Source organism: Tasmannia lanceolata, unplaced genomic scaffold (assembly GCF_043159265.1).
Source record: "Tasmannia lanceolata isolate RefF3 unplaced genomic scaffold, GAP_Taslan_0.1 ptg000002l, whole genome shotgun sequence".
Classification (NCBI taxonomy): Eukaryota; Viridiplantae; Streptophyta; class Magnoliopsida; order Canellales; family Winteraceae; genus Tasmannia; species Tasmannia lanceolata.
In genome coordinates, this window is record NW_027518679.1 from 32476392 (window position 1) to 32604490 (window position 128099).

The 128099-nt window shown below is 37.5% G+C and overlaps 6 protein-coding genes, 1 long non-coding RNA gene and 1 pseudogene across 14 annotated transcripts; 3 read left to right on the forward strand and 5 right to left on the reverse strand.

Annotated features, from left to right (window-relative positions):
* Nucleotides 1-1225: 1225 nt before the first annotated feature.
* On the reverse strand, nt 1226-10681 carry LOC143870055 (putative plant SNARE 11). 2 transcript variants are annotated; one of them, XM_077376566.1, is made up of 14 exons: nt 10536-10681; nt 9953-10044; nt 9712-9859; nt 8998-9135; nt 7807-7899; nt 6239-6332; nt 6073-6110; nt 5000-5094; nt 4094-4173; nt 3473-3529; nt 3254-3346; nt 3052-3126; nt 1684-1775; nt 1226-1427 (listed from the first exon to the last, which is right to left on the reverse strand). In XM_077376566.1, exons 4-14 carry the CDS (start codon nt 9069-9071, stop codon nt 1376-1378), a joined length of 843 nt encoding a protein of 280 aa, XP_077232681.1. In that variant the 5' UTR covers nt 9072-9135; nt 9712-9859; nt 9953-10044; nt 10536-10681; the 3' UTR covers nt 1226-1375. The 2 variants fall into 2 exon arrangements, with proteins under 2 accessions (XP_077232681.1, XP_077232685.1); XM_077376570.1 differs by having other exon boundaries at nt 9953-10027; nt 10536-10653.
* A 3847-nt stretch (nt 10682-14528) lies between these two features.
* On the reverse strand, nt 14529-27542 carry LOC143890664 (ABC transporter B family member 4-like). The gene is made up of 12 exons (XM_077395351.1): nt 27216-27542; nt 26628-26682; nt 26359-26534; nt 24892-25113; nt 23829-24067; nt 22344-22869; nt 21010-21283; nt 19602-20476; nt 18234-18500; nt 17171-17434; nt 15805-16098; nt 14529-14885 (listed from the first exon to the last, which is right to left on the reverse strand). Exons 1-12 carry the CDS (start codon nt 27534-27536, stop codon nt 14529-14531), a joined length of 3870 nt encoding a protein of 1289 aa, XP_077251466.1. The 5' UTR covers nt 27537-27542.
* Nucleotides 27543-35127: 7585 nt separating this feature from the next.
* LOC143870068 (uncharacterized) lies at nt 35128-61485 on the forward strand. 3 transcript variants are annotated; one of them, XM_077376576.1, is made up of 17 exons: nt 35128-35528; nt 37585-37682; nt 40504-40623; nt 45533-45622; nt 46677-46792; nt 46918-47017; nt 49790-49861; nt 49948-49995; nt 50067-50144; nt 50236-50355; nt 50736-50841; nt 52698-52861; nt 54207-54341; nt 58407-58537; nt 59311-59373; nt 59616-59694; nt 61147-61485. In XM_077376576.1, the coding sequence occupies exons 1-17, from the start codon at nt 35243-35245 to the stop codon at nt 61216-61218; spliced, it is 1878 nt and encodes a 625-aa protein (XP_077232691.1). In that variant the 5' UTR covers nt 35128-35242; the 3' UTR covers nt 61219-61485. The 3 variants fall into 3 exon arrangements, 2 of the variants coding, with proteins under 2 accessions (XP_077232691.1, XP_077232694.1); XM_077376579.1 differs by lacking the exon at nt 45533-45622; XR_013244924.1 differs by lacking the exons at nt 59616-59694; nt 61147-61485 and having other exon boundaries at nt 58382-58537.
* A 2263-nt stretch (nt 61486-63748) lies between these two features.
* On the reverse strand, nt 63749-71468 carry LOC143870091 (Alg9-like mannosyltransferase family). Of its 2 annotated transcripts, none has more exons than XM_077376581.1 (9): nt 70863-71468; nt 70113-70230; nt 68639-68743; nt 68282-68554; nt 65378-65709; nt 65046-65247; nt 64701-64864; nt 64333-64495; nt 63749-64191 (listed from the first exon to the last, which is right to left on the reverse strand). In XM_077376581.1, exons 1-9 carry the CDS (start codon nt 71093-71095, stop codon nt 64108-64110), a joined length of 1674 nt encoding a protein of 557 aa, XP_077232696.1. In that variant the 5' UTR covers nt 71096-71468; the 3' UTR covers nt 63749-64107. The 2 variants fall into 2 exon arrangements, with proteins under 2 accessions (XP_077232696.1, XP_077232697.1); XM_077376582.1 differs by having other exon boundaries at nt 64701-64852; nt 65378-65659; nt 68268-68554; nt 70863-71464.
* A 903-nt stretch (nt 71469-72371) lies between these two features.
* LOC143890674 (disease resistance protein RPM1 pseudogene) lies at nt 72372-75462 on the forward strand (annotated as a pseudogene).
* Nucleotides 75463-76871: 1409 nt separating this feature from the next.
* Nucleotides 76872-89283, forward strand: LOC143870117 (uncharacterized). Of its 4 annotated transcripts, XR_013244931.1 has the most exons (10): nt 76872-77066; nt 83802-83894; nt 84337-85701; nt 85832-86518; nt 86608-86691; nt 86785-86860; nt 86984-87300; nt 87576-87931; nt 88711-88737; nt 89011-89283. XR_013244931.1 is itself a non-coding variant. In XM_077376583.1 (8 exons), exons 3-8 carry the CDS (start codon nt 84388-84390, stop codon nt 87780-87782), a joined length of 2685 nt encoding a protein of 894 aa, XP_077232698.1. In that variant the 5' UTR covers nt 76872-77066; nt 83802-83894; nt 84337-84387; the 3' UTR covers nt 87783-87948. The 4 variants fall into 4 exon arrangements, 1 of the variants encoding a protein (XP_077232698.1); XR_013244928.1 differs by lacking the exon at nt 88711-88737; XR_013244937.1 differs by lacking the exons at nt 83802-83894; nt 88711-88737.
* Nucleotides 89284-94839: 5556 nt separating this feature from the next.
* LOC143870148 (uncharacterized) lies at nt 94840-101623 on the reverse strand. Its single transcript, XM_077376584.1, has 3 exons — nt 101107-101623; nt 96984-98586; nt 94840-96433 (listed from the first exon to the last, which is right to left on the reverse strand). Exons 1-3 carry the CDS (start codon nt 101378-101380, stop codon nt 96280-96282), a joined length of 2031 nt encoding a protein of 676 aa, XP_077232699.1. The 5' UTR covers nt 101381-101623; the 3' UTR covers nt 94840-96279.
* Nucleotides 100793-101097, reverse strand: LOC143870164 (uncharacterized). The gene is made up of 2 exons (XR_013244962.1): nt 100931-101097; nt 100793-100896 (listed from the first exon to the last, which is right to left on the reverse strand). It is a non-coding gene; the product is annotated as an uncharacterized LOC143870164 (long non-coding RNA).
* Nucleotides 101624-128099: the final 26476 nt, after the last annotated feature.

Sequence of the window (128099 nt, forward strand, 5' to 3'; positions counted from 1 at the left end):
TGGGGCCCAATCCAGATTGGTTTGGACTTGAGACACATCTAGGGTTCTTTTGCTCTGCATAAATCAGGAATCAGAATAGACATCCTATTCTGCCATATGTTTCCTGTCTGAGAGGTTGTATACTCATTCGTTTCTCCATTCCCCTCTTCGTTGTATCTGACTTGCCATCTCGGTCCTTCCTTCTATTTTAATAGTATTGGCTACCATTTTCAAAAAACAAAGAAAAAAGAGCGTAGTATACTCATCCTCGCTTAATCGGAATGGGAATATGCATAATAGAAAATCCCAGTCGACTTGGTGCAGCATCGCTGAGCACTTGGCTGACACGCTCATCAAACAAGTTTTAATTGACTTGGTGGGGGCAAAATGCAGACTTTGCCAAGAACTCGACCAAAGTATAAGATGGTCTACTTATCCAAGTCCACAGTTAAATTTCGGCCGAAATTTAACGACTTTGGCCAAGGCCAAAACTAAATACACCATGAATTGTAATTTTATAGGGTTTTGCTGAAATTTTACTGAAATTTCACTAAATTTTCATTCACTCTTATTTACAAAATTTCTACTGAAATGTTAAAGATTTTCGCTGAAATTTTAAAAATTTCCACCGAAATTGCAAAAAACTTCAGCAAAATTTTAGACATTTCCACAGAGATTTTAAAAATATCAAAATTTTAATCTAATTTTACATGATTTCTGCCGAAACCCCGCCGAAACCGAAGGTGGTGGGCAAAACCGACACCGATACTGAAATTTAAAACCTTGTGGGTTAATGGTGGATACGAGTAATAACAAAAAAAATTCTCTTGATCTATTTTTGAGTTCCTCCTAAGATCTTTGCGTGTGACCATTGGGCGTCTAAAACCACGATGACCCCATGCTGTTCACAGTGTGCATCGGATTTTGGCGAGCCATATCTGGATGACGGTGATGATCACCCAAGCTTGATGGCCAAAGGATTTGACAATGGGTCACGAGTAGCTACGACTTTTAAGACCACAAGGACTCGGGAGGACTTCATAGTGATATTGGAAAAAGCACCAATGCCTAATGAAAAATGAGAAAGTAACCACCTGTTTTAGGCGAACTATGACGTCTCCCTATGCAACCATTTCTCAGTTATAATAATACATGAATTTTCTGTCACTTCACTTTCCTCCCCCACTTGTTGATTACTTTCCAGTAGTTGAAATTCCAAAACCCTAAGGAATGACTCAAAAAACACTTCTCAAAGATCACAAGGGTATTTCTCATTTTCCTTTCTAGAGTCCTTTTGAATTAGAGAAGCATGAAATGAAGAAGTTGCATGTAAAGCTGCTTTCTAAGAAGGAATGCACATATACCTTATAAGAAAGGAATTACTGATCCTTCCTCACTAGAATGATCCATAAAAATACACTTTCTTATTCCCAAACTTCAGAATATTACTGAACAACAACAACAACAAGTAAAGCAACAACTGTATATAAGAAAATTATGATAAAATCGATCTGCCTAAGATGGCAGGCTATTGAATTGAAAAATGGAACGAATAAGGAACGAGAAAAGAAGGATTAATCACTCAAATATCCGTGTTGATCAACAGGGATTGCCTCATTGGCCATAAGATACGACTTAGAATGTCACACAAAACTAATAGTTTGGCAACGTCCCACTGTGAAAGAATCAGTTCCTCTTTCTCACCTCGAATCACGATCCCAAAGAAGCTTCCGAGTAAGCGCCGGTGGGGCAAGTCCAGGAATATCTCGAATGTCCTTGTTATTAGGGTTCACAAGCTGAATATTGAAATTCAATACAAGTAAGTATTTACACAAGCTTAAAATATAAACATGAAAGTCCGAATTGAATTGAAGGTAAAATAAATAGCAAGTTATCAAAGTGGGCAATCACAATTGTCAAGAAACTATGGCTTACAGTAGAAAATTTTCAAATTACAGATGCAGGGTTGGTGTGTGTTAAATAGAGGAAAGACACTCAGCAGAAGATTTAGAGGACATAGAGCAGTGGTTGCACAAAGATGGAATAGAAGAAAATGGATGTTGAACAGTAATCAATGGAAGAAAAGAATAAAAAAAACAATCTTCATTTTCATGAGGGCCGTCATAGAGTGGTGCAAACAAGCCACATTAATGGTCGCAGAATGTTGGTTGTTGCAAAAGGTAATATGATTTATTGAGTGGATATAAGTAAAGGATGAAATTGACAATGAAAAGGCAAACTCTCATGATGAGTATATGGGGTTGTCAAAGGGAAGATAATGTGTTATTTCAACTAAGTAGGAGGCTAAATTTGAGAAAAGGAAAATCAGAGTGGTTATTGATTAAACATTAGAGAATCCATAAGTCCGTTGTGATAAAGGAAAATGTTTTTAATGGATGATGTCAGCCATTCACTTTAAAGGCATCTGTTATTTAAACATAATAATATAACAGATATTTTGGATCCTTTAACTAAAATCAGCTATAATCTGGAAATTTTCTAAAATGCAGATTTGTAACTTATTCTATTGAATTCAACAGATCCAAGGCAATTTCCTAATTTCTTCCAGAAGAAACCACAATAAAATGGTCAACTAATAAATAAGGGCATTCTGGTGGACACAAAATAAATTTATTGGTCACATTGCAACAGATGAATCAGGACAATGCATGGTTAATTTTGGAAAAAGTTGAGGATAATTTAGAAAGAGTCCTTATTTTTCAATTAAAAAAAAGGGGGGGGGGGGGGGGGGGGGGGATTTGCTAGTCAATTTCGCAGAAAGCCATTTCGCGACTGTCTTTTGCACGAGAGAACAGCCACATAGGTTCACTTTTTGGCAGATTTTGTCTTACTCATTTAATTCTCCTGAGGAGGCTGTTCTTTCGTGCAAAAGTCAGCTGCGAAATTGCCTAGCAAATCCCAAAAAAAATAAAAAAGAAGCCACAGGAGTATTGTTCTAGTTGAGTCCATGCAACAGCAGTAGCAGATGCAGGTAAAACATGGTATTATCATATACCAACTACAATGGAAAGAAACGGAAATAAAATAAAAACAACGGCAAGTATATTCCACCTTCACAATGATGATTGCGATCACTCCCATGACAATTAGGAAGAGCAAGGCCATAATACACCGATCAGTTGCAACCTAAAAGAACGTAAATATTTAAATAACACAATGAGAGAGAGAGAGAGAGAGAGAGAGAGAGAGAGAGAGAGAGAGAATTCAAGATGAAGAAAAAAAAAATAAGAGCGGGATATTTGAGAAAGCTGACCTGTCTTCCAATTTCTTTAACCAGTTGGGAAGCCTTCTTGATTGAGAAGTGTATTGAATCCAACTCATTAACAATCCTACTCATTTGTTCTGTCTGAAATAAGTGAACTGCATTAATTTGAATATCATATATAAAAGGAAAAAAATAGAAAGGTAAGGCATGTCTGAAATAGAGATGAGCCAAAAAAGTAGAACTCCCTAATCTTATCAGATCACATACCTGCGCCTTGAGAGCAGCTGCCGTTTCTGCTCCAACATTGACAGTGTCCTCAACAACCTATAAATCATGGTAATTAATAGAAATGACAACCTATAAACCATGGTAATAAATAGAAATGATGGGCCAATAAACCATGGTAATAAATAGAAATGACAACCTATGAACCACAGAAATAAATAGAAATACGTTGCCAATGAAAACCAAAAAACTAAGATGAGATTTAGCAGTTAAACAATAAAACACTGGAATAGATGGGAACCTTTATTATATGTTGGCTCATAGAAGAAAAAGAAGAAGACAAAAGTGAGCTGAACCAAACAGCACAAAAGCTTTTCAAGAAAGGGTGGAAACGAAATCAAAAGTTCTGGAGAAAATTTTCCAAAAATTTTCTTGGCAGCCAAACACACTTAACAGTAATTTCCAAAAGAAGAAACAAAGTACTGAAAGAAACTCCATAGTTTACAGTTGATAGATCCTTCAACCAAGATTTTTTTGGTAAGTAATCCTTCAACCAGGATTAATGAATGTGATTTTTAGTAAAGATAAAAAAAGAATTGAGTTTGAACAATCATCAGGCCTCAAACAGTGACAATTGTAGTAATCTTTGGGAGTGGAGTGAACCTTTTTTGACCGCTCAATAGCTTGATCAGTTTCATCCATCATCCGGTTTCCACCATCAACTAACTGTTGATTGTTCATAGCTGCACAACTTATAGATTTGCTTAAGCAATTATGGATAGGAAGCATGGCATTAAGATCTCACAAGTTAAATGTAATCGCAGTTAATGAGCCAGACCTTGTCCAAGTCAAGATGAAATATTATCTAATAACTCAAAATTGAGAAAAGATAATTTATTTGCAATTCAGAACAGCAATCTCATGAAGACCCAAACTTTTATGAAATCTATCAGATAAAAAGAAATAAGAAATCTGCATGGACACAAGAGCACCAAAACTATATGGCATTTCTTTTACATAATTTGGATATGTATATAGAATTATCGGCATACTTCTATAGTTCTATACATTCATTATATTGCAGATATTGTTAGCCATTCTATTGCAGATATTCATTCTATTGTACATATATCTCTCCACTGGATCAATCTTAGCCATTGAAGAACTTATATGCTATTCTGCACTGGCCCTGACATTAGGCTTCCCCCCTTGGATTTGCAACTAGCTTCCAATGTAATTCGATCAATCTTTTCCAACTCAACAAATTTAATTATAGTAAGTGATGTAAACTTTCACAATGGTTAGAATGCCATGTAACATTTAGGATTTTTTGTATAATCGCAATGAAATGCCATGGGCTTTAGCATCTCAAGGTTGATAACCATTAAGATTTGAAGCATATAAGGGATCTATCATAGAGGGGTAGATTGAAGTTCTGGATCACACACAAAATTTTCAGTGATCTCAACAATATGAAACCCCAACTGATGGAAATAGCATTAAAAATAAATTCATAGAGAGGGGAAAAGTGCCACTGCAGATCCTAACAAAAGAATGCTATATGCTTACTTGAAGCTAGCAGAACATTCTCCTCACCAAACCCCTCTCCACCACCAGGCCCATCAAAGAGATCAACCCGCTTGGTTTCAAGACTACTTGCATATCTGAAATGCCATCCACAAGAACAAAATGAAGCAAAATTCTCGTGAAAGCTAAAGCATTAAATAATGATTGAAGAAAAAAAATGATTAGGAAATGACCGCCATGGCTTAAACAAATAAAAATGGCAAAATGGATACTAGCAACTACAGTAAACATATTGCTGATAAGGACAGGTGATAGAAATTATTTCCAAAATAAGAACGAAGAAGATTTCAAAGGATTTCTCACTTCCAATTGCCCCTTGTATTTCTAGTAAAGTTTCACTATTCTCGAGAGAGAGAGAGAGAGAGAGAGAGAGAGAGAGAGAGAGAGAGAGAGAGAGAGAGAGGAGGGTCTCATTATAAATGTTTAATATTCTAAATTAAACAAATGGATGCTTACATGAATGTCAGAATATGCATAAGCCCCCATCATGTGTTATAGAGATAGAAATGTGTTGCATGGATTCTTTGCCCCCCTATGCCGAATCCGTGTCGACAATTCGCCACACGCAAATCGGACATGGATTCACGTGGGACACACCTGGATTCTTGGCGTAGCCGTGTCCCTCACGAATCTTGTTTTTTTGGGCGAATCCGATTCATCATTGTCTCTTTTAAAATGTGAATCCTCTATAGTTTCCCTTTGAATATGTTTCCTTCTTAACCTTTTTTTTATATGAAAGCACAACCCGAACTCTTTTAATAAAAACCCTACCGCATCGACCTTTGAAAATCGACTCCCCTTCCTTCTTGTTTGACTCTCTTAATAAAAACTCAAACGCCTCAACCCTTCATCCTCAAATTTTTCATAAATATATATATACATGTATATATAATTTTAATTTTTAAAAATTTCTTTTATTTAAAAATTACCGAATCCGAATCCTACTTTTGTGGTGGGTTTGCCGAATCCGATACCTCGAATCCGTGTCGGATTCCGACACGCTAATCCGAATCCATGCAACATAGGGTAGTTGTAATAAATAGTCATTAACTCACTGTTTTTTGAGAGCAACATAGGAATTCAGTTCTTTAATCTGCAAAACCATGACACCATAATTCAGTTGGAGTGGTTAAGTAGGCAATAATGAATACAAACTAAGCTTAATAATAAAAGAATGCCACGGCTGATAAACACTAAAAAAAATAAAGGAGTAGAAAGAACCATGGACTGTTTTTTCTCATTGAGCATCCTGTTGGTGTCTGGGGCATTTCTACCCTCCTCTTCCTTAACTTCTCTATCAAACTCTTTGATAAGTCTGTAAAGAAAAGAAAACAAATAGCAGAGTTTTCCTTAGATGTTGTCCTTTGTTTATAGTACAGCATGCTCTATGTGTCGCTTGCTCAAGAAATTATACTGTCATGAAATCAAGGACGAAAAATCAGGAAAGCATCATATATTCACCGTATAACGATACATGAAAAATAGCATGGATGCCCTCAGCTTATTGTTTACATTAAAAAATTTGTCCCAATTACTGTCATGAAATCAAGGATGAAAATTACCATCAGGAAAGCATCATAGATTCACCATATAATAATACACGAAAAATATCGTCAGATGCCCTCAACTTATTGTTGACATTAAAAATTTTATCCCACAACAGTGATACCATGCTTGGCTTAATAACCAGAGGCGACTATCACTGTTAGTGCACACTTTGACTTGCCATTTGCTGACCAAGGGTAGTAGTCATTGGGCAGACTATTCAACCTGGAACATGAAAATTCAAAGAAAAGTTGAATTCTTCAAGAAACAATCACCCAGGGGATGATGCCGACTCAATAAGGTCTACATAGCGTCAGAGCCTGACTACGCTTGGAATTGAAAATAGAGGTGTACAATAATTATGCAACTCAAACCATACAGCTTATTGCAACACCCGGACTCTTGCCATAACGTTGACAGCAATCAGTTATTGATGTCTTGTGAGAGCAGGCTGCCTAAGGCAATACCCGGACACTGCTAAGCGATTCCTTAGGATTTTAAGTCAAGGAGAACAGGCTCCCTAAGGCAATTACCTTCTAGACATGGCTTAAAGCCGTTATGCAAGACTCCCTGTAATATAACATATTGAGAGCAGTGACAGTTTATGACACCTTACTGATGCACGGCCTTTCTAATGTCCTGTGGATTTGTTCATTGGATGATCGTCCCACCAGTACATTTTGGATCATCATAGACATGTTGTAAGGTGTAACACTATCCAGGTGTAGCCACATACAGATAAACAGAGATGAGTAATGACTGCAACTTCTTCCCTTTGAGCCATCAGCCCGCAGTGCCATAGAATCACCAGATGTATGACACGTGTTGTTTATGGAAAACGTACTACCAAGTGCACCCCCATAGCACAAGTGTTTCTAACTACAACCTTTGAACATGGGAATGTGTTTCACTTAGCATACAAACATCAAATTAGTAGTAACATTCAGGTAGCTAATTTAAATCCCTAGAATCTGGAAGCCTGACATTTGCAACTAGATTAGTAGTAAAGATTTATAGAGAGGAAAATATAACTAGCAGGAGATTAATCTGGAATCCTACCATCCTGCCATTCTCAAACTAAATTAGTTGTAAGAGATTAGCAAAGAAAATTTTGTTTAACAAATTGTAGTTTCACGAACATGTGCAAAACCACCTGCGCGCGCACGAGAGAGAGAGAGAGAGAGAGAGAGAGAGAGAGAGAGAGAGAGAGAGAGAGAGAGAGAGAGAGAGAGAGATTCTTATACCTCTTACATTCCCGCATCTTTCCAGTAAGTTCCTCCAGTTGTCTGCTCTGCCTATTTGAGTCTTTAATCTTCTCCAGTTTCTGGAATCCATTTCTGTAACCAAACACATCACATAACTGTTCATAAATCCTTATATAATGTCAGAGCCCCATTAAGTGCTAATGAAGCAACCCAAAACTCGAGAAGCAAAAGGAACCAAAATGACCAAAATTTAAATAACTGGTGGTTTTCTAGTAACCTCTGATATCAAAAGGCACATCTACATCAAAAAATAAATTATACAGCTCAAAGGATAGAACTTCTAGGCTGCCGCCAGGACCAGTGACATGAATATAATATAAACAAATGACTTGGTATACTACATGCAGTGTCGTCTTTCGTGACTTCTGCACCAAATGTTACGCAACAAACTGTGGATGCAAATAGATCTAAAGGTCTTGTATTTCCACAAAGAATTGGTTATGATTTCCATATCAAATATTTCCATTCAAAAGAATCAAAATATCATGCCTCGATGGGTCGCGCCTGCTGCTGGAATCTTAACTTCGACGGAAGCTCGATGGGAAATCCAGGTCCGGCTGGGATCGGCGGAGTGTTACGAGATTCAAGCGGGAATACGATCATGACATTCTCCGGCAACGGCGGGGGTGTGCGACTCAAATGAAGCGGAGGCTAGGGCATTACTGCTTGGCCTTCGGTGCTTTATGGGACATAATCTTGGGCCTCTTATTGTGGAGGGTGACTCATCAAATGTTATTTCTTGGGCTTCCAATCGCTGTGTGGGACCATGGAGATTAGCAAACTTAATCGATGAGATACGGGATTTAATTTACGCTATTGGGCCTATTTTAAGGCACTGGCATCGGTCTGCGAACTCAGTGGCGGACTTATTGGCCAACGAGGGTGTGGGACTATTGGATACGATTGTGCATTTCTGTGATCGTAGGGGGGATGGTGGGGTATCTATGGAATGATGTATTAGACAAATGGATGTATGTATATCACCGGGACATCTTGTCCCTAGTGTTCTGTTCACCCTTTTATTGAATTAGAATTGTTATCTTTCAAAAAATAAAAAGAATCAAAATATCATATCCATACCAAACATATCTTCAATCTTAAGGAAAGATGATTATATAAACTTTTGGACGAGATATATATACTTTTACACGAGATATTCAAAATCCTTACGATAAAGCTCGAAAGATGTCACTGATTTGTCCATCAATGTTGGCAAGCTCGTCACTGACTGCAGACAAATCCATCTTACAAATTGGAGCACCCTAAGCAACGTATTTAGGCACAGGAATAGGAACTCAGTTCTTTAATCTGCAAAACCAAGACACCATAATTCAGCTTGAAACTAAATACATAATAATGAATATGAAATAAGCTTATTACAATGTTTTCAACCATTAAGAAAAAAGAATGCCACAGCTCAGAAATAGTCAAAAACTTGAGTATAATGGAACCATTGAATGTTTTTCCTCATTGAGCTATCTTTTGGTCTCTGGAGCACTACTCCTCTTTCTTTTTCTTAAATCTAGGGAACTCTAAGAAATTCGTAAAGAAAAGCAGAGATCCTTTATTTAGAGTTTGGAATACTGCCTGCAAATAAAAGAAAATAAATACCGGAGTTTTTCTTATATGGTCTCCTTTATTTAGAGTATAGAATACTGTATGTAGCTTGTTTAAGAAATTACTATCATGCAATGAATGGATGAAAATGACCCTCAGGAAATCATCATAGACTGAACATATAACGATAAACGAAAATTAAGCAAATGGCAATTATAAAAACTCAAAGTAAGATGCCCTCAATATATTGTTGACACCAAAAGTTTGATGCCACACAATGATGCCATGTCTGCTTCAGAACAAGGAACAGCTATCGATAATTGTCACCTGTCATTTGACAATGAAGGGTGGTCATTTGGGCAGAGTATGCAACTTCGGTTGTGAACATACAACAATCTATACAACACCGTACTAGTTGTGAAGGATGAACACCAGGACTCCTTCCAGAGTGTCGAGATTGATCAGTAAATGTTGTCTGGTGAGAGTACAATGTAAAAGTGAAAGATCCACACACAAATAGCAAAATGTAAAAGTGAAAAGTGATCTAATCAATCTCAGACGCTCAAACCTCTGCTGTGAACGGATCTATTTCAACCCCAGACGAATTGAAAGCAGCTTAAATTAATGCACAAAAAGCTATTTCCTGGTCAAATCATTCCCCTGTTAGATGAGATCAAACTATGTAAAAAAAAACACATAAAATCGATCCGAATAGATGCTTTGATACATGAAAGGACAGAAAACAAAAGATCCACACACAAATAGCAAAATGTAGAAGTGGAAATGAGTAAATTCTAGTAATCTCTCTCGATCTTAGACACTTAAACCTCTAACTTACACGGATCTATTTAATCCCTAACCGAATTGAAAGCAGCTTAAATTAATGCTAAAAAAATGTCGGAAAAAAGAAAAAAAATACATCAAAAGGTCCGAACAGAGGCTTTTGATACATCGATCGAAAGATCAATAAAGAGACGGACATTAATCTATGCACATTGTCGTCTTTTGTTTTGATCGGAAAAGAAACAGAAAATATGCCCTAGGAAACCTCATTCAAGCAGAAAAGGAGATTGAGGGAGAGGAAAAATTACAGATTCTTGAGGTAAATTGAAGATCATAAAGATCAAGAGAAAAATTAACAGAAAATGTACCGATTTTTCCTTCAGAAGTTTCTGGAAGCACGGGATCGATACGAGAGAGAGAGAGAGAGAGGACGAAGGATCTTCAAATGAAAGGGACAGAGCCTAAAAAACCTTAAAATTGGAGAAGGGAGATGAGTTTGTCACCCCCACTTTAGGATTATGCGCCATCCCTTGTAACGTGTAATGTAGGCAGACTTTAACACTTTTTGGGGAGGCGTATAAGCCTAAAGTAGGGGTGAAAAAGATCGTGAAATGAAAGAGGGATCCAGCCTAAAAAAACCCTTAAAATTGGAGAAACCAAAGCTTCTAAGGAAGGCTTTAAGTGCCAACCTGTCTCCGCCACGTGTACAATGGTACCTTAATAACTTTTTTTGTAAACTAGAATACCCCTGATTTATGATGAAATTTCAAATGTGTAATCCTAAACTTAGAACCGGTGATTTACTAGGCAATTTCGCGGAAAGCCATTTCGCGGCTGAATTTTCCATGAGTCTGTTAAAAGTGAGCCGTACGGCTGTTCTCTTATTACCTTTGTAGCCTTCCTTGAAAAGGTGTTTTTTATTCCTCCACTTTTCTCCTTGGATTGATTTTATTTTCCGTTTTCTTTCAGCTTTTTGACTCCACACTGTTTGGTAAAAGTTGAGAACAATGCGTATGAAAATTTTTTGTTGGGAAATTCTTTCCATGGAAAATGAAATTTTCAGCCTTGTGTAAATTAGGCCGTTTGGATGAATGGAAAATATTTGTTAGAAAATTATTTCCCAAGAAAAAGAAATTTTCAGCAATGGGTGAACTCATTATTTATATAATATTTTTTTCCGAAAAATACATGATTTCTATAATCCCGGATTGTAAAACCCTGGATTTTATAAGCTAAATAAAATCCAAGTTTTAATAGGGCTGCAACTCGAGCCGGGTTTTACCCGACCCGCATCAACCCGACCCGAAAATAGCCTGGGTTGGGTTCAAGTTTCATGGGTTTCGGGTCGAGCCGGGTTGAGCATTCAAAAGCCCGCATGAATCTCGGGTCGAGCCGGGTTTGAAGGGGCCCGATCCGACCCGACCCGAGTTACATAAGTTTTAGTATGTACATTTTTTTCTATTGTTAGTTAAAAGTTAAAAGTGAAAACCCACACACCCACTGTTATTGTATGTGAGTGTAATTTCTGCTTCTATGAGTTGAGTTGATTCAAGTGTTTGATTCAGCATTGTTTGATTGTAATTACAACATTGTTTAATTACAGCATTGTTTGATGCAAGTGTAATGTGAGTGTAATTACATCATTGTTTGATTCAAGTGTAATGTGAGTGTAATTTCTGCTTCTATGAGTTGAGTTGCCTTGCCAAACAAGAATTTTCCTTAAAAAATTGCATCAACGTGAGAAAACCCGACCCGACCCGACCCGAGATTTATCATGGGTATGGCCGGGTTTGGGAATCGTGGGTTTTTCGAAAAAAAACCCGACCCGAGATATTTCTCGGGTAGGGTTGGGTTCTCCAAAATCCGACCCGAGTTGCAGCCCTAAGTTTTAGCTTGAACTATCCAGGATTTTACAATCCTAGATTATAAAATCCATGTATCCAAACGGTGTAAAATGTTTTCCCTATCTTCAAGGAAAATGAAAAGCAACAAGACCCTAAAAACATTTTTCATGAAGATTCAAACACCCCCTTAAGACTTATCTAGAGTAGAGATGATAGCCTAGCTGAGTAGCTGGGATATCAATTTCACGGGAATGGTTTAGTACTGCATAGTATGGTTTAGTACTGCATGGTGTGTACCACTTTTAATTCATCTGAACCCTCCATTTGATTTGTACGATTGGATATGCAAAACCACATGCGTATAAGTTGACGGTTCAGATCAACTAAAAGTGGGGAGCCAATATGTGTGCCTCATTGTGTTACGATGAAGTAAGGGTGCAACTTGGGTCGAGTTCAACCCAAACCCGACGGGTCCAACCTTATTTTCACTTGCGTTGGGTTGGGTTGGGTTGAGGCCTTGGCAACCCGACCTCCTTCGTCTAATTGTATCTTAATTTTCTTTGGATTATTGTATTTTTCTGTGTTTGCCCAAGGTGAATCCGAACAAACCTGACAACCCAACCCGATTTTGGGTACATGGGTTGGGTTAGGGTTGAGAGATTTAAAGGCGGGTTGGGTTAGGGTTGAGGGAATGCTATCTCGGGTTGGGTTAGGGTTGGCCTCAACCCGATCCAACCCGACCCGAGTTGCACCCCTACGATAACTCTCTCCCGATCCAACCCGACGCGAGTTGCACCCGTACGATGACTCTCTCCCTCTCTCTCTGGTAGTCTGGTTTAGTGGTTTTCCAAATTTCCAACAAGGGAAAAGATTTTGCATTGCGTAAGAAAGGAATTTGAATTGGGTTTTTGACAGAAATTGTGCTAATTTTTATTTCCTATTGTTATCTTCTTAATCGAAAGCCTGTAGAGAGAATATCTTAATAAGCATGAGCTTCACATGTTTGTGGTGTAGTATTTAAAGGGCTTTAAGAGCTTTTTTGAAAACCGTACTAATCCTCCGACACCACTTTAAATACTACACGACAAAAATGGGTACGCATGTTTATCAAAAACATTGGAGCGCGGAAATCATTTCCCTTTCTTACTTCACATTGCATCACGCCAAAGCTCGAGAGTTGATGGAACGCGTTAGGCCAGCCAGTATGAGAAAGTGGGACCTAGCCTGGAATGGGATAGTTAAGCCTAACACAGGACTTTTGAAATGGGAATCATTGATTGCAGAAGATTGGGATTGATTGTGTTCTGTCTTTCTGGTATCATTTCCATGGACACCCATTTTCTACCTTTAAATGTTTTTCTTTGGTATACCGCTAGCTATTTATGATCTCCAATATCATGAACTGAGCTTCTCTTTTCTTTCTCATGTATAGATATAGGATGTCCTTGATTTGGTTAGGAGGGGAGGACCAGTGTTTTTTACCATGTACAACACAAACCTTGGTCCTTTTCATCCTAGATTCAGATGGGAGATTGATAAGCATACTGTTTCTCTTGGATCATGTACTAGGAGGTTTTTTTTATGCATGTCTGAAATCTTCTATGGGGATTGAGTAAAGTTACCAGTGCTAAATAACGAGGAGCAGGGTATAAAGGAGAGTTGCCTTTAGGTGAGAACTTGGGGCCATTACTGTCCATTTATCAAGTCAAAGTTGGGTTTGTGTTGGTAGCAGGTACAATGTAAGAGAGTTTATATGGATTAGATCTCGGGAAAAACGTGGGGTAGCGGTCTGTTCCTTTATGCCACAATAATCCGAGCCTCTATAGGTTGGTTCATGATAGACTGATCCTTATTAAAGATTGTATTAAAAGATGTGGTGGAGGTAGTGTGGGGATGGGTGATTATGAGAAATCTTCAAGTGGTGAGTTTGAGTTTTATTTAGTAATTGTCCATGTTAGAATCTTGTAGAGTTCTTGTCCGCGGCCAGTATCTGAAGGATTTCTATCAGTGTTTGAAAACTAGGACTAGACGAGAACTGTACCAAGGTAAAAAAAGAGTAAACTCGAGCAAGTCAATGGTTGACGCGATCAACTTTTAATTAAATTGAGAAGGTCAAAGGAGTTACTGATTTACTTGGATGGGAAAAACTCAGACTTGGACAAGAACTCGGCCCATGTAATGGGGAGTTGGCTACAACTAGTCGGTGATTGACTTAGGAAGTTTTTAAACAGAGATTCCTACCCTTCTTAAGTTCAAACCTGAGTTATGTTGAAGAACCCACGTTTAAGGGAAAACCACAGCTGAAAGCACACACAATTGGGTTGCACCCATGGCAGTATATAATTAACATATTCCATATATGCTCTTTCTTACTTCCTCTATAGATATTATAGTACATTTACATCCAAACATAAGAAGGAAAAATGGAAGAAAATAAATGAGAAAACAGGTTTCTGAAAGAAACCAAGAAACCCATGATATCAAACAGCAAGAAAATGATAGAAAATAAGATGAAAATTACTTAGATGCAGCACTCATGTGTAGTGCCACTAAGGAGGCATAAGCCCCATCCTTGATTTTGATTAAAGCATCATGCTTTCCTTTCTCTATGATAACCCCATTTTTAACCACTGCAATTAGATCAGCCCCTTTAATCGTGGATAACCGGTGGGCCACCACCACCGTTGTTCGATCCACCATTACTCGATCCAATGCATCCTGCACCACTCGCTCGGACTCGGCATCGAGTGCGCTTGTTGCCTCATCTAGTAGCAAGATCTTTGGTTCCTTCACTATAGCACGAGCTATCGCCACCCGTTGTTTCTGCCCACCCGACAATTGGATCCCCCGCTCTCCTACTATCGTGTCGTAGCCCTGCAATTTCCATAATTAGGTAAAAAAATGAATAATAAATTACTGGATGCTAAGCTAGGTTTATTTTGTCATTAGACTTGTTATTCTCAGTTCACCTCAACCTTTGTTATTAACAGGTTGGAGAACAACTGACGAGATAATTTTAAGATAATCAAATATTGTTTTTCAAAAATCATTTTAAAGTTTCCCCAAGGAAAATCTCCAATACCCTCTAGCTCACCAAAATACCCATCCATAGCATCCAATGCAAGATGTAGTGGTGACCCAAAGTGGCCCCACCTTGGATCTCCAATGGCTCAAAAATTATGCTGATCAAGCAATCCTAAGTCTCTAACTATCCAATCAAGATCTTGAAGCAACAGTCCACAATTAATATTAATGAAGAAAAATTAAAATCATCAGATCTGATGCTTAAGATTGTCCGATCAGCATGATTTTTGGCCCAAGAGTGGCCCCTGATAGGACTCACCTTGCAAGACATACCTGTTTTATATAATAATGGGACACGTGTACATATCATTTTAACGGTCAAGTTTTTAAACACGTCGTTCTTGGAAAAAGATCCGAAATGTCCCTGCTTCTCAACATGTCAAATGCTCAGTCATTTGAAAACTAATAAACATATTAACCTTCTCAATCACATGTTTTTCTTTTGATTTCATTGCATAATTACTTATGTGCTATCTAATGTGACAACCAGTTAATTTTATACCCACTACCTGAGCCATCGGATCTAATGTTCACATGATCTGACACATGCATCGTAATAAATCTGACGGCACATGTTGCAGGGTGCATGATTATGTGTGACCCGCTATCAACGCGTTAGAACTTAGAACTTTAGAAGTATCCATCAAATTAACTTCATTTATGTGTACTACGAGGGAAAAAATGATTAATTGGGTCACAGTGTTCCAACCTGCTGCAAGCCACTTATGAACTTGTGAGCATTTGCAGACTCTGATGCGGCTAAAATCTCTGCCTCGGTTGCATCTCCTTGGTTCCCATAGGCAATGTTGGCTCGGATTGTGTCGTTGAATAACACTGGTTCTTGACTCACCAGACCCATTTGCAGCCTCAACCACCTCAACTGGAACTTTTGGATTTCAATTCCATCTAGCGTAATTCGACCTGAATCGGGGTCGTAAAACCTCTGCAACAATGCGATTGCAGTCGATTTTCCGCTCCCACTTTCTCCGACCAAAGCAACTGTCTGAAAAATATAACAGAACGAGATTGTTAGACTTTGAATGTAGTTTCTGGGATATGAGTATAAGATGCTCATTTCATCTGTTATGAAGTACTTTGTTTTATGTGCATGGTGTAAGAATGTGTATATTAGATAAAGAAATTAAGTTAGGAAACACCAAAAGCTCAATATTTAATTAGAATGCCTACACAGAGCCACTGCTCTCATTGAGGATAGAGGAGTCCACAGACTTCTGTTATATCCTCTTATATAGGAGCCCATAGACTTGTGTTTTATCCTCCTACTGTCACGTATAACAATCACTGCACCATTATCTATCTGTACTACTGACTTTAGTGTCTTGATTTTATCTATAGTTTTAATGAAAGAAGGTTGTCTGACTGTATATTCTCTATTAATACTCCATTGTAGTGAGGAAGCAAACAAAATGAGGAAACATTGTGAGTTGGTTAAATTTTTTTTTTTTCCATTTGCTTTTTCCAGTTATAAGTGTTCAGCTACTGTAATTGACATGACAGGAGAAATTTTTTGATAAGAGTTCAGGTAGATTTTGATCCTAGGTTACCGTATCTGGATGAGTTGTCGTCTGCTGAGCCTACTTTTTGTCCCAAATATCATAAACTCAGGGTGATCATTATTGTGTTAGTACATGTTATATAATTTATATCCTCAAAGTAGTTTAACTACGGAATGGATTCTGATCAGATAAATGGGAGTTTCAATACATCTGTGTTAGGTTTCTAATTTCAATTTTCAAGGAGAGAATTGAATGTTTCTCATGTGTTACAGAGTAGTCTCGCTCATTTCTCCTTCTGATACCATGTAAAATCTAATGAACTGCATTGCATCTTCTGTCAAGGTAGATCTTAGATGTTCCGAGAATTTATCATCAGCTACTCAGCAGATATTAGCATAATACCTAAGACTATACTAGTGAGGAAAGTATTTCAGATCATACAAAGTGAGAAAGAAATTTAAGTCCAATTTGTCACATACTTTTTTGAAATGGAAATTACGATTGAATAAACATTCGACAAGGGAGTGCAGATCTTTAGATTGATTTGTTGAAACTTACCTTGCCAGATTGGACAGTCAGGCAGAGGTCTCGGAAAATCTGAACATCTGGCCTCGTAGGATACTTGAAGCTGACGTGCTGAAACACAATGTCCCCTTTCACATTTTCTAATGTCATCCCAGAATCATCGCTTGGATCTATATTTGACTTTCGATCGAGAATTGAAAATATAGAAGCTGTAGAACTCTTGGCTTTGCTGAGATCGGGTGCTAGGGAGCTTGACTGAGAAATTGCAACAGCTGCCATAGTGAGAGCAAAGTAAACCTGCAAAATCAGACAAGAAGCCATGAATTCAAAATGACGAAAGTGGAAATAATTTAATGATCGAAAAGACTAAATGTTTGTGTTAAAATATATGCTACTGTGTCCGATATACTCGTAATTTAAATTGTGGAAATTCTTTCTTGGTTTCCATTTTAGAGTTTAATTCCCAATGAAGGAAACTAGTTTCCTAACTGCTCATAAACATCTTCAAAATATTTCACAGTTTTGTGAGTTATTTAAAATAGGAAAATATAACTGAATCGAACTGACAACTTTATCAAATGTGACCACAAAAGATGTTTTTCCCTTCTTATTTTCCTTCTCTATTTCGTTATAAAGTTCAAATATTCAACAAGTTGATACATATCCATGTTACATGGATTCTTCGAAATGGGCGAAGAATCCGTGTCGGACACGTCTCTGATTCCAATAGTTGAGGATTCTCAGAGACACTTCTAGATCTCCTTTATCTGTTTTTTTTTTTTTTTTGCATACCACTACAGTAACTTTACAATTACCTAATGTCTTGAGTTTTACGGTATTACCCACCCTACTAGTAAGTTTCAAAAATAGAAATAAAATATTATATCTGCTTAGCCGATGAAAACTTTCAATATATTTTTGTTATAACCATATTATTATGTAAGAAAAAAATTATGCAAGAAAACAAAAGGAAAATTGATTAAAATATTTTGGTGAATCCACAGATTGTTCTTTTTAAGGTTTGCCATGCCCCGTGCTGTATTCCGACACGTATCCATACTGATGCAACATTGATAAATATGTAAGGATTACGTACACGAAAAACTTTCCCAAATGTTGTCTTCCCATCCTCTACTAGGCGGGCTCCGGAATAGAAACAGGCAGCATAGACACAGAACAGAAGGAAATAGGAGATTCCAAAACCAATCCCACTGATAAACCCTTCCCTTATCCCTGTTTTCATCGGAACTTCACATTTCTTTGTATACAATTCCATCACTTTCTCTTCTGCACAAAAAGAGGCGACCGTTCTTATACTCCCAACTGCATCATTTGCAACTTGACTTGCATCCTCGTACATCATCTGAAACAATATTCAATTTTCCATTTTATCACAAATTGACAAACATGAATTCGAATAATAGACCATAGATGATGTGAAACCACCAAACTTGCAGGTCTAAGCAGTCTTCTATTGAGTTTTAAACACATCAAAATATACTCCAAATATTTATGAGATATAACTGCCATAAGCAAACAAAAAGCAACAGAATTTTTAAAAATACTGCAGATGGGTTTTCATGGTCCAAGGAAAACCTGCAATTTGTCACTGATTCCAAAGAGTGGAGTACAATTGGGGCTTTCATAATTAATGCTCCATAAATTTATAATCTCTTATATCCTGTTGGTAGACCAGGAATCGACATTATTCCTACGCTACTAATTTATAATCTCTTATTTTTAATACTAAATAAAGAAAAAATAGAAAAATATATTGATATAAGATATAAGAGCGTACCTTCTTAGAAAATGATGTTCAAAGTACATGTACTGTACAATACTGTATGTAGGTATCACATAGGAGAAGGAAGAGAAAATAGAAAATAGAAAAGTAAAATGTGTCAAAATTCACAGATCCTAATCTCATTTCATACCACTAGCATTCTGACGGGATTGGAAGGTGTGTGTATATAAAGTATATTTCTAACCAAAAGAGTGTATTCTCTCTCCCTACTCTCTCTTACTATTAGATGCTAATGGGAAATTAAATTTAAGGGGTGGTGAGATTTCAAGAAAAATCGGGTGATAGTTATTTTCTTACTTAATATGCTCTAATATTTTATAAAAGGATGCCACTGGGAATATAAAATATAAGAGTCCCAACTGTAGTTCTTACTTCCCACTAAATGAGCTACATATATCTTTTTTCAGGAGCAATCAGGACATCTTAGAAGCAAATATTGGGTACTTCACAAAATTGTCAGGCTTGGATCTATAATATGTTCTATTCATCTTTGCTTTGTGCAAAAGAAAAGATTACTTTTCATCATCCACCCTTTAGATAATGATTTTCCATAAGTTTGTTTGTTTGTTTTTTTGTTTTTTTTTTCATTTTTTTAAATGGCTTAAAACACAGTTAGCCTCCAATGAGCATATTTGTTTTTCCATGAGTTAGAAAGCAAACCTTTGCATCTGCACTGAATCCTTTCATAAATCTCATTTGGACCCATCCACTAATGCCTAGCAGAGGTCCCATGGCTAAGACTATAAAAGCCAATTGCCAGCTTGCTGAAAAAGCAATTACCAATCCAGCAACAAGTGATGCAGTATTCTGAACAATAAGTGCGAGAGTATCTCCAACCAGACTACGAACTGTCGCTGCATCTGCTGATAACCTTGCACCAATCGCACCACTCGAGTTTTCACTATCATCAAACCATCCAACCTCCATATTCACCACCTTCTCAAATGACTTCGATCGGATCCTTTTTATCAAACGGCCACCGGCCACAGAGAAGAAGTATGATCGTGCGGGGGCTGTCAAAAATGATCCCAGGCCAAGTACAACGAACATCGATGCCCAAAACTTGGAATCTTTCCGGAGCTTCGAAGGTGGCTCATAGAATGTTCTAATTATGCTAGAAATTAGTACCCCAAAGATGGGTAGGATGAGTCCATTGATAGTTGCAGCTATAGAGCCAAGTAGTAGGACAGGGATCTCTGGCTTGTTGAGATAGGCAAGGCGGCGAAGTGGCACATTTTTTGGTTGCTGGGATAATGGCGGTGAGATATCAGGTTCCTCTGCGCCATTTGCTTGGATTTCGAGTCCAGTAGGTAGACCAAATGAGAGAGAGAATGAGTGACGGCTACTTCCGATGCGACCAGATGACCCCCGGCTTATAGATCGTCGGAAGGACATGCGTCGGCTCGACTGTTTGGCATAATCCGACATAATGTCCTGGTCAGTTATAGTTTTTTCTGAGTTAGGATTAATTTCTTGCAAGTGTATAAGTTGAGAGTATGCTCCACTTGGATCCTTGAGTAGCTCTGAATGGGAACCTGATCAATTGACACAGTTGGCAAGTCAGTTAGGTAGTTATGAGTTATAGCATATGACTTGTGATTATGTGCTCAACCATGCCAGAACCATAGTTTTAAATATCGGCCCAAATCTGAAATTTCGGTTTTGGTTTGGACCGAAACCGAACTTACATTGAATCGCATTTTTACATGATTTCACAGAAATTTCGGTGAAATTGCGGTAAAAACCGTTTTTCACCCTCACTTACAAAATTTCTACTGAAATGTTAAAGATTTCCACAGAAATTTCCACAGAAATTTTATACATTTCGGTGAATTTTTTTTTAAAAAAATGATGATTTCGGCCGAAATTTCCACCGAAACGAAATATGATTTCGGTTTTTTTACTCGTAGTAGGTTTCAAATTTTCACATGATTTTGGTTTTGGTGGTGGCCGAAACCAACATTTAAAACCTTGACCAGAACCTTAGATAAGAGCTGCAGTTGTGACAGTAAGCCCACCGGCGGGAAATTTTGAAAACCTACTATCAGTAAATCTGCAAGATATATACCTTTTTCAACAATTGATCCTCGATGGATGACAGCAATCATATCTGCATTCCTCACTGTGCTCAAGCGATGAGCAACAATAACAGTGGTCCGGTTGATCATGATCCTGTCCAGTGCCTCCTGCACAACACGTTCGGACTCTGCATCAAGCGCGCTTGTGGCTTCATCGAGAAGTAGAATTCGTGGGTCTTTTAGAATTGCTCTTGCTATGGCAACTCTTTGTTTCTGGCCTCCTGAAAGTTGAGTTCCATGCTCTCCAACCATGGTGTCAAGTCCCTGATTATATAATATATCAATGGAGAAGGTAACATTCAATTCACTTCTCTTAAATTAGTAACAATCACAAATGAGTAGCCATTCAAAAAAAAATCACTGATGAGTACCCATTCACACAAAAAAAATACTAATGAGTTTACACCATGGTGTCAAGTCCAAGCGGCTTTCAATGGCATAAAAAAGGTGAGTAGGGACGGTCTGAAGAGTGTAATTGTTGAAGGGGATTCATTTAATGTTATCCGGTGGCTGAGAGGTGGGGTGGCTCCACCTTGGAGGTTTTTGGATCTTTTTGACAAAATGGAAGATATATTGGTGGAATTAGATATTGAGTTGATTCATGTTAGAAGGTCTGCAAACGAGAAGGTGGATGCGTTGGCTAGAAGAGGGGTGGTATGCAACTCGATGAATTGGTCTGGCCAATTTCCTATTTGATGTCCTATTCATTGTGTAATTAGTTTTTTATTTTTTGTTCTGTATCTTTGGGTATTCCCTTTCGGGTGTCCCATTTTCTTTTATAAAATTTGCCATTTCAAAAAAAAAAAAAAAAGGAAAGGTGTTGACTATTCATCTGCTTGATACTTTTATCAGACTGCATCTTAACACATGAGCCAAGTATATTTAATATACAGGTGACTTGACAACCTTTTATATTTTTATGGGTGAATTGACTAAGTTTTAACACTAGTTTCATCATTACACAAGTAAAATGGAAGTGATAGTCGTAAAAAAGCAATGAAAATGTTCAAAATGTCAAAAAAGAGTAAAACATGAGGCATCTTGGCTATGAATTTGGCAGCATTTGCATAAATTAGTAACAATCACTAATGAGTTTACATCATTTATGATAAGAAAGAAAAAAAGGTATTTGACTATTCATCTTAATTCTTAACACATGAGCCAACCAAGTACATTTAGTATACCGGTAACTTGACGGCCTTTCATATTTTAATGGGTGAATTGACTAAGTTTTAACACAAGTTTCATCATTACACAATAAAATTGGAAGTGATTGTTGTAAAAAAGCAATGAAACTCTTAAAAATGTCGAAAAAGAGTAAAACCTCGGGCATCTTGTCTAAGAATTTGGAAGCATTTGCAAGATCAGCTGCAGCTGTGATTTCTTCAAGAGTTGCACCATCCTTGCCATAGGCTATGTTTTCTTTAATACTACAAGAAAAAAGAACTGGTTCTTGGCTAACAAGCCCGATTTTCTCTCTGATCCATCTTAATTGAAACTCCTTGAGATTTATACCATCAATAAGAACTTCACCGGCCAGTGGGTCGTAAAACCTCTCTATGAGACTGATAACTGTTGATTTCCCACTCCCACTCTGTCCAACCAATGCCGCGGTTGTGCCACTAGATATTGAGAGTGAGAATCCTGTGAATATTTGCTCATCTGGTCTCGCTGGATAAGTGAAATAAACATCCCTTAATTCGATATCTCCTCGTATATCACCCAACTTTCGTCCACTAGTGGCATATGCATCTATTTCGGGTTTCCTCTCGATTGTCTCAAACATCTTGAATGCTGCGGCTTGTCCTGCTGCAAATGCGCTTATGCATGGAGATGTTGAGCCTAAATTCCTGAGTCATCCCAGTGTATACAGATAGATTAATACTTAGCATAAAGACAGAAAGATTAATTAGTACATATTGTTGAACTTCTCAACAATCAGAGGGTATAACTTGAGGGATAAGAACCATTCAAAAAAAAAAAACTTGAGGGATAAGGACCTTATCTTTTTAAATTTTGACAGGCCCGATCATGTTTCAATAGGAACACTGACTATATAAATCCCAATTTCAAGTATGCTAATAAATGAAAATTACTTCAAAATTACATGCTGTAGTGGATTCCATAGCAGGTAACTTATAGTCTTACACTGCATCTCTGATTGTATAATTATGTGCATACTGTTGGGCATACATCCATACATTTCCCTTAAGGGTTTATTTTCTCTCTTTTTCTGGGTATCCTCACCTAGTTGGGTATTTGTGAGAGAAACCCCAAATTTGTAGTTATACAAGCTTTTCACCTTTTCCTCCTGTATTTGTTGGTAACTGTATATGTGAGAGAAACCCCTCATTTGTGGTTATATAATCTTAACTATTCATCTTCTAATCTCAAGTTAACATTTAGTCTGCACTAGGCATATTGTATTTGTTTCTGTTTCTATATATGTAAATATACAATATACAAGTGGTATCTTTGGCATTTCTCAACATAATTCCATGGAGGTTGTGGCTCTTATGATATTTTATAAAATTCAGTAATTAGGAAGCTTATAATCTTTTTATAGACTACAAAATTCTACAATGAGGTACCAAGTGATCTAGATTATTTAGAGCATAATAGATAGGTGGTGGACATAAGCAATCCATATAAAATGTATGCATCTGTTTGTATATACATGTCCACATATACTATGTATGGAAGGTGTCTGTATGAATAATTCCAACACTCTATAATGAATAATAGGTTGAGATTAATTATTTGATGCAACAAGTTCTTTGAAGCTAAATAACTGAAAGTTACAACTTACAGAGAGCTGGTCAAGACTGCAAAAATAACATTCAGCACAATGCCACCTGAATAACCTCTCTCCAGCACCATCTTTGCACCAAACCACATTGCCAAAGAATAGCTGCAGAAGACGAAAAACATAACTGAACCCATACCTATTCCTGCAGCCAACCCCTCATGAACACTTGATTTGTAAGCAGTCTGCAGAGATTTATTGTATTTATCTATAGCCTCCTTCTCCCCAGTATATGATGCAACCTGTTTAGGAAACATGTCAGCAAGGTTTTAAATTTTGCTTTCAGTTGGCACAGAAACGAAAACATTTCGGTTTCCGTAGAAGTTTCGGTGGAAATATTCTAAAACTGCTGAAACGTATGGAAACATATGCAAATGATGAAATTTTTTAATCTTTAAAAAATGTGCAAACGATGAAATTTTAAGATGAAACTCGATGAAATTCTAGAATAAGCGAAAATACATACTTAGAAACCATCAAATAAACAACAAAATCATCCATAATGGCTTAATCACATCGAACACCTAGTGACATGTGTTGTCTCGAGTGTCTAGAACAGTAAAGTCAATAAAGAAGTACAATGTAAAGACGTATAAGAAAGTACAATGACCAGGTCTCCCCTCTAAGGACCCCAACTCTATGTCAATACCACATAGAGTTATGATGTATTATTGATCCCATGCCGATTTGACATCCCATTCATAACATATGGTTACTTTGGTGTGTAGTTCAATGATGTTGCCGCCAAATATCATTCTCTATGTTAATAAAATGAAATGAAAATAATAGTATTTTTTTCTTTTTCTTTTTTGTCGTTCAGACCATTTCCGTCGAATTTCTGTCAAAATTTTGGAGAAATAATGACAGGAAAGGAACTAAAGTAGATTTGATCTCGGTGGGCATGGAAATGGAAACAATTCGTTCATTTCGGGGAAATTTCAGTGAACTTTAAAACCATGCATGTCGGCAGTTTTTTTTGCAAAAATAAGACAAATAAAATGCTAATGATAAGTGTAATATAGTCCAGTTGCGCATGCAAATGAAAACCATGCTGAATTTTACCTACCGTTCTAATTGACCCTATTGTCTGTTCCACCACAACCCCTGCTTTTGCATAAGATGCTTGTCCACGGGTTGCCATCTTTGTTATAATGATGGACATGGTCCCACCAGAGATCACAAGAAGAGGAATAGCAGATAGCATAACAAGTGTAAGAAGCCATCCTTTAATAAATGATATCACAAAGCCTGCTACGAATGTCGACATTAGCTGAATGAACTTTCCAACCTGTAAAATTGAACTAGGAAACTTCAAAATATATTCAAGAAGAATTGCAACAATTCTTCTTTTTCTTTTGTAGGGGAGCTAAATAAAGAACTTAGTAATATTTATCAGCAATCAGTCAACACAATACAACACTTGCTTTATTTTGCATGGGAGCTAAATACAGACTTAGTGATATGGTTATAACAGGTAAACACAATTCTGTTGAATTATAAAAAGTCATCCAGCACTGAACTTCTGGATCCAACCAGTACGAGTGTGATAATAACATGGGTGTGGTGATATATAACCAATGACTATGTTGCATCAGTATGGATACAAGTATCGAAATCGTCAGATTCAGCAAACCTCAAAATGAAAGATTCATGGATTTGCTTATTTTAATCAAATCTTAATTTTTTTAACATAATGATATGGTTATAACATGTAATATATTGTACCTTTCAAAAAAAATAACAGGTAATATATTGAACATTTTAATAAGTTAATAACAATAATGTTTATTTCCATATAAAAAACTTACTATTTTTTTTTAAATGGTTATAAAAAACTTATTATTAAGATGGATAAAGGCAAACCCTGTGGTATTGTAAAATTGTTATGGTAGTATTGAAAAATAAAAGATAAAAGAGATGAATTGTCTTGGTGAATTCCGAAATTTTGTAATCTGAGACGTGTCCAACATGGGCACTTCATCTATTTAGAAGAATCCGTGTAACATGGACCCAAGAGTTCATGGCGGGAAATATTCAATTTATCTTTAAGTCTGAGGTTTACAATTTCAACTTATTGTCATATCTTTTCAAGTCTAAGAAAACATGCTCTGTTCGTTTAAGATTTGAGTCCAATAATAGGTTTAGGGCTGACAATCGGTTGTCATAATCGGAAACGGACAGGGCCAAATGTAATCATAAGATTGTATGACAGCAGCTAGTATATTCTAAATCAGTATCAAGAACATATAATTTGCCTCCCCACAAAACAAAAATTAGCATACAGATTTTAAAGAAACGGGCCAACTTCTACAAGGCTAGTGAAAACTTTTTTTTTTTGTTTCACCAAAATCAAATTTGCGTCTCAGTTCTCCATTGATCCAAAATAACAAAGATCAAACTATGATCTTCTCAATGGTATTTCCATCATTTAAAGGAAACCGGATGAAATTAGCAGTAGGTCTTAACGAGAATCGATGTATAATACCGGCTGTGGCAATGACAAAATTACATGAGCGCAGAGTACTATTGATACCTTCTCACCCATGGCATCTTGTATAAGGACAGTATCACCTGACATCCTCCCAACAACTTCTCCTGTGCTTGTTTCACTGTCAAAGAAGGCTATGTCTTGTCTCAATATGTTTTTCAAGTATAGATTCCTTATTCTAGCAGCCTGTCTTTCCCCTGTGACCACCCAACAAGCCACCTCTGACAAAGAAAAAATTATGGTTTTATGAGTCTCAAATAGTTCAACCATTTTCCTTGTCTATATGAAAAGAGAGGCACAATCAGTTTACTTACGGAGGAATGATGCTACACCTGCCACCATAGCTAAATAAACAAACCTCACACATACCTGTAGATAACTAATTTATTGTCAGAGAACTGTTATATGTAACAGAACAATTTTCCATCATAATCCATAGTCCACAAGAGTATGGCTGGGAAGGTATGATAAGTTCTATTTTTATTTTTATTTTTGAAATGGCATGATAAATTCTAATTACAAAGAAGAAACTAATGTGCTAAAGGGAAAACGAGGAGAGTCTTTGTCACATTTCAACTACTTTTTAGCCTATAAACTAGCAAACAGAATGCAATGGTAAAAATGAGATTTGGAATGAAAAATAGTTTAGAACCCATCTTTCCAATAGATCACAGTATGCGTATAACTGACTAACTAGATAACTAAGCTTGAAAAAGCACTCCTGAAAGTAATAATCTGATACTATATAGTAATTGTTATGAATTTTTCAAATAATCACTACTTTCATGACTCAAATTCAAATGCAAATTAAACCCGAGCTAATTTAGTAGATGCAGTCACATAAAAACAACGCGGGAACACAGTAAAAGAACAATGATCAAGCATATTGAGCAGTTATATACCTTGGAAACTACTTTAACAATAGTTTTGATGTCCACAGTTTCTCCAAAAGAGTCGATCATCTCTCCAAAGAGAATAGTCATAAAAGGAATAGCAATCCCATTTGCAATAGATGCAATTGAGCCAACGATCATCAACGCAACATCTGTGGAGTCAGCAAATGAGAACAACTTGTAAAATGGAACACTCTCATTGCTCGCCTCTTCTCCTTTGTTCTTGTGTTCCCTTTCCGAATTTTTATCAGTATCTTGTACAGTTGAGTTGCTTGTGGATGCTGCGTGATGTTTGTCCATATCAGTACCTAATTCATTTTTCTCAGCCATTCTATCAACTTGAGGACTTGGTGATCCTCTTTTCTCGTTCAATACCAATTTCAATTTTAAAGTTCAAAATAAGTTTTTTTTTTTCCTGCACTTCAATACCTCCTTTGATAAGCATCGATGCTTCTCTGCATAAAAGGTCAAAATCTGTGTGAACTAAAGCATGCTTACGAAAAGAATGGAAAGCTTATGGAAATCAGTGATGCAGATTAGCAAAGCTAAAATCCATGGATAAATGAGCAGCTGTCACTTAATCACAAGATAATTAGATATTTCTCGCTATTCTTCAAATGTGTGTTTGATGGTTTTGGGGTTTAGTTTCTGTACAACTCAAAAAAAGTTCACTTTGAAAGGAAGAAAGAAGAAAGAGAAGAATATTAGTTCAGTTACTCTAAAAACCTACCTGTACCAAACTTGAACAGCTATTCAGCATTGCCCAAAACAAGCAAACTGTGATCAATGATTTATTTCTAATGAAGAGCATAATTTCCACATGCCAAACTTTGTTGTTTCACTGCACACAACATTTAACTATACATATAAACAAAACCCATAAAGCCAATGAATATGAATTCCCAATAGGCTATAAGGGGAGGAAAAAACACATACATTTTTTGTTTCAACTGAAAACATGAATTCCAAAAACAGAACTCTGCAACTTCTCTTGAAAAGGTGGTATGAATTCTCACTATAAACGAAGGTTAGAATTCATTCCTACTGTACAAAAAACAAAAAAAACTCGGCCGGTGACAGTTTCCTACTAAGAAGACGAAACCACTGACTGTACTATGATTTCTGTAAACAATAGGAATAGAACCCAAAAGCCAAAAACATTATAAAGTCATATCAATCATAAAAAAACAAATACATAACAGTCCATCACCTTTTTAATTGATAATCTAAATTCTACACATAAAACTGTTCAACTTCTAACAAATGTGAGAAGATTCAAAACCATTTCTTCAACTTCTAACAAATGTGAGAAGATTCAAAACCATTTCATCTCCTTCAAAAACAAACACCATATGAAGCACAAATGATCAAGAGAGACAGAGAAAGAGAGAGTAAATCAAACTCATCGATCAAAAGTGGGATTGAATTTAAGTCCCGAGTAACTGATAATCTAAATTCTACAAACAAAACTGTGCAACTTCTAACAAATGTGGGAAGATTCAAAACCATTACACGTCATTAAAAAAAAACAAACACCATAAGAATCACAAGTGATCAAAACAGAGAGAAACAGAGTAATTCAATAGAAACTATGAACAATATATCATCAAAAGATCAAAACAGTGCTTGAATTTATGCCTGTGGGTTAATGGGTTCTGATTTGTACAGACTTTATCGTTGCGTCTATCAGCCTAAGAACATTCTTTCACTCAACCTGAATATATATATGATCCAACATCTAACCTATACTTAGTCAAACCTCTATCTATCTGGCCTCATGGAAAACTCACAAAGCATCACTGTTTCTCTTCTCATGCAAAACAAAACTTAGTTTGAAAAATTCAACTGAAAGCTTAATTCACCTGTTTAAAGCCCTTTAACTGCCCATTAAATCCTTTTATGATACTTAATTAAAAGTTCTGAACTCTCATCTGTGAAATTACTAAAATGCACATCTGTTAAGGACTACTAATCTTCTGTTGTAAGATAATTGATGAGGAATGTGGATGCTGTGATCTGGACCTTTCATTTTGCATATACAATGCTGATCAAGGAACTGATCCTGCCAGGAAGATCAATTATTATGTTGTGATCTTAGAAATAAATGTAGTTAAGTATTTTGGTTTTCTCTAACGTTTTTAAGTAAGTTTTTCACATGGCTTTGAACAAGTAACGGCAAAAGTAACAAAGAGAAATGATATTAACACCCCCTTTCCTACCAATTCCCCCACCTTTTGTTTATCTTTTAATGAAATGCCTGCCGAATAAAATATTTTATTACATATGGCCATGAAGGAAAAAACATATTTCTTTAACGTTAACTCTAATATTTTTTTGGTGGGTCATTTTTCATAGGGTTTATTAAAAAACAGCCCTCTCTGTCATTCAAACATTGTAAGCATGTTTCTAGAGGCCACAATACTTGCCGTCTTTGAGATTTACACTAGCAAAATTGATAATGTGGCTTTTTGAAAATAGGAAAGATATCTCCACCCCCTTTCATATGTCTTCTATGTAAGTGACTTTGGTTTAAGACAAAAATAAAGGTGGAAATAGTTTTTTTTTTTTTAAAAAAAATCGCCGCGTACAATTTTTTTTAAAAAAAACAGTATTTGATGATCTAAACCATTCATTTGTTGGCCCCAGCTTAAATGGGATGTGCCCCGAAAATAATCTTTATAGTATGATCCTAACCAAGGAAGCAGGATTCTTCCGTGGGAGCCTTCGATTCCCGCTCTGGCAACCTTGTGTAGGATTTTTTCCTGGGAGCCTTCGATTCCGGCTTTCGATTCCCGCTCTGGCAACCTTGATCCTAACCCTCCGATTTGTAGAGGTTTCTATAATGGATCGTCACTTAATAGATCTGAGGGTTAGGATCATCATGTGGAGATGATTTTGTTGACACTCTATTTTAGTTAGGGCCCAACAAATGAATGGTTTGGATCATCAAACAATATGGGTCCCACTACACTAGTTATGGAAATGTATGTGTTTTTTTTAATAATTTTAATCAAAATCCATGGATTTTTTTTTTATTCGGATGAAACAAAACTACAAATGAAAAATAAAAAATAAAAATTTATATACTATTTAGGTTTAACTTTCATTTCTTGGAGGAAAGTGGGCTTGTAGGCAACTAAGGAATTATTCTACAGCTCCTACTGCTTAAGAATTTCCGTCCCTAGACTGTTATGGCGTATGCACTGTTCTATTCAAGACCCTGAGGTGAGCCCTTAACTTGTTCATGCATTGAAAAATATGAACGATCAGGATCGGCACATCTGACCTCTTACACTCATGATAAAGATCTTGCGGTGAAGATAACACACTAGCTCAAATTGGGGGTTTTTTTTTCTCTGTTTTCCTAGGTTTTTTTCCTACTCCCCTCAATTCCATCCTCCCAAGTATGTCCCTCTCCACACATCTCTCACAACTGGCCCCACTGATCTTCCATGTAATATTTTTTTCATGGTTACCAAACATGCCCCAAACGTTGGAAAACTCACTTTCCAGGGTAAAAGTTTCCTCCAATCCATGGAATATTTTTCATGGTTTCCAACTTGACCTTGGTTAACTAATTTTTCATGGTTTTTTCTACTAAAATCCAAAATTTTCCTTGTTTTCTAAGAAAAATTGTATCCATGCTCGACCCCGGAATTTCTCTTTTCATGGAATATATTTTTCCATGGATTTTTTTTTCTAAAAAAACCTTCTCTTACATCCAAACACGAATGAAAACAAAAGTATGTATGTATTTCCTATGAATGCTAAAGTGAAGCGCATCCTTGCAAAACCCTAGTTGCAAAGGCACCCCATTGTATCCATGTCACCGAACCATATTTATCCATGTCACTCAAAACCTCATTTTGTATCGGGTCCCATCCTTGATAGATCCAAACCGTTCATTGAGAATGAGAGGCATCCAGTGGCCTAAAAATCAAGCTAGCAATACAATTCTAAAATCCAATGTGTGTTTTTTGTGGTTGAACATGGACGGCAAAACCTCCATAGAAAACGGTTAACATGTAATGACAGGAAAAGTACACATTATTTAATATTAGGATCCCATGGTTTTAAATTTCGGATTTCGGTGGAGACCGACACCGAAATGCATCAAAACCGAAACGGTCATTTATTTCGGCCGAAATTTCAGAATTTCGGTCGAAATTTCGGTTTTTCTGAAATTTGACTCAAAAAATATGTTTTTTTAATATTTCACAGAAATTTCGGCCGAAATTTAATATTGAATAAAATATTAGTTTCACTGTCCGAAACCGGTACCGAAACCGATCAATCAGGGTGGGTCCCACTATACTATAATATTGGCGTAAGCCAGAAGCATACCCATTGGCTTTATTGTCTGAAGACGTTCATTGGGCGGCAGTTTTTAGTTTTTACGTAAATTCAAGCATGTGTTATATTGTATTAACCACATTTACGTATTTACAGTTACATAGAGTCGAGATAATTATGGGTTTTCGAATATGATATCCGCACTCCTTATATTTGACGTGTAAAGAAGAGGAAAATGAAGTGTAGTGGGTTTCGAATATGATATCTGCACTCCTTCTATTTGATGATGCACTTTGTAATTTACACTACTATAGTTAGCTCTTAGAAATTTTCGGTGGGAAAGAAAAGGAAAATGACGTGGCAAAAAAGGAAAGGAAAAGAAAAAAGAAAATAAAACGTCATTTTTTTGTAAAAAAAAATAATCCAAGCTCAAAAAGTTGTTGAAAATGAAAAATGAATAAAAAGCGGTTGTTTTGTTGTCATGAGAAAGAAAAAGAATCCAAGCCTGCAAGTTATTTTCCCATACCTAAATCATCTCCTCACAACCGGATTTTGAAAGCCGAGAAACCGCGCCGGACTTTCCCTCCACGTCATCCAAAGTTCCCTTTCCATTCCCACCAAAGCTAGATGACAGAACGGCCAATTAACTGTTTTTAGAAAAATATTCCTGAAAATGTCGCATAATGGCTGTTTTACCTAACTGCCTTTATATGCGTGTGTGTGTGTGTGTCTTTTGTCCACACGCCGGTCTATAAATATTTTACCAAGGGTCTTCTTCAACCGCCGGTATAAGTCTTCCCGTATAAATGACATTTCTCGCAGTGACCACCAAACTAGCTAGGGGTGATATACTTCGTATCGGATCTACCTACGTCTTGGTCATGATCCATTCAAATTCCTTATTGGTCAGATCCTTTTCGGAATGTTTTTTCAGATCATACTTTTGTGAGTCAAGGTCAACGATCCATTTCAAATCGGACCGTCCATCGTATCCTAGGTCCTACTTACATTGTACTCAATTAATGCTTTGAGTTACTTGAGTGAGGGAGGGAGGGGGAGTCATAATCAAAATAAAAATCGGAAAAATGAAATTTTATTTATCATTTTGAGTAGGTATTTAAATGTCACATATGTATCTCTTTGAATAGACATAGATGAATAGAAACATGAAATGTATTTTTCTTTATATTAATGCCTCCATTTAGATCAAATCATGATCCGAATTAATTTCGGACCTTAGGATATGGATCCAATGGAGACAATTCTCACATACCATGTCCGGTTTGGCAATTTTGGATGTCTACATGGGTATTTTTGCATGTGGACTTCTTGTGTGTATGGGCCAGGCCCATTTAGGCCAAGATTTCAGACTTGGGTAAGTCACTGGTATAATATACGCCTTAATGCTCCCAAGCCCAATACGTATTTTGGGCCCATAATTAAGTTTTCTAAGAAAAAATATCTAGTTTTTTTAGCTCAATAACCAGTTTCTTAGACCAGAATCAGGAATATGAGCCAAAAAAATATTTTTTAATCAGCGAAATTAATTCTAAGCTCATAATTAATTCTTTGGGGGAAAGAATATTGATTTTTAGCCCAGAATGTTTGTTTCTTTGAATTAGGACCCCATTTTGGCTTAAATTTTTCTTCGGCCAGTACCAAAGTAGAAAATTCTTTAAAGACTGCTATTTAGATAGATATCATATTAGAACTATGTGAATATTTCATTCTAAACAGAACATATTGGGAAATAAAAATTCATTTCTTATATAGAACCAGGTTGAAAATTTCGGTTTCGGTTTCAGACAAAGAAATTTCGAAATTTCGGTCGAAATCTGGTACAAAACCCGAAATTAATATTTTATTCAATATTAAATTTCGGTAGAAATTTTGGTGAAATATTAAATTAATATTAAAAAAAACAGATTTTTTGGGAAAAATTTCGGAAAAACCGAAATTTCGGCTGAAATAAATGACCGTTTCGGCTTTGGGTGATTTCGGTGTCGGTCTCCACCGAAATCAGAAATTTCGGATTTCAGACGAAATTTAAAACCAATAATAGAACATCTGTTTACAGTTAGAAGCTGATTTCTTTTTATTTTATTTTTTATTATCATTTTTTGTTTATGAAATATTGAAATGTGTGTCCTTAATTAGAGCAATAAAATATTCACTTAATTGGATCAATAAGATTCTCATGTGAATACAAAGCATACATAGTTTTCCGGCACAAGGCATCCCCTTCAAAATGTAGTGCTAACTCTATTGAATTGGTATTACTCTCAAGGATAATTAGTCACAATTATTTTAGGGAAATGATTTCACCACAGCTATGTTTTGATACATGCGCTCATGTATCTTGTCTTTTAGCATTTAATTGTCACGTAAGTGGTTTTTTGTTTTGTTTTTGGTGATGGGCAAGCTGTGGTTAGGGTTAGGCTGGACCCCTACTAGAAATTTAAACGGAAAAAAATATTACAATCTAGTATGTAGGACCTCTGTTTACATGTTGTCTGACTTGAGTTGAGATTGATCATGTTTATAAGCCCAATTAGCAAAAGGATTAGGCCACCTTACTTGCTTAGCACAAAGCCCATAGGGATTTGACTTCAGTCTCACTGGCTATAAAAGCTTGTTCGATTCCTTAAGGTTACTTAGGTTACTTTGATTATATTCTTAGGCTACTCTTAGGCTTGATTAAAAATATGAACCTTGTTTGGCTATCTAAGTCTCACCTAGCCTGCCCTTTTGCAACCTTATATGGCTACTGTACAGACTTAGGATCATCTCAACGTTGTGATCAATACTGATCGTTGATCGCATTGCCATTCCTACTGGGCCCAACTACGGAATAATGAATCGACCAATCAAGAGACGTAAAAGAATTCTATAACACAAAATCCTTTCCAGATGGCATAGTAGGTCCCACTTTGATAGATTAGAACTATAAGGGGTATGCCTATATAGTCCGGTATTTTTCAAAAAGTACTGTACGACCCATGCCATAAGATGATCCAAACCGTCCATTTGATGGGCCTGATAGTCTAGTATTTTTAAAAGGTACTGTACGGCCCATACTGTAGGATGATCCGAACCGTCAATTTGATGGGCCATATGTAAATGATTTTTCTGGGCACGACATAGTTACGTTGTGGTTTGAAAAGTACTGTACGGCCCACGCCATAGGATGATCCAAACCGTCTATTTGATGGGCCATATGGAAATAATTTTTGGGCACAACCTAGTTACACTGTGGCCCATCAAATAAACGGGTTGGATCATCCTAAGAAGTGGACACCCCTATACTTTCTTAAAAAATACTGGACTTCAGGCGCGCACATCATATAAAATCTCGAGATTATGATTGCATAATTGGCATGATTGAAGAGAGATTTTATATGGTGTACCTTATTTTTCAAAAAGTACTGTAGAGATCACATCATAAGATGATCCTAACCGTCCATGTGTGGCCCATCACAGTACTTTTTGACAAATACGGGACTATAAGGTCTCACCCCGTAAAAACTGATCTTAACTAGGCTTATCAAATGGACGGTTCAGATCAAGACCTTTCAAAGTCGTTTGATCTCAAAACCAACGATCCAGACAACTTTTGGCGCGCCACAAAGAAAAAGGTGCTCTGGACTCCAATTTTGGTCCGTACAATCCCTAAAAAAAAAAGAAAATCTCTCTGTGTGTGAGATTTTTCCCTTTCTGCTTCGTTTCTCTGTTCACAAAAAGGAATGGATTTTGTTGAGATTTTGTACAGAGGCTTAGCACAGAAGCCTCAGTCTCCAGTATTAATGGTGACCCATTTCAGTAATCGTGCTATTCAGCCCATTTCGTTTTTAGGGTTTTCAGCTTCGAGCTGTGTGAAGACTCGTGGGTTTCAGTGTTCTGCTGTGAATACTAATTCAATAGGAGGGGATATGTTCTCAGTCACATCTTCGAGTAAATCAAATGTTGATTATCTTGGAGAGAGCACGAAAGGGGATTTGAATGTGAAGCTAGAGCATTTAGAAGCTTTTGGTGAGTTTGGTAATTGAGATTTTTATTTCATTTTAGAGCTTTAGTTATGGTTTGAAGTTAATTTATCTGTTTTTTCTTCTTCTATGAAGTACTGTGTAGAATTAGTTTGTTATTGTTACGGTCTTAAGTGGGGGGCCTTTCTTGGTATGGGACTGGGTGGGACCCAGCCTGGTATGGGACATGTTTAAAGGGACTACCTAACACATTTATTGGCTAGGCACCTAACATTTGGTAGAAGAGTGAAATGGCTACCTAGAAAAAAAAAGGCAGTGAAAGCCGTCACAGAGTGGGCTTCCGAGGACGGTGGATTTAGAAGCGTGGTGGAATGGTCCTAAGTAGGGGCTTCTTGGGTATGGGACTAGGTCGGACCCAGCCTGGTGTGGTGTGTCACAGGTTTAAAGGGCTACCCTAACGCGTTCTATCAGCTATGGAGCTTTTGGCGTATTGGTTAGGTACCTAACATTTGGTACCTGAGCAGCCACCACGTCATGTGTTCAACATGTAGAAAGGGCGGTACAAAGGGCTACCTAGAAAAAAGGCCATAGCGAAAGCCGGCACAGAGTGAGCCGCAAAGGACGGTGGATTCAAAAACACGGTGGAATGTTACATCCTAAGTGGGGGCCTTCTTGGGTATGGGACTAGGTGGGAACCAGCCTGGTGGGGTATGGCACATGTTTAATGGGCCTACCCTAACACGTTCTATCAGCTATTGAGCTTTTGGCGTACTGGTTAGGTACCTAACATTTGGTACCAGAGCAGCCCCCACATCATATGTTCAACACGTAAAAAGGGCTGTAGAAAGGGCTACGTGTGGAAATGGCTACTTAGAAAAAAGGCCAGAGTGAAACCCACCACAGAGTGGGCTGCTGAGGACGGTGGATTCAGAAGCATGGTGGAATTTTACGGTCTTAAGTGGGGGCCTTCTTGGGTATGGGACTAGGTGGGACCCAGCCTGGTGTGGTATGGCACAAGTTTAAAGTGCCTATGCTAACGCGTTCTATCAGCTCTGGAGCTTTTGGCGTATTGGTTAGGTACATTTGTGCATTGAATACCCATTTCGAATCAATCAGGCTTTTGCTCGAATGCCTTGGAATGATATTGTGCGTTGGGTTTCTCATGCGAGCTTTTCAAATTTTAACTAGTTAGTGGTTTGTTTTTTTATTCAACGGATGGGTCGAGTTAAAATAGAAATTTTTTTTTTTGAATGGGGCTACATTAGGAAGTCAAAAGAGGATGCTACTAATTGAATGGTAAGACAATTTATCTATTTTGTAGTTTATTGGACTCTGATTTGGATGGTGAAGCTGAATTTCCTTCTATGAGAATGAGTAGCTTTGTAGGAGTGGTAGTTGATAAATTGACCAATTTTATAATCATGGGATGTATTTGCCAGCCCTTGCAAGCACTCTTGGTCATGGTGTCAGTGACTAGTAGAGAATAGCCTTCTGTCTGAATTTCTTGAAACTCATTTTCGGCTTATATTAGACCTTGTCAACACTAAAGGATTGAAATCTTTTTTTTTGCCCGCACACATAAGCAGGTGTTGATAATTTAGTGTTGTGAAGCGAGTCCTTCCCATCTATATGTGAATCAAAAATCAAAACAAACCACAAATATGTCTTTGCAGTGCCCGGGAAAATAAACCGTGCCACAAATAAATAATGCAAAGCTGAAAATGCCTATTTGATAAGATAGTGTTGAAACACACCCGTCATTCATCCAACAAAAAATTATCTATGAAAGCCTCCCATGTAAGCATCCCAATTTGTTTATTATTGCTTGTCAAAATGCTTGCCATCTTTTCTAGTTTTTTCGAAGTCAATTGAAGAGCAATTAGGTCTTTGAAGCAGAATATCATGAGCCTTGAATTTTTTTTAAAATTTGATTTCACGTGATATTTTCTTGATACAAGTACATATTTAGGCCCTTCAGGGTTTAAGCATGAGGATCTAATGCCCTAGCACTGGTAGTTTTTTTTATAGTTGTTAAAGACAAACTCGAAATATATATTGCTAGCAGGGATATCCTTGCACTGAAAACAACTTTTCTTTTGCAGGCATTGATGGTCAGGCAACCCTAGAGGGCCCAATTGAAGAGATAGCCATGATAGAGGCTAATGAAGCAGAGACATTGCTTAGTGAGTTGGGAATCATGGTATGGTTCAATCGGTGTTTTACATTTTAAAACTTCTATTTTTGTTAAATCTGATTGATAGTTATAGGGTCCATCTCTAGCATAGATGTCTGTCATAAATTGGCAATTTATGTATAATACGTTTCTGTTGAAGTATAAAAGATTAAATAACGCCATCTCCAACAGCTTAAGCTTTTGGAGTAACTGGTTGTTTCAAATGGTATCAGAGCTTAGGGGCCTCCGAGGGCGGGAATGCCCCTCGGGGAAGATCTCGGGAACGCTGGTGTAGTATCTCGTGGTTCCCACTTTGCTTCCGCCTGGAGGGGGTTCCACGCAAAAGCAATAGTCCCACATGGGATATGTGAAATGGATGTGTTCGGGTTATAAGGGAATGGGCACCCTCCCGCTAATGGCTAGCTTTTAGGGGTGAGTTCTACCTAGTAAGATTCGCTACACATGGTATCAGAGCCAAAGGTCTTGAGTTCAAACCTCCTGGATAGCAAAAATCCATGTGCAATGGCCAAACCCAAAAGAGGGGCCACACGTGAGGGGGAGTGTTAAAGTACAAAAAGATTAAATAACGCCAACTCCAACAGTTTAAGCTTTTGGAGTAACATGTAGTTTCAGAATTTCAAACTTCATAGCTAACCCATCAGGAAAAATGACTATCATGCGATGCATTACATATTTTTTTCCCCGTAATCAAACTTTTTTCGAAAAACTATTTCTTCTATAATATGTCACAAACAATGTGTCCTTTGTGTGATGATGGATTCCTATCATTTATCTTTTCCATGGTGTTTGGAGATGCTGAAATCTTTCAGTGTGAATTTTCTGTTTTCATCTTCCTAGTTAATTGCAGGTAGCAGGATCTAATAATTGATTTTGTTGATTATCCTTGCTTCTCTCTTATTATGAGAGGTTTAACGAGTCGCAATATTTGTGCATATTCCCAGAAATACCAATTTCAACATTTCAAAGATCTACCCAGTCCTTTCGAATTTCTTTTGCAGCTTCAATATGCTTAAAGGTTGGATTCTTTATTGGATCTTCTCAATGGTTTGAATTAATTGGAGGTTTCTACCTTGTTGAGCAATTGAAGTTTTGTTAGCTTACGATGGTTGAGCAGTGGTTTTCATGGCTGTTTAAAAGCTCTCTGAGTCAATCATCGACTCACCCGTGTTGACTCCTTTTACCTTTGCTGAGCTCTTCTCCGAGTCCAAGTTTTGTTCTACCAAGTCAATCAAAACCTCCTTTGACTCCTCCAATTTAATGAAAAGTTAATCGCGTCAATCATTGTCTCACCTGAGTTGACTCCTTTTCAACTTGGCCTGGTTCTCGTTTGAGTTCGAGTTTTTAAACACTAGTTTTCACAACCTTTTATATACTGGGTCTTTCTACATCTTTTCAGATGTATGAAGATGTGGTCATCCTGCTTTATACCGTCCTTAATAATTGTGTACAAATTTCGTATTATTTAATGAAATTTGCTTATAAGCCTGGCGAGATGGATATCGTCCCATTTAAAGTGGAGCGTGGTCAGGCAGCTAGGCTCGACACGCTCGGACCTAAATGGAACGAGTTTCACCAATGTGTCTTCATTCTCCTGGGCCATGGTTAATTCTAGGACCATGTTTTCTCTCCATCTTCTTCTTTTGTTGTCGGGGGCTCATCTCTCCAAGCCTTCCTTTTGGGGGCCTGCGGGCCAAATCATCAACCCATTTTCCTTCCCATATTGGCCCTTGGATTGCTCACATAGGCCAATGTAATTTGAAGGAAACCAATGGCAAAAACAATTCTCTCTTTGCATCCACACTGCTTGAACCTAGCTCCTCATCAACCCACGCTCCATTGTGCACCTCACCCTTGCAAAGGGGTGAGTCTCCTTGCCGAAATCCCAAGGAAGTCCCTTTCTCTTCTCCGATGGTGGAAGCTCAGGGTGAGCATGGTTCAGCATTGTCAATGTTAGCAAAGAAGCCTCCCCAACAACTCTTGTTCTGTTCTCTTTCTCCAATAGCGGAGCTGATGAATGGTGTCTCCACTCGAGAACCTGGTGGCAAAGAGCCGCCCTCTAAGGATGATTCTGTGGATCTCAATCAGGCCCATGTTGCTTGCTCTTCCCAAAGATCTGTTGGGAGAAGGTTAGTCTCTGGACACGCATCATCCTCGAGGTCCACTTTTATTTGCTCGGCTTCTACAATGGTATGTTCTAGCTCCCAATCTTCCGAAGCCACAGGTTTGCCCTCCATTGCACCCTTTAGGAGGCCTAGTGGGAACCAAAACCCGTCTAAAATTATGTTCTAGCTACCAAAGATCCGTGCCTCTTTTCTTGGTTTGCATGGCTAACACTTGTGCTTGTATCTGCTACTATACCACATGTCCTTGTCTGAGTTTATACTCAACTAGTAGTATTTTAGCCCATATCATTGTGTGAGAAATGTTTTTTTTAGGCTTATGTATATAGACGTTCTGCGGTGAACTGTGTGCATAATTATTTTTAAGTATATGCATAATTTATTTCTTGTTCTGATACTTTTTATGGATTTCTAATGTTGGAGGTATTACTTTCTATTTTTAAGGAGCATTATGGGTATTTCTGATTTGAGTGGCTGGTGCTTTTGCAAATTCTTTTACCTGGAGTTAGTAATTTATTAAAAATCTAAGGGAGGAAATCGAATGCATGACTTTTCTCTTCTTGTTCATATATTTTTCCCCTTTTTGATCTCATTAAATTTGATCCTGCACTGTTGTAGTATGATTTCTTAGTAAATATAGGTCCATCTTTTATTTATTTTTATAACATTGTCTTCCTTGTTCTTACAATTATGATTCTGATATGCAGGTTCCTTTCTCATCAAGGCATTCACCTCGTAGCATTTTTTGTAGCAGGACATTAAATCTTCGGTCAATCAGTGCTATTGGTTATGACATGGATTATACCTTGATTCAATATAATGTGATGGTAAATATCAGTCCTCTGATTATTTGTCTGTCAAGTGAGAATTTATTCTTAAGAAAAAATTGGTTACATTGTATCCACATATATAATGGTAATTATCAGTCGTAAGTCCTAAGTTTATTGTTTATCCTTCATGTAAGAATTTGTTTAAAAAAAATATCATCTTGGTGCTTTCTGCACTATTCTCATAGTGGATGTCATAAAATTTCACTCCCTTTATGGTTCGTTTATGTTCTTCTCAATTAATGTTCTTGTTTATTCATACATAATTATTATTTTCAATTTTAAATCAGATCTTGATAGTTCATTATTGGGCTGTACATTTGAACGAAGAGAATTTTGGCTATTGATCAATATAAACTTGAAACATGCAAATTCAATAACACCTATCATACTCTCGTTCTCATGTTGAAGAGATTATAATGTTGAATTTTGTTGTCAGTCACTTCGTTTCAAAATTATCTAAGTAATTGAAAATTTCTTTTATGAATTTTGAAATTTTGATGCCCCATCGCAAAATTTTAAAAATCCCAAATAATTCAAAAATTCTTGCATGTTTCAAATTAAATGCAAATTTTCTAAATTAAACCAGAATTGAATGAAAAAACATCCATATTGTGGAACTCTCTTGAGAAATACAATGTTATTGAAAAGACAATATAGTGAAAACTGAACTCACATCTTAATCTAACAAAAACAACATGCACTCATCCATCGTTCAATGCATTTTGTTTTGGTTTATTTACAAACATAAGTATATATCGTTAATGAGGAATGATAGATGCAAGGGCTGTATTTATGCAAGGGCCAGAGAAGAGCCCTTGAATAGATCCATGCCATTTTTAAAGTCGGTTGAGAAACCAAATTCGGTTGCACTTCATTGTGTGGATCTATTCAAGGGCCATTCTTTAGCCCTTGCATAAAGAGGGTCCTTGCATTTATCATTCCTCATTGTTAATATATGTTTTATAAATTTTTAAACATTTTCTTCACTGAATTATTTGTGAATCCTGACTTTGTAACTCGCTGTCATAACAAAACTGACAGGTGCAGTTAAGTTTGCATTGTTTCTCAGCAGTTGATACAGATAAAATTGAGCTATAGTATTTATGTATTATTCTGTTTTTGCATAAAATTTTGTAACAAATCCAGTTGGAATTAAATCAAGCCATGTAGACTAGAGATTCTCGATATCAATCTTGGTAGTTCTATTTTTGTTTAGGCTGCAAAATCATTAAAGGGTGCTTGAAATGGAAAGTTTCTTTACGTGCACTCGGAGAGGGGCATCATGGGGTCACTTGTGAGTGTTTTGGATGTTAAACTACTTCTAGTTTAGTGGTTGGTTATGAATACCTACTCATTGAGTAGTAGTTCTTTTTAGAAACTTTACCGATACAATATTGTTCAAAGAGAAAAATAAATTTAGTTGTACTTCTATTGTAGAAATTATATATATATATATATATATATATATATATATATATATAGAGAGAGAGAGAGAGAGAGAGAGAGAGAGAGAGAGGAATAAGATTGTACGCTCGACCGTACCTAACTTTAGGTACGGTAGAGTGCCAAATCACATGGGTCCCCCATTTTTGGTGGGCATCTAAACCATTCATTTGCAAGGCCCCATCATAGATAGGGTGCATACAAAAAATCAGCACCATTGAATCATCCTAACCCCTCCAAAACTGGAGGCCAAAATGGGCAGATTTGTGGACAAACACTGTCTGTCCATTTTGGCCTCCACAAATGGATGGGTTAGGATCATCCTATGGAGCTGATTTTTGGTATGCACCCTATCTATGATGGGGCCTTGCAAATGAATAGTTTAGATGCTCACCAAAAATGTGGGACCCATGTGATTTGGCACTCTACCGTACCTAAAGTTAGGTACGGTCGAGCGTACAATCCTTTTCCTCATATATATATATATATATACGGAAAAGTGTTCCTACTCGACCGAGTAGATAAGCTTATCTACTCGGTCGGGTTAAAAACAGTGAGGTCCCACACTGTTTGGGTGATCCAAACCATTCATTTGAAAGGCCCTTACCTACATAGGGTGCCCACAAAAAATCAGATCCATAGGATCATCATAACCGATTCAAATGTGGAGGGAAATATGAGGAAAAATGAATAGACACAATTTGTCCACAAAACTACGCATTTTCCCTCCATTGTTGGATGGGTTAGGATGATCCTATGGGGCTGATTTTTTGTGGACACCCTATCTAGGTAAAGACCTTTCAAATGAATGGTTTGGATCACCCAAAAAATGTGGGCCCCCATTGTTTTTAGCCGACCGAGTAGATAAGCTTATCTACTCGACCGAGTACGCTCACTTTTCCCATATATATATATATATCCCTTGTTTTGATATTGGCACACCTCTCTTTTTTCTGCTCTGCATCGCTTGTTACAATTTCCAGCAAGCTATCAACAGCTAATTGCAGAGCTGCTATGTGCAAGTAGCAAAACAAGGGAGTGAGGATATCATCTCTCTCTCTCTCTCTCTATATATATATATATATATATATATATAGGAAATGATTGTGCACTCGAGAGCGCATATAGCTCATGTGGCCCACATTGTTAGGATGATCCAAAGCATTCATTTGAAAGACTCTTACATAGATAGGGTGTGTACAAAAAATCAGCTCCGTAGGATCATCCTAACCCATCCAAAAGTGGAGGGCAAAATGGACAGACACCGTTTGCCACAAATCTGCCCATTTTTGCCCTCCTCTTTTGGAGGGGTTAGGATGATCCAATGGAGCTGATTTTTTGTACACACCCTATCTATGATGGGGCCTTGCAAATGAATGGTTTGGATCACCACAAAAAATGTGGGACCCATGTGTTTGGGCCCTCAAGCGCATATACTATCGCATGTTGGGCCCCACCAGTTAGCACTTCATGTTTGATAGGTGGGGCCTGTCATCTCCCCCTAACCAATGCATAAGGTGGAGCCCACAATTTACACCTCATATTTTGGTGTAGCGAGGCTCACCATTTACACCTCATGTTTTGCACTGCGTAAATCATCTTCATAGGATGATCTTGACACTCCAATCTAATGGGCAATCTCATTATAGATTAGAGGGTTAGGATCATCCTATGGAGATGATTTACATGGTGCAACCTATTTATGTTGTGGCCCAACAAATGAACAGTTTGGATCATCCAATGAAGCGGGCCTGCAGTGTTTTTTGAGAGAGGGAGGGAGAGAATGATTAATTTAGGTGTCATTGTCTTAGTAGAGAGACAGTGAGAGAGGGATTTATTAATAAAAAACTTATAGAGTGCTGCTATGGGGACAGAGAGTAAAACCAAGAGTGTAACCTAAGAAATCCCCATTGCCACATGTGCAATCTTTCCCTTGATTTTTGGCTTTTTTCTGGTGAAAATTGCAAAACTAACGTCCCATGCCATGTGGAATTTAGGAACTTTATACAAAAAAATGGGCTTAGCTTATGGTGGAAAAACTTTAGAAAGAACTGCTAACTAAACCTATCAAGTTGGAAAGAATCCCTAATTTTAAGGTGGCAACTTTAAGAAAAATAGGTAATATCACCTATTGACTTGGAGAAATCCAAAATTTTAGGGGGGCAATTGCCCCCCTTTGGCTCCGTCCTTGTATATATATATATATATATATATATGTATGTATGTATGTATGTATGTATGCATGTATAATGGGAACGCACACCCTCTTTTCATTAATTGCTCCCAGCCTCCCCATTGTTATTTCATTTTGCAGTTGTTCATTCCTTTACAATTCAGGAAAAAAAATAAAGAACAAAATAAAAAAATAGTCATATCCCTTTAATTGAAATGACCAAAATGAGCACCTGCGAGCTCTCAATTATTACTGATTGAAGCAATTTTTGTACAACATGATTGAAAAGACCTCCAAATCCCATGGATTCAATTGTTTCTGCATGGGATAAGATGACTGGAAAGCTCTAAATCTGGTAGAATAGAACAATCACTGAATCTGCCAGAAAAACTTAACCATCTAAATCCAGCAAAAAATGCTGATTTCCTATTCAGATGCCAAAATCTCTCCATGTTTTTTCAACTTTCAAGACGGATGTTGAAACTTCAGAGGAAGATGGAGCCGATTTCTTCGGAAGTCTTTGTTTTCCCTTTCAAGTTTAGAGAGAAAATTCAATAGTAGTGGGATGTAAAAAAAAACCGAAATCTCTCTCTCTCTCTCTCTCTCTCTCTCTCTCTCTCTCTCTCTCTCTGCGCGCGCGCCTCATCTGCTCATCTTTGTTTTTTAACTCTCAGTTCTCTGGAAGATCTTTGAAAGTATTTTTCTCCTTGATCCTGAAAATAGAAAAAAATAGAAGAGGAGAACGGACCATTTGTAGAGTCGGATGCCTTAATATATGAATAGGAAAATACAGGAATCTTTGAAAACAAAGAACTACACTCTTTGAGAAGAATGACACTTACATCTTTGACTGGATACTTTCATGAGCATGTGGTGTTTTCTTTCTGGCCTACTATTATCTCAGTCTTAAAACCCATTTCCTCTAAAGTCGTTATTTCTCTCTGCTAACCTATAAATAACATAAAGGAAGAGCACAGTTGTTGAAACAGGCTCTGTAAATATCAGCTCCATATATGATATAGAGATACATGTTTGGATATTATGTATGCTTTTATATATATCATTTGAATGGAGTCATTTGTTTATCGTGTGTAAGGCTATGGGTTTTAGAGGACTGTCTCTTTTTCAATGCATTAAGCCCTGGATCGAGTTTACTATTCCCTACCTGTAAAACAGCATGCCTTTAATAAAACTTACTCTTACCTTTCAAAAAAATAAAAAATAAAAATAGAACTTACTCTTCAACTGGGCCGTTATGAAATTATTACAGTTGTACTATTTTTTTTGTAGGCTTGGGAAGGGCGGGCATATGACTATGGCTTGGCCAACCTAAAAAGCATGGGTTTTCCAGTCGATGGACTTGAATTTGATCCCGATTTGGTAATCCTTTTATGTATGGGGTTTTTTACTTTTTTTTTAAAGAGGTCGTTATATCTATAACAACTGTAGCTTCCCTGAAGCTTTTATTATTTCTTTTGTTGTGAATGTGGTGGGCCCGCATGATGAAGCCACATCAAATTTCAGGGTCAACAAGATGATGCAAATAAATTATTAAGAATCAACCAAAAGCTGAAAACTTGTTGAAGGGTTGGACAATCAGACAAACAATCCAATAGATTTTCACAAACAATGCTAGGGAGAACTAAAATGATCGTAAATTTGATCAAACATGATCGTAGTGGAGTAATCCGAATCCAATGGGGAGAACTCGTAAAATTATTACTTAGCATCCGTAAAAGTATGCCAAAATTTCATGTATGTAGGATCAAACACCCTAAACTCTTAGTTTAATCCTAACCATTGAGCGAAGATCAATTTTAGCCCTTAAGATCATCCTAAGTAAAGCATAACTTCTATTTTAGTTCTTCCAAAAATAAAACAGAAAATATAACACATGTTATTGACCATAAAACCAACTTCTAAACCTCTAAAACCAGCTTGCCAAATCATGACAAACAGAGCCTTTTAGAGCCCACTATTGATTTTTTGCATCTTGTTTTGGTCTTCGGGCCGGGCCTACTTTGGATCTCGACCCCCTTCCCAAATTCATATTTGTTGAGTTGCAGGCTTGTTCATGAACTTTGCTTGCATCAGTTGATATGATCAATGTTTAATAACTCGTACTTGGACAAGAACTTGCCCATGGTAAAACCAAGTCAACTTGGTCTAGTCAATGATTGATGCGGCATGGGCTAGTCAAAGGAGTTTTTGACTGACCTTTTAGGGCAAAAACCAAGTCATTTGGTTGAGTCAATGATTGTATCAGGGAGTCTTCAAACAGTGATGGATTATGTGATTATGCACAATCTTGGTAAAAAAAAAAAAATTCACTTGTGGAGTTTCACAACTGAACATTTTCCCTTCAACAATAGTATGCAAGTTATCACAGGCCTTGTTTATTTTTGAAGGCACTTACAGGACTGTATTTGTGTAGGTTATCAGAGGCCTTATCATGGACAAGGAGCGAGGCAATTTGGTTAAGGCCGACCGATTTGGCTATGTGAAGAGGGCTATGCATGGTACGAGAATGCTATCTACTCGAACTGTAAGGTAAGGTCCAAATTTCATTCTTGATTTTCAGTTGTTTATAAACATTTGATGAACCTGAATAGGTAAAGATTGATCCAATAATCTCTCTAATGCTTTCTGAATTTCAATGTATGTAACTATGTAAGTGAGATGTACGGGAGGGAACTGGTTGACTTGCGGAAGGAGAGTCGATGGGAGTTCCTTAATACACTTTTCTCTGTTTCAGAAGCGGTGATGTATATGCAGGTAGTTTACTGTTTCAAATCTAATGTCCTTTTTTTTTTCTCGAAAAGGTCTGTTTCAAATCTAATTTTTTTTGGAAAGGTCTGTTTCAAAACTAATGTTAAACACTGAAATCACATATTTGGAGTAGTATAGTGATTTTTTTTCTATATTTTATGCTTCTTCTTAACCGGCTTCTTAGTTTACATCTCATACTTGTAGCTCATTGACTTGAAGGATTAATTTCTTTTATTTTGTCTCTCCTGCATGTTGTAGTCATGGATGGCTGAATTTATCAAGTATGCAGTCTTTTTGGTGCTATTCGTTAACAGGACCCATAGTTGCACTTGCATCTTGTCTCCGTTTCACATGGTTTACTTTTTTGTTATTTCCTCCATCTTGTCTGTGTATCAACCTCGGTGCACTATGGTTGGCAAAAGTACCAAATTTTAACTTGGGATGACAATATTAGTTCAACCTGTTTTTCATGGAGGACTACTGATTTGAATGTTAATCAACAGATTATGGTTCATATTTTTTTGATGGTTGAGAAAACAAGTGGTTCCTCCCTGACTCACAAATGAAAGTGGGACTATATAGGCTGCTAAGCACTCCGGAGTGATTTGGATGGATCGATTCCAGGTCACAGCATGTGCATTCCTCATTATATTTGAAAGTCTCTCAGTTAGAAAACTACACATTAGATGCTTATATATTGAGTCTTGAGTGCAATAAAACCCTTCATTGTAGTGATTCTTTTGGCAGTTTTAATGCATCAAACTAGATCTTCTTAATTTTTTTTAGACCATAAACTTGAGCAAGCTGATACCTTTACTAGTATTCATTGGTTGTGAAGCTCACAACTAGTTATCCATTTAAGGAAAACCTCTCTCTCTCTCTCTATTAAAACTATAGGAAGAGCATGAGAAAAGAAATGACTAAAAAAGAACAATCTTAAGTAAAATGGCAAAGGAGACATTCGATGAGTAAACCTGTTGCTTTATATGCAATTTACTTTGACTAAATTTACATCCATTCTATTAGCGTCATCCATGATGAGTCCTATCCTACTAATGTAAACAAAACTTAAAATGAACAAAAAGAATTACACAAAACTATAATCTAAATACTATCCAATTACTCTAACCCTTAACGCTCCCACTCAGGCTGGAGCATAAATATCAATCATGCCCATCTTGAAGCAAATACTGCCAAACTCACTGCGACCAAGTGCAGCCTTCTCAAAAATATCTGCCAATTGATATTTGGACCTCACACAAGGAGTAGATATTAGTTTTCAAGTAATCCTTTCATGAACAGAGTGATAATCTACTTCAATGTGCTTATTCCTCTCATGAAATATTGGGCTACTAGCAATGTATGCAATTTTCTGATTATCACATCTTTATTGGCCTGTCAACCTCAAAACCCATCTCTGCACTAGATCATGCAACCGCATTATGTTGTTTGTTACACCAAGTAACTAGGTTTCCTCCAACTAAAGTACAATATGTAGGACAGTAAATGAAGGAGAATTTCTTTCGAAGATTAGGTTCAGCCTTTAGTCGACTAGGTTATGGGATAAACAGTTTCTAGAAATAAGAAAATATTGGTAAAAGTGGACTGTTATGACAGATCTAGAGTGGTTACAGATCTGATAATTACGGGCAGTTATGACAGATCTAGGGTAAATCTGGCTTGTAGTTTATGAATGAAAGGTTTGAGATGAGGCATGTAGAATGGGGGCTATTGTTAATGGCATGTAATTAGTGGAATGATGAATGAAATGTTTGGGATTAGGTATGCAGAATGGGGCCCATTGTTAATGGCATGTAATTAGTGGAACAATACATTTATATAACGGTTGGTCATGGGGTTCCACTTCCAACTCCACAACCTCTAAAGAAATCTATCTTCACTTCCTTTTTCTTCCTCCTCTTCTCTTTCTCTCCTTTTTCTTCCCACATCTTTCCTATGATTTGCTTGTGGATGGACCATTACAAATTAAAAAATTATCATCAGCTGGAGTTCTTATATGTGCCTCATATGGTAGAAATAAACACAACAGTCAGAAGTAAAGTGAATAAATGCAACATATAGGTGTACGTAAATGATGTGCATGCAAATATTCATGTAAAATGACTGACTGAGTGTCGCACAAATTCTGCATCTATTTTTTTTTTTTTTTGAATGGTAGAAAATTTCATTGAATGTCAAAAGAGACCGAGATGGTCCAATACAAATAGCAGGAAGGAAAAAGGAGCAAAGATACAACCCCACAAATAGGGCACAGGCTAAAACATCAAGGACAAAGAAAATCTAATAACTCCCAAGTCCTCCCTCGAAACACCACCCCTAGCTAAACCATCAGCTTCCCCATTTGCCGACCACCTAACGTGAGAGAAAGAAGGAGTGAATCCCCCACTGAATCTTGAATTTCTTCTAAGAAGCTGGCAAATCACCAAGGAAAAGGATGAGAACCCCTAAGCCATTTAATGACATTTAACGAGTCCCCTTCAATGATAACTTTCTCAAAGTCCACATTTGTTAAAAAGGAATTCCTTGATCACGCCTTTAATATGTAAGCAGAAAAAGAACGACATTGTGGAGAAGCAATTGCGGTCGAGGATGGATGTGGAGATGCATACTGCCTCTGTTAGTACTCCTAGATTTTCCGATTAAGTTGGAATTTGTGTATCTCAGTTACTTATTTTCTCCGCAATTGTTTATTTGTTTCTTTTTTCTCCTAAATATCATGGTTGGACATTTTCCTTAGTTTTATATGGTGTCTTGCAGATGGTTGACAGATTGGATGGAGGAGTTTTACCTGCAGAACTGGGACCACTTGATTATAGTGGGCTTTACAAGGCATAATGCATCATTTTTGTTCCATATCGTAAATGGTTCCACCCTTCTAATATTTCATTTAGAATAACATTAGGCATTTCCTTCAGGCAGTTGCGAAGGCCCTCTTCAGAGCACATGTGGAAGGTCAGCTTAAGGTAACTAAGTATTTACATTCTGGTATTTGAGCTTCACATCCATAAAGAAACATTTCACTGATTTCATGTAGAGTGAGATAATGGCGGAGCCAGAGCGGTTTGTGGTGCCTGATCCAGAGCTTCCTTTGGCTCTTTTGGATCAAAAGGAGGTAATTGACTATTCTTAATTTGTCTAAACTATATTTGTTTTATTTGTTACTTATTTTGTATTCTTTTCACTTGGCTATGCTGTGCTGTCAGGCCGGTAAAACGTTGCTGCTAATTACCAACTCAGACTACCATTATACAAATAAGATGATGCAACATGCCTTCAATAGGTTTCTCCCTAATGATATGGGATGGCGAGATCTTTTTGACATGGTGAGAAAGCCATTATGCTTTGTGACCCTAGTAAACCTTTATAGACTGCATTCCAAGACAGCGATTTTATCGCGGTATTTTGTTAAAACTGCAAAATCCTGAAATAATCCCAAGAATTTAAATAATATAGCGATATTTTCATTTAGCACGATAATTTCACGATATTTGTATGATATTTTAGATTTTTTTCTTAATTTATATATTTTTAAAAAACTTTTTTTTATCGTTTTTTCCCGATATAGATCGGAAAAAATAAACATAAAATTAATATATCCTGAGATTTTCCCTTGCCGAGAAATTCCCGAGAACAATATTTGTGACATAGTCCTGGAGAAGGAGTTTTCAATGGATCTATGATATTCTAGTTTTTCTTTCTGTAGGTTATAGTTTCTGCGAGGAAGCCAGAGTTTTTCCAGATGTCACACCCAATGTATGAGGTTGTCACAAGCGAAGGTTTAATGCGTCCCTGCTTTGTGGCACATTCAGGTGATTTCTGCCTTTTTTTCAATTCATAATTTCTGTTCAACATGACATAACATGCCTGAAGAGATTTGTTACCTTGGAGAATTGTGAAACTCCTGAAACAACTAATAAATTCAGGCATCATTTTTTTCTTCTGAATCCATCACATACAACTTGCCAGATCTCCTGATCACACCCTCTGCAAATTGAGGTTACATAGAGTTCAATAACCATGACATAATCACATAACCAGCCGGTTTTAAACTCCCAATTACTATATTTTGGATCTTCAAATGTTGGGGGTTGATAGACCATTAATATAACCCAACTTTTGTTTTCCTTTAATAAATTCTCTAGACCATTGCAGAAAATTGATTCTATTCAATCAGACAGTGGTTATTTGTAATCTGAACAGTTAGAGCTTGAAAATCCCATGTCCCGGATCTTACCAGAGAAATTAAAGGATTATTCCTCAGCCACTATAAATCACAATATACTTTCCACACCCTTCAAACAGCAACCAACAGTTATAATCAGAACAGGCAGTCCCTCTACAACACACCTGACACAATTTTTTTTAAAAAGCCCAACCATAGGACTTCTAAAACAGGGTGGTGTTGGAGGTCCATAAGATCATATTCCTATGCTTTCTGATAGTTCATGTCCAAGATGCATATATGTATATATAAAGAAGATCTACTGAATCTGAATTTTTTCAAGATGAAAACTGCTCATCAACAATTCAAACCTTCAAAACTCTTTAAAATTCACAAAAACTCCAAAATCATCCAAATAAAAGAAAGATCTAACCAATCCCTCAGTTTACCATTATAAAAAACCAATCTCTAGGGTTAAAACATGATCTACCCAACCTCTAGGGTTTTTAGTGCCCCCTCAAGTGTTGGTGGTGGTACGACTGATGATGCCATCCATACGATGGTCCATGCAATGTGACAAATCCCTTGATTTGGTTTAATAAAAAGAAATTTGTGTAACTTGTCTTGATCTTGTGATTCACCTTTAAGATTTGATGTCTTGCTCTGATGCCATGTGAAATATGAAGGAATATAAGAAGAAGAAAGGAGAGAGAGAGAGAGAGAGTAAAGGGAATTCACGAACTTGTCACCCATACGCGGAGGCATCTCTCTCTAAAATTGAATCAACATAAATGAAATGAATTATAAGTATGCCCTTAACCTAGGAATTAAGTGAAAAATAAAAATATATACACACACTTTTTTGAATGGCAATATATACACAAACCCTAGGATGCATATACTCTAACAGACACAGAGTAAACTTGTAATCTAGTCCCAAACCCAATCTTAATAACAAATCCTGGACGAATCCAAATCTAAGTTGAAACCCCAAACAATAAAATTACTATTCCGAAACAAACCCATCATAAATTCTTAGTAAGACATCCTTTAAAATCTTAAATAAATCATGTACATTCACGATAGTTTAAAATGACAGGTCTTTTCTATTTTTTGGCAATCAAACTAGTGTGACCTCTCTGCTATTTTCAGCATGACATCATGCTGGAGTTATTAACATGGCCTGCTGAGGCTGTGTTTTGTTCCTTTTTTTTTCTTTCTGTTCAGTGTTAACAAATAATTCCAACATGCCTTTTCACATACTTTAAGATCCTTCGGCATTCACAAGTATCTCTGAAAATGTAGTCTTTTATCTGAATTTTTTCATTTCACAGTTATTTATAAAGCATACTGCCTGTAACTTTCTGTCAATGGTTCCATGGATCAGACAATGTGCCCTAGGAGGTCAACAGTGTGTCTTATTTAACATGCTTACCAGTGATTTGATGTCCAGCAACATGTTTCCACATTCTTAATTGTTTATTCATTTATCATTTTCTCCAGGGGGCTTGTACTCTGGTGGGAGTGCTCAGTTGGTTGAGAAATCATTAAACATTCATGGAGATGAAATTTTATTTGTTGGTGACCATATTTACACAGATGTAAGTGTTTCCAAAGTCCATTTGCGGTGGAGGACAGCCTTGATATGCCGGGAATTGGAAGAAGAGGTAAGTTGGTAATGGGTACCATGGATGGTTTCTATGGTAATTTTGTTATTTCATCATGCAATACATTAGTTAATATTGGCAGCAGCAACAAGGATTTTCTGGATTTTTTTTTGAATGGCAACAAGGAATTTCCTGTTAGGTATTTAAAATTGGCAACTTTCTTGACTCTTTCACAACAGCGGCATAAGCTTGGTAGGGTTCCATTTGAGGTCTTCTATCGATGCAGTCAGTGCTTATGGCACATTGGTTGGGCTGTTTTCTGCAAGAAGTTATGTTTGTTCTTACACCACATTTATTCAATGCTTATGCCAAATGATTATTTTTCTTTGGGTGTTTTTCATGGAAAAATTCTACTAATCGATACATGTGCAGTGTAAATTTTTTTTCCTTTTTCTATTTTTTAGGGAGTGTGTGTGTCTGTGTGTGCTCCGGGGGGAAGAGATACCACATAGGTCTCAGATACTCTCAGTTTGCCATCATTCCTTTCGCAGTGCAAGGGACTTTTTCATTCTCAACTGTAAAGCAGGAATGTAGTTAGTATTAATTCTACCGATTTAGGAACTTTGTTTCGAAAAGCATGGGCTTAATCTGACATGTATGAAACATAAAAGCTTAACAGTGTTAAAAGTTTGTTTAATTGGAAGCCATTTTCTTTTCTTTGGTTTTCCTGTCCGTCCATTTCTTCTGTTGAAATGGCTAGACTGCATGACTATTTTGATTACAATAGATTTTGTAGGAGTGGAGGAGCCATGTTTATGTGATGGTAAACTTTTAATATGATAACACACTGTTTTTTACACTTCCTGTCTGCTCTGGCACGTACAATTTTTGTTGTTGGATGTTACATAGCTTTGGAGGCTTAACATCAATTGTGTAGCTGGATATAATCAACTTAGATGTCCTCTAAGGGACCTGTGTGGATGCTAAACTGAGCAAGATGACATCTGGGAGGGACGAGCAAGACATAAGCTAGTTCCTGAGGCTGATAACTGACAGTCCATATTCAAATCACCCCATGAATAAAAAAATGAAGCTTTATGATTTCTTCCCAAAGCAATATTTATGTCAATGTCATATTTCTTGTGATATCTGGTTCAGTTAAAATGCACAAGTCTGTGTTTGGATCATTGCCATGACGCTACTTTATTCTGATGTGTGTAGATTAATCTTATTTTTGCTGTTCTCATTCTCAAATTGGAGGTTCTTTCTACCTTATTAAAGCTATAAACCAAAATTCTTGGATACTATTACTAAAGTGTTAATAATTGAGTTTTATTTTTTATTATTCAATATTAGAAACTAATCAGGACTATGCTTATTATGCTAATGAATTTTGGAGTTGTAGTTCAGTGCACTGATCCAGAGTCGTGGTCATAGAGCAGCACTGATAGAACTTATGCATCAAAAAGAACTTTTAGGGGATCTTTTTAACCAACTGCGTCTTGCGCTACAAAGAAGAACTAAAGGGCGTCCTGCTCAGGTATCTTGATCTTATAATATTTTATAATTTTGTTATCCTTGTAATGTCCATTTATGTTCTTATTTTCTACGGAAGGCATTGGATTCCCTACATGTTTATTTTCATATTTTGATTTTTTTGTGGTAACGTCTGTCTCCATGTTATTGCATAAATTTAGAACCCTTTCAGTTGTTGCCAGAAGTTTAGGTGTACACAACTAGTGTTATTACTTGCATTGTTGTTGAATTTTGTAACCTTTGCTACTTGTTCATTTCTGAATTTAATTTGAAAAATGATGCATAATGATCATAACCTGATAAGTTGAACTAAGAGCAGAAGTGATGTAAACCTTAAGGGGCCGTTTGGATTGACGGATTTTAGAATCTTGGATTTCCTCAAAATCCTGGATGGGAGACGAGAGAAGAAGGAGACCATCCGTTTCGCTTCTCTTTAGAATTTTGGATTGTAAGTAAGAAATCCAGGTTTTAAAAATCTATCTGAGATTTCTAAAACCTGGAAACATGGGATGATCTCCTACTCTCTTGCTGACGGAAAGAAAGGGCAAGAAATCAGAAAACGACTGCTGGTCTCCTTCTTCTCTCGTCTCCCATCTACGCTTTTGAGGAAATCCAAGATTCTAAAATCCGTGTATCCAAACGGCGCTTAACGACCATGGATTATTCCTCCTTTATTTTACTCAGGTGGTGCTTTGTGTTAAATGAGTGAACATTAGGAGAGGACAAAAGGGTTTGGATCTGCAGCTCTTCCGGAGTTTTTAGCGTCAAATCGTTCTATCATCAAATCACACATAGCCCTAGTACCCCGCTTCTAGCCAAAGTGTGGAGCATCCCTGCTTCTCTTAGTGTTTGAGCATTCGGATGGACAGCCTTCCTTAATAAAATCCTCACAGTGGACCATTTGCGTTGTTGTCATATGCTTATCATCGACCATCATTGAAATTAACTGGCCAAAGAAGTGTGGAGCTGAATCCTTAGAAGATTTGGCTTAGCGTGGGTATTTCCGTCCCCTGGAAAACCATGATGATTACCCATCGATCAAGACACTTAAAAGGGAGATCATTTTTATAAATAATATATATCTATAGGGATTTGCTAGGCAATTTCACGGAAAGCCATTTCGCGGCTGGCTTTTGCATGTGAGAATAGCCACCTTGGATGAATTAATTGAATAAGACAAAACCTGCCAAAAAGTCAACCTGTGTGGCTGTTCTCACTTCTGACATGCAAAAGCCAGCCGAGAAATGGCTTTCTGCGAAATAGCCTAGCAAGTCCCATATATATATGAGGAAAATGATTGTGAGCTTGAAGCTCATATAGCTTATATGAGCTTGAGGGCCCAAACACTTGGGTCCCACATTTTTTGTGGTGATCCAAACCATTCATTTGCAAGGCCCCATCATAGATAGGGTGTGTACCAAAAGTCAGCTCCATTGGATCATCCTAACCCCTCGAAAAGCGGAGGGCAAAAATGGGCAGATTTGTGGCAAACGGTGTCTGTCCATTTTGCCATCCACTTTTGGATGGGTTAGGATGATCCAATGGAGCTGATTTTATTTACACACCCTATCTATGTAAGGGCCTGTCAAATGAATGCTTTGGATCATCATAACAATATGGGCCCACATGTATTTGGCCCTCAAGCTCATATAAGCTATATGAGCTTCAAGCTCACAATCATTTTCCTCTCTCTCTCTCTCTCTCTTTATATATATATATATATATATATATATATATATATATATATATATATATATATATATATCAGAAAACGGTTCCTACACATGTGTAGATAAGTTATCTACACACTAGCTTAAAATACAGTGGGGGCCACATTATTTGGGTGATCCAAACCATTCATTTTTAAGGCCCTCACATAGATAGGGTGTCCACAAAAAATCAGATCCATCGGATCATCCTAACCATTCGAACTGTGGAGGCAAAAAATGGACTAATTTGTGAAGGTTTAAAGACATCCATTTTGCCTCCACAAATCGTAGGGTTGGGATGATCCTATGGATCTGATTTTTTGTAGACACCCTATCTATGTGAAGGCCTTTAAAATGGATGGCTTGGATCACCCAAACAATGTGGGCCCCCACTATATTTTAAGCTAGTGTGTAGAGAACTCTCTACACATGTGTAGGAACCGTTCTCTCTCTCTCTCTCTCTCTCTCTATATATATATATATATATATATATATATATATATATATATATATATATTTGTTTATCGAAAAGTCTCAACGTCCTCGTTGAGAGTCGCTCTGCGACACACACACACACACATATTATATATTCTGGCCACAAATATTCCACCACGTCATGCACATCACGTAAAAAATAAGTGACTTTTTTTTACTATAACATGGTCGTCTCCATGTGCAATATGGCCTTGCAAAATTTGAGTGCCCAACTGGCTAGTAGTCTTGTATTTACATGCAAAAGAAGTAATGAAGAGAAATGAAAACAAAATAGAAGAACGGAAGAAGTTACTGATATGCCCAGAGCTGTTGTTTTTTTGAATGGTAAAATTGATTCATTAAAAAAGAGAGAGACTGAGAAGGTCCTAAAGTACAAGGCAGACAATCTGACTATATCAGAAATACATAAAGTACAAATATCACCCGTTATGGTGGAAGAAAGTCAAACAGTTCGAGAGATTCTGTAACAACCCCTTCTCTAGCTAATCTGTCCGCCTCCCCGTTTGCCGTTCTTCTCACATGAATGAATGCTCTACCGATGCCGAGCCCAGTGTATCTTGAATTTCATCAAAGAGGGCTGTGAATCTCCATGGGGCCCAGAGCTATTGAAAAGTGATAGGAGGGACATCCCGCTTTACTTTGTATTATAAAGGTTAGTCAGTTTCCAAGAGGGTCAAGGATATAATGTAATGTAAACCTCAATCGAAATGGTTTTGGTATATAGTACAAACTTTTACCCACTAGGTTATCATCAGTAAGTTATATAAGACAAGTGTCGAGGTGTCGAATACCCTCTTGGGATGGTTTAGTTTTTGAATTGACGCTTTCTGATTAGGTTATCTAACCTGACTTATTAAATAAGAGTGCATCGAATTTAAGGGTGAGTAGCTCCCCCAAGAAAATATTCTTTCCCATTTTTTATGGGCGCGTCCATGTTGATTTTAGTCCCTTGGCCCACAGTTTGGTGAGATTTGTATTCACTGTTTTGGATAGGCAAGAACTTTGGGGAGTGATCCAATCTAATGTTGATGGCCATAGGTTTATAGATGGTGTTTTTGTCCATGCCAAGGCATTATTAGCTGAGCACATAAAATTTTCACCGCTTCAATAGAACAATTTATTACATTCACCACTTAAAAAGAAAAAACTTATTACATTGGTAGGGATCCCAATTTCAGTTGCTAAGAAACAACTGGTACAAAGTTTATGTTCTTAGAGGAACACCCCTGTGTATCCATCAGAGCTTCCTGTTTACGTGAGTGTGTGTGTTGCTCTTTCTGAGAACTTTAGAAGAGTGACAAGTAGGTTTTAATATATGAGGGAAAAAATGACAGCTTCCGAGAGTTTCAATGATGTTGAATTTATTGGTGAATGATCACAAGATTCTCTCATATGGGCTTGGACTATGCTGATTTACATGAGTGAATTGGTGGATCCTGGACCCATAATGTTGTTTTTCTCTCAGAAAAGTAAAATATGCTGTGGAGGGTTTTCATATTTCTGGTTTCTGTCATTGCTGCATTTTCTCAACTAAGGTGGGTTTAATATGAGGACCGAAACTCAGCTAGAGTATAAGAGCATCGCCAAGGCCTAATGTTGGGAAATATATGCTACTGACTACAATTAAAATTAAGCTGTTGAGATTACTCTTTAAGTTTTATATTTCACCAACTTAATGGCTTTCTGGAGCATTTTTTATCCTTACTCTTTTATGAGTTGTTCACTTCTTCCGTAACTTATTCACCCTGGCTGTGAATTTATTATTCATATGTTTTTCTCTTCCTCTTCAGTTATATATATTTTTTGGAGGATTTCTAGTTTGTTGACGTGGCAATATCAGCCTACCTTTATAATGCTTCTTTCAGACTCTTGGTGCAACTATTATGGGAGATCAAGAACTGACTGAGAGCATGCAAAAGCTACTTATTGTTATGCAAAGACTGGACCATAAAATTGCACCTTTGTTAGAAGCCGATGGGGAGCACTTTAATAGAAGGTAAACAAAATTTACAATGCTGGAGACATCCTTGGGTCTATGAAATTCCATTTTATCATTACAAAGTTCATATAATGTGTTGACTGGCAACCTTGAAGTGGTTTAGAAAATTTGTATTATTGAACATTTTTCTTTTTTTGGCTGTTTCTGTGGAAGTTCAGATTCTTACTACCGATATTTAGGTATGGATGGTTTTATGTTGTTGATAAGGTTCTGATTGGTTTTATTCAGTTTCAATCAATATGAATCAATGTTAAAAAATTCAATGTTTTAATCATTGGCTCACCAAGTTGACCTGGTTTTGGCCCTGCCAAGTCAATCAAAAACTTGTTTAACTTGCCCAAGTTGATAAAAATAGCCGTGTCAATAATTGATCCACTCGAGTTGACATGATTATGTCTTGCGCAAGTACTGGAGTAAGATATCTGAACATTGGTATAGATATGTATGTTCAATTATTGGTGGCTTCTAAATGACTTGCTCTGCGTCGGTCATTTCCATTGCTTAGACATTAACTATATTGAGAATATTAGTCTTCCAAGAGTTTTTTAAGTACAATTCCAACTGTTTTTTATATCTTAAAGATTTTGAAGACTGGGTGCACTACAAGGACTTTGAGGTTTTCGCTGTACTTTTTTTTTTCCTAATATCCTCTAGAACTCTTCTTTTATTATACAACAAATCTTACTCATCTGCATTCACATTTTAGTTTCATTAGCCTTGTAATTAATAAAAACACCAATTCAATGACAAATGGGATATTCTTTCATCAGGTGGGGATATCTCTCGCGTGCAGGTCTCTGGGATAAAAGCCACTTGACAAGACAAATTGAGAAGTATGTGGTTATGCTCTCTCGAAAGAAAAATACTACTCAGGCCAATAGGGAAAAGAACAAAAAAGAGAGATTTTCTCTGGGATTAAAGTCACTTGACAGGGAAATTTGAGAAATCTGTGCTTATGCTTTGCCTTCTGTCCTAAAACATACCCATGGCACCAATAGAATAAAAAAAGGGAAATTTTGAAAACTTTTACACATTTGATGTTACTCTCTTCAATTTTGATTTCTTCTGATTTCAGGTACGCTGATATATATACCTCCAGGGTGTCAAATTTCCTACACTATACACCATTCATGTATTTCCGTGCGCAGGAACAGGTAAATAGACTAACCTTGGCTTTGTTCATCAATTTTTTGTTTCCTTTCCTTCATTCATTTGTATAGCGTTTGAGACGTCTCTACTCATTATGATCTAGCTAATTGTATACCATATCTTGATTGGGTTTTTTAATTTAAAAAACATGTTTACTCATTTTGATCTCGCTAAATACATAACGGATTTAAAATAAAAAATAAAAAAATAAAAAAATTAGGTTCTTTAAGCTTGCCCGCATTGTTTTTCAATGGAATTGGTGGAAAATCTGACGAGGCAGACTAATACTTAACTTGGTGAATCGTTTCCGGAAATTTTATTTATTCAAAACCATAGATGCAGGAAACGCCTAGGGGGGGGGGGGGGGGGGGGGGGGAACGCGTTTCCGAAACGGGTACGAAATGCTCTTCGGAAAATTGTGAAACGGATGTGAAACGCGTTTTATTTCCATGGAAACTTGTTTCTTGGAATTTTAAGACTTTAAAAGGATATATTAAACCCCCTTTAGTTTACTGTGGACAGCCCTATCTAGTTTAGAATTATATATATTATATTCAAGATTCTAGTACAAGCATTTTCCTATTAATGTGTGTTACGATCACATTTATGTGTTTCACTAGCGTTTCCTTTAGGTTTCACGTACGTTTCACAAACGTTTCCCTTGCGTTTCCCAAGACGTTTCTTAATGTGTTTCACATGCATTTCTCTATCGTTTCCCGTTTCTCGTTTTCCCTTTGATTTTTTTCACGCGTTTCACGTACCGTTTCCCGTTTCTGTTTCCCGAACTGGTAACTATGTTCAAAACTAACAACTAAGAAGAATAGAGAATTAGCGTTTTTTCCTTGCTGGATTATAGAATACCAAGAGATCGATGGCTACATGCATAAATTGAAAATTATATATAAAAAAAATTCCAAAGCATATTAAATGGTTCTTGCTACATGTTAAGCAGTACCTACCTACGAAAAAAAAAATGCTAAGCAGTATCCTTTATTGGGTGAAAGCATATTACTTATTAGTATCTATGTTACACAGATTCCTTTGAAACGATGAAGTACCCTATGCGCGCCAGATTCTAATACTTTAGGATTCACCACGAAACATCTAGATCTCTTTAATCTTTTTTTCCGCCCAAAATACCACATGTTTTGAGTTTTACCTATCCTAATAGCAAGTTATTTTATGGAAATAAAATATTATATTTACTTGACCTACCAAAATTTCAATATATAACCATATTACCATGTAAAAGAATTATAGTTAGCCGAATACACGAATCCACTAATCCATTTTTTTAGATTGGCCGGATCAAACACTCGATAACCGTGTTGGATTCCAACACTCCTATCCTTACACATGCATCATAGCATAGTATCTCTGTTCAACTCAATGTGATATTTACATTTATAATTCAATATGTTTTGTTTTACGATATATATTTTTTCATGATATTGTAGACTCTTGCACATGATTCATACTGCGGCAGCGGTCCAGATCTTAACGGCTTTGAAGTCAGGGGAATGCATTAGACTTCTGTCTTGTAAGTTTACATAGAATATCTTATGATGATGATGATAATGACCAAATAAAAGCTATGGGAGTCAAATATGTCAACATATAATGAATCCTAAAGGCTCCCATGATCCTCTGTTGTATAATGCTTAAGTTATCGAGGTTGATCCTTTGCTATAGTGGGTCTTTATCTCAAAGTTTGTAATGTTGTGGTCAGTAATGCAAACCTCGCTTACCTATCAAAATTTCAATAAACAAAAAATTGTGTTAAAGCTTTGCTTTCAGTTGTGTATTAAATTTCAAATGTTTTTTCTTTTTCTTCTTAATTTTGTATGGAAACTAACCAAGACACACGCACATGGGCGCGCTCACATGCACTAGAGAGCCTGCCACAAAATAATGGCATTACCAGAAGACCAAAGGAGAAAAAACACTGCCACAATAATAGAGATACTTATTGTCATCTTGTGATGCATCTAGGGGTGTCAATGGACCCAGACGGTCCCATGGATAGTCTGAATCCGAACCTTAATAGCCAGGATCTGGGCACATTAGAAGGATCCATGGCCATATTTTGGATCCTCTTCATAAGATCCAGAAAATTTCGGACCGTGATCAAGACATGGCAAAAAACTCCGATGGATAGTCATGATCCGAAGTTCTTTTATTAAAATACCGTCAAAATATTTCTTATATTAAGTCTTAAAAAGGGGCATTTTCATAAAAATGAACTAAATATTGCTTAGCTTATATCTTTCCACTTCCCCCCATTCCGGACATCGTTTTCTCTTCCTTTCCTCAATCGTTTTTTCTTCATGTAAACTTGCCACTCACCCTCGGTAAGGATTAGTTACTAGAAAGTTTTATCGTCATGCACCCTCGAACATTGGAGTTCTTTTCAATAATAAAATCCTATTCTTCATCAAAATAATGGGTTGTTATTAGATATAGTAGGAAATTTTGGAGTTCATTTCAAATGAAGAAAGCTAAGATTTTTTGTTGTTTTGTAAGTAGGACATACTAGGACACTCCGATGGGCGGTCTTATTTGAAATGGATCGTGACTGTGTCCGGGACACAAGAAGTAGGATCCGAAGAAAACTCCGAATCTGATCTGACCGATAAGGGATTTGAATGGATCATGACTAAGACATTGGTGGATCCGATCCGACGTGGATCTGTTGACACCACATCCCTATCTTCTTCTTTAGAATAAATTTACTTAAAGTCCCTGTTTGGATTGCAAGAAAAAAATTTCTGATGGAATTTTTTTTTTCCTTTCCACAAGTTAGGCCCTGTTCTTTTGAGTCTATGTCAACTGATTGTGAGTCGAGAACCAATCATTGGACTCAAAATTAAACGTAAATTTGAGTCCAATAATTGGTTTTGAACTCACAATCGGTTGGCATAATCTTAAACGAACAGTGCCTTAAGAGGGAATATGATTATGCTTGATTTGGAGGGATATCATCATAAATTGAAGGTCCATTTAAATAAAAATATATAGGGTTGTGTGTAAAAAATAAGAAATTTTAGAAATATTATTATTTTTCAAACTTTTCCAGAAAATTCTTGCAATCCAAACATGGCTTAAAAGTAGCTTTCCAAATACCTGCTTTGGTAAAAAGATGGGATAGCAAGAAAAATTGGAAGGATATCAAAATGGCGGATCAACTAACTTTGGTGATTTTCTTACTGCAATTCTATGGATTTTTTTTTCATTTAAGGTGACCCTCTTGAAGAGAGGGGTGTTCTTATTAAATAGATGGGGTGTTATATAAGCTCTCTTCTCTCTTTTGCTCTTATAAAAGGAGAGGTTGTAGAGCAATACAGACCCATACATCGCCACTCTACAATTGAGACGGGCTTAATCGCATTGAGTCTGAGCCATCACTCATATTTCCTCTTATGATCTGTTTGCTGGTCGCTAATTGGAAACTAATCTGACTTTTCAGCTAGGGCCCATCTAAAGTGGGGCCAACCATATGAACGGTTTAGATCTCATGCCACATGATTCATCTAAGAAAATTAAATTGAAAGCATATTAATATTATTATGGGAAGCCTGATCCGAGCCACCGAAATGACATCGCCATGATCCTGACCCTTCATCTATGTGATCAATTTTATAGTTGACTGATCATGAATATGCAATCAGAGAAATTTTCATATCATCTACGAGTCTGCGTGTTTTGATGAAGGATCCAGATCATGCCGAGATGATATGGGTGGGCCCAGTTCAAGCTTCCAATCAATTTGTGTGGTACAAGTCATTGGGAAGATTGATTTGAGGGCCCCCACCCATATTACTTAGGTCCAAGTAGGATATCTCATCCCAGCAATAAGAATACAAAGACATTCGGTTCTCAAATTCCAAAACAAACAGGTCCTCAGAAAATAGAAGTGACCCTCAGTTAAAAATGTGCAAAGCTATTGAAGGTAAACCCAGAGCATATTGGATTAGAGATAGCCTGAGGTCATCAGAACAGTGTAGTCATTCCTCCATCACTTACTATTCCATATAACCCAAATAGAACACAATGAAAACAACCATGGAAAATACATGATTTACATGCTAAGAATGGTTCCTGATATCAAAATTGCATCTTACCTTAGTGCAGTATAATTTTCAAATCATAAGTGAAAAAAACAATAATCTGGGTTCCTTACCTCGCGCCCAAGTTTATCAAATAAAACTATATGGTCGAGAGCAACTTTTCAGGATCCCAACAACTCAATTCATGTTCTAGTTTGTACCTTGTTGCAGGGAATGAGTTTGCAATTACCATATGCTTCAGACTACCTCAGCGAAAACCCAGAAGTTGGTAAGGAAATCAACTTCAGTTTAATTATAAATCCGAGTTGAAGTAAATGTCAAACCAAGATAATTAGCCTGAACAGATGCTTGTCACTTTCCTGTCCAAGCATATATGACAACAGATGCTTGTAGATCACGGTCCACTTTGAAGTGCGCATGGAAAAATCTTTTTATCTGTCAAATTACCACCAATGTTGATACATGAATGCAAGAATCAAGAGTAATGAAAGACAAATTCTATAGTGAAACTTTTACGGGCTGTAGTGGAGAACATTTTATCTCGAGAACAAAAATGAATATTGTATCAGAACTTACTTCTCGGAAGGAATGTGAGATTAGAAATCCCTTTAATTGTTTTTCTTCAGAATCAAATAATACTACGTGGCTAGGTAAAGACCAATTTGTTGACATGTTTGATGCAAAACCAACTGGGTCCATCATGAAACGGTCCGACTCATCCAGGATTCCATTCTCATCGCTGCAGAAAGACAGACAAACGATATTAAAGATATACAATTTTTTTCTTTGAATGGTGGTATTAAAGAAAAGGGGGACCAAGATGGTCAGTAGTACAAAAAGAGAAAAAACAAGGAAAAAATCACTTTTTATTGTGTAATTTCTTATTAAAGATATCTAAATGCATGTTGTTAAACATGTACACTTCTGGTAGAACACATCATCACCTTGGAGAGCAGTCCAAAAAACGCATGGGCAAGTTTTGATGCAAGGTGGAGTAATAAGGTGTGGCATGGCAGGGCATTAGGAAAAGGACTCTCTTTACTTTTCCATCAACGGCCTCCCTGGCTAAAAAGTTCATAGCATCTTCACTTCCTCTCTGTCTGGCAAGGTTGCAGGTAAGAATCAATCAAAGCATTTATGCCAAAACATTAAAAGACGAGAAGGGGCAAAGGTTCTTTTCATCATTTTTTCAGAGAATAGAAATCATGTTCAGAATTACAAGCAAAGAAAAAAAAAAGTGAACTCAACAGAAGATATTTCATGCTTGTAAACAGAGAAAATTGTCGTACCTGATGAACCAAACTCATATATAAGGCCATTGGAAGATTGGTAACAAGCAAAAAGAATATGGCCAATTGAAGTTTAGAAGGACATCTCATGTGGAAATTTGAAGATATTTTCCTTTTACTATCTGCAGGGTAAACATTTTCTATTGCTGCCAATGAAGATCCAGAGAACATCAAAGCTATGGGGAGCACTGGCAAAATGAACCTGTAACTCAAGTCTCATTAGCACGTGAGCAATAAGTCAAAATTCGTCTGGTATGGAGAAAAGTTAGTAACAGACTGATAATAGAATTCTCAGTTCAATACACAACCATTTGAAATAAAGATGAAGTTACCTGAATTCCTTGTGACCAAGCATGCTATAAAGTCCTAAAACCCATGCAATCAGGCCAAAAATCTTCCATTCTTTGGACTTGTAAACACCAACTGCTGAGAATGGTAGGAAAGTGAAGATCATGACTGGGAATCCCTGAGTGAAGTACCAGTGCCATTTGTGGGTCCCATAATAGTCACCACCCGAAGAAAGAAAATTGAATTTGAGAAAATTCAGTGGCACAAAGATCCATGACCCGTACATCCACCAGTCCAGTAAACATGTGATTCCGAGCACCAGGACTCTGCTAACAGCAGGAAAATTACAAGGGAAAAAACACCGCAAGATGAGAATCTGTAGAAAGAAAATGCACCTCGGCTTAGGCACCCGCTATTCTTTTTTTTTTTAAAGAAAGGTAACAAATTTTAGTACCTGCTGTAACCAAATTACAACAGAACTAGAGACAAGGCGTCCCACTCATGTGTTACAGCTATAACATTCCACTAGTTGAGTGGATCAGTTATCAAATGAATGTCTAACAGCATAGTGTTGCAACATTTCATGAAAACCGTCGACATACACGAAATACATCCCTATAACCATAGAAGAGTCATCTTCCATAACATTTGTATATGCATCATCTCTACAAGTGAAATTATCATCTAAAGAGATAGTTGGAATATCACATGCCAAATCTTTCAAAAATTCTAACTCTTGGCCATCATGTAGCATATTAGCAACTTCTCCAGCAATCATTTCAGAAGAAATAGTCATTTTCCTCATATCAAGCCCCACCGTATGATCGCTATGTGTACTTAATGCCATCTCATTTATTAAATATCAAGATGAAACTCCCGTCACCCGGTCTTCTTTAGGACAAAAATCACTGCCATTAATTGCCACCCACATCCTCCTCCTAATCATTATCATCGCCAAGATTATCATTGTCATCTTGCACCTAGTGTGGGTGTCGTGTGTGTGACCACTCCAATCGAAGGACAAAACCAAGACTCAAGAGAGGTTGATTACTTAAATTTGAATTTATTTATTTAAAATAATTTCCATGGGACCAAGAATGAGATCTCATCTTATAAAAACTTCAAGGAAATGATTCTTTTTTTTTTTTTTTGAAAATGAAGGAAATGTTTTTTACTTTCTTTTAATTTAATATTCAATATTATTTATTTCTGGGAATATTTAATTAATTTCCTTTTTTTGCTGAGATTTTTCTATTTCTTCTTGAGAGGACCAACAATTTTCTATAAGTTCCTTTGCGGTTTAAATGACAAATGGCTCGTTGTTAACGTTGATATTAATTGGGAGGTCGCGACTCTTCAATAGCATTTCTTGCCAAGCACGTCTCCGTTTCTGTGGGGTCCATTAATTGGTAGTTTAGACGGTTCGTTCCTAAAAGGTAGTTTCATGGGCCTTCAGGAAAAGGAAAGGATATCATTTTTGTAGAGTCTAAAAATGGAGTCTAGTAGTGTTTTCTCCTTTGAGGTTCGAACGATCAAGCATAGAAGGTTGGAACCAGTGGATTGCTCTCCTTGGATTGAGATTTTAACTGAGGTCCAACACTTAGGGTATGATGAAACCAAAACTTCACTTGAAGCTCCCGCTCCAAGAGAGATCGTCAAAAGTACCCTCAAAAGACAATGGAGGCAGCTCAAAGAGGACTTTCTACAGAATGTGGAGGAGTTCTTCCCCCCTCACAGGCACCCGCAACCTTAGGGATATCTGCTTCCCGGTTTACAAATTTTGCTTCTTCAAGAATAGTTTGGAGGACGAGAAAAGGGAGTGTCGTCTCAGCTGGGAGGTTAACCGACGGCTTTGCATCCGGAAGTTAGAAAAACTGATTGTCATCAACTTGGACCCGACGGAAGAAGTCCCTATTCCAGAGTTTACTATCGTGTTCTTCCCTAAAGAAAAGGAGCTGCAAGCAGGGATTGATTATCTTTTTTGTGAGTTAAGGAAGTGCCCTTAGGATTGGAGGTGTTTTTCTGATTAGGATGGATACAGTTAGTTTATTTTGGGTTTTATCTAGTTGGGAGTTTTGGAAAACTGTGAAGTTCTGTGGAGCAGGAGAAACAGAAGATCTTCTGAAGGGGATTCTTAGATTATTGGTGGAGTTCTGATTCTCGTTTCAGCTCTGTAGGTTGTTTCAAGATCTTCGTGGAAGGTCGCATAAAAAGCTAGCCTTAATTTGTGAAAGGTTATTCTCAAGATCTTCGTTTGAAGATCGCAAAGATGTTGTGTGGTTTTAAACGTGGTACTGGTAGGAATGATCTTCTAGGAAGATTATAGTGTTTGAATTATTAGCAGCTTGTGGTGTATCTGTTCAAAGGAATGTAAAGGGGAAAACCCTGGCCCTTGTCCGGGGTTCTGAATTTATCTCCTAGGACCTTATATGATGGTTCATGGGGGACTCCTGGTCCCTTTATCGTGTAATCTTCGTATGATTATCAATATCTTCTGTCAACTTAAAAAAAAGAAAAGAACCAACAATTTTCTGAATGTAGCAACAAACTAACACACAAGAAAATGAAGACATCGAAGTTTGTGGCTATGGGAGATAGCGAAACTTGTTTGACATAGTTAAGTGATATATCAAACTATATGCAATGATTTGTGAGAAATCAGCTCTCAGATTCAGATTGTTCAGTGCCAGAAAGTGAAACACACATTAGTAATATTAAGCATTCTTTAGTCAACTCGATGAAGTTGTGACTAAATCAAGTAAATGACCAAGTTTTAAGTTAAGTTACAATCAGGCCCTTACTGAGTCCACGTTTACAGCTTTATGCGTTGGAAAAAATCATATTTTTGTGTATTGAAAATCTTTAAAATGTTACAGAGCAGAAATAGTGATAAACTAATCAAAAGTTTGTAATAAGAAAGGAAGTTCTACCTACCCAATTGGGAGTACCTCACAAAACAGGAGCTTCATTCTGCACCGTGTTTCCAAAAGATCCCACATGCCAACATACAACCATATGATAGCATTTGTTGGTCGAACGGCACAAGCTAATGCTGCTATAGCCAAAGCCAACTTTCTAGAAGCTAGCGGAACTTTGTTGGGGGAACCTCTAAAAGAGTGCCAGTAAAATAGGCTGACGATAGTCAGCACCGCCTCAAGGCTATTCGATAAGGTTCTTGTTAAACAGAAGAACATAAACCAGTTTGTCAACTGAGAAAAGAGCTGTAAAAGAATTAAGTACGACCATTTCGCCAATTTAGTAATGTCACCAGTAAGACAAATTATTCAGATGCATAAAAAGGATACTGCCCATTGTGCAACACGTTCGTTGAAAATGAGACGAGAAAGTTTGTATAAGTAGAGATCTCCAAATGATGAAAAAATGGACTGCAGAAGTCGCGGGGCCTTCATCTAAGAAGCATTCCAATAAACATTACACATAGCGTACTTAATCTTCCAAAATCATGCATAAAAAACAATATATTTAAACTACTCAAGGAATCACATTATAGATAAGCAAAGTCAGAGAACTCAAGCAATGCAAACCTAGGATCGCAAATCAGATCCGGTGAACTTTTAGGTGCAATAATAGGGGTTTAACTAATTAAAACAATAAGAATATGCTTCCAAACAGTTTAAACAAAATATTGAGCAGGCAGTTGTGAACAAGGTTTTAAATTTTGACCGAAATCCGAAATTTCGGGTTTCGGTTGAGATCGAAACGGGGTAAACTCGAAACGTTACGAAATTTCGGGCCGAAGTTTAAGGAAAATCACCAAAAAAACTGGGCTTTATTAATTATTTAATATTATTCACCGAAATTTTTTAGGGGATAAAATAATACGTTATTTTATTTCGAGAGATTTCGTCCTAAATTTCGAAATTTCGGCTGAAATTTAGGTTTCGGTGAGGACCGAAACGCATACCGAAACCGAAATTTAAAACCTTGGTTGTGAATACTCCATTTCATTTTAGTAATTCTGGTCGCACAATGGCTGGATTCTAGTCACTTCTGACCAAAGCCCAAAATTCTGAGATTGGAGCATAAGCATACCAACCTGGTAACATAGATACATTATAGATAAAGAGAAACACTTTGTCGGACCCATCTTGCCATCAGTTGAATGACAGCAAGTACCTTTGAAATTGCAATATTCATTATTAGCTGCTATCAACAGCACAAACTTATCAAAAGAGCCACATTGCTCAAATCTGTAAATGACAAACAGTGTCCACTACCGAAAGAACAATCCACGCCCACATGGACACATTTAACCTATTTTGTAGCTATAAAACGTCATAGGAAGACAAACTTCTAACTTTTGCAAATTAGTGTCCGCGACAACGGTATTTGAATTGATAAAAAAACATTCATCTAGTTTTTTTTAATGGTAAGATTCATCTAGTTTGCACAATCAAATTCTAAATTACTCCAAGAAATTATAAGTTCTCTCAAAACAAAATTTTTTTTTTTTTTTTGAAAGATAACTTTATTATTTTGTAGCTATAAAACAATATAGGAAGACAAAATTCTAACTTTTTCAAATTAGTGTCCGCGACAACGGTATTTAAATTTGATAAAAAAAGATTCATCTAGTTTTTTGTTTGTTTTTTGAATGGCAAGATTCATCTAGTTTGCACAATCAAATTCTAAATTACTCCAAGAAATTATCAGTTCTCCCAAAAATTCACCAAGAAAGTTTCCAAACACAAAACCCAGAACTCTCACACTAGCAATAAGTCAATAATAAACAAATGACTATTCCAGAAAAAAATTTACCATGAACCAGGGAGTATCGAGATGAAAGAAGGCAAGGATTTTGTAAAGGGCAGCAACGATCAACGGATGCAGGTAGCTTCGAATCCCCTTCTCCCATTCCCACGTCAAATGGCCGTATCTAATCGCTCAAATTATCAAACAAATGAATAAATAAATAAACTGAGATGGAACGAAAAAGCTAGTTGGCTGCTTTAGGACGAACACCCAAATTGCAACCTGGGTGTAATTTGGGCCTTTTGAATTGAAGTTCTACACATAAATTGCAACCAAAAAGGTCCAACTTTTCAATAGGGTTTATTCGGATTGCAGTTTATGCAAATGTATAGTGATCCGAAAAGCACCCATATTGCAATTTGGGTCCAAATTTTCAATTAGGGTTTATTCGGATTGCAGTTTACACAAATGTGTTTCAATCTGAAGAGCACCCATATTGAAATTTGGGTCCATATTTTCAATTAGGGTTTATTCGGATTGAAGTTTACACAAATATATTGACCCAAATTTTCAATTAGGGTTTAATTCGGATTGAAGTTTACACAAATGTATTGCAATCTCTATATCGCAATTTGGGTCAAAAATTTCAATTAGGGTTTATTCGAATTGCAGTTTACACAAATATATTGCAATCTGAAAAGCACCCATATTACAATTTGGTTAGACACCCTAATAGATGCCTTTTGAATTGAAGTTCTACACATAAATTATAACCTAAAAGGGTCAACAATTCCAATTAGGGTTTGAGAAGAATACCCAAATACGATGCGGTGAGCGACTTCTAGGGATTGCCAGTGTTCGTCAGGGTTGAAATAGGTCTGCACGAGCAATGCATTGGCTAATCGAAAGACAAGGCAAAATGCAAGGACTCTTTTGGGTGATGAGAAGAGAAAGAAGCTCTTGTTCTTATTTTCTTCTTCTCTTTGGGTGGGTTTTGGATCGGTGATCGGATCTGTGGGTTTTAGAATAGGGTTTGGCCTCCGCTTCATCTGTGCTAGATGTAGATGAAAAATAAAAAATTCTAGAATAGTAGGAAGTAGTGTTTGGCTGCCAACCTCATAGTAGTAGTAGGGAGTGCCATTGCCAATATAGAGAGAGAAGAGCGAGGTAGAAGGAGAGAAAAATCACCATTCCTGAGAAATCCAAGCAAAATTTCACCCTTTTTATAGATTTTGGCTTCGATTTCTTGAGAGGAAATGTAATACATCAGCAGACATGCCTCGACTCACTAAGGAACATCCTTAGTAGTCTCTCTGGGATGTCAATGCTATATTGGCAACCTAACGAGGGATTTTGTTGACATGACACCCAAATACCTAGCAAACCCCCCTGTAATAGTCCCACATCGGAAGTGACATCGGAAGTGGAGAGAGAAAGTTCATGAGTTATATGTTGTAGACCCCCATTCCCTGTAGACGCGTTTTAAAACCGGGGAGGGCTGCGGCCTAGAACCCGACAATATCTACACGGTTGCGTCGGGGCGTTACAAATATGATATCAAAGCCCTATCTCCTCTAGTACGATGTGCCGACGAGGACGCTGGCCCTTTAAGGGGGGTGGATTGTAATAGTTCCACATCAGAAGCGGAGAGAGAAAGTTCTTGGGTTATATGTTGTAGACCCCCATTCCCTGTGTAGACGCGTTTTAAAACCGGGGAGGGCTGCGGCCTAGAACCGGACAATATCTACACGGTTGCCTCGGGGCCATTCCCTGTGTAGACGTGTTTTAAAACCGGGGAGGGCTGCGGCCTAGAACCGGACAATATCTACACGGTTGCCTCGGGGTGTTACAAATATGGTATCAGAGATGTATCTCCTCTAGTACGATGTGCCAACGAGGATGCTGGGCCCATTAAGGGGGCGTGGATTGTAATAGTCCTGCATCGGAAGCGGAGAGAGAAAGTTCTTGGGCTATATGTTGTAGACCCCCATTCCCTGTGTAGACGTGTTTTAAGACCGGGGAGGGCTTACATGCTATAAGAAATTGTCATTAAGAAGTTGCTGTCCAGCCATGGAAGTCAACATGATCCAGAGCAATAAAAAATAATACCAGAAAACCCATTGACCCGCCAAATAGGGCGGCTCTAATGCATCAATGAGCTGTCCACTAGTATTCTATTGCTCTACCAAACAGAAAAAAATTAAAAAAGAGACAAAAGAACAATGCACTTGTTGATTCCACGATAATAAAGAGGGAAAAGGTATTAGAAAACTATTTATATATGAACTGCGCAAATGTGGAATCTGAGAGAGGGACGAAACTAACATGGCTGATCGTATTGTGAGCTTAGCAATCGGGAGTATGGCAGGTGGTGCAGTGAGGATTTTGCTTGGAAAAATATCTGATGAAGCATTGTTGTTAAGAGGAGTGCACAATGAAATAGATGAAATCAAGCTTGAGCTTGAAAGCATGCAATCCTTCCTCAAGGATGCCGAAGGAAAGAAAGAGTTGAATGAAGAATTCAGAAATTGGACTATCCAAGTAAGAGATGTGGCATTTGAAGTGGAGGATATCATCGACGAGTTCATGTATCAGATGCAAAAGCAGCATATAGGCCACCAATTTGTTGGGTTTCTTCTTAAAACCATTCACCTTCCAAAGAGCATTCTTGTGAGACATCAGATTGCCACCCAACTACAAGTTATCAAAAATAAAGTTCATGCCATTTCGGATAGGAGAAATCGATATGGTTTGGGTAAGCTAGAGGAAGGATCAAGTTCAAATGATGCTAACAAACGATGGCAGTGCTATGCAGAATCATCGTTTTTTGTTAAGGAAGACGATATTGTAGGGATTGAAAAAAATAGAGATTTACTAGTCCAATGGTTGATAGGAATAGAAAAACCACTAACATTAACAGCTGTGGTGGGAATGGGTGGTTTGGGAAAAACCACACTAGTCACTCAAGCTTACAATTGCAAAGTTGTGAAGAAGCATTTTGAATGTTGTGCATGGATCTCTGTTTCCCAATCTTTTCAAATTGAAGAGCTGTTGAGAAGTCTGGTCAAAGAATTGTTCAAGGAAAGCAATGAGGTTGCTCCAAAGAAAGTTCAGATGATGGACTATAGAGAATTAGTTGAGACAATCAGAAGCCAGTTGCGGGGAAAAAGGTATGTGGTTGTTTTAGATGATGTGTGGAATGTAGATGTTTGGACTAGTATAAATGTTGCATTTCCAGACGATAGATGTGGAAGTAGGGTTATGCTCACAACTAGAAAAGAAGATGTAGCTTCATCTTCTTGTTTAGGAGTTGGAAGCCATGTTTTTTACCTTCCGCCTCTATGCGATGATGAGGCTTGGACCTTGTTTTGTAAGAAAGCCTTTTGGAACAACCACGGAGGAACCTGTCCTAGAGAATTGTGGTCATCAGCGCGAGTCATTTTGAGGAAGTGTGAAGGCTTGCCACTTGCAATTTTGCTTATAGGTAGCCTCATGGCGCTAAAAGAGAAGACAAGGGAGGAATGGAAGAAAATGGAAGATAGCCTTAGTTGGGAGCTAAGCAACAATCCAATGCTTGAAAGGGTGAAGAGCATCTTCTTTCTTAGCTTCAACGATTTGCACCATCCCTTGAAACATTGTTTCTTGTATTGTAGCATTTTTCCAGAGGATTATCTGATTAGTAAGAAAAGGTTAATTAGGTTATGGGTTGCAGAAGGCTTTGTAGAAGAAAGGAGAGGCCTAACAACAGAAGAGGTAGCGGAGGACTACTTTAAGGAGCTCATTTTTCGAAGCATGCTCCAAGTTGCAGAAACAAATGATTTTGGAAGAGTGAAACGATGCAGAATGCACGACCTTATGCATGACTTAGCTCTAGCAACATCCCACAAGGAGAATCTTTTCATGGTATATGATGGGAAAGAATCAAGTGTGGTTGGCAAGGTACGTCGCCTATCAATCCATAAAAGTAGTGATCATATTCCACCAAGCATGAGTATGCCTCATCTTCGTTCTTTCTTTATGTTTGTGACTGACATGATTCCCTCATCTTCTTTGAGTAAAATATCATCATGCTTTAGATTATTGCGGGTCTTAGATCTTGAGATGTCTTCAATTCAAAGTGTGCCAGACATATTGGGCGATTTATTTAATTTACGATATTTGAATTTAAGGGACACTCAAGTGAGGGAGCTTCCAAAATCTTTGGGAAAGCTCCACAACCTTCAAACGCTGAATATTAGGGAGACTTATATTGAGAGGCTACCACGTGAAATATTAAAGCTACAAAACTTGCGACATTTATTAGCATGGCGGTATGAAGATTGGACCGTTAGAGATTTTAAGTATTTCAGTGCAGTGGAACCTCCTGCAGGAATATGGAAGTTAAGAAACTTACAAACTCTATATTCGATCGAAGCAAAAGGAGGGATAGTTAAGCATGTTGGGAACTTAACCCAACTAAGAAAGTTTGGAATTACAATGGTGAGAAGGGCTGATGGAGTAGAATTATGTGAGTCCATAAGAAAGATGAAATGCCTTCTTGTATTGCGTGTAATGGCATGCGACGAGGAAGAAGCACTTGAGGTGGAATCATTATCTCCTCCTCCCCTTCTTCATAGCATCTCATTGTATGGACATTTGGATAAACTACCTCACTGGCTTGGCACCCTTGAGACTCTCACCTCTTTGGTTTTGCACTGGTCTCGACTAAGAGAAGACCCACTTGCTTCCCTCCAGGCATTGCCTAATCTAGCACACCTTAGTTTGCGAAAGGCATATGATGGGCAACAATTGTGCTTCTATGTTGGAGGGTTCCCTAAACTCAAGAGACTACAGTTATATCACATGATTCAATTGAATTTTATTAGTATACAAGAAGGGGCAATGCCAAGAATCCAAGTGTTACGTCTGATCCGTTGCGCGGAGTTGAAGATGCTACCTAAGGAGATCGAATACCTTACTAGCCTCAAAGAGTTATATTTGATGGAGATGCCAGACCAACTGGTAGATAGGCTGCGGGGAGATGAAGGCGAGGACCGTCCCAAGGTTCGTCATATCCACAAGATCATACATTTCTATAGCGCAGCAGGGAAATTCTATTTTAAAAACCTTTCATAGAGCTTTGGCTCACTACACTCAAGTCCAAAGGAGGGTGCAGCACACTGTAAGTGCTCTTCAAAATGCTTTCACACCATATTCTTATTCTTTTTACTATCATTATATTCTTTTAACAAATTGTAAAACATTGGTTTCAGTCCCCAACTGAAAGGAATACATCTTTTGGGGAGAAATCTTTGTGGTTGCAATCTCATCTAACATAGTTATCTAATTTCTTGGAATTTTTTCTTAAGCTGAGATTCTTTTTTATGTCCATGTGCAGATTGAGGTTGTTTCTGAAAAAGTGCTATGCAAGAGTTGATTTCATCCTTTACTTGTCTTTTTCCTGTTTTTTAATTTCAAAGTTCCAAAGCAAATTAGTGGTTTTTTAGCTTGTGAAATACATTACAGAACTCTAAATTGTCAGTAGAAATATGCATGGTTTTAAATTTCGACCGAAACCGAAATTTCCCGAAATTTGATATTTCTCGAAATACCAAATTTCGGCCGAAATTTCGGTTCAAAATTTCGAGAAAATGGCATTTAAAAAAAAAATGTTACAAAATTTCGGAATTTCGGTCCCAAATTCCTAAGCTTAATTTCGGATTTCGGTGGGGTCCGAAATAGGTACCGAAACCGAAATTTAAAACCTTGGAAATATGTGGGTGGATTCTTTTGTTTCAACTATGTAAGATACATATGGATGAAGACCAACATGTTGTATTTGTTAGTGAATCACAAGAATGTTGAGAAAGAGCTCTGAAAGATCCATGGAAAGGGAGTTAGGATGGTGAGATTTATGGGGCAGAAAATGGGGTGGAGAGATTGTTTCCTTAAGTTAAGTGAATGGGGAATTCATGGGACGAAACTTTGTTTTAACTTTTATTATTGTCTGTGTTTGGGAGAAGCTGATGAGACCTCAATCTCATGGAAAATAAAACAACTTTTAATTTGGGAGAAGCCGTTCTGCGAAATGACTTCTGCAATGGTCCCTAGCACATCCCATATTAAAAAAAAGACTACTGATATTCACACCACCATGTTTTGTAATTGAACTAACTTACATTGTCATTTATTACTTAACCAACTGTCAAAGATATTTACAATTCCCAAAAATTTGTCAAAGGCCAATTAAAAAGGAAAAGACAAGCTGAGTTAGTGCAATTATCAAGAATTTTTTTCCCTAGATCTGGATTTTGTTTGGATTTAGGGAAAGATCAAGAAAATTTTCCCTTATAAAGAATTTTCCAGCATTTGGTTAACTCATTTGCGATGATAAACTCGCACCTCTGTAGGATTATTCGCACCCCTTGAACGTGAATTGACATAAAAAAAGGTTAAAGTCTGCCACACAAATTATCCTACATGGGATGTGTATTATCCTATAGGGGGTGCGAATTTATCATCTTCTTTCAAAATTGAACATCTTTCACATTGTTCAAGGAAAATTGCAAACCTTGAAATTTTATTTTCCATGGGAAAAATTATTGTCCATAATTCTCTTTTCGTTGGATCCAAACAGCCCCTCGAGTTGTTATCGAGTCTTGAGTTACTCGGTCGCGTCGAGTTGAATTGAGTCAACTCACTTTTGATCAACAGAGAGACCCCGCATGACATGAAAGTCTTTAAAAACTCGGTGGTGTTAGACACTCCCCTACTCTATACTAAAATCAGCCCCAGTGTGCCATGCGCACACCCCCTTCAGTCTCTACATAAATAACATGCTCCCTATCTGAGTCATAAACCCCACCAAAATGTTGAATGTGAACTACGCACCCTCGCTCACGCAAGCAAACCTGCAATTATTTTAATCATAAAAAGAGGCTCGAAAGGTAGGAGAAAGACCTGAAGAAAATTCAAATGCAAGGAGATGAGACGAGGGAGCTGCTAGGGTTTTCACTGAATTCTCGTCTCACGCTATATCAGGTATAAAAATTCACATTAATTTCATCTAGATCTTTAAAGTTCATCGCAGATTCAGTTTCTTTTCCCTCTCATTTGAGGTGATTTCGTTAGCTAGATTTGCGTATTTGTAAGAAAAGTTGAAAATTCGGATCTTTTTTTTTTTTTTTTGAGCTTTGTTTCAGATCGAGAAGAGAATTCAAACGAATTCTTTCTGCTCTTGTTTGATTTTTAGGGTTTTATATGTTGAGTTCTCATTTGAGGTGATTTTTGTTCGATAGATTTGCGTATTTGTAAGATAGAAAATTCGGATCTTTTTAGCTTTGGTTCAGATCGAGAAAAGAATTTAAACGAATTCTTTCTGCTCTTGTTTGATTTTTAGGGTTTTATATGTTGAGTTCTCATTTGAGGTGATTTTTGTTCGCTAGATTTGCGTATTTGTAAGATAAGTTCAAAATTCGGATCTTTCTTAGCTCTGGCTCAGCTCGAGAAGAGAATTCAAGCGACTTAGTTTTTGCTGATAGTTTGTTTGTTAGGGTTTTATATGTTGAGTTCTCTCCCCACTGGTATCAGTTATGGATTTTAGTTTTAGGGTTTAGTGTTTATCGGGAATTTGGGTAGCCTTTCTGTTTCTTAGGTTTTAAGGTTTGAGAGGGGGGTTTTTGTTGAATATGACACATGGATTTTATAATCCAGGATTGTAAAATCCTGGATTTTACAAGCTAAAACCTAGATTTTAGTAATCCAAAATAATAACAATCTAGGTTTTAGCTTATAAAACCTAGGTTTACCTTATAAATCCAGGTTTTAGCATGTAAAATACAGGATTTAGCTTGTAAAATACAGGATTTGACAATCTTGGATTATAAAATCCATGTGTCCAGACGGACCCATAATATCTGTTCATTCTTCCCCATTTGGATTTTTTTCCCTTTTTCCTTATTTAATTTTGTTGAGTAATAGAGCTAAGTAAATGTTTCTTGCTGCTGGAAAGTGCTGATCATGTGAATAGAACGTCTATTTTTCTAATGCAATTTATGCTGGTGTAAATTTTATAAAATTGGTTGTTCTTTTAGAATAAAAAGTGCTTTAAAGAACTTTTCTATTTCACATGACCAGCAATTTTCTTTTCCCCTTTGGATCCATTTGGATGTATGTAATAGAGAAGTAAAAGGAAAGGAACATAGATTTCCAGTTCTTTACTTTCCTTTTCCTCCTGATTTGAGAGGAAAGTCAAATAGTGAAAAAAGCTTGTATTTGAGAAATTTACAGCCGATAAGGATTGTCATGTGAATAGTAAATGGCAGCCAAACAATGCTATGAAAAGGAAAATGCGTCCTTTGATTTTCCCAATTTTTGGTGCAACCAACGGACCCTTTGAGAGCCCCCTTAGCTCTAGGAAAGAGAGTTTAAGGAGTCTCTGAGAGTTAGTAACAGAGTAGAATAGGATGTTTGGGTTACCGGAAGATCAAGTTGGGGATTTTGGGACATATATAAAGTTGTAAAGACCTTTTTTACAGCTATATTTTTGTAAAGCTCTCCTTTTATTGTTATGATCTTGTGTTGGCATGGAGCATAGTTGTAAATTCCGTTTCGGTCGCCATTTCGTTTTGGCCACCGAAACGGAATTTCGGTGGGATTTCGGTCGAAACTTTTCGTTCACACAAAAAATATATTAAAAAATATGAGAAAAATCCAAAAAAATATAAAATCAATAGAAAAAGATGAAAAACTAATAAATAGTCCAAAATATGTGTCCCAAAAGGCATATTCATTACTTAAACACATAAAGTCTTGCACAAGTCCAACTGATAGTCTGATACATAGAAAAACATAAAAAAAAAGATACATGAAAGTGAAACATAGATAATAGCTAGTAGCAACAACTCTCAGTCATCATAACCCGGATGATCATACTCAATGTCTTCTTCGTCGTCGTCGTCGTCGCCGCCGTCATCACCACCTGGACCACCAGTAGGGACATCTTCTTCAAGAGGCATGAGAAAGTCGTCGTCGTCGTCCCCGGCCCCAACCACAACAGTAGCCAGTAGGTGCTTCAAGATTTTCCCACCCGATGTCTTCTGGCGTGAATATGACATATTCTTCTTCTGCAACCCAATCCATCATGACATCCAGATGGTCTATATTCAAAGGGTCACTAGTGGTAGATGATTTCCTCAACAAGTCCCTGAAAAGGAAAACATTAAGTTTAATGTTAAAGGTTAAACTTAAAAGCTTAAAGTGATGAGGTGAGAGTTGAAAACATTATATTACGTTGTATACCTCTCTCGAAACTTAAGATTGTAATGGACAAAGACTAAGTCATCTAATCTCTGGTGCTCCAACCTATTTCTCTTTGCAGAGTGAATGTGTTCGAAGGTGCTCCAATTCCTTTCACACCCAGTCGCACTGCAGGTCTGACTAAGGATTCTGATCGCAAAGGTCTGTAATTCTTCCATGTCACCTCTGAATTGATTCCACCATGCAACTGTAAAGTAACAAATAGTAAAACATTATTTGTTGAGAAACTGAAAGTTAAAATGAATTATACTTAATTAAACAAACAACTCAAATATACCTGGTCCCAACTTCGTTCGGTTGCGGATTGCAAGCTTCATTCCAAACATACCCTTAGCCTCTCGATAATCCTCAATTTGATTGGTGATGAGGTCTTGTGTAGCTTCATCAGGTACCAGTCGAGTGATGCATGCCAACAAGTCTCTGGTTACTTCACTGTGCCTAGAGAAGGTAGGAGTGAAAAAGAGAGCAGGGTTAAGAAAATATCCTGCTGCATGGAGGGGACTGTGGAGTTGCCTATCCCATCTTTGGTCGATGATCCTCCAGATAGGATTGTAATATGATTTTCTCTTCAACACCTCTCCTTGATGTTCTCTTTGACCTTATCCATGGCCTCATATAGGTAACCCATCGCCGGTTTGTCCTGCCGATCTACCAAACGCAGCACTCTCACTAAAGGCTCGCTGATGTTTAGAATGTACTTGCATTGGTCCCAAAAAGATTTATCCAACACAGTACTAACTACCCCTTCACTCAGTGGGTGTTGGACAAACCATACTAGTACTATACTCATCAGACACAAACATCTGCTGAAGTGCTTTCCGATTCAACACCAGACTTTGTATGGTAATGAAATTTGTAGCAAATCTGGTTGCAGCTGGGCGGCACAACTCCTTCCTACATGTGAACTTCTTCCTCATCAAATTCAAGAGGCTTCCATGGTTGTAGATGAACTTTGTAATCGTTCGAGCCCTCTCAATTGTGGTTGCTATGTGAGGAAATACAGTCGGTTTGCACAGATGCTCCAAGATGAGATCTAAGCAATGAGCTGCGCACGGAGTCCAGAAGAATGTACCAAACGCGGCTTCTAGTCTTTTCTCAGCAGCTTTGTAACTTGGCTTACTGTCAGTTACAAATTGCACCACATATTCTGGATTCACCTCTCCGACAATCTTTGCAAAGATATTGTATAATTCATCGGCATTCTTCACTATGCCAGATGCATCAACGGATTTGAGCAATATGACTCATTTAGGGCAGTACACCAAAAAGTTGATTAGGGAACGTTGTTTGGTATCTGTCCATCAATCTGCCATAATGCTACAGCCAGTGTATCTCCATGACATCTTAATCTCCTCCAAGTAGTTGTTTACCTCATCCACTGTATTCTTCAAAATGGGAACCCTTAAAGCATGATAAGTAGGTGCCTTATAACCCGAACCCACGGCATTCACAGCATCAAACATAGGTTGCCAGAAAGGTGAATTGGCAACGTTGAAAGGGAGATTGGCATCGTAGCAAAGCATGCCAACCGCCATGTCTGCTCTATCCATTGTTTCTTTAGTAGCCAAAGCACTTTTAATGCTTGGCTGGGCTCCAGGGGTTGTTCGTGCTGCAAAGAAATTCCTGATCCCTCCTGTGATTCCCTTCTTTCTTTTTGTACCACTCGGTTCTACAAGAACTTCCTTACCTCTCCGTTGAGGAAATTGTGTGCCAATGTCTTCTTTATCCTGCTCTTCTTCTTCATCTGGTGTGCCATAAAAACCTCCAACCTCTGCTTTGGATAGGCTCATCCTAACCCTTTCTTTTCTCTTTGCATCTAAAAGTTGCTTCATTCGATATTTTACATCTTCAGTCACTTTTTTGCATGATGCTACTTCACCAGGAACAGGCGCTAAATGTTCTTTCAAGCGGGTTATACCTCCACCCAATATGACTTTGCCACAGAATATGCAAGTTACTTTATTTTTTTGACCCGGAACCAATGTACCGTAAGCCTATACCGGGTCATTCGATCTAGCGGGTGCCGAACCAATAGAGGATGCTCTTGCAGAAGGTCCCGAGCCCGACCCACTCATTCTGAAATGAAGTAGAAGAAGAGGAAAAATGAATTAGAAGAAAGAAAATTGAAACAAATTAAAAGAAAATTGAAACAAATTACAAAAAAATGAAGTAGAAGGGGACAAATGAAGTAAGAATAAAAGAAAAGAAATGGAAAGAAATAAAGAGAAACTTGAGGTTGAACTTGAGTTGAAGAGAAGAAGAAAAAATTAGCCTTCACTCACTTGAAATAAGCCTTTGGAAATATTTCTTGACTTCTTGTAGTGGTAAGTTGAATGTATGCCTTCCCTTTGCTCCAAAATAGACTTGGATTGAGTTGAAGAAGAGGGTAGACTTGTAGGAAATTTAGTAGAATAGATAATGTAAGTGAAAGTAGAGAAAGAATGAGAGAAAGAAAGAGAATCACTTATGTAAAGGTGGAGGATAAGAAGATAGGGAAAAGGCTATTTATAGAGTTTTTAATTGATTGTGCATTTAAAAATAACTAAAATACCCTACCCAACAGCTATAAACGGTCACATTTTGAGGTTAAAATCGTCAAAAACCAAAAAGAGCCGTTCCAGGGGCATTGTCGTAAATTCTGCAAAATCCAGTCAAACTAGCCGTTATTTTGAATTTCGGACGAAATTCAAAATTTCGTCCATTTTGTCCGAAATCCGGAATTTCGGTCAATTTCGAACGAAATGACCGAAATTTCGGACGAAACGAAATTTTGCAGATTTCGTTTCGTTTTTGTTCCGAAAACGAAATGTTTCGTCCATTTCGGATGAAACGAAACGAAATTTGTAACTATGGCATGGAGTATCAATTTTCTATGATCTCTTGAATTTTCTTATATCAATTCGAAAAAATGAGATTTTAGAGGCTTTGGCAGTAATAAAGGTGTCATGTGATCAACATATTGGAGGCGGGTCACTATAAAACTGCCAGGTCATGCCTCAAGCCCATTAAGAAAGACATTCTGTGCTACTTTATTTAAAATATATCCAATGTTTTCCTCAACAAGGGTGGAAAGGAAGATGGATATAGGGAAACAGATGGTAGAAATGCACCAAGCTATCCATTTTCTCCATTTGCCCTCGAATTCCATCTTCTCAAGAGTCTAGAGAATCAATGGCAACTCAATTTATCATAAGCTTTTGAAAGATCCAGCTTAAGAATGATTCTGCATTGGCCGCTAAGGCGCTAACTATACTGGAATAAAAAACCTCATCAGATGTAACAATGCCATCCAAAACCTGCCACCCCTCGACAATGTCGGATTGGTTTTGAGTGACAGAAAGAAGCATTATCCTCTTGAGCCTCACATATAGGACTTTGACAATAATCTTATAAATCCCCTGACAAGACTAATCGGGTGAAAATCCTTGATGTTTACAACGATCTTAGATTTAGGGATCGGGACAATGAGGGAAGAATTAAGGGTTATGTGGGTCTTATGGCCAAAGAGGAATTGTTCCAATACATGAATAATGTCGTCCTCAGTGAATTAACAAGATTCTTGGAAGAAGTTCAACGAGAAACCATCTATTCCCATAGCTTTATCCATAATTTTTGGGGTGAAGAGGCATGTTGCCATAAATCCAGGGTCTCATCGCTTCTAGATATGGTGTCTGGCTGATGAAAATAACTAATATTTCTATTACCGGACGCCTGCTACTAAGCTTTGAATCTCTGCCTTAAGAAGACTTCTCTCTGATCGTCAATTCTTATCCTTTCATTTTAAGGCGAGTCCTGGAGGCCCTATCCTCCTTGTATAAAGGGGGAATTCTTCCATCCGATCAACAATCTCAGTCTCGATTTTGATGGATGCTTTCCTAGCAGTGAGGTTTTCGTAATGATCTTTATGACATGTACTCAAGAGAGCCTTAAGGACTTTACACTTCCTAAACAGGCGAAGGCCATGCGTACCCTCGAAATGGCAAGAGGACTACCACTTTGAGACCATAGGTTTAAAATCCAAATGGGAGAGGCGCATTTACTCAAACATGAAAGGAGCAGGTCTCCTCAGATCCTCTTCTGTGCTGAAGAGAATAGGGGAGTGATCAAAGACGGGCATTGACTGCAAGGATAGCCCCATCACTCATGTAATGCCTTTTGCAAGACCCTTCTGTCGATGATTTTTATTTGGCTATGGTTTCACTATTCATCTTCACTAGGGAAACTGGGCACTTGTCTGCCATTTGAAAAGAATGAGTTCTCTAATGGGGCAAAATCACCTTTTCAGCTTTTCTGGGATTACTTAACTACTAATGAACATGTTGTATAGTTATTATCTACTTCGTATGGTAGACATTGATTCTTGATAGTTCTCTATATTTTTATATTCAGGAATGAACTATTCATGCATATTGTTGTCCCAGATGCTATTTACTTCTAATCTTAATATATGGAGTGCAGGTTAAAGTAGCCTATAAAAGGAAGGCATGGGAGTCACACCCTGACCGTTTTCCAATGCATGAAAAGTCCCATGCAAAATGTAAATTTAAATTGGTGAGCATTTGGTGTTATTGGGTTTTACATATATTACATGAACACCCATTTATCTAATGTGTGGAACCTTGGAATCATGTTCTGCATTGTAATACTCATTGTGGTTTTATGCTATTGTCTTATAATATTGAATCAGTAGAACTCAGGAACAGAATGATAAAAGTTATAAAGGGAAAATTACAGTTGGGGGTTCAGGTAGCCTTTAAAATAGTTGCTACTAAATCCAAATAAATTTACTCAAAAACATTATATCATTAAATAAATTTTGTGTTCATTTTGTTTCCACCGTCTGCAATGAGTTTGAGATGACAACCCTTTGATGAAAACAGAGAGCCAATAACATTTCCTTCTTTAAAAAAACACGAAATAATTTTAGGATACTGGAAATATGTATTGATGGCGGGATTTTTTTTCTAACTTTTTCCTTTTTTTCTCCATGCAGCAGCCAAACTGTAAAAAGGAAAGAGGCTGCTGTTGCTCTACAACTTACTGAATGGTTGAAGAGATGCCTCTGCTACAATCCACAGGATTCGTTGATCCTGGTTGGGAACATGGCGTTGCCCAAGATGAGAGGAAAAAGAAAGTGAAATGCAATTATTGTGGCAAAATTGTTAGCGGGGGTATATACAGATTAAAGCAACATTTAGCTAGAGTTTCTGGGGAAGTTACATATTGTAAAAAGGCTCCTGAGGAAGTATATTTGAAAATGAAGGAAAATCTGGACGGATATCGAGCAAGCAAGAAACATCGACAATCTGAAGATGACGAATTAGCATCTTTCGATATGCAATCTAATGATGATTTTGATGAAGAGGAAGAACCTGTTGCCTATAAACATAAAGGGAAGCAGGTGACTGGTGATAAAAGTTTGGTTATAAGTTTGACCCCTCTTCGATCGTTAGGATATGTTGACCCTGGATGGGAACATGGTGTTGCCCAAGATGAGAGGAAAAAAAGGGTAAAATGCAATTATTGTGAAAAAGTTGTTAGTGGGGGAATAAACCGATTTAAACAGCACCTGGCTAGGATTCCCGGGGAAGTTGCTTCTTGTAAAAAAGCTCCTGAGGAAGTATATCTTAAAATAAAAGAAAATATGAAATGGCATCGTACTGGCAGGAGAGGGCGGCGACCAGAAGGTAAAGAAATATCAGCTTTTTATATGCACTCTGATAATAATGACGATGATGAAGATGATAAAAGATTGATCGCCAGTACTAGTGAAGGCATTAAAAAGAGATTTAGGAGGCTATCACCTGGTAGTGGTACCAGTGGTACCAAATCGCAATTGCAAAGACCAAAATTAGATTCTATTCTTATGAAGACACCAAAGAGTCAGAAGCCATCATCTTACATGCAAGTAAAGCTAAAGGCAGGTTTCATTAAAAAAGCTCGTAAGGAAGTGATCTCGGCAATCTGCAAATTTTTCTATCATGCGGCAATACCATTTAATGTTGCCAGCTCCCCATATTTTCATAAGATGCTAGATCTAGTTGGTCAATATGGCCAAGGGTTGAAAGGCCCTTCTGGTAGAATGATTTCTGGTCGGTTTCTCCAGGACGAAATTGTAACCATTAATGAATTTCGAGCAGAATTCAAGGCTTCTTGGGCAACCACTGGTTGTACTATTTTGGCAGATAGCTGGAAAGATATGCAGGGTCAGACACTAATCAATTTTTTGGTATCTTGCCCACGTGGGGTATACTTTGTCTTTTCTGTCGATGCATCGGATATAGTAGAAGATGCTACAAATCTTTTTAAATTGTTGGACAAGGTTGTGGAGGAGGTGGGCGAGGAAAATATAGTGCAGGTGCTGAACCATCCTTTTCCTCTCTTTTTCTTAGTCATGTGTTCATCTTTATTCTATTTATATGACCTTTTTTTTTTGAAAATAACTAGTTTGACCCTGTTATTCATTTTCTATTAACCTTCGATTGTAGGTGATCACTGAAAATACTGCGAGTTACAGGGCAGCTGGCAAGATACTAGAGGAGAAGAGGAGAAATTTATTCTGGACACCGTGTGCTACTAATTGCATTGATCGTATGCTTGAAGATTTTGTGAAGATAAAATGGGTGGGAGAGTGCATGGACAAAGGAAAAAAGATAACTAAGTTTATTTATAATCGAACTTGGTTGTTAAATCTTATGAGAAAAGAATTTACTGAGGGGAAGGAACTTGTTAGGCCGGCTGTTACAAGGTTTGCAACCAGTTTTGTTACTTTACAAAGCTTGCTAGATCATAGGGCTGGTCTTAAAAGATTGTTCCAATCAAAGAAATGGATTTCATCTCATTTTGCAAAACTGGAGGAGGGTAAGGAAGTTGAGAAAATTGTCTTAAATTCTACGTTTTGGAAGAAGATGCAATACGTGAAAAAATCTGTGGACCCCATTGTGCAAGTGCTTCGAAAGGTGGATAGCGATCAATGCCTATCAATGCCATCCATTTACAATGACATGTATAGAGCTAAGCTTGCTATTAAAGCTATCCATGGTGATGATGTACGCAAGTATGGACCATTCTGGAGCGTGATAGACAACCATTGGATCTCATTGTTCCACCATCCTCTCTATGTTGCTGCATATTTCCTTAATCCATCATACCGTTATCGTTCTGATTTCATATTGGTATGAAAATATTTATTTAGATAACAACTTGTAAGTTTGATATTTTGCTTTTACGATCTAAATTAATTTGTTATTTTACTATGATGTAGCATCCAGAGGTAATCCGTGGTCTAAATGAATGTATTGTTCGATTAGAACATGATACCTTAAGGAGGGTTGCTGCTTCCATGCAGGTATTAATTGTTTGACTGATGTATTGTTAAAATATGATTGCAAAAGTTTGGAAACTAGGATAATTTTCTTATGTTCTGATGTTTCTATTTGAGATTTCGGAATTTGTTTCTGCGAAAGCTGATTTTGGAACAGAATTGGCTATCAGTACAAGAACAGAACTTGATCCAGGTGTGAATACTAAAAAATGTGTTCACACATGTTTTTATGCATATAATATTTAGTCATTTTATGTTGTAAATGTAGTGTTTCTCTGATCATAAATACATTTCTCGATTGCTTTTTACTTGTTAGCTGCTTGGTGGCAACAACATGGGATAAATTGTTTAGAGCTACAACGAATTGCCATACGAATATTAAGCCAGACATGCTCATCTTTTGGTTGTGGGCACAAGTGGAGTACATTTGATCAGATTCATAGTAGAAGGCGCAACCGTTTGGCTCAAAAAAGATTGAATGAACTTATCTATGTTCACTATAACTTGCGTCTCAGGGAATGCCAAATGAGGAAAAAGCCCGATGATCCATTCGCTCTTGACAATGTGTTGTTAGAAAGCCTATTGGACGACTGGGTTGTAGAGACTGAGAAACCAGCATTCCAGGAAGATGAGGTACTTTCTGAAGTACTATTTTTCCAACTTATGACATGTCCTTTTTTCTTTTCTTTTTTATCTTTTTACTGATATTGAACTCTTGGATTCAAATTTCGGTTTCGGAACCAACTGATTTTTTAATTTCGGTCGTTTCAGCTGAAATGACCCAATTCAGTCCGAAATCTATGCCGAAATCCGAAAATTTGAAATTTCGGTCCCAACAATTTTGGATTTCGGTCAAAATTTTAAAACCATGATTGAACTTGATCAAAATGTTTGTCTATGGAATGTAGGAGATACTATATAATGAAATGGAACAAGCCGAGGCATATGAAAATGAGGTGAATGAGAATGAAGAGGTAGTTGTAGAGCCTATGGAGACAACTACATTGGTTGAAGTAGCTGAACCCTTGGGGGTTCATCCTACGGCTACGGTTGCGGATACTGATGATGATGATGACATTGATCTTGATTTTCTTGATGACAATTTGAGTGATTAGTTGATTTACGGTGGCCCCTCGTGCACTCGAGTAAACTGCTGAATTGACGAACCATTTGCAGTAACTTTTCATTGGTAAAAAATGTGTTCAGGTGTTGTGAAGTTATTGTAAAGCAAATTTGACGACTTGTATAAGTTATTAATTCAAAGGTAATCAATTATTGGCTCGTCTTCTTATTCAACTGTTCTTTTTGTCGTCGCATTTTGGTAGGTAACCCACCAGTCACAACTGAATAGATTTATGGCATTTCTGCAATTAGCATCTATTGCCAAGCATTTTTTTTTCTCCCACAATTGAATCATTAACAATCAGTTTGGGATGTTGTCTGTTATGGGACGATCTTCACAACCCCCCCCCCCCCCCCCCCCCCCTAAATGCACTTGTAATCCTTTCTATCTTAATAAATTTGTTATTTATTTCGAAAAAAGTTAACAAGTTCTTTTTTGTCTTTTATGTCTATTCCATTTTATATCATCCTTTTTTAATTATAATGAATTAGTGATTACAATATGAATAATCGATCTGTGCTCTTAATATGTCTACCGTTTGTTATTGTTCAAAAAATAGAAAAAAATAAAATAATTGATGCAATATCTGTGGATTCTGATGCCATTCAAAAAAAAATTGTGGATTCTGATTCCAGCATGTTAAATGCATTTCTTTAACATATTTATCTATGTTTATGCAATACCCTTCCTATATGCATCTTTCTTGCTAACCTTGATATTTCCCACCTTTCATTTTTTATGTTTATCTAGTCTTTTCACAAACATCTCAGTCCAAGTCTTGAGTTTGCAAACCATGATAAGTTTGCAAAAAATCCTCACTGAATGGATTGTGTAGTGTACATATTCCAATGTGGAAATCGTAATTGGAAGAACGTACAAAGGTCTTGATCTGTTCCTGAATATTTCCATGGCCATTACAGGTACAGTAGAGGAAAGTTCACTGCATGGTAATTTTCTTTTAATATCTCTGTATTGAGCTTTTTTGTTTTTTCGCATAATATTTTTCATATAGCTACTTGTGCACGAGTTGTGAAAAATAGTTTACTTAGAGTTTATGCTTTGGTTAAAGCTCAATTTATTTTTCTGATTTTGGGAACAATTTCACTTGAAATGCTGCAAGGTGAGTGACAGTTCCAAGTGTTCAAACATTCTTTTACTCCCATTATGATAGTTCTGAATATTTGTCTTGGCTTACAAATGTTTTATTTTGTTTTTCCCAGGGCATATCAAAGACAAAAGGAGGCATACCCTTCACATAGCCCTTTTTCTCTCTGATCTGAAACTGGCCAGGTTTGGTAGTTTGTTGAAGTGAAACGTAATAATTGTATTTATCACTCAGTGTTCTGATTTGCCAAGATTTGAGAGTTGGATGTTGCAATAGTACTTTGAAATGTATCAGTTGTATCCAGCAAATTGTATGCGTAGTCAACAATTGATTGATGTCTTAGTGGTTTGAAGTTCTTACCAATGAATATAAGTTTCCACTTTTTTAATATTAGTAATGTGTGAATTAGAAAAGTTTATTTTGCAGTGGTCTTGATGGACTGTTTTATTTATCAATTATTATCTGTTGCTATTTAGAAATTACGGATGTGGTTTCATCTTTTCGGATTGCGTTATTGTTATTATGGTCTCTGTGTATATTCATTTTTGAAAGCTTAGATGCTGCATCCGATTTGTTTTACCTTGATATTTTCTTTTTTTACAATTCTGTGAATCATTTTCGACCATTGAAGCTCATTGAGTGAATCTTCCTCAGCTAAAGAGACCTTGTTAGCAACCTCATTGTAAAACTTGATTTCAAACAGATCTTTCTCAGTCAAAGAAATCTTAGGAACAACCTCCATGACAAACTTGATTCCAAACCAAAGACCATTGACTTGGCATCAATTGATTTACACAAACATAACCTGACCCTCATCACTAGAGAAAGTGCTTCCAAAACCTGTCTACCCCAGGTTTTTACGTTTGATTATTCCCATCACCATCACTCCTTTCTTTTGGCTTACAAATATGGAATATGTAAAAATATCATCATCAATCGTTGTCTCAGTTGTCATCACTATCATTGTTATTAATTCTTAATAGTATTTGTGGTCAACCTGGGCTCAAGGGGGAATTTTACCAGATCTATTCATGCATTGTTTATATAGTTAGTTAGTTATATATAGTAGAGGTTTGTGACATGTACATGTAAAAATTGCATCATCAATAGTTGTTTCAGTTATAAGGTGGGTGTCTCTTCAGGATCAAGCAATAAGGTGGGTGTCTCTTCAGGACTAACTCCATCTATAACATGATAGTAAGTCACTATGACAACAATTCCAGTGTAAAGCTACTGTACTCTACTGATATATATTAAATTCATTTGTACTTCCTAATGAACGAACACTAACCTCAGAACCTTTTTAAAGGGCTTTTTTACATAAACAGCAATCCAATTAGAAAACATAAGGGTCTTTCTTTATCCGGTAGTTTTTTTTTCGTAGTTTTCTGGTCAGTGGGTACCCAGAATGTAGAAGTATCCAGATGTTTGCTGACAGTACAATATAAGTACCCAATTAGATTTTCTATGTTGGATGACTGTATCAATTATGCCATGCATGGGCTACTGGCTTTTTCAATTGAAACTTTTGGTCTAATGCCAGAGATGAGATTAGCCTTTTTGGGGTGCATTGCTCTAATTGAATCTGTGGTTAGAACACCAAGAGTTTCAAATCTGTTGCTCAGAGGAACAGGATAGGCAAAAGACTTGGTGGAATTCTGCATTGACTGGTTCAGTTGAGACTGCACACCTTTATACAACTGAGTGCACCCTGAAGATGTAAATTAGTAATGGGAAAAAAAATACTAGAAAAGGTTCTTAGTAATGGATATCTGTAATGAGAATTGGAACTTCTACAGATATGCTGATTCAAGACAATGATCTTGTTGAGCATGGTCTCTGCTTTCTGGTTCATCATACACCTAGGGGATGAAAATTTGACTCGAACCCAGCTGAACCAACATGAATTGGGTTCGAGATATGATGAGTTAATTTGATTTCGGGTTGGGCTTGAATTACATGTGTAGGATCAAGACCGGTTAGTTCCTTCATGTGTATGGTTGTTCCCTATGTTGCATTAGTAGGGGTACATGTATTGGAATCCGATACGGATATTGTCAAATTTGACGAACCTCAAAAAGAAAGATTTGTGGATTCACTAAAATATTTTAATTGATTTTTAAATGTTAATTTTTTGCATAATAATATAAGAGGAAAGGGTTCCTGCACACGTGTGCAGGTAACCTTACATGCACATGAGTGCAGAAACAGGGTGGGGCTTACATTTTTTGGGGTCCAAAGCATTCACTTGGAAGGCCCTTACATGGATAGGGTGTGGCCCAAAAATCAGCCCCATTGGATCATCCTAACCCTGCCATTTGTGGAGGAGAAAAATGGGCAGAAACATGGACACACAGTGTCTGTCCATTTTCCTCTTGACCTTTGATTGGGTTAGGATGATCCAATGGGGCTGATTTTTGGGCCACACCCTATCCATGGAAGGGCATTCCAAATGAATGGTTTTGATCCCCACAAAAATGTGGCCCCCACCTGTTTCTGCACTCGTGTGCAGGTAACTTACTATTAGGATGGATAAAACTCAAAATGTGTAGTAATTATAAAGTTGTGGTAGTAATATTAATACTCAACATGCCTTGCACGGTTTTGGTGAAGGAGAAGCTTAGCTTAGCTTGTTGCTATGCTGAGAAGACTGATTTTTGGCAAGAAAAGAGTTTGATGGAAAATCTTTCAACATATTAAATGGCTCCAAGGTCCCCTCTTTCCCGACCTAATCATTAAGTGCTCATTGGGTGTTTCCAGGCAAATTTAGAGTTGAGAAAAGTATGGAATGTGGGCACATGTGTCGAGGAATTACGGATTTCGAGTACCTTTTAAAACAAGAATGAAACACGGGCTATTCTTCAAAATCAGGTGGGAAAAAGACCCCAATACCCTTCTGACATCGACAGAGTCCTCATTTTTCATTACTGCCTATTAAATTGGCGCTCTTAACGAGGCGTTTGAATGTGTATTTGAATCGACAGAACCTTGGGTTCGTTTCTATCTTGGCCGTTGGAAATAACTAGAGACGGATGGATACTTGACACGTGTTGGAAAACTTTTTGGAACGCTGAAAACCCAAAGTCAATAATTATCTTTTCTCACTTCTCTTTTGGCTTAGAACGGTAACATTGAATACGTCTCTTTCGGATTAGAATCTTTTCTCACTTCTCTTTTGGCTTAGAATGGTAACGTTATTGAATACGTCTCTTTTGGCTTAGAATCTTTTCACTTCTCTTTTGGCTTATGACGGTAACGTTATTGAATACGTCTCTTTTGGCTTAGAATCTTTTCACTTCTCTTTTGGCTTATGACGGTAATGTTATTGAATACGTCTCTTTTGGCTTAGAAAGGTGACGTTATTGAATATTTTATTATTTCTTATGTCTCTTTTGGCTGAGAACGCCGCTGGATTCTAGAGTACGCCGCCGGAATATCGAGTACTCTGCCGGATTTTCTGGGTTCAAACATGTATTCTAAACGTATCGAGTACGCCGCCGAAATATCGAATATGCCGCCGAAATATTTTATTATTTACCACCCGATTTTGAAGAATCGCCCGTATTTGATGCTAGTTTTAAAAGGTACCCGAAATCCGTAATTCCTCAAAACTTTGCTTTTCTATGAGATTTTTTTCCATAGATCAAAGTTGGGTCGAGGGAAGATTTTCACACAGACGTGTCCTGAAAAGCTTGAGGAGGAACTGACATCAGTGGCCAATTTCCAATCATAACTCACTTTCCTCCATTAAAGCCTATGTTTCTTTATTTCCGATGGCCAAAGAGTCGATGGGATCCAACTGTAAAGACTTTAGGTTACATCCTAAGTATGACCTTTGTGCAACACGTGACACTCGTTCTAAAGAACCCGTGTAACATGATCTGTACCTTCATTGGATAGAGATAACTTTACCCAAAGTTTGCATTTTGCTCTAACTTTTCCTGACCCAATCAAAACTCATGTTGGATTTAGGCCTAGCTACCATGGTCATGACATGTTTTACATATATGAGGATTTTTTTGTATTCAGTATAGTATTGTCCGGTCCTGGTCAAGTAGATGAATGGTCTTCTTGATGGAGGTCTAATTGGGGCAGGATTGGGTCTCTTCATAAAGTCTGTCAATATCTTTACTAGTTGGGGTCAATTGTAGTTCTCAAGTCCTCATAATCCAAAGAAAAGGTCATATTCTGAACGGATTTTTTTTTTAAATTAATTGGAAAACGGTCATGTGGGAAAGGAGACTAGACTTGATTAAACAAAACTTAGATGGCAGCAATAAAGATAATCCTAAGGCTTAGGTTGGGGAGGCTCAGCCTAACCCAACCTACCTTTAAATCTCTCAACCCTAACCCAACCTGATTTTCCAAATCGGACAGGGTTGGATCAGGTAGGGACAAATTGGGTTCGGTTTGGTCCGGCTAAAAAACAAAAAAAAACCACAACCCTAGGATTTTTAAACTGCGATAAAATTAGTGGGGCGAGCTCAGGTTCAGGTCAGGTTGCCCAATGCCTCAACTCCAACCCAGCTCAAAAATTAAATCGGTTCGGCTTTCCTAACCCCAAACCCTAACCCAACCCAAGTTGGATACCTAAGTATCTCTCTCTCTCTCTCATACTTGCTCTTTGTTTTTCAATGGGATCATCTAAGGGGCATTGACCAACCTCTACCAGTCCAAATCTCTCATCCAAACCATGTACGGTGAATGCATATTTCAATAATTTATTCAACAAAGAAGTAATACAATCTTCTTATCTTCTCAATTAAAACCAAGGATTTGCTAGTCCAACGCAAAAGGCAAAAGGTGACGGCTGTTGTCTCCATTCACGAGGTGGCTGGTCTGACATGCAACAGACCAGCCACAAAATGCCTTTTGAGACGGACGCTAGCAATTCTCTAAAAACAAAAGGTAAATAACATTAACCCTGCAAAAAGAGAAAAACTTAATGGCAGTGAGTATTAGAAACCACTACAAGAAAAATCCTCCAAGATTGCCATCATCCTAGAATTTTGAAGTCTGCATTTACACCCCAGATAGAGTTGCCAATCTGGGAACTGAGTACCAAAACCCATCCCACTTTAGTGGAGAGACGTGCTACTTATATCCATTAACTTCATAAGGGATTCGGTGCAGACCATAAACGAATTTTCATGTACTTCTATCTTTGGCAGCTCAAGCCAAAGCTCGTCTATACCTATGTTTTCTCATATGGATCTCGTCTCTAGCTATTGAAGATCTCATTTTTTGCACGAAAAGGTGAGACCCATTTCGCCTGCTACAAGAGCAGTCTCTTCTCAATTCTAAGGCAGGCAAAATTTTAAGGCTGGCAAATGGTACAAATAATATGACAACATTTCAACTGAAAAATGGATAAAATCTAATTGAAACTTCCTGAAAATTTTGATAATCTCCTATATTTGGATGAAAATGGTTACAATAGAGGGCCTTCACCTCCTTGAACTCTTCTCCATGAGTAACTGGGGAGGAGAGGAAAGTATTTATACATATATCAAGATATTTGAAGAAATGTAATAAATAATGGCATGGAGGCTTCATAGTGAGTAGAAACTAGATGCTAAGTGAATATGAATACTAGCCGTGAGATCAATTGACACTTCTATAAAATAGCTACACAAATGGTGGCAACAAGTGGCAAGGACCGGGCAGGGTTAGGATATAAGACAAGCAAACAGAGGGTGAGATAATCAAAACACTTCAGGATAAAACTACGAAGAAAAGATTTCAAGGCAAGTTTTCTAGATATTTTTCACCTAAGTCTTGATTTAAGACTGATTGGTTTGGGCCTTTCTAAAGATTAAAATGGGAAGCCAAACGTTTGTAGTTTTTTCCCCAAACTTATAAAAATTGGTGACTTCTGTAAGTATGCCCTCACCCATGACACTACACACTGTCCCAAACATTGCACAATATGAATCATTTACCATCCACTCAAATCTTTTATGTCTCCATAACAAGTTTAGCCAGTCTTTAAAACTGGCAAATCCCAATTACAACTTCAAAACAAAAATACAATAGAAAGCATATTAAAGAGAAGCAGATTCAACATAGCTGTCCCCAGCAAGCAAATATTGTTAATTGCTGTCCCCAGCAAGCACAATTTATTCTTCCATAAGAGTCTACATACACATGTACAAAAGCAGATTCAACATATCTGTCTGGATCACAACTAGGAATAACTGTCCTACACAAGTAGGAATAAGAGCAGTCTTCTTCATATCAAAACAACTTCAATCTGGAAATATCCAACAAATAGAAAGTAATTATCGGCGTACCTTTGTGGATTCTAATGATGCCCAAACCGATCTTTGTGTAACCAGGTTGTACTTACTATGACAACACATTCAATTATCCACCATGATATTGTAGGAGATTGGCTGCCATAATAAACATTATAAGGCATACTTCAAATGTCTTTTGCAGCATAGTAACAACTTGTCTTTCTTGAGAATGTTGAAGTTTTAGAGTGAAAACATGTATCCTCCATCCCCTAACAATCATAAACATTATATCGCATACTTCAAATGTCTTCAAGTGGGCAGCACAGTAACAATTTGTCTTTCTTGAGAATGTTGAAGTCTTAACAGCGAAAACCTGTATCCTCCATCCACTAAGTAACAGATTCCACCTCAATATTCAGAACTATGTCCAGGGAATGACAGGAACTTGTATCCTCTATCAGGAAAACCACACTTCGACCTCCCATTGTAGTTTTGATTCACGAATGTTCAAAGGTAACATCTCTCTGTCAAGAAAACCTTATTTTGAACCTCTTACAGTAGCCCAATTTCATGATAAATTTTAAGGTAACAAGTCAATGAGATACAGTATCATCCCACTAACTCAGTTAACGTAATGGAACTGAGGCCAAAGGTTCCTATGAGACAAAAGAGATGAGTGCTGGTCTCACTTTGATGTGTTTTACTAACCACCATTTTACACCCTCCCATTGTTCTAATAGATGATTAAGCCTAATGGCATGCTAAGGGCAACAAACCCCATAAACCCGAACACGACCTTCCAAAAGGCAGATGTATGGTGCAGAAAAGTGGCATAATACTCCATTCTAAGAGATACAAGGTCATATGTTGTGTGAACTCCATTCCCTTCACTAACTACTGTCCTACGTTTTCTAATACCCGGGATTTTATTTTTTTTTTGTTTTTTTAATGGCATCTTAAACTCGATTATTAATTTTCACTTTCTGTCTGCTTTAATCTAGGCTTTCAAAAGGGTCCCTTTTCTTCTCTCCTCAAAATCCGTCACAAACCATTCACTCCTCAATATTACCTTCAGGTCCCCCCCTTCCACCAGCTATAACTAGTAAGCTTGCAATCAAGTAGCAGTTCTGGCACCCACTTCTGGGTTAAGCCTGTGATAGGGTAATAGATATAGGCTGCCAGCCTGAGGAATGAGGCACAATCCATTTCTTGTTGATTACCATTTGCAGAATCTGGAGTATCTCACCCAAAACATAATCTTTCAAACATGATTTCTTTAGTAAAGTAGCAGCATGATACCTGTACATTAGTTGGGGAACAACAAAACAGATTTCCCAACCCAAAAAAGGGTTTCCAGTCAGACAAGTTAAGGGAATAAAACCTGAAGGGAAATGATATCAGCATAACCATATTTTGATATTTTCACAAACCATCTTGTCTTTTAGTATTTAAAGAGCTGTCAAAAGGTTTTTTTTTTTTTTTGAATGGTGAAAATTTCATTAAAGAAAAGGAGAAGAGACCGAGATGGTCGAAACTCCCAAATACAAAAGAGAGAAACAAAACCAAGAAGGAAAATAACATAATGAAACAATTTATGGAGGAAGGAAATCAAACAAAATCAATCCCGCCCTACTCCTTATATCATTAAATTTCCCAAAAAGCTCTCACGAGCCAATTAAATTTCCACCACATCGTTGGCCGATCTCCTGATATCATTAAATTTCCCAAAAAACTATCACGAGCCAATTAAAGCAGAAAAGACAGCTAGGTTTGTGCAAATATCAAAATATTGTTGTGATGATAACAATTCCCAACCTGAAAAACGAAAAGATTGCGAGGAGGGTTTTACCTGCACTGAGAAGTCATTATTGCAGAGCGCCCACCAACAGAAGTTAGAAATTTCTGGATTCCATCCCACGCCAATTTCTTACACTTAATATTACTACCCATAGGGTTCAAACACTTCCACAGAGTGTCATTTTTCTGGATGTAAAGCTGCAAGGCACCTACACTACGCACCTCTATCATCTGTTGATCGATAGCACTGTCCAGAGCCATCCTAACATTGAAATTAGGGAGATTCAGTTCGCCGTAGCGAATGCAATCTGCTATATTTGCTTCTGTGGGTGACATCTTATCATTTTTCAGTGTGTTCAAGGCAAGTAAGACATTCCCAATAAGGCCAAGAACATGATTGGATGGTTGTAGGCTACCTGGAGTTCCCCATTGCCCATTATTGGGAGCAGTGTTATCCATGGCAGTAGAGGCTGGAGGTTGACCAGGAGTATGAGGTCTATTATTCATATTGTCTGGATAGAAAGGTGGAGCACTGGGTGAAGGACGTGCATTTTGTGGGATATTCAAATTGGCGGGGCTTGGCACTCTGTTTTGTTGAAAGCTAGGAATATTGTGGGCACTGCTTGGGCGATCGGAAATATTTAGCTTACTGATATCAGGTACATTTGTAGGAGGACCTGGGGTAAAGGGTTGTCCATCGAATCTCGGTGGCATTGGGTAAGAACCATGCATATTAGAATTTGGTGGAAACAAATTCCCTGGAGCAATGGAGGCTTCTGTAGGCTGTAAGTCACTCGGCCTTAATGGCCGAGGATGCTGAGTTGGGTAATTATTAGGAAAGTGATTTCCATTGTTCCATGACGGATCAGGATGATATGGACCAAAATTTGGTGTGGGTCCTCCTCTTGAAGCGTTCGGCTTATTATCCCCAAAGAACTCATGAGGAGCTTCCTGAAAACGCTTGCCCTGTTCATATGCAGATTGATGGGGAGATCCATTAGGTGAGAAAGGACGAAAATAAGGACTTGCCCCCGTAAAGTTAGAGTGGGCACTATCCTGTGATTCAATATTTGATGACATCGATGTGGGTACTTGATTTTGCGGTGGCATAGAATTCCATTTTGGATTAGTTTTATCAGAACTTCCACTGCTATAATTTTCTTGTGTTCCAGCTGGAGGCTGTCTAAACTCGGTGCTTGAGGATCTTGGCATGTTGTGTTGACTTGGGTTTCTCCGAGTTTGCTTTGGTTTAGACTTATTGTCAGCCCTCCCGTTACTAGAAAACCTTTGATTTCCTGAATAAGGAGTTTCAGAAAAAGGATCCACATGTGGCTTAACAGGATCGGGTATAGAATTTTTTAACGTCTCCGCATGTGATGAGTTAGCAAATTGTGATGAGTCCGTATTTGACAAAGCTGGACCTCCAGCCAAAAGACTTGTCCAAAGCCACACACTCTTTGCCGCAGCAACTAGCGGTGCAGATACATTTTGTGGTTGTGCTAAAAGAATATTATATCTCCTCATGCGTAACTGATGGAGTGCATTAGAGAAGTCACGGTCGCCAGAAATCAGTAAATAATTTGCAGGGGCAGGATTATCAACAGCCCAGAACAGCATATCAACAAGAATTTTTTTATCACTTGCATCTTTAACACCTGCAGTACTTTAACATGTTAATCAGTATGATGTAATGACATCCAATCCAATAAGAAACTACAAGAAATACATAAATTGAAGCAAGCTTTGTATAAATCCACATAATCATGGAGACTTTACGCACTAAAAAAAATAGTCATCTTGAAATAAAGATAAGAACTATTCCAAAATAAGGGTTATCTTGAAATAACTTATTCCGGAATAAAACCATTGAATAAGAATAAAATTTATTTCAGAACAACACATCTCCATAAAAAGACATATTCAGGAATAAAACTGTGAATAATAATTATTCTAGAACATAACCTATCCTAGAATAATATTTATTTCAGAACAAGAGAAGCAATACAAAGAAAGTAATACACTAAGTAAATCGAAGATGAGGAGATCCTGCTAATACACTAAGTAAATCGAAGATGATGAGATCTCCAGGATCTCCTCTACTTATCGAAATGAATGATGATCTCATCAGGTTCTTCAAATACTATGAGACCACTAAGATTATACTAGAAGTCGTCAAAAGTAAATATGATACCATGTCAGACACTAATGCTCAACCACACCTTGATAGGTATAACAATTGTATAATGAAGGCAGGGGAGAACATAATTGATAACAAGAACAAGCTGGTGGTGATAGCTAAGACATGGCTACAACGATAACTGAATTTTTCGTAAAAAAGCAAGTGACAGCAATCGTGAATAGTTTGCCTCCTTCATAGAATATGATTGGTGTCGCACTTAGGCGCATCTAAGCCAATATTGATATGGAGTTATCACAAATGCTTGCATACAACTATAAGAATGATGAAGAAAAATAGCCGTTAGACAATGGTGCTGCCAGTAATGGCGACGGCAACTCCAAGAAGAGCAGCGACATAGTTACGCTACAATACCCATGATGGAACTTGAATATGAAAATGGAGGGGGCATCGCTCAGCCTTGGGTAGCCAAAACTACTTAGAGATCTGCAGTTCCAATTCATCTTCTCCTAATTATCCTGGCAGTTTAAGTTGGAATTCAACTCCAAATCAAATAACTTGATTCTCAGGCAATTTTGTTATGCCCCTCCCACAACAAACTCGGTTAGTTGTGCTCCCACTTTAATTCCCATAAGGCCATGTGGCCACCGGCCTAACATTGGGGGCTTATCATCAATCACCAAAAGAACAATACAAAACAAATTGTCCCATGAACGAGAGACAGAGAGAAGATAAGGTTCTCTTACACCTAAAAACAAAAACGAATCAGGATTCATCTATGATCACCAAACCAGCAGTAACGGTTTACCGCAATCAACAATCCAGCAGTAAAAAAAATATACATGCTTTGGATGTACCAGATCAATGGTCACAATCAGCACATATGCTATTTTTATTATTCAATATCTTATGCATCGTAAGTCCGATCGGCATAAGACCAAGACGTTTCCCTCATGTTTTCCAGACATTTCCCAATACGTTTCACATGTGCTTTTCTATTGTTTCTCATTTCCCCTTTAATTTTTTCACTTGTTTTATCATCTCAAATCGAGACGAAGAAGCAACAGCAACAAAATTGGGGTTTCAAAGCTAGGGTTTCCTACAGAAGAAAAACAAAATCAGGATTTCAAAAGTTTAAATCAACAGCAAAGTTGTTTATTTATTTATTTTATTATTCATTTTTCATTTTTTTTCTTCAAATCCAAAGAATTCTTCTAAATTTTCAACACAGAAAAGGAGAACAAAATTAGGTTTTCATCATCTCAAATCGATATGAGGAAGCAGCAGCAAAACCCAGGGTTTCAAATCTAGGGTTTTCTCCAAATCAGGGTTTCAAATCTAGGGTTTTCTCTAAATCAGGGTTTCAAATCTAGGGTTTTCTCTAAATCAGGGTTTCAAATACAGGGTTTTCTCTAAATCAGGGTTTCCAATACAGGGTTTTCTCTAAATGAGGGGGTTTCAAATCTAGGGTTTCCTCTAAATGAGGGTTTCAAATCTAGGGTTTTCTCTAAATCAGGGTTTCAAATCTAGGGTTTCTCTAAATGAGGGTTTCAAATCTAGGGTTCCCTCTAAATCAAGGTTTCAAATCTAGGGTTTCCTCTAAATCAGGGTTTCAAATCTAGGGTATTTTTTTTTTTTTAAATCAGGGTTTCAAAGCTAGGGTTTTCTCTAAATTAGGGTTTCAAATATAGAGTTTTCTCTAAATTAGGGCTTCAAAGCTAGGGTTTTGTTTTAAAAAATCAGGGTTTCAAAGCTAGGGTACTTTTTTTCCCTAAATCAGGGTTTCAAAGCTAAAGCTAGGGTTTTCTCCAAATCAGGGTTTCAAAAACTCTAGGGTTTCCTCCAAATCAGGGTTTCAAAACGTCTAGGGTTTCCTCCAAATCAGGGTTTCAAAACGTCTAGGGTTTCCTCCCATAAACCAATAATTAGAAATTCAAACGGAGATTTCTCATCAATAAAAGAGCTTAAAAAAGAAAAGAAAAGAAGAAGAAGCAATAATTAGGGTCTGAGATCTAAAAAATTAGGGTTTTTTTTTTACCGGCAGGAACATGGTTAAGCCCGATCCCAGTACTAGAAAGCGCCTGCTGTACGGATGAGTTAATCCTATTCGTATCACCATAAGCAGAAATAGAGATCGGGCCACGATAATCCATGGCCTCAAGAGCCGAGCTTATATTCTGAGCAATAGCATGAGGATCACACCCTTTAGGGACTTGGCAATTCTCTATATCCCACCAAACAGAGGTCTTTGCCATCATGTACTGTGTGTCCGCCATTGATAACAGTCCTGCCGATCCTCCTCCACCTCCCATCACGCACTGCCCACGATAGCTTCCCCCACGCGCACGATAGCCTCTGTCCTTGTTGCTTCTTCACTCGACCTTCTCTGTCTTATAAGAAGATTTTAGGGGAGCTTGGGAAATTAACTGTTGTCTCCCTGTGATGAGTCTTTGCTTCTTCCACCTCACGTTTCTGGGTGCTTAGATATGGACGATAACCTCCCCCCGCGCACGATAGCCTTTCTCCTTGTTTCTGTTTCTACTTTCTTCTTCACTCCACGCCGTCTGTCTTATAATATTCGGGGAGATTGGGAAATTACGGATGTGTCCCTGTGAGGCCCTCTCTCTCCATTTTTATGATTCAACAACCGAAAGTGGGAGGACTGGTTACGTAGTCTGTCTGCGTACTTGAAACGGTGTCCACGCAGATTAGTAAGGTGGGGTTTAAGCCATCTGAATTACATCTTTACCCTCTTCTTTCTTTCGCAGTAGATAGAATTAAAAAATGAAGACATCCATAAAAAGGTGAGGGTGATACCAATTGAGGAGAAGATGAGAGAGCACCGCTTAAGGTGGTTTGGGCATATCCAACATAGGCCTTTGGATGCTCCAGTGAGAAGAAGTGACTCATGCCAAGTTGATGAAGTAAAAAGAGGCAGGGGCAGACTGAAAATTCCTTGAGTAGAAACAGAGAACATGACCTTGGATAGGAGAGAATAGAAGAAAATGATCCATGTAGACGAACCCAATAGTCAATTTAAGCAGGGTAGATTCGTTCACCTTCTTCAAGAAAATTTTATGAAGGATTCCTTAGTCGACCCCAACTAGTTTGGGATAAAGGCTTGGTTGAGTTGAGTTGAGTTTTTTCATTGCTGAGTCATAAATCTGACTTAGCGTCGGAGGGTCTTCTTAGAGTCCAAACTCCTGGACCTCTATCTAATGATTTGCTTTATGAGCGTAAGACATGAGAATCGCTCCACCAGTTCATCCTCTTGCTTGATCGGATTTTGGCAATAACATTTGATATCCTCCATTTGTTAGAAAATAAGGATAGGAAGCCGGGGTTTATTTTAACCTTAGATAGGCTTGCTATCCCCATCCACATCGAGAACAATTTTAGGCCTACTAATATTGGTACTACTGTGTCCTTCTCAAAAAAAAAAAATTGGTACTACTGTGTTTTAATAATTGCACAACTCAGCTTTGTCATTTTCTCTTTTAATTGCCTTCTGATATAGCCTCTAGGAGCTTTTTGGGAATTGTAATAACGTTTTTCAGTTGTTTAAATAATAAACAAAAAAATGAATTAGTGTAATTATAAGCATGGTAGTGCCAATATTATAAGCATGGTAGTGCCGACATCAGTATACTATACAAGCGGGTAGTCAATCCGAAGGCTCTGTTCATTTCTGATTGTGACAACCGATGGTGAGGGCCCAGCCGACTATTTGCCCAAAAATATGTGGGCGGGCCCTCACCATCGGTTGTTGCAATGTGAGACAGGGCCTAATAGTTTATTCGAGATAAAATTATCTAAGGGTTTTGCTAACGAGTTAGGGCACCCGTTAAGGTGCATTGGTAATGATATTTTCCACACATTTTCATAAAGAAATCTTAAAATAGATGTAAAAGTCTGAAAATAAGTGTAAAATGATTGAAAAATATCATTTCCAAAGCACCTTAACAGGTAGCCAATCCTAAGAATAGCTTATCCAAGGATTTCTATCCTCGCGAAGAACAACCCAATTGGTGGAAGTGACGGAGGTGGAACCAATGGGAGCGACAAGAACTTACCTTGTGGGTCAACAGTCTCCACCAAACATGTAAAGGAAATTGGAGGGACAAGATTAGGTTAATAGTCATAAGGTCACATTCACGACTTTGGAGTTCTTAACAAACATAAATGAGGACTAATTGTTCAACAATAGTAAAAGATAATTCTTGGTCCTATAAGAGGACAATCAACAATAGTAAAAGATAATTCTTGGTCCTATAAGAGGACAATGGTATGTGAGGAGGCAATCCATATAGTCTTTATCCCATCTCGTGTGCGTAGGATATATGATTACAAAAATGCTACTGATATTCTCACTACCATGTTTTGATAATAAGATGAACTCACCTTGTCTTTTATTATTTAATCCCGTCCTTAATGCTGTAATTACAATTCCCAAAAAGATCTACAGCCAATTAAAAAGAACAAACAAGGTGAGTTCGTCCCATTATCAAAACGTGATGGTGTAAAATTTCAATAGCCTTACAAAAATCAATGGTTTTACTTTTCTGGATGGAAAATCCTTAAATGAGGCTTGATCAGGAGCCTGAGATGATCCGATCTAAGCGTTGGCGCACGTTTTCATCATGCTTCCATTTTCATCTGGTTCCCAATTTCATCCAGTTTCCAATTTCGTTTTGATTTTTGGTTTCTTATTTCGCATGGTTTCCTTTTTCGATTGGTTTCCATTTTTACGAAACGGTAAAATGGTTTTCATTTTCATTTGGTTTTGGTTTGTCACTTTCTAGAGGAAAGATAGAATGAAGGGCGCCCTTGCATAAATGAGCTTCAAGGGCATCGTGTTCGGTAATTTCAGCAAAGTGTGTTTATGATGGCGCCCAAACAAGAATTGATGACACCATAAAAAGGGAAACGGCTTTAACTTTTGCCGAAATTGACCAATGGGGGCACCCTCGAAGCTGGTTTTTGCAAGGGCACCCTTCATTCTATCATTGCTCTACTTTCTATCTTCATTTGGTATGTAATTTAGTTTTCAATAAAAACTAGTGGTATAACTTGATGGTATGAAATCGGGTTTTCAATCTTTTTCAGTAATCTACTATGAGAAACAAGCAACCAAGAAACACGTTGTCAAAAAAATAAGAATGTGACGAGACTACTTTGCTTGTCTCCTCCGTGTTGACTACTTTCATCCGTACCTTACGGGCAGTTTAGATGAGCAGGTTTTAGTACCTTAGATTTTATCAAAATATTGGATCGGAGACCAGAGAAGGAGACTGTCAATCATTCTCTGATTTCTCGCCCTTCTTTCCGCCGAGCTAGAGTGTAGCAGATCGTCCCGTTTTTTCAGGTTTTAGAAATCTCAGGATTGGGGAGAGATTACTAAAACATGGATTTCTTACTTAAAATTCAGGATATATACAATGGATTGTAAAATCTAGAATTTTTACAATCCAAAATTTTACACCCCTTTCAAACTAAAACCTGGATTCTAACACGTATCCAAACAGCCCCTGCATGCAACCAGATAGAGCCTAAGAATCGCATGCAACCAGATAGAGCCTAAGAATCAGTGGTCTTAATTTCACGTACATACTCTGCATTGGACTTAAAAATTGCTTAAGAATCAACGGAGATTGGGAGGATCACCAATTCAAGTGCAGTCGTGGGCTATGAATTAGAGTTCTCAAGTTGTGGACTTGGCTGGCCCTGTCGTTGCCACCCTATTCCACGCGTCCTCAATAAATTCGTCCATGTTACGGTCATGGTTTTAAATTTGGATCGAAATCCGAAATTTCAAATTTCGATAAATATTGAAATCAAAGTCGGTAATACCCGGAATGTTACTTTATTTCGACCGAAATTTTGAAATTTCGTTTGGTCCGAAATTTAAGGAATTTCACCAAAATATCCGGATTTTATTCATTATTTAATATTTTGCCGAAATTTCAGCTGAAATTTTGTACGGGATAAAGTAATCGTTTTTTTAAGAGGAAAAGGAGTGTGTGGTCGACCGCACCTAAGCTTAGGTGCGGTCGAGGGCCTAAACACATGGGTCCTACACTTTTTGTGGTGATCAAAACCATTCATTTCCAAGGCCCCATCATAGATAGGGTGTGTACAAAAAATCAGCTCCATTGGATTATCCTAACCCCTCCAAAAGTGGAGGGCAAAAATGGGCAGATTTGTGGCAAACGGTGTCTGTCCATTTTGCCCTCCACTTTTGGAGGGGTTAGGATGATCCTATGGAGCTGATTTTTTGTACACACCCTATCTATGATGGGGTCATGCAAATGAATGCTTTGGGTCATCCTAACAATGTAGGCCCACATGAGTTTTGGGCCCTCGACCGCACCTAAGCTTGGTGCGATCGAGCGTACAATCTTATTCCTCTTTACGAGATGATATCCACATCCTTTTTCAATAGCGACATTCCTCCCTTTTCCACTTTTTTCCCACTAGCTATTTAAGGTTGTTTAAACTTTTCAGAATGTAATCAATAAGCAATCAAAAAATTGTTTAACAAATGAGGGGAGTGTCATTATCAAATGAGGGGAGTGTTATAACAAACTGGTAGACCCGATAAGTGCACTATACTACACCAAATAATTTCTGGACAAGAGAAGTGGTGTGTCTATCAAAACAATCTGTTTTACAATCTGCACCCATTCTCCTTTCATATTGTAATGGCTCAGACGTGTTGAAGTCCTATATGCCAATCGTAAGCCGTAAGGTAACTAAAAGTTTAGTGGGCATGTCCTAGATGCAATAAGCCGATAAGTCCAAGGTGGGTCTGATCCCTATTCTTTTGATAATAACACACCTAACTTTATTGAACACTTCTTTCTGTGCCTATAAAGTATCTAATGAAGTGAAGGATGCCAATAATAAATTAATAACACACCTCACTTTATTTAAACACTTCTTTTTGTTCCTGTTGATGCCCTCCCGTAGAGGCACGGCCACCCCACATCTGCTGTTGAACATGTAACATGTCCTATATTTTCCTATTAGAGAAATGATATATTTGCCCCCTTTTTCTTCCCCAGGCCACCCCTTTGGTTAAAGCTACACGAGCAAATAATAAAACATTTTTAGCTACATAGCCAATTGAATTTCTATAAACAAAATCTAAAACATGCCCAAAAAAGTTCATCTACACCTGCTGTAAAGAGCATCAAATGTGCAAATCCACCACAGAATCAACTGAGCCACAGTGTTGAAAGTAATACCGAGAATCAGACAGATGTTCCAAGAAAATTCCCTGTGAAAATCAAAGTACCCAAGAATTTCAGAGAAACAACTGCTATGATGATACCCTAAGAGTCTTAGGATTAGCCATCAAAGAGAAAGAATTGAGAAACTGAGGAGAAAAAAACAAGAAATACAGTATAAAGAAAGGAGAAAGAAGAAGACAAAAAAAGAATGGTGAAAAAAGGATAAAGAAAGAAACTAGCAGGAATGGAGGGAGAAAAAAGAGGATAGTAGAGAAATTCATATTGGTTGAGCTAAGAATTGCATACTTTATATAATAATCAGTTGTTAACGTAAACAACAAAAATCAGAGTGTCACAGCTGAAGCGTGGAGGGCCCATAACAAACAGGTCGAAGGCTTTCAAACACAATATATATTAAATTGGTGCGATAATACAAACTTTTTTGTTTGGCTTCCTCTGATATCTCATTTTCATATAAACAACATTTCAATAACAACCAAAGATGTACATAAGAAAACAAATATAAAAGTTAGAACATTTTAGCGCTACTAATAAAATCTATATAGAATGGATTGTAAGTGTAAAATGACAAAGATAATTTAAACTATTGATAGGTGTAATAAGAAAGACCTTATTTATCAAAAAAACACATAATTTATTTCTCCCAAAAAATCACAGTAATAAATTTGATAATGAGTCACATCTAAAACTATTATAAATTGCCTTAGAGGAAAGTAACGTACTTAAATTGTTTTCTATCATCAAGCCTCATTCCGCTTCTTGTTACAACCTATGGGCATATATATATATATATATATATCATTAAGTGAAGCTACACATACGTGTAGCTAACTTAGCTACACCGACGGCTTAAAATACAGTGGGCCCACATTATTTGGGTGATCCAAACCATTCATTTGATAGGCCCTCACATTGATAGGGTGTGCCCAAAAAATCAGCCCCATAGGATCATCCCAACCCTTCAAACTGTGAAGGCAAAAATTGATAGATTTGTGAAGGTTTTTACACGTCCAATTTTGCCTCCACAAATCGTAGGGTTGGGATGATTCTATGGAGCTGATTTTTTGGGCACACCCTATCTATGTGAGGGCCCATCAAATGAATGGTTTGCATCACCCAAACAATGTGGGGCCCACTGTATTTTAAGCCGTTGGTGTAGCTAAGTTAGCTACACGTATGTGTAGCTACACTTTTCTATATATATATATAGGAATGGAAACTAAGGGAATTATTTCAATTTGTCCCAAAAATCTGTGAGAATTACACATCACTATTTTTGACGTTTTTTAACAAAGGCACCCATTCAACCCACTTTACAATCTTACTTCCTCCTTTATGCTTTCTAACAAAGGCACCTGTTAAAGACACATAATTTCAATCTTACCCCCTCCTTTATACTTTTTAACAAAGGCACCCATGAAAGCCACATAATTTCAATCTTACCCCCCTCCTTTATGCTTTTGTAATAAAAAATCTATAGGGTGATCTTAACCATCCGATGTAAGAGGAACAACATCTTATGAAAACCTCTATAGATTGGATGGCTAGGATCAGCGTATGAAAATGATTTCTGGGGCACAACCTGTTGATGTTGTGTTCCATCACATGGACGGTTTGGATTAACCTGTGATGTGGTTCGTACAGTTCTTGGGCTGGGTACGGGTCCAAGATTCGTGACCCGTAAATTTTCCCCGGTCATTTTGACCTGGCTCGTGTCACCCGGACCCTTACGGGTCGGCCAAACCCTCCCATATTTTTCAAATTTTTTTTGATGGGCCCAAAAATTAATCTCTTCAAATCTTTGAACTGGTCTATCCCCCACAGTTGTTGGGCCCAAATATTAATTTCTTCAAATCTTTGAACGAGGTAGGCCCCACCTGTATTTTTCAAAATGAATTGTACGCACCACCCCATGATCCAAACCCTCCATTTGATAACATAGCCCTCCGATCTAAAGAAAAACTGCATATTACGGAAACCTCTATAGATTGGAGAGTTGTGATCATCCAATGGAAATGATTTTTGGGGCACGACCTATTTACATTGTGGCCCACCAAATGAATGGTTTCGATCATCCTATGGTGTGGGTCGTGCATTAACATTAAGGCCAAATTGTAGGCCCCACCCAGATTTTTCAAATTAAGTTTGCGGTCAATGCCATAGGCTGGTCCAAGCCGTCCATTTGATGGGCCACGACGCAAATAGGTTGTGCCTCCAAAATCATTTCGATGGGATGATCGCAACCCTCCGATCTATAAGGTTTCCGTAATTTACAGTTTGTCTATTGTCTATCATGAGAAGCTAAATATAATATTTTCCCACTCCTCGTGCATCACACGGGGTGTCCCACTAGAGTGTGTGTGTGTGTGCGTGTGTGTGTGTGTGTGTGTGTGTGTGTGTGTGTGTGTATGAGGAATATGTTCGTGCGCTCAAGCTCTAATAGGAAATGGTGCGCTTGAGTGCACCAATCACATGGGTCCCACAATTTCTGTGAGAATCCAAACCATTCATTTGCAAGGCCCTATCATAGATAGGGTGTGCACCAAAAATCAGCTCCATTGAATCATCCTAACCCCTCCAAAAGTGGAGGGAAAAAATGGGCAGATTTGTGGTCTGTCCATTTTGACCTCCACAAATGGATGGGTTAGGATGATCCTATGGAGCTGATTTTTTGTACACACCCTATCTATGTAAGGCCCTTTCTAGTGAATGCTTTGGATCATCCTAACAATGTGGGCCTCATTGGTTTGAGAGCTCAAGCTCACCATAAGGTTCCAACGCTCAAGCTCACAATCCTTTTCCTCTCTCTCTCTCTCTCTCTCTCTCTCTCTATATATATATATATATATATATATATATATATATATATATATATATACCTCGATGGAATCACATTGAAAGAATGACTTTATTTCCTCGCCACATTTTATGTCTTATAGTTTTTTTAGGGGCCTACAACAAAGTTATCATTTAACACCACATTTTGTGTGTGTTTTATAGTTTTTATTAGGGCTTGCAACAAAAGTATATTTTATGTGTGAAGACTCACAACATTTGATGTGCTTTTTAAGTTTTTTTGAGAGGCTTACAATAAAATCAACATTTATGTGAGAAGATTGAAAGAAATAAGTTGATTTACTCACCACACTTGGGTGTTTTTGTGGTTACTTGGAGGTGCCAATTAGCTAAAAAAAATTCAAAAAGAGGGACCCTTGTAATCCTATTTGTAGAAAATAAGACAAATAGTTGCAGAGTGATACCATTCCAAAAAAAAAAGATGCAAAGTGATCAGAAGCAACTCAACTAAAAAGTATCAGTCAAGTTAGATTTTTACACTTGCATCGATAGAATTTTGTATACCATACAGGATATATTGGGTGACAGACCCATTACTAGCTAAGTATTTAACTTTGGTCAAGAGTGCAACTTACTATTATTATTATTTTTTTGAAAAACCCAAATAAGGGATTTAGGATTCAAAAATGGGCAGCGATAAATCGACCCCCATATCTCTCTCTCTCTTAGGGGTGGCCAACCGGTTCGGTTCTCGGTTCTCGGTTCCTTTTTTTCGGTTCTCGGTTCTCGGTTCCATGAACCGTAAGAACCGAACCGAACCGAACCGTAGTACACAGTAGGACCGAACCGAACCGGACCGAACATAATCGGTTCGGTCCGGTCCGGTTCTTCGGTTCTAATGACTAATTATTAATTATTAATTATAATTTATAAAAACTTTTAATTAAAGTTATAATATAAGTTACTTTCTTATTATAAGAATAGTATTAACTATTACTTATTAATATTATAAGTAATTTATATTATTAAGTATATGTATAATAGAAATATAAAAATTATATATATATATATATATATATATATATATATATATATATATATATATATATATATTCAAAGTTCGGTTCTTCGGTTCCGGAACCGAACCGAGAACATTAGACCCGGAACCGAACCGAATAAGTTCGGTTCTTCATCAGTGGAACCGAACCAGACCAAAAATATTTTTTTTATAGTTCGGTTCCGGTTTGGTTCTTCGGTTCTGGCCACCCCTACTCTCTCTCTCCTCTCTCTCTCTCTATATATATATATATAGAGAGAGAGAGAGAGAGAGGAGAGAGAGGAATGTGTTGGTGCGCTTGAGCGCACCAATCACATGGGTCCCACAATTTCTGTGAGGATCCAAACCATTCATTTGCAAGGCCCTATCATAGATAGGGTGTGTACCAAAAATCAGCTCCATTGAATCATCCTAACCTCTCCAAAAGTGGAGGGCAAAAATGCAGATTTGTGGTCTGTCCATTTTGACCTCCACAAATGGATGGGTTAGGATGATCCTATGGAGCTGATTTTTTGTACACACCCTATCTATGTAAGGGCCTTTCAAATGAATGCTTCGGATCATCCTAACAATGTGGGCCACATGGGTTTGAGAGCTGAAGTGCACCATAAGGATGGTGAGCTCAAGCTCACAATCCTTTTCCTCATATATATATATATATATATATATATAGCAGAAGAGAAAATGATGAATTTTTTTCATTTATTTGAAAAATCTGTGCTTTTAACACGTCAAGTGGTTGTTTTTTTACTGTTTGAGGCTCTTCCCAGATTATCTTTCCAGCTATTTCATGAGGGTAAAGTCGTGTTTTCCTCCGTTCCTTATCTCTCTGTCGGAAGGTCAGAGATATTTTCTCTGACCGATAAAAAAAAAGATATTTTCTCCTCCCTTCTTTCAATACATTTGACGTCTCAGCTCCCCATCGAACGTTTCTATTCCTCTACGATTTCTCTCTCTGCGTGTCATTTCCATCTCTCTCTCAAACCTTTGCATTGCACATACCTCTTTGATTTTATTTCTTCACCATTCAATCTTTTATAGTATGGCTAAGCGGAGGTGGGATTTCTTCTCTTTCCGGAACTTCAAAGACCCGGTGGGGTTTCAACGGATTTTTCTCTCCTTTTGCAGAAAACCCTAAATCCCATTTAAAAGAGGGAACTTGCAAGAGAAGGTATGGATTTACCTCTTTGATTTCATTTCTACGCCATGTTTGTTTTCTCCCTTAGATTTCATTTCGATCTTTTATAGCGTGTTTGTTATCGCTCTTTGATTTCATTTCAATCTTTTACAGCAATTAAAGGAGAAACTGGAAGAGATAAAAGAGAAAAACTGCAAGAGAAGGTATGGTTTTACCTCTTTAATTTGATTTCTATACCATATTTGCTTTCCCTCTTTGATTTTATTTCATTCTTTTATAGCGTGGCCATGACGAGGTAGACGACATTGACCGTGTTGAAATGAGCAGAGGTAACATCCTTGTGTGTGTGTGTTTTCATTGAACTTCAAAGAAGCTCTTATGTCTGTTTTCCAGTGGACAATATTTCTTCTTCCCTGTAGGGTAACATCCTTGTGTGTGTGTGTGTTTTTTTTTTCATTTAACTTCAAAGAAGCTCTTATCTCTGTTTTCCAATGATCACTGACAATATTTCTTCTTCCCTGTAGGTGTTTCCCATCATATATAGCTATTTCCAATTTCTTCTTCTCTTTATAGCGTGTTTGTATTCGCTCTTTGATTTCATTTCAATCTTTTACAGCAATTAAAAGAGAAACTGGAAGAGATAAAAGAGAAAAACTGCAAGAGAAGGTATGGTTTTACCTCTTTAATTTGATTTCTATACCATATTTGTTTTCCCTCTTTGATTTTATTTCATTCTTTTATAGCGTGGCCATGACGTGGTAGACGACATTGACTGTGTTGAAATGAGCAAAGGTAACATCCTTGTGTGTGTGTGTTTTCATTGAACTTCAAAGAAGCTCTTATCTCTGTTTTCCAGTGGACAATATTTCTTCTTCCCTGTGGGGTAACATCCTTGTGTGTGTGTGTGTGTTTTTTTTTTTTTTTTCATTTAACTTCAAAGAAGCTCTTATCTCTGTTTTCCAATGATCACATGACAATATTTCTTCTTCCCTATAGGTGTTTCCCATCATATATAGCTACTTCCAATTTTAAGCGAAGCAATCTTTTCTATGCGAGGTAATAGATTATTACTTTAGCCAACTAATTACTTCATTTCTGCTAGCTTATCTTAAAAGTCATTATTAACTACCGAATGCATCTATATTGTTGTCCCTCAAAGGTTTTTCTATACGTATGCAAAACATAATTGAAGAAGAATCCATTCATTTACGTTTCAGTAGTTGTCTGTCCAGAAAAGTTTAACGGTATCTTTGGATGCATCTACAAATTTTTTGCTTATATCTTATATATGCACACAATTTAGAAGTTAAATCTGATGATTTGCTAATGATGGTTACAATTGTTTTAGAAATGATTAGTAGTGGCTTCTCAAGAGGCCTTCAGAGAGTAGAAAACCATGAGCAAAAAGTGCCTGATTTGAAAGTAGAAAAACAGCTGGGTTTAATTTTTATCTAATTATGTAATTCCATTGCATTTTTTCCATTTTTATCTCCATTTCTTCACCATCTGTTTTTTGTTCGAATCTCCGTGATTTGAGTTTTTAAGTGGTGGAGAGAAGAGGCTTAAGAGGCTATATATCTTCCTTGCAATCCGGGTCCTTTCGGAACCAATTATGTAGACAGTTTTGCAGTTTCTAAAAAATTTCTTTGCCTGTTGCTGTGTTGATTTGCGGATGCTACAAGTGTGGAGGCCAAAGTTATTAGACAATATATCATATGTATGCGTAAGCTAATCACTTGCATGTAATTAGTTGGGCATGACACAAGTAGTTGCCATCTTAATTTTAGTCCCTCACTTTAATCAGATCCTTTGGTGGCTCTTGTGGTCATTAAAACATCCCATTTGCTTACAGAGGTAAATACGTCACTGATCGATTGGTTTTCCAAGGAGTAGGGGCTTGAGATGTGTAATATTATGTAAAGGCTGTGCTTCTTTCAGCTTGCTTATTTTTCCTCTTTGTAAAGGTTGTGGTCCCCATGAGAACAGATTTTAGAACATATGTTACAAGGCCAAGGACCAAGGCATACAAGTCTTAGAGCCACTTGGGCTATCCTGGGTGAGGCTTGGGTCTTAAAATTTTATCTTGGGCCATGCCTGAATGTAGAATTTCTAACCTTCACATGTACCCATCCCATTGACAGTCTCAACTTTGAAAAATCTAGGGTAATCAAACACTAAAAAAAATTTGTCAGCTGCAATCACGAGTGCAAGCTTCTGAGAGAGAAAAATGTGCCAGATGAAAATCAATTTATTGACAGCTAAGGAAGACCTATGCAATGGTCTATTAGAACTTGGACTCTTTCTTTAGTTACAAAACATTTTTAACCTCATATTAATTTATATCTAAAATGCACCTTTTTGTCGCGACAATACCTTCTTTCTAGGAATAACATATTCTTCTATGGAATAGCATGTGTTATCATTGTATTTTTTTTCATGTTTTTTTTATCAGGTTCCTCTCCCAAGTTTGGTTTTTCTACATAAATTTTCATATACTGTGCCTCATTTTGTTTTATGGATTAATTTTCTCATCATTCTTTCATGCATTCTTTTGGTCGCCCCATGTGACTGATCGTCAAGTTGGAAACACTCACCATTCTATAGATGATGTGATGGACATTTTACTCCTTGCATTCTTGAAGGAAAATATTATCGGTTGCAACTTGCAATATCCATGAGTTTCATATTTCTCAATTTAATTATTCAGAAATTGAGAGATCATTTGGATTTGAATTTTATAAGTAGCGCTGCCTTTTTGTGTCGACAGGTTCAGTTTTGTATCATTTTTAAATCTCTCCTTCTACTAGGAAATTTGGTGATTCGTCATTGAAAATTTGCAATGAAGAGAGTTTTTATCAATCTTTTCCATTTTATTTCCATTTATTTTAAATTGCAGTTATTTTCTTCATTTTCTTAAATTGTGGGTATCTTCTTTTAAATTCAAGTTAATGTTCTCTTGCTTTTCTTTTTATATCAGTGGAGTTTCTTTTATTCCTTTTTTGATTACTTTGAGGTTTGGCCATTTAATTGCATCCCTTGCTTTTCTTTTCTTTTTAAATCAACGGAGTTTCTCTTTTTGCTTTTTTGGTGACTTCGAGGTTTGGGCATTTTCTTGCAATATTTATTTGCATCTAATTTCTATGATTGTTTCGATTGGCTGAATGTAATGCATTTGATTGCACTTCTACGAATACATTGCTTTTACCTGTTAGTTATCGATTTCTATACCAAGTGAGCTAATGTGCTATGTTTACTTCATGTAGCCATTTCGAACTTCAGATTATTTCTCGCATGCCGCTTCTCTCCATCTTTTTGTTTAACAAATGCATCTCAAGAAGGTATTCTCTTTTTCTCTCACAATTATGCCAAATATGTTTGCCCATGTATATACAATTATCATCTCAAGAAGCATCTCAACAGTAGAGTAAAGATAGACTGTTGAAAGTCGCGATTTTCATCTTTGTTGCCCATAGGAATGAGTTGATTATGTCTTTGGGCTTTTGAGCTTGCACCATTAGAGAAACTATATGGGTCGGAACGATTGGGCTTTTTATCTGATTTGTGTATATTCTTCTACAAGCAGTGGGATACAGAGAACAACAATTATGGGAACCTCTATCGATTGGAGGGCTAGGAGGTTGATCCTAGTCCTATAAAGCCCCCCTCCTTTATGATTTTTTAATGAAAAATCTATTGATTTTACGGGCACAACCGATTGATGTTGTGTTTCATCACATGGACGGTTTGGATCAATCTATAAAGCCCCCCTCCTTTATGCTTTTTTAATGAAAAATCTATAGGGTGATCTTAACCATCCGATTTAAGAGGAACAACATATTATGGAAACATCTATAGATTGGAGGGCTAGGATCAGCCTATTGAAATGATTTTTGGGGCACAACCTGTTTATGTTGTGTTCCATCCCATGGACGGTTTGGATCAACCTATGATGTGGTCCATACAGTTCTTTTCGGCCCGTGCATCGCACGGGGATATTTACTAGTATATATATATATATATATATAGGGAAAAAGGTTTCTGAGGTATCGCTCACGTGAGCAGCTCTCTAGATACCCCATTTCCCATAGTTAGTTGACTCATCCAGCCCATTGGCTATGTCGGTTATAGGTAGGATTAGGGTTATGGTTAGGGTTAGGGTTATGGGTTATGGTTATGATTAGTGGAGGTTTTCAAATGGATGGCTGCAAATTAAACTCCTATAAATTGAATGGTTAGGATTGTGGTATGGAGGTGGTTTCTTAGGGACACCCTATCTATGTGAGGTCTTATAGAATGAATGGGTAGGATGAGTCAAACAACATGCAAGTGGTGTTTTATAGAGGGCTGCTCACGTTGAGGTATCGCGCAGAAAACGTTAACCCATATACCTTAAAATATTTCCTACACACTTGTGTAGGTAAGTTACCTACACACTACCTTAAAATACAGTGGGGGCCCACATTGTCTGGGTGATTCAAACAATTCATTTGAATGGTCCTCACATAGATAGGGTGTCCACAAAAAATCAGATCCATAGGATCATCCTAACCATTCAAACTATGGAGGCAAAAAATGGACTAATTTGTGAAGGTTTATACACGTCCATTTTACCTCCACAAATCGTATGGTTGGGATGATCCTATGGATCTGATTTTTTGTGGACAGCCTATCTATGTGAGGACCATTCAAATGAATTGTTTGGATCACCCAAACAATGTGGGCCCCCACTGTATTTTAAGGTAGTGTGTAGGAAACTTACCTACACAAGTGTGTAGGAAATGTTCTCTCTCTCTCTCTCTCTCTCTCTCTCTATATATATATATATATATATATATATATATATATATATATATATATATATATATATAAGCACTAAGCACTGCCCTATATGGGGGTCGATTTAACATATATGGGTGTGGACCCCGATCCGAGAGAAGAAATGAGAAGGTGAGGGAACAGGCCCCCTACACCATCCTCTGGATCATCCACGTGAATGAGAGCTCTGCCAAGGAACTCTCAAAACGGATGCCACCCTCATAGCATATCACGAGTGGCGATATAAAAAGAAAGAGATATGTCTTGATCCGGAACCGAAGTTCAAAATCGAGACATACCTAAAATAAACTCAGAGTCGCCATCCATGGACATGCCATGGAACCCTAAAATCAAATCCTCTGTGCAATGGATAACCAGAAATATATATGGGTTCGTGCCTGGTTACGAATGGAGAAGGTCTGAGAGCACCCCCAATTCGTCCGAGTGCAAGCACTTGGTCTCTTATGCCATTTTCATTAACTCTAAAGAAGTTGGGTAAAAATCATGTGAAATGGGAACAATCCTCAGGAATCGTCTACCTAAGCATGCATTTCCTGAGAATGAAGAAATAAACACATAAAATGAAATGAAAAATGTGTCACCTAAGCAAAGCTAGGTTATGAGTGACATGCCTAATGGGTGTCTAAGTTTCTGGTGGACACACACATGCAAGCTACAACCAAAGGTATAGTATCAGTACAAGAAAGTAAGAAAACACATCAAAACATGAGATACAAATCTATGCTATATATGACAGGACAAGTCCTAACTCTAATGCAGGACTGGACTCGGACCAGAATGGCCATCCATCCTAGCTGCGCTACGTATCCCGGCCTCGGGAAGAATCGGAGCCCACGTAGTTCGATGCCCTATTCTAAGCTAGGATGCCTAAGACACCTAGACCTTTATCCTAGACTCGATCTAAAAGACCGGACTAGTTATTAAAGTTTCTTACACAATTATTTAAATTCTGGTAAATTGTGAATTTTAGGACACCCTATATGCCCTAACTAAATGTAGGTTAGCCCTGGGCTAATGCAGGTGGTTCCTACAACCTATGTGTAACTAGGCCGTGCATCCTAAGGAAAACTATGGGCTGACTATATGCCTAATCTAGCCATCGGTTCGACTAGATGTCTGACCGATCGACTCGAGGCCTCCTAACTCTAGAGACACTCACACGACAAGACATACCATATCAATACCAATCAAGACAAACTCTTAACTCTAGAACACAACCTAAACAGCTAGGACATACTCCTAACTCTAGAGGAAGATCTTTTTGAAAATGGTTTGAATATTTTTGTAATTTTTAAAGATTAAAAATGTTTATTTTTTAAGGTTTGGCTGGACTTAGGATGTGGATCCCGAGCTGCACTACGTACCCTGTTGAAAGGGATCAAGCCAACGTAGTTCGGAACGAACTTTCAAACTACGCTTATAAAAGAAACACTCAACACTTTAGATTTATTTTTTTTTTAGTTTTTTTATATTTTCAAATGTTTTTGATAGTTTTAAAGTTTTCAAATGTTTTTGAGTTTTAAATTTCTAATGTTTTTGGATTTTAAAGCTTTTCCAATGCTCTAAACCTTTAAATGTTTTCAATCTTAAAGGGAACACGCGAGAACAACCACAAACTAGGGCAAAGCCCTAAAACCAAAAGGGGAAACCCCGAACAAGCAACTAACGCCTCAAAGAGACGATCCACAACAAGAAACTGGCGTCTCAAAGAGACAAACCACAACAAGAAAGATAGCGTCCCAAGAAGAGAGAAAAACGATCCAAGATCCCAAGCAAGCAAAGCTCTAATAAGACTGAGTTAGCCTCTAATCAAAGCGAAGTAATCAACAACTCTAAAGGAGAAACTCCGAACTAACAACACTAAAGAGGGAGAATAAATGAGTCAGAGACTCTCTAATAACACTATCGAGTCAAAGACTCACTCTAAAAGAGGAGGCTACTCTAACATGAGGCTAAGTAAGCCTCCTAAAGGGGAAACTCTCTACATGAGACAAGGCTTGTCTCCGAGACACAAATGACGTAAAAAAGAATAAGAGACCCTGCGCATATTTGGCAAAGGTAAAACACCCAGCCGGGCCGGACAGCTACCTAGCCCTAGGGTGCAACAAATGTGCAACCAGATACCCATATAGGATAGGGGTATGAAGCCAAGCCGAGTAGGGTGTTCTCCCAAAACCAAACGACGCACAAAGAGGAGGTTTAGCAAGAGAAAGAGACTGGGCAAGTCTCCTATACACAGAGGTAGGATAGAGAAAAAAAGCTAGCAAGACTAGGCAAGTCTCCTATATACAAATGAGGGGTATGCTACTTGGACTGAGCAAGTCCCCTAAGGATGGGCTTGGGCTAGCACCTTCATCGCCCCAATATAAGCATTAAAATTGATATAGGCTCCAAACAATTTTTAAAAAAAAGAAAAGGTGAAATTTCCACCCAATATGTAATTCTCTTCAAAAAATGGTCAAAATGCCAAACAAATCATGGGAATGATTCAATATGTGATTTCTGACTTGCTAGCATGCTCATCATATTCCAATACAAGCATTAGAACTATATAGGCTCAAAACAATCTAAAAAAAATGAAATCTCCATTCAACATGTAATTTTCAACAAAAATTGTAAAAAATGCCAAACAAATCATGAGAATGATTCAATATATAATTTAAAACTTGCTACCAAGCTCAAACATCCAAAACAATTATTAAAATTGAATTGAGCTCAAGTTATCCATGATTTTCAAGAAATAGCACAATTATGACATATAATGTGAAAAATGCAACTTTGCACTTACTTTTGGACCCCTCAAACATCAAAACCATAAAAAATACTACTAATCAAAATTGTAGATCTCATCATAAGAAACATTCTCTCAGTTGACCACTTTGTTTGGATCTGGCCAGAAGTGGTCGGAAAATGGCTTCTTCCGATCCATCGCCATTAAAGGACATATTAGTGTTTTAACTGAAAGTTCGGGCTCAGTTTTGACTCTTAAAACATTGCTTCTGGAAAAATTCACTCAAGGACAAAGTATTAGAAAATCTCTTGAATAACATTTTTTTCTTTGTATGGCTTCGGACGAAACAGACCTGGAGTAGTCTAAAAATGGCCAACAAGCTGCTGTTGTAGAAATGACATTGTTTTCAGAAAAACTGAAGCTTGCAAGTCGTTTTTGACATATTAAAAAGCATTTATGGAAAACTTTGATCAATAAGGAAGTTTTAGGAAATACTATAACGAACACTTTTCCAGTTCACAGTTTTGAACAATTCTAAGCAGTAGCAGTCCAAAAGTTTCACGACACAGTAATTTCTAATACACAACAAAAACATCAATTAAAGGACATATTAGTGTTTTAACTGAAAGTTCGGGCTCCGTTTTGACACTTAAAACATTGATTCTGGAAAACTTCACACAAGGACAAAGTATTAGAAAATCTCTTGAATAACATTTTTTCTTTGTATGGCTTCGGGCGAAACAGACCTGGAATAGCCTAAAAATGGCCAACAAGCTGCTGTTGCAGAAATGACATTGTTTTTAGAAAAACTGAAGCTTGCAAGTCGTTTTTGACATGTTAAAAAGCATTTATGGAAAAATTTGATCAATAAGAAAGTTTTAGGAAATACTATAACGAACACTTTTCCAGTTCACAGTTTTGAACAATTCTAAGCAGTAGCAGTCCAAAAGTTTCACGACACAGTAATTTCTAATACACTTAACAAAAACATCATTATGGACTGAAAATTTTAAACGGGCATAACTCTCTCGTCTTTTGGCCAAATTTGGGCTGCCATATGTCGAATTGACCGGTTTGACGAGATCTACAAGATTGAGATGTTTAATTTTGAAAATTTTGAGCATTTGAGGTCGAAAAATAAAATAAAACAAAAAAATAAAAATAAAAAATCAGAACTAAGGATCACTATACCTAGGAAACACACATACACATTCAGAGACACATACATCTATTTGTAGACATGCGCATATATATCTGCAAATAAGTACATATCCATATACATCCATTGTATTGACATACCTGATGTAGATAATTCCCTGAGTTCCAGTAGAGCCAAATGAAGGAACTGTAATTGTGCTATTGACGGAAAGATGGTTGGGATTCGACCAGAGTTGTCGAAGTCCACCCGATTGCCGGAGATTGGTGGGATGATCGGCGATGGAGGAGAAAGTGAAGGTGGAGGGAGGAGATGGGATTGAAGTAGAAGATGGTGGTAGGAGAAGAAAATCTCCAAACCCTCTCCCTCTCTCTGTGTTTCTCTCTCTCTCTCTCTCTCTCTCTCTTTTTCTCTCTTTTTCTTTCTTTCTGTTTCTCTCTTTTTTTTCTTTCTTTCTTTCCTCTTCTTTTTTTCTTTTTTCCTTTTCTTTTTCTCCTCAAACACCTCTCTACACTCTTCTTTTATAGTTGAAAATCTCAGATCTAGATCTGAGATTTTCTCCCAAAATCTCAGATCCAGATCTGAGATTCTCAAAATATCAGATCCAGATCTGAGATTCTCAAAATCTCAGATCCAGATCTGAGTTTTCCCAAAATCTCAGATCCAGATCTGAGATTCCCAAAATATCAGATCTAGATCTGAGATTCTCAAAATCTCAGATCCAGATCTGAGATTCTTAAAATCTCGGATCTAGATCTGAGACTCCCAAAATCTCAGATCAAAAAAAAAAAAAAAAAAAAAAAAAAAAAAAAAAAAAAAAAAAAAAAAAACGAAAATGATAATAATAATAATAATAATAATAAATGATATATATGCCTCCCTTTTCCATGGACAACCACCTTTAAGATGATTCACCCCCCTTTTTAGATTACACTATGTAGATTACACTATGCTTCCTACATTGCTCGTCTTATTTGACAAATCGGCTTGGATTTTGATGAAATTTGGCGGGGGCCTTGGTGAGACCCTACCCTAATTCGCAATGTAATTTGAGATCTTAGCTTAGTGATTGGATGGGGTTTTGCTTGAACACCGCAAGCTTGGGTCTGGTCAAAATGGGGTGTCTACAGATGCCCCTCTTTGGCAGAGCGTGCTTGTCACGCGAATGGCAAAGCTGAACAGACGACACATTTTGACTGACCCGAAAGCAAAGCAAATTTTTGGGTTTTCAGTTTTAAAATGATATTCACAAAGATAAAACTCTACCAACAATAGGAGATAGCCTTTCACCGACTCTTAACTCGGCAACTATGACATCTCAAAGAGATAGTCTCTCCCTAATACTCATGACTCAACTATCTAAACTAGTTAACAAAGAGGAACGAGCAATTTTTTAAAAACACAAACATTTTTATTTATTTTTATATATCAGGCTAAGCCAAAGTAAACATATCAAATGCTCAAAGAGCACAAACCAAACAAACAAACCAATCACTCCAATTACTCAAAGAGCTTTCATTTTTTTTTTTTTATATCAACCACGTTGCAATTTGTCTAAGACAAGCACAAACTCAAAGAGTTTTTCCTTTTTAGAAAACCTGCAAAAATAGGCCAAAGACCAATGAATCAAAACTCGTCCAAAACAAGTGCAAAACCAAATACTCAAAGAGTAAAAAAAAAAAAAAAAATTTATATATATTTTTTTTAAAATCATGCCGATCAGTCAAAGACTCGACCAATTATAGGGTGTTCGAATATTTGAGCTAAACTCAAACTTCTAATCCCGAGGCGAGACTAAGTCTCAAGCCTGGCGATAGATATATAGATCATTGCTGAAAATAAATCTGTTTAACTATCAGAGTAATTCTCACTCCTCTCTTTCAAGGTAGCGAATCACTCTAGGTTACGCGGTTCTGCTAAACAGTTCCACATAAACCCAAATTCGTAGGTCCTGCTAAACAGTCCCCTACAAACCTCTTCGCAGATACACATGACTCCTAACACGTTAGGAAGCTGCACATTGTGGAACGATGATTAGGTAAGTCACTACTTGACATTACATTACTAATCATCGGAGTACTCGAATATTTGAGCTAAACTCAAACTTCTAATACCCAAGGCGAGACTAAGTCTCAAGCCTAACGATAGTTATACAGATCATTGCTGAAAATAAATCTGTTTAACTATCCGAGTAATTCTAACTCCTCTCTTTCAAGGTAGCGAATCACTCCGGATCACATGGTTCTGCTAAACAGTTCCACGTAAATCCAAATTCGCAGGTTCTGCTAAACAGTTCCCTACAAACTTCTTCGCAGATACACATGACTCCTAACACGTTAGGAAGCTGCACATTGCGGAACGATGATTAGGTAAGTCACTACTTGACATTACACTACTAATCATCAGGGTACTAAGTATCCGGGCGAAGACCAATCTGCGTAACGCCGGATCGGAAATATTTTCCTTAAAAAAAAAATGATCGAAGAAAAAGACCAAACCGTGTAACACAGGTTCAGTGAGTTTCTCCATTAAAAATCTTTCAAAAAGACCAAACCGCGTAACGCAGGTTCGGTATTTTCAAACTCTATTAAAATCTTTCAAAAAGACCAAACCGCGTAACGCAGGTTTGAGAATTTCAAACTTTGTTAAAATCTTTCAAAAAGACCAAACCGCGTAACGCAGGTTTGGTAATTTCAAACTCTGTTAAAATCTTTCAAAAAAGACCAAACCGCGTAACGCAGGTTTGGTAATTTCGAACTCCAATAAAATCTCGTCGATCAGTCTAAAACTTTCTCGACCACTTATTAGGGTACTCGAATATTCGAGCTAAACTCAAACTTCTAATACCCAAGGCGAGACTAAGTCTCAAGCCTAACGATAGTTATACAGATCATTGCTGAAAATAAATCTGTTTAACTATCCGAGTAATTCTAACTCCTCTCTTTCAAGGTAGCGAATCACTCTGGATTACATGGTTCTGCTAAACAGTTACACGTAAATCCAAATTCGCAGGTTCTGCTAAACAGTCCCCTACAAACCTCTTCGCAGATACACATGACTCCTAACACGTTAGGAAGCTGCACATTGCGGAACGATGATTAGGTAAGTCACTATTTGACATTACAATACTAATCATCAGGGTATTAAATACCCGGGAGAAGGAAAAAGACCAATCCGTGTAACACAGAATCAACGATTTTTCCCCAATTAAAACCTTTCAAAATGAGCGAAGAAAAGACCAAACCGTGTAACACAGGTTCGGTGATTCCCCCTATTAAAATTTTTCAAAATGATTGAAGAAAAGAACAAACTGTGTAACACAGGTTCGGAGAAAGACCAGATCGTGGAATACGGAATCTGTTAAGTTTTATCTTTATTAAAAATCTTTCAAAACTCGAGTAACTTGAGAGAATTTTTGAAGGTCAAACACCTTTTTTTTTTTTTTGAGCGAATTCTCTGGAGTGAAAAAAAAGATGCAAAGCATTTTACTGAAATTTGAAAAATCTCTGTAGTGAATTCTAGATTCCACTGGGATAAAGATTTTTCAAAGAAATTCAACTCCAAAGGAAAATAACCTGACTAAGAAGCTCAATATAAAGAGTGTTCGAACTTCTTTAGTCTCTATTTTATAAAAATATTTATTTCAAATCTCAATGATTACTTGACATCTTTTATGACATAAGTCATAAAAGATGCCCCTAGTATGATTACTTCCATGACAAAATTCATTAGAGAGCAAAAAAAGGGAATGGGCCAAAGGCTGAACATTTGAGATTACAACAAATTTTTCTGATAAACACCTGGGTTTACAAGGTTTTTCATAGGCACCAGAAACTTGTTACACCCGAAATTTTTTCATCTTTGCCATCTGCTGATATCGAAACTGAGCTGAAAGCTTGCCGACATATGAACATTGCTCTGCTTTACATTATCCACAGGAACCACAAATTCTCTGCTTCTCTAAGCTTCTGAGTCTTTATCACCCCGGCTTTGGGAAGAATACTGACTAAACAGGACTCTGGAAATTGACTTTGAGTCGACAACAAACTAACTTTGACAGACAATGATTAAAGACTTTGACGAGTTTTAAACAAGACTTTAAAAGAGACTGAATCTGCTTCTGAAACTGATAAACATTTTTAAAAATGGTTAAAAGTCCACCACTCTTAGGGCCTTTTTTTTGTTTTTAAAATATCATGTTTAAAGATGTTTCAACCTCTTTTCAAGATCTCCATCATGGTTATTATACCTTCAGATTACTTAGTTTCAATTTCCTGACTCAAAGAGTAACCAAAGAAGCTCTGATGGCACTTATTCAGACATTAAAGAAGAGCCAAAGAGAAAAAGAGAAGTTCAACTGGCTTTCAGATAGCTCTGTCCTTCATGAAGTCTTGCCGTGACCAAATCGCTCTTTTGGGTTTTCGATTTAGCGGACCGCATGCCTTAATTTTTGCCTGGACTGTCTGCCCTTGCAGATTTTCCATCCAGCAGGCTCAATGCCCTTATTTTTGCCTAAATTGTCCTTTCAGGTTTTCAACTTAGCGGGTCTAAGACTCCATCATTTTTTTTTCGCTTCTCTTTTCGATTTCTCTACAAATCTGGGTCTAAATACACCAGGAGGACTTTCAGGTAGGCTTAGGTTCAAAAAGGCAGAATACCTAAGGTTCTAAGGATTTGGACCGAATCTGGTCTAGCCAGACTACCTACGTACCTCAAAAATGGAGGATCAGGTCCACGTAGTTCGCTTTGGGATTTTTTAAAGAATTGTTTAGCATTTAACTTCAAAATTTTTGAAAAGGAATTTTATCCCAAGGTTTGACCGAACCTAAATAAATCAAGTTGCCTACGTACCCCTGAAGAGATAGGGATCAGGTCATAACGTAGTTCAAACTACTACTTTTTTTTTTATATGTCTATATATATAAAAAAAATGCCCCTAGTTTGGGTTTATCAAAGAAACAAATTGATTTATAGGCCCAAAGGGTTTGCAAAACGATTTAAAACATTTAGGCTGTTGGCTCAAAGCTCAGGTCGATCAAAGACGGCCTCCTGGTATATTTAAGCATAATACTTTTTTAACTGATCCAGGTTTGTAGGTTCATTTAATTTTTCTCCATTTTCATTGAGGAGTCTTACGGCTTTTCCAGGCAGGACTTCATCGACTATATAAGGACCAGACCAGTTTGGCCTGAATTTCCCTCGAGGATCAAATACCGGTGCCTTGTAGGACTTCAAAACAAGATCTCCAGGCTTCAAATCTCGGACACGAACTTTCTTGTTGAAGGCTCTTTCGATCCGCCTCTGATATCCTTGGATATGATACAAGGCTCTCAGCCTCTTCTCATCTATCATATGCAGCTCATCATGTCTGGCTTTAGCCCAATCAGACTCTGGTAAGTCAGCTTCCATCATCACTCTCAAAGAGGGAATTCTAAGCTCAACAGGGAGGACTGCCTCCATTCCGTACACCAAAGAATACGGAGTTACACCAGTTGAAGATCTGATTGATGTCCGATAAGCCCACAAGGCATATGGAAGCTTATTCGACCAATCCTTATAAGTCTCAGTCATCTTACTGATAATGACTTTAATATTCTTATTTGCCGCCTCTACAGCCCCGTTTGTTTGAGGTCTGTAAGGAGATGACTTGTGATGCTTTATCTTGAACTCTTCACACAGGTGTAACACCTCTTTCTTGAAATGCGACCCATTATCTGAAATTAGCTCATGAGGCACTCCATATCTGCAAATAATGTTAGCACGGATGAACTTCGCAACTGTGTTTGAAGTAATGGAAGCATACGAAGCGGCTTCAATCCATTTCGTAAAATAATCAATGGCGACCAGGATGTATTCATGCCCGCTCGAAGACTTTGGATAAACCTTCCCAATTATATCAATTCCCCACACTGAAAACGGCCATGGAGAAGTCATAGAGTGCAACTCCGAAGGAGGAACATAAATAAGATTTGCATAGACTTGACACTTATGGCATTTCTTCACAAATGTGAAGCAATCTGCTTCCATTGTGGGCCAATAGAATCCAAGTCTCAAAATCTTTCTAGACAACATCTTGCCATTCATATGAGGTCCACAAACTCCTTCATGAGTCTGCTCAATAAGCTCTGCGGCTTTGTCTTCATCAACACAAAGAAGCTGTATGCCATCAAACGACCTTCTGTATAGCTCTTCCCCGCAAATAATAAAGTTAGCAGCCAACTTCTGAAGCGTCTTCCTCTCTTTGCTTGAAGCTTCTGGAGGATGCCCTTTACCAGCAATAAGATTCTTGATATCTGTATACCACGGCTTCCCATCTGGGCACCTGGCTGAGATCTCTATAGCATTCACATGCGAAGGAGCCCACTGAAGTCTGACAACTAGCGGCTGAACCTTCATTGATACAGAAATGTCTAACATCGAGGCCAAAGTAGCCAAAGCGTCAGCAAAATGATTTCTGATCCTTGACAAGTGAGTGAACGTGATGTTCTTGAACTTTCTGACCAAAGATTCTAAATAAGTGTTATAAGGGATCAATTTATCTTCTCGAGTTTTCCATTGTCCATTAATCTGACAAATGATCAAGATAGAATCCCCAAACACATCAAGATCCTGAATCTCCAAAGCTAAGGCTGCCTCTAACCCAGCAATGCAAGCTTCATACTCAGCCATATTGTTGGTGCACTCAAACTGCAACTTGATAGAAACAGGAATATACTCCTTCCGAGGGGATACAAGCACAGCTCCTACTCCTTGTCCTCGATTGTTTACAGCTCCATCAAAATACATAAGCCACTTAGTGCTCAAAGCTGCTTCTTCGATGTCCATGATCTCTTCGTCAGGAAATTCTGCCTTCAGAAAAGCGTTCTCTTCAATAGGTGCATCAGCCAACTGTTCAGCAACAACACGCCCTTTAATTGATTTCTGAGTGACATAAGTGATGTCAAACTCAGACAATAACAATAACCACCTTGCGGTTCTTCCTGTAAGGGCGGGTTTCTCAAACAAGTATTTAAGCGGATCCATCCGTGAAAGAAAAAAGATCTTGCTTGAAAGCAAATAATGTCTAAGCCGCTGGGTAGCCCAAACTAATGCTAGACATGTCTTTTCCAAAACTGTGTACTTTAACTCGTATTCCAGCATCTTCTTACTGATGTAGTAAATGGGCTTCTCCCGTTTAGACTCTGAATCTTGCTGAGCAAGCATGCAACCCATCGCTGTATCTGTGATAGACAAGTACAACAATAATGGCTGGCCTGGTGTAACTGGCGATAGGACAGGGGGCAAGGATAGACACTGCTTAACCTTTTCAAATGCCTCCTGACATTCTTCATTCCACTTCTTCGAGGAATTCTTTTTCAAAAGCTTGAAAATGGGTTCACACGTCATCGTCAGATGTGATATGAACCGTCTCAGATACTGAACTTTGCCAAGGAAACCTCGGATCTGCCTTTCTGTCTTCGGCGGCTGCATTTCTTGAATTGCCTTAATCTTTTGCGGGTCTACTTCAATCCCTCTTTCACTGACCATAAACCCTAAGAGCTTTCCTGATGTAACACCAAAGACGCACTTACTCGGATTTAGGCGAAGCTGATACTTCCTGATCCGTTCAAAGAACCTTCTCAGGGCAACAGTGTGCTCAGGTCGAGTCTTGCCTTTCACAATCATGTCATCAACATATACCTCGACCTCTTTATGGATCATATCATGTAAAAGAGTTGTAGCAGCCCTCTGATATGTAGCACCTGCATTTTTCAAACCAAACGGCATCACCCTGTAGCAGTATGTACCCCACTGAGTAATGAACGCTGTCTTCATCATGTCCTCGGGCGCCATCTTAATCTGATTGTAGCCTGAGAAACCATCCATAAAGGATAGAAGAGCATGACCAGCTGTATTATCAACCAGGAGATCAATATTGGGAAGAGGAAAGTCATCCTTAGGACTTGCCTTGTTCAGGTCTCGAAAATCGACACACATTCGAACTTTCCCGTCCTTTTTGGGCACCGGTACAATGTTTGCAAGCCATTCTGGGTATTCAACTACTTGAATGAATTTTACCTCCAA

Bases quoted from the DNA above. Each gene is read 5' to 3' on its own strand.
- LOC143870055 (XM_077376566.1), bottom strand. From the start codon at position 9,071: ATGGATTTGTCTGCAGTCAGTGACGAGCTTGCCAACATTGATGGACAA. The intron at 3,530-4,093 runs GTTCACTCCACT...CATGATTTATAG, and splicing joins CTATTGAGCGGTCAAAAAAG to GTTGTTGAGGACACTGTCAA. The intron at 1,776-3,051 runs GTGGAATATACT...TTCAATATTCAG, and splicing joins TCGCAATCATCATTGTGAAG to CTTGTGAACCCTAATAACAA.
- LOC143890664 (XM_077395351.1), bottom strand. From the start codon at position 27,536: ATGGCTGAGAAAAATGAATTAGGTACTGATATGGACAAACATCACGCA. The intron at 25,114-26,358 runs GTATCAATAGTA...TCAATTTTACAG, and splicing joins AAGATGCCATGGGTGAGAAG to GTTGGAAAGTTCATTCAGCT. The intron at 21,284-22,343 runs GTTTTACTCTTT...TTATATAATCAG, and splicing joins TCTTAGACAAGATGCCCGAG to GGACTTGACACCATGGTTGG.
- LOC143870068 (XM_077376576.1), top strand. From the start codon at position 35,243: ATGGATTTTGTTGAGATTTTGTACAGAGGCTTAGCACAGAAGCCTCAG. The intron at 37,683-40,503 runs GTATGGTTCAAT...TCTGATATGCAG, and splicing joins TTAGTGAGTTGGGAATCATG to GTTCCTTTCTCATCAAGGCA. The intron at 58,538-59,310 runs GTAAACAAAATT...TTCTTTCATCAG, and splicing joins GGGGAGCACTTTAATAGAAG to GTGGGGATATCTCTCGCGTG.
- LOC143870091 (XM_077376581.1), bottom strand. From the start codon at position 71,095: ATGAAGCGGAGGCCAAACCCTATTCTAAAACCCACAGATCCGATCACC. The intron at 70,231-70,862 runs GTATTCTTCTCA...TTGAGCGATTAG, and splicing joins GCTCACCGCATCGTATTTGG to ATACGGCCATTTGACGTGGG. The intron at 68,744-70,112 runs GTAAATTTTTTT...AATGCTTCTTAG, and splicing joins TCGATACTCCCTGGTTCATG to ATGAAGGCCCCGCGACTTCT.
- LOC143870117 (XM_077376583.1), top strand. From the start codon at position 84,388: ATGGTTGAAGAGATGCCTCTGCTACAATCCACAGGATTCGTTGATCCT. The intron at 86,519-86,607 runs GTATGAAAATAT...ACTATGATGTAG, and splicing joins ATCGTTCTGATTTCATATTG to CATCCAGAGGTAATCCGTGG. The intron at 87,301-87,575 runs GTACTTTCTGAA...TATGGAATGTAG, and splicing joins CAGCATTCCAGGAAGATGAG to GAGATACTATATAATGAAAT.
- LOC143870148 (XM_077376584.1), bottom strand. From the start codon at position 101,380: ATGGGAGGTGGAGGAGGATCGGCAGGACTGTTATCAATGGCGGACACA. The intron at 98,587-101,106 runs GTAAAAAAAAAA...AAAGTACTGCAG, and splicing joins GCTTAACCATGTTCCTGCCG to GTGTTAAAGATGCAAGTGAT. The intron at 96,434-96,983 runs GTAAAACCCTCC...ACTAATGTACAG, and splicing joins ATAATGACTTCTCAGTGCAG to GTATCATGCTGCTACTTTAC.